Below are 121,896 nucleotides of genomic sequence, written 5' to 3' on the forward strand. Positions count from 1 at the left end.
AAATTCTCCAGTTTAGGGGTGTGCCTGTTTGTTTGGGCTAATCTCTTTAACCACTGGATGGATATTGATGGGTTTTCGCTATTCTATACAGCACTGGTTGAGGAAGGTTTAGGAACCATTCATCTGTGAAACAAGGAACCTTAGCAGTGACTATTTTAGTTAAGCTAAGTCAAAGAAAAATATATTTACCAAACTGCTGTATAGGAGCTGCCCAGGGTGCTGAGACAGAAACAGAGCATCTGAAACTGAGATTTGGAATGAAGCAAGTCACAGAAAAACTGTTGTGCTGTGTGAGCGACTGACTGATGCTGCTGTAGGGCCGAAGCCTGCACTCTGGCTCTCTGAGACAGTGAGAGCCAATCAGAGATAGCAATGTGCCCTGTTGCTTAGCAGAAAATTAGAGAGGGGAGGGAGTCAGGGACTGAGCAGGGTCATATCTGAGGCAGACGGAGAGTGAGAGACAGATATTTGAAAAAATAACTATGAAGTATGGTGCGCAAAACCTGCTGCCCCCGACCTAACACAAAAATGGAGGCTTACTCACCCCCAATAAATACAACATGACAAAGAAAATTATTGTGCTGTCGGGTGGCGCTGGATATACAAATATAGAGGTAAAAATCTAAATGACATAGATATAGTACTTAATCCTTTTCCTGAATAGGAGATTCTGACGTTTGTCACTTTATATGAAGAATCCTCAAGGTCTCCCGAGTTTATCCATATGGTACATGTAAAACAATAAATACATTAAAGAGACTGTCTTACAGATCTAATATAATGTTCCTGGTAATGTCTTTATAATAAAGATGGAAAAGATGGTGTAATTCTGTCAATTGATCGGGTATAATAAGTGTGTACCCATAAAGGTTTCTTTATCCCTTCAGCCCACTCAAAGGGCCTGATTCAGAGCTGAACGCTCTGACCAGAGCGCTTGCTCTGAATCAGGGCCCTCCTCCATGAAAATGGAGCGGCCTCCTGGACAAATTGAATTTGAAGAGTTAAAAACCACAATTGAAACTAATAAGTCTCTTGTGCAACCTTTTATTAACTCACCTGATTGTAAATTATTAATAGAGAGAACAGTACAGAAAGTAATGAAGATAGAGAGAGATCTCAGACTAAAAAAGTTCAAGAAATTTAATAGGATTTACCATATGGAGAAAAATTATAAGAACATCTTGGGGGACGATTGAAAGAAACCTTTGTATGCAGATTACAGTATCCATATCATGTGAGTAGGGTACGCATCATTTTATCCTTCTCGTGATTAGCGTGTATCTATAAAGAGATCAATCTTGGAATACTGAGTGGGCTGAAGGGATAAAGAAACCTTTATGGGAAAATAACCACTCATTTGAATGTGAGTCGGGGTACACACTTATTATACCCGATCAATTGACAGAATTACACCATCTTTTCCATCTTTATTATAAAGACATTACCAGGAACATTATATTAGATCTGTAAGACAGTCTCTTTCCTGTATTTATTGTTTTACATGTACCATACGGATAAACTCGGGAGACCTTGAGGATTCTTCATATAAAGTGACATACGAGAGTGAGAGACAGCCTCCAACAAACTCATGCAGAAGTTCTGATGTAGACACAGTAGGCAAGAAGGAGCCAGGGCAGGCATAGCTATCAGGAATTTAAAAAAAAAACCACCATCAATTGATTTCCATTTAATGGTAGCAAACATCGGACCACCACCATCAAATGGTAAAACTCTACCATCCAAACCAAAGCATCGATGGTTACTAACCATCGTATTCTGATGTCCATTTCTATGCTGATCCTGCAGACGGACTCCGGCCACCACTCCTCCACCATGAAGAGCTCCCTTTCTGACTTAATGTTTCCGCTCAACCACATGCCCTTGGTGAACAGGAGGTATCTCCCATGGAAGTCACCGCTGTTCAGCGCAGAGGCACCATGGTGAGAAAGGTCAACAGGAAGCACAGGAAATAGAGTACATTGTGCAAAGAGGACATTGCTCATCTCTATGTTAGGCAGCTGGGGAGGGGTGCCCATGAAGGCTGCGGAAATATGCCAGTTGCCCCAGCCCTGGGGACATGTTGTTAGTAATTCTTACAGTAGTTACAATACAAATCTCTCATCCATGATCCTCCTGCCCTTCCCAGCACAACCCAGTGGCTGGGCCCCAGCGAGCTGCATGGCAGCAGCAGTGGGGGTTGGTTTGACACTGGGGAGATGCAGCGGGCAGGAGTGAGAAGCAGGGCGCTGTGGTGAGATGTAGGGCGCTGTGGTGAGATGTAGGGAGCTGTGGTGACATACCATAGGTTATGAGATGCAGGGGGCTTTGGCGAAATTAAATTGCTCTTGTTCGAAACCAGGGCTGGTCGCTAGTCCTTCCATAAATATAAACATGGATATTTGTCTTCACCATAATTACCATGTACAGTAGATAATGAACCAACACAATAGGTGTTCTGTTGGTTTCAGCAAACAGTGTGCTAATATTTCTCTTTTGGTAGTTATCAGAGGTTAACTAGAGTTAGATTTTTTTACAGTTAAACTGCTTATCTAACAATATTTGATCTGTTAATCTTATTATAGAAGGCAGAAGGCACTGGCTCATAGACATACGTGATTAGATAGATCCACTCCTCAGTGCTCCAAAGGTTTCATACCACTGACTAGTATTGAAGATAAGAGGTTGAAAGGTTGCTTACTGTGACCTCTGTCCTACAATTATTCATTTAATGCTCTCTAATACTGGGTACACACTGGCCGATATATTGGTTGATCAATTAATCGGCCAATATATCGTGCCCCCGTTGGCCAGTGTGTACAGACGATATGTCTGTGAACTACGTCGTTCACAGTCATTCACAGACATTTCCCATCTGCAGACATATCTGTCCATCGGCAAGTGTGTATGTGCGATCAACCGATCACGCTGTACACAGGGGCGCCGAGAGGGGGGGGGAGCCGTGAGCAGGTACTAATTACCCGGGTCCGGCACTGCTCCCAATCACGCTGCTGTGTGCTGGGCTGCACTGGGAGACTGTCCACAGCTGCTAAAGCAGCAGCCGGAGAGCTTCCTATGCCAAAGGGGGGGGGAGCGATCAGGCTGCTCGCGCTCCCCATTGGCTGTGCACCGGGCTGAGGGGCACACAGCACCCCCCTCCCCAGCATGCAGCATGAATGGTTTTTTTTGAAGGGGGCGTGACCACGAGTTCCGTGATTAGGCCACGCCCCCTACCTGCCCCCAGGCCAGCCCAACCTGCTGCAGCAAGCAGATGATGGATTCAGTGTGTATGAACGACCATCATCTGCAGATATATCTGTCAGGTGTGTACCCACCTTAAGGGCTCTATCTATCATTCCTTAATTACTAAAAGAATGTGAAAATTTGTGTTTTCGCCCCCCTTTCACATTATTTTAGTTTCACTTAAATATATTATATATATAACTATTCCAAGTCCTTAAATTTGCATTATTTTAGTAAGCAGATCAGGTTTAGCTGGCAGTGCATGTGCGGTCATGTTCTCGGAGTATTTTTTTTTTTTTAAATACCCTGAGATCCGTGCGGAGAGAATTCGCAGATACAGAACTTTCTCGCAAGCTCTGTCCCTGCATGCGACATTTGATACATCCTTGCGATGTATTCAAATATCGCATTGTTTATTTTTTTGGCAAATTTACCACATCCCATCCGCATCTGAGATGCAATATGCCCCTAAATGTTACAATTTGTCATGTTCCAGACTATTAAAACAACTTTCTTACCGTTCCAGTGTCCAGGATAGCACAAAGGTCTGCTCACGCTGTACATAGCTCCCGGCTGGTGCTGAGGTCTGTCTGTGCTGCTCCTGCCCCGTCCACTCAGTGTCCTGTTACTGAGCAAGGAGATGGCTCTCAGCAAGGCTCTTGCTCACAGCGTGTCTTCCCAGCATGATGGCACACAGGCTACATGCCAGAGGGGTTGGGTATGAAATGCAGACAGCCGGGAAGCCATCTGACTAAATCCAGACGCCGCAAGCCCAAACGTTGAAGATCCTGACTGGGGCTGGTAAGTACCCTAACCCTCCCCTCCACCCCCTAACCCTAATCCTCCCTTAGTGGTGCCTAACCCTAACCTCCCCCCCGGTGGTGCCTAACACCCCCTCCCTTCACCCTAAACCTAACCCTCCCGGGGTGGTGCCTAACCCTAATTTCCCCCTGGGGACCCTAAACCTAACCCTCCTCCCACACGTCTAAGCGCTACCACTGCCCGGCTTACCTTCGTTTGGGAAGTTGTCTGTCTAGATTCCGGTGTCAGAATATAGATTGGGATTTCAATGCTTGCCTTTAGTCCCGTGTCGGTATTTAGATGCCAGGATTTAGTCAGACAGCTTCCTGGCCATCGCCATTTTGACTGTATCCCTGCCAGAGTTCCCTCCTAAACAACAGTATGGATGCAGCCATGTTGGACTCCCCTATAGATTCCATTTCCAGACTGGCTACTGTTGCCAGTACAACGACACTTCTTGCTGAAGTTACAGCTCAGTGCTGAGCTCCCAGGTACTCTGTATCTGAACGGTCCCAGGGCCTGATCCTGTAAGGATCGTAATTGCAAAGCTGATATGATAATGCACAGGAGGCATCATGCCCTCTGTGCGTCGGTTAATCTGCGTACCATTGGCCGGCTGTGGCAACCCACAGGGTCCCACAGCAGGCCGCCGCAGTTTAGAGGAAGAGACCAGGAAATCTCCATCACCCGACAGAGATCCTGGCCTCCTCCCTCCCCTCCCAACGGTGGTGACACGCCACCATTTCGGGTAACGGAGGCTATCGCCACCCCTTCCCCACAGCAGATTGTCAATCACTGACAGTCTGCGGCCAGTTTGCAAGCGGACTCGCAGACCCGTTCTGCACATGCTCAGAATGGGTCTGGCGTCTGAGCAGATTCCCAAACATCGGGAATCCGCATTCACCAGTGCACTAGCGTGCACTGCTGATTCAGGCCCCCAGTCCGTTATATCCAGTTCCTATATCTGGTAAACAAGTCTCCTATACCATCTTGCACACCAGTCTGGTTTTTACCACTGAGACTTGTTCTTACAGCCACCATCGGTTCCAGACGATACCTTCAACCATCGATCTCATCAGATGCTTCCAACATTGGACATATATTAATTAAGTTCTTCAATTAATCAACATCGGTCCCAACCGATCAAGTTCATCAATTCATCAACTTCGGACTCATATCTATTAAGTTCTTCAATTCTTCAACATGAGTCTCAAGCCGAACAAGTTCATCAATTCTTCAACATCGGATCAAATCCATCAAGTTCTACAAATCATCAACATCGGTCTCAAATAGATCCAGCTCTCAATCTAGCATCATCAGTCTAAATCCGATTCTGCTCATTCATTCAGTATTATCATCTCCAGTTCTCATTCGAACCTGCTGTTTAATAAAGACATTCCATTCTTGTTCTCGCCTTCGGGCCCATCAATCACTGCAGCTTCTTTACCTCCTCACAGCAATACATGAAGTCCTGGCTCAAGCCACCCAGGTTTATTCACACCTCCCAAGTCTCCTCTTCAGCCTCCCACGCCTGTTCCAGCCCAAACCAACCCTCAGACATGACAGTTTGTACTGGCACCATGGATCCAGCCAAAGAATCAGGCACAAGCTGCTGGGTTTACACCTGATCTTGTTACTCTCCTAGAACACCAAGAAGCGGTGCAGGGTTAGGTGGTACAGTTCCTCCAAGAACTAAGTAACTGGCTGGATAACATCTAATCCACTCTGAGAGGCTCAGGAGCTGCCACTTCATCCATTCCAATTTCTCCAGTTTCCTCAGTGGCACCTCATTGCACATTCCTACTCCTGCAAAATTTGATGGGAACCCCAATAATTGTAGAGGGTTTCAATGTGAAATACAGTTTGATCTTCAACCCAGCAAATTTTCTACAGACTGTACCCGTGTGGCATATATCATCTCCCTATTATCTGAATCCGCCTTAGACTGGACTTCACCCTTATGGGAAAGATCGGATCCCATCCTAAATTTGTCATGGCATACCGCAGAATTTTTGACGAGCCTGGGAGAGTTTCATCTGCATTTTCAGACCTTCTATGTCTGCACCAGGGTTCAAAATCTGTAGGCCAGTATATAGTGCAGTTTCAAATACTGACATCGGAACTCTCTTGGAATTATGGAGCATACTATGCAGCGTTCTGGAACAGCTTATCCGACAAAATGAAAGATGTTCTTGTTACTCGTGATATCCCGGAAAAGTTATTAGACTTGATCTCCTTGCCCACCAAGATGGATTTACGTTTTAAAGAATGTTTTATTGAGAGGGAGATTCATTCATCCTAATCCTTGAGCGACAGTCTTGCCTCAGTCAGTTTCTCCTCCCAAAGAGGAACCGATGCAAATCAACCGTTCTCGCCTATAACAGGAAGAACGCAGAAGGCGCCAATCTGTGAATCTCTGGCTATACTGTGCTGCTCCTTCTCATCAGCTTAACAATTGTCCCAAACATCCAGGAAACTCCGGCTCCTAACCTAGCAAGGAAAGGCTAAGTTAGGCAAAGTTAATTCCTCTCCAAAGAAAACCAATTGCACTCTCTCAGTTTCTCTTCAAGTGACCATGCACTTCAAGCAAGTCTCTGCATTGTTTCAGGCGCAGCTGGAACTTAGTCACCTCTGAATTGGTCCAGCGATGGGCATTACCAACCGAGAGTCTGCTTCATCCTATCTACCTCACAGTGGTTGATGGAAGCCGCATCTTAGGGGGTACAATTACCCTTCAGACTCAACCTCTGTGAGCCAAGATTGGTGCTCTGCACTCTGAACTTTTAAGTTTTCTTGTCATACCCAGGGTCTCGCATTCCATAGTTCTGGGCTTGCCCTGGCTCCATCTGCATAGTCTTCAAATTGACTGGAGAACCTCACAAATCACCGCATGGGGATCTTCCTGCTTCAGTTCTTGCCTCCAAAAGTTCTTCAGTATGCTCTGTAGAACCATCTCATCCAGATACTCACCTCCTTTATAAAGAATTCACTGATGTTTTCAGTAAAGCTGATGCTGATATTCTTCCTCATCACCGTAAATGGGATTGTTCAAGTGAATTAGTCCCTGGAAAATCTCCTCCTAGAGGGCAAATTTATCAGCTTTCACTCCAAGAAACAAAGGCATGACTGACTATATCCAAGAGAATTTTGGAAAAATGGCTTCTTTTTTCTGCATCGACTACAGGGAACTGAATGACATCACCATTAAAAACTGCTATCCTCTCCCTCTGATCACAGAGCTTTTTGAGTCAGTGGAGCCACCATCTTCACCAAATTGGATTTGCAAGGAGCATATAATCTCATATGAATTCGGGAAGGAGACGAGTGGAAGACTGCATTTAACACCCACGATGGTAACTACGAGTACCTAGTTATGCCCTTCGGTCTCAGCAGTGCTCCTGCTGTATTCCTGCACTATGTCAATGAGATCTTCCGCGATCTGTTGTACAAACATGTTGTTGTCTATCTTGACGATATTCTCATATTCGCCAATGATCTGGAAGAACATTGCTGGCAAGTAAAAGTGGTTCTGACTCTCCGTTCCAATTGTTTCTACTGCAAATTGGACAAGTGTCTTCGAGGTCAAGTCTATTCCCTTCCTAGGATATATAATTTCAGGTTCTGGTCTCAAAATTAGCACTGCAGACCCCATTATTATCAACGGGGACTATGGTCTGACCCCTATGTCCCAATTCCTCTCCCACAGCTTCCGTTTGGCTCTGGTAACTGACACTGGGCCTGATTCAGATGTGGATGATTTTGCACAGCCGCAAGGAAGTGGCTGTGCAATACTGTCCAACTAATATGCTAAAATGTACAATATCATCCAACTAATATGGTAAACAGACACCTACTGCTGGCATCTGCGACCCGATTGCAGCATCCATATAGATTCTGCTTCAGATCACCATCGCGACTATCGTTTGTGATGGTTGCTGCCCTCGGCCAGTCTGTGTAAGTCAAGGCTAAAGTGGCCCACACACAAAATTTTTGCATGATATGCCCGTTACAAAAACAGACAAATCTCAAGTGCACAACTCCAAATTATTAATAATATATAAATGCAATAAAATTTTGCAATCAATAGAGGTTTTTAGCATAATCTTGGCCAAGGTTATGGGCCTACCCACCATATCCAGGTAACCTCTGTAGGCTAGGTCCCTAACATACTACGATTCAAATCCAGAGCGCAGGACACCCCCAAACTAGCTCAGCTAAGCCGCCCCAGGGCACTGCCATAGTACGAAAAGTGCAGTGTGAAAGAGATAGTTAGGAGCAGCTACTGCTGCATATAAAGAATGAAAATAAAAAGTGAGGTCCATATATAATAAACAAACAGTGAAGGGTTAAAATGTGTAATAAAAGAAAAATATGTTATAATGCGGTGCCCTGAAACAGATCAACAAAGGCAATCCAGGGGGACCCATGCCCCAAAAATGAACCAAAGTTGCACTACAGTATATAAAACTTGTAGGACTTATCTAGAATTGTGCCTAATACCAGTTTGCATATTCATTACAAGACTCCATGCTTTTAAACCAATAAGGTAGGGGTGCTAATCCAGACTGAGGGCGTCTCCTTTCCCTCAGGTGTGCAATAAAGCACATTAAATGGAGTATATGGGAAAGATTTCTGGACTGCATACTCTGAATATACATATATATATATAATGGGAGGTGCTACCTGATGAGACTAATTGCAGGCACAAAAACACAAATCTCAGGTGCACAACTCTAAATTATTAATAATATATAAATGCAATAAAATTTTGCAATCAATATAGGTTTTTAGCATACGCTTGGCCAACGGGCGGTTGTTATTGGCAGAAGATCTCGCTAGCCGGTTTCTAGGGGTCTCACATGGAGCAGACAGTGGGATTCGTAACATTATAGTCGGCCCAAAAAATAATAGTTGATACACTAGGATACAGTTACAGAAAGTGTTGTGTCGGACTTATAACTTCTGCTGTCATAGAACAGGGCCAGAGGGTCTCATTCAGACCCAGGCGCAAGCGCCAATGCGCTCACAACTGGGTCGATGGATAGCCATGCACAGCGGCTGCACTGCGCGTGCGCAAGCCTCGGAGCGAGAGAGAAACTCTCTCGCTCTGGAGCTCTCTACAAAAGGGGTGGCTGTTGATGTTGATCGACAGCTCGCCCCATTTTGTAGGCGGGCTGGGGGGGTGGTTTCAAAAATGGAGGCATTTCTTAAGGAATGCCTACTGTTTTGTGGGCGGCCACACTAACATTATCAGTGATGTCAGTGGGGAGCTTCCAGCTCGATCAGAGCAGGAAGCTCCCTGGGGCTTGCGGTTGCTGAGACCCAACCTTAGGGTCTCGTCGCAAGCCCCGATGGTCGCGATGGTGTTCACCATAGCGACCATCAACCTGGTCGGTCGCTAAGCTGTGGGTGGTAACCCACAGCTTAGCTAGTGACCAGGATTCTGCACTAAAGAAAAGGAAGAGGCCGCCCTCATTCAGAGAGAGCAATCGCTTCTTGCGACCGCCTCTGAATGAGGGCCAGAGTCTTGCTCAGACGCTTGCAGCCCAGATCCAAACTCTCACCCAGAAAGTACAGGAACTCACTATATGAGTTGAAGAGAACCGTTCTCCTGTGCATGCAGCTTCTCATCTAGAACCTAAGATAAATTTGCCAGATCGGTTTTCTGGGGATCGCCGACAGTTTTCAAACTTTCGTGAAAGTTGCAAGCTCTATTTCCGACTTCGTCCGGCCTCTTCAGGGACACCGTTGCAACAATTTGGAATAGTAATCTCTCTCCTTCTACGAGACCCAAAGACTTGGGCCTTCGGACAGCCTTCTACTCACGCGGCATTACAGTCAGTGGAGGCTTTCTTTATGGCCTTGGGCCTATTGTATGATGACCCAGACCGTGTTGCTTTGGCTGAGTCCAAGTTGCGTGCTCTCAAACAGGGTCAGAAAGCAGCAGAGGATTACTCATCAGAGTTCCGCAGATGGGCTACTGACTCCAGTTGGAACGACCCGGCTTTACGTAGCCAATATTGTGTTGGTCTTTCTGAGGCCATCAAGGACATCCTTGTGCAACATTCACCCTCTGAATCCTTGGATGACCTCATGCAACAAGCCATAAGGATTGACCGGCGGTTATGGGAACGCAAACGTGAACAAGATCTTCCTGTCAGATCTCCTCGTTCTCCCGCTTGGGTTCCATCCTCGGTCACAGAGGAACCTATGCAGATTGGCGCCTCTCACCTATCATCAGTAGAGAGACGCAGAAGACGGTCTCTTGGCCTCTGTATGTACTGCGGTGACAAAGGGCACAGGTGAATAACTGTCCACTCAGACCAGTAAAAGACCAGGCCTAAGTGTTCGGGAGGATTTGAACTTAGGCCTGGCATCCATTTCCTCCAAAAATTCTATTTTAATCCCAGCAGTCATCCAGCTCACCAATTCCACTGTGTCTGCTTCAGCCTTCCTGGATAGTGGGGCAGCCAGAAATTTTATGGATTTTCTTTTCTTTCGCACACTCTGGGAGTACCAGCTGTCCCTTTGGAACAAGAAATTCCTATCTGTGGTCTAGACAGAGGTTTGGTTTCATCAGGTCATGTGAAGTTTAAGGCACCTCCTCTCCGTTTATCGGTGGGTTCCTTACACTTGGAGACTTTGTCTTTTTATCTCCTCCATTGTCCCTCGGCTCCAGTCATTCTTGGTTTTCCATGGCTTAAGGAACATTGAACCTCATTCAGAGGCGGTCGTTAGTTGCAAGCGGTCGCGCTGAATCAGGGCGGCCGCTTGCATCCTGAACGACCGCCTCCTTGTCGATCGTTAAGCTGTGGGTTATCACCCACAGCTTAAAGACCGACCAGGTTGATGGTCTTGATGGTGATCACCATCGCGACCTTCGGGGCTTACGTCCAGACCCTAAGGTTGGGTCTGGGCACTCGTAAGCCCCAGGGAGCTTTCTGCTCTGATGGAGCAGGAAGCTCCCCACTGACATCACTGATGATGTCAGTGCGGCCACCCACAAAACGGTAGGCGTTCGTTAAGGAAGGCCTCCATTTTGGAAACCACCCCCCCGGCCCGCCTACCAAACGGAGCAAGCTGTCGATCAACATCGACAGCCGCCCCTTTGGTAGCGAGCTCCGAAGCGACAGAGTCTCTCTGTCGCTCCGGGGCTTGCACACGTGCAGTGCAGCTGCTGCGCATGCGCAGGACAAACCATGGAGTCAGTTACGAGCGGATTGGCGCTTGCGACAGACTCTGAATAAATTCCATAATTCAGTGATTGATTGGCAATCCAGTGAGATAATCAGATGGAGTCAGACTTGTCAGAATCATTGTTTGACCATGCCTATTCGGTCCGTACTTACTACCGTTGCTGAGACATCTCTAGCGATTCCGCTTCAGTACCGAGATTACGCTGACGTTTTCTCCAAAAAACTTGCGTAAGTTCTTCCTCCACATAGATCTTACGATTGTGCCATCAACTTGATTCCAGATGCCAAGTTAACCAAAGGCCGGTTGTATTCCCTTTCTATACCGGGGGAAAAAGCTATGAGAGAGTACATTGAGGATGCCTTGGCTAAAGGATTCATCCGTCCCTCAAAATCACCATTGGGAGCTGTTTTTTTCTTCGTGGGTAAGAAGGATGGATCTCCTCGTCCCTGTATTGACTACAGAGAACTCAACAACATTACGGTAAAAAATTCATGTCCGTTACCTCTCATTTCGGTACTGTTTGATCAACTGCGTCAGGCTAATATCTTCTCCAAGATTGACCTCTGAGGGGCATACAACCTGATTCGAATCAAGAGTGGAGACGAGTGGAAAACGGCCTTCAGTACTCATTCTGGACACTATGAGTATCTAGTCATGCCGTTTGGCTTATCCAATGCCCCAGCTGTGTTTCTGGACCTGATCAATGATATTCTTCGGGAGTTTTTGGGGGTGTTCATGGTCGTATATCTAGATGACATCCTAATTTTTTCCCATTCACTGGATCAACATCATCACCACATGCGACAGGTTCTCCAAAAATTGCGGGAGAACCACCTGTACGCCAAGTTGGAGAAATGTGAATTCGACGTCACTCAGGTTTCTTTTCTGGGGTATACAATCTCGTCCCAGGGATTTTCAATGGATCATGGAAAAGTCGAGGCCATACTTAAGTGGGACCAACCAACTACCCTTAAGGCCATCCAGTGGTTCCTCGGCTTTTCTAACTATTACTGCCGATTTATTAAATCCTTTTCCAGCATTGTTAATCTGACTTTGTTGATCTGACTAAAAAAGGAGCGGATACTATAAAGTGGCCAATTGAGGCGATCCAGTCTTTCAAAACTCTCAAAATTGCTTTCACTCAGGCTCCTGTTCTTTGACATCATGATCCTGACCTTCCTTTTATCTTAGAGGTAGATGCCTCTGAAGTAGGAGCAGGAGCCATTTTGTCACAGAAAGACCTTGCAGATAGTAAGTTGCACCCATGTGCATGCTTTTCTCGCAAATTTTCCTCTGCCGAATGCAATTATGATGTAGGAAATCTGGAATTACTAGCTATGAAATGGGCTTTCGAGGACTGGAGACACTGGCTGGAGGGGGCCAAACACCAAACTTTGTTTCTTACTGACCACAAGAACCTGTCCTACATTCAGTCCGCTAAAAGGTTGAATTCCCGGCAAGCACGCTGGGCTTTATTTTTTACGCGGTTCTCCTTCCGTCCTGGTTCCAAGAACATCAAGGCTGATGCCCTTTCCAGAAGTTTTGGACCTAGTCAACAGATGAAGCTATCATTCCTGACTCTTTCTTCCACTGTGCACTCACCCGAAATCTGGCAGATCTCATTCGGGCATGTCAATCGGAGGCACCTCCAGAGAAGCCTTCTGGTCGATTGTTTGTCCCAGAGAAGTTTAGAAGAGCAGTTCTTGTGGGTTTTCATGCCTCTCGAGTTGCTGGTCATCATGGCATCAGTAAGACTTTAGAATTACTCTCCCGCTCTGTTTGGTGGCAGTCTTTGAATAAAGATGTGCATCAATTTGTCCTGGCATGTGAGGTATGTGCCCATAATAAAACACCTTGGACGGCTCCTTCTGGTCTGTTACTTCCACTTTCCATACCGAGGAGACCCTGGACTTACATTGCCATGGATTTCATCGTTGACCTCCCACTATCTGCTCAATGTTCCGTTATCTGGACGGTGGTGGAATGGTTTAGCAAAATGGCACACTTCATACCATTGCAAAAACTTCCTTCCACTAAGGAACTCTCCGGCCTGTTTCTTCAATACATTTTTTGGGTACATGGCTTACCGATGGATATCCTGTCAGATTGAGGATCACAATTTGTGGCACAGTTCTGGAGATTGTTCTGTTCCTCTCTGGGCATTGAGCTTAGTCTTTCTTCAGGTTACCATCCTCAGTCAAATGGACAGACTGAACGCGTTAATCAGTGTCTGGAACAAAATCTACACTGCTATATTTCCAAGTGTCATAATGACTGGGTATCTCATCTGCCACTTGCTAAGTTTGCTTTTAATAATTCATGCTATTCTGCATCTTCTGAATCCCCATTCTTCTGTGTTACAGGACAACATCCAAGGTCAAATGCCTTTGACTCCGGATCACCAGCTTCTTCTTCTGTCTCTCGGCTCCGACATATTTGGGGCAAGGTTCATCAAAGCCTTCGGAAGGTATCTCTCCGCTCCAAAGATTCTGTTGACAAGCATCGGAGGTCATGTTGCTTTAAGAAAGGTGATTTGGTTTGGCTCTCCACCAAAAACATCAAGCTCCGTCAGCCTACACAGAAGTTGGGTCCCAGATTTATTGGTCCATTCTGAATTATTTCACAGGTGAACCCAGTAGCCTTCAAACTTCAATTGCCCAACTCTCTCCGTATTAATAATACTTTCCATTGTTCCTTGTTCAAACCGATCTTCCCTTCAGCCAAATTCAAACTCAGGTCTTCTTCCAGGCCTGCTTCGGTGATGGTCCATGGTCAACATGAGTTCATAGTGGAGAAGATCTTGGACTCTAGAATTTCCAGGGGTCGTCTACAATTTTTAGTCCACTGGAAGGGCTATGGTCCGGAGGAAGAGACAGCAGCATCCTGTCCATTGTCTGTGAGCATTGCTAAGTGTGTATATATGTACTATATAACCTCATTCTACACCATGTTACCACTGTGCCACCAATGATTATTCCCCTGGCATGCCATTGTTTAAACCACTGTGCCACCAATGATTATTCCCCTGGCATGCCATTGTTTCAACCACTGTGCCACCAATGATTATTCCCCAGGCACACCATTGTTTAAACCACTGTGCCACCAAAGATTATTCCCTTGGCACACCATTATTTATGCCACTGTGCCACCAATGTTTATTCCCCTGCACACCATTGTTTATACCACTGTGCCAACAATGCTTTTTTCCTCTGGCACACCATTATTTTGATATAATGGACCCTCATTGGTGCAGAGTAATCAGATAACTTTCTCATTTTTTATATATTTTTTTCATTAAAAATATCTAAAAATTTTAATTATCTCAACTATATCAACATTAAAAATGAAGCAGTGATAAACATATAAAAACAAACTGTGTTTTGTTACCTCCCATCCCTCTTTTTCTTTTTTCTTTTTGCTCTGGTTTTGTTTTGATTTATTTTGTATGACTTTGTAAATTTTTCTTTATATATATTTTGATATCTCTATTTTCTATGTGTCTGTAGACTGTAATATATACAGGTAAAATAGTTTTTGTCAGATTTGTATTAGTTTATAATAAACAAATTATTTGCACTAAAAAACAAAACTGTGTTAAAGCATAACATTTTTGAATAGTCCAATAGTAAACATATATATTAAAGCAGTTTCTGTTTTTTATTTACACAGAAATGGCAAGTGTAAGGGAGTGCCAGTTCATAACAGGGTTCTTGGAGCTGTATAGGTCCCACGATGCCTTTGGTGCATCAAAACAAAGGAATACAGCAACAAACAAAAAAAGGAAGCTGCAATAGATGACATAATGACCTTCAGCCTCAGATACCATGATGAGGCAGCCCCCAAGTGGGTGAAACAGCGGATCCAGAACTTGCAGACCGTTTATGTGAAAGAGAGGAGGAAGGAAAGTGAATCACGGGCATCTAGAGTGGGGGCAGATGACCTCTACAGTAGCACTCTATGGTACTATAATCTTCTGGAGTTCCTCCATGAAGTTGAGCCCCAGCGAACCTCTAGAAGTCTATTAGTGGACACGGTCCCTGAGGAGGAGTCTTTGGAGAACCCAGGGAGTGAGCCACCATCCTCTCTGGATCTTGTAAATTATTATTGTCTTTGGTGTCTTTAGACGCAGCTAAAGCTTTTGACTCCGTGGAGTGGCCTTTTCTGTGGGAGTTTATAAAAAGTTTTGGAATAGGTCCGGTGTTCATGAAATGGGTGAAGTTACTGTATTATGCTCCTAGTGACAGGATATATCTCTCTTTCTTTTGCCATAGCCAAAGGCACAAGACAGGGATGGCCTTTGTCTCCAGCCTTATTCGCACTCGCTATAGAACCTCTGGCATGTCTGTTACGCGCCCATCCAGACATTAGTGGACTTCGGCTTGGGGCTAGAGAAGATAAAGTGGCTTTATATGCTGATGACCTGTTGCTTTTTTTGTCTGATTATTCTACATCTATGCCGGTTGTCCACATTTGCTATGTTTTCTGGCCTGACCACAAACTGGGAGAAATCACATATCCTTCCCCTTCGAGCGTCCTGACCAGATACCCCTTTAATAACTCTGCCTCTTCGTTGGGTGGATAAATTTAAGTATTTAGGAGTTTGGATTAGCAACTCCTCATCGGATTATATTGCCCTAAATGTTCAGCCACAGTTGACATACCTAAAGGTTAAAAGCCCGATCTTGGAGTAAATTACCACTTACATTAACTGGTAGAGTCAACCTGGTTAAGATGGTGATCCAGTCTAAGCTTCTATATATATTCCTCCAGTCCCCTATTTATCTTCCAATATCATTATTCCGCAAGGTGGAGGGCTTGGTTTCCTCTCTGGTCTGGGTGGATAAACGAGCTTGAATTAGATACAATACTTTCACTAGACTTTTACTACTATGCAGCTCAACTATCACACTTGAGGCTTTGGCTGCAAGATACCTCAGTAAATGCCCTTCACACTTTGCTGGTAGCTCAGGCAACACCGAGACATACACCCTTGCAGGCCCTATTGGCCAATTAGGAATATAGACTGGGCTCCCAGCTACTTTTACAAGCTGTTAAAATATGGGTGCCGGTTAATAAACTCCTGTGTTTCACAGATATTGACCCTGATACTCCCTTATGGAATGCTAAAGCATTGCCAGAACTATCATCCTTAGAGGCGGAAGCAGTATGGGGTAGCAGAGGAATAACTGTGTTGAGACAGGTCTATGGGGATAATGTTCTAAAATAATTTACCCAATAACGTAGTGAATTCAATCTTCCCCATACACTATTTTTCAGATATTTACAGCTGAGACACGCTTTAAAGGTAGTGTATCCGTCACTGTGGGTGTTGCAACAGAGGACAGAGGGCTTTTGGACACCCTTGTGTGGTTGCTCCTGGTCGTCGATGGTCATCCCCATTGTCGGCTGTTGTATTGAATTTTTGGAACGCAAGAAATTGTGTAGAACACAACAGGCCATGACCACAGAATCTGTTTTATCCACACAAAGGTTTATAGCCGCAAGGAATATCCAGAACCAACTACACATAATTCCAAACTCATTTTCAGCTATGCGCTGTGCCCTGGATATGCGATAATTGAAAATGCTTTTCCAGGGTCGGATTAAGGGGGGGCGACAGGGGCGGACGTCCCTGGGCCCCAACACACGGAGGGGCCCCCACTAGTAGTGGTGCATTGTCTGCACCCGCCGCTAGTGTTCCTGCTGCTAGTGTAGTGTAGACCGCAGTGAGCGTGGCCACACTACACAGTGACAAACACACAGCCACCAGTGGCAGCTGTGTGTTTGTTATAGCAGCCAATGATATCCAGACAGACTCTCATTGGCTTCTTCGTCAACTGAGGGAGCCGGCTGGAGCTCACTCATGTGCTCCGCCTTCCGGCTCCCCCAGGAGCGGGTGGTGAAGGGAGAGACATCATGACACTGACGTCTCTCCCATAGTGCAGGAGAAGAGCCAGGACTCTGAGCGGACAGCGGCGCTTGCGTCAGAAGCTGGGATTCAGGTACGTTTTCTTGTTTTGTTTTGTGTGTATAAGGGGCACCGGCACTGCATGGGGGGTTGCTACAGAGGTCACTATAGGGGGGGCCGATTCATGGTGCACTGTATAGGGGGGCGCTACTAGCGGTAATGCATAGAAGGGACTACTACTGGGGGGCAATGCATAGGGGGAACAACTACTGGGGGCACTGTATAGGGGGGACTACTACTGGGGGCACTGTATAGGGGGGACTACTACTGGGGGCACAATATAAGGGGCACTGCATAGGGAGGGGGGACCACTACTGGGGCACTGCATAAGGAGCATTACTACAGGGGGCACTGCATATGGGGGAATACTACAAAGGGCTCTGCATAGAGGGGCCATTACTGGGGCACGCAGAAGGGGCACTGCTACTGGGGAAATTGCATAACGGGCACTACTACAGTGGGCACAGCAAGAGGGGCATTATGGTGAATAGAAAGGAATGTTTTTTTTTTTCTAGGATGACAAGAAAGGTGGTATATAGGGGCCCCCACAAGTTTGTTGCCCAGAGGGCCCCACAGACCTTAATCCGGCCCTGTGCATTTCTTTGGTCAGTCCCCTTTGTCCATACGGCTTCAATAAATGCTCATGTAGAGCAAATACCTCATCTGCCACAAACACATAGTTCAGACCGTGCTTTGTAACTGCTGTTGTTAACAATTTTAGACGGTTGGAGGAAAGTCTGTCATAAAATTCAGTTTGCTTGAAGGATCCACCATCGGAAGCACGGCCATTTTTCCCGACATCAACATAAATAAGTTCATAGTTTGCATTTACCCTTGTAACAGATGTAAAAATTATGACAAAGATAACAACAGATCTAATGAATGTTATAAACAATATTTTATTTTATATAGACACAATGTACCACTGCGTCTAGTGATATGAATAGCTGTTATGGAAACTTATATACCTCCTTTCTAATAATAGGAGTGTGATAAAAAATAATCTGCTAAAATATATATGTTAAATAAGTCCTGTATAGAAGGATCAAAGTTTATCTGGGTGGCAGGTGTGCCCTTTGAGGGGATTACCTTTCCGTAAATATATACGGTACCCTTATACTTTGGTATCAGCTCAATTTTTGTCCATACCGACTTGCAGCAAAAAAGTCAGCCAGTAGGAGTGTTCCCAATTGGGTCAATAGTGTCCGGGTGGTAGGTGTGCCCTTTGAGGGGGTTACCTTCCCATAAGTATATACGGTACCCTATGTCTGAAAAGACAGGTATGTGTATGTCCCTTCGGCTACTTGTGGTGTGCTAGGGAGGTGAGGGTAACCTTATATAGAAAGGTAGCTCTCCGTATGAGAATATGCACATACGTGTCCCTGCACCATCTGATGCAATGTCCCGGTGGCAGTGAGAGCCGTGCAAAGCGTGACTGCAGTGTCCCGCTTGCGGGGCTTACCGGTCGGCGTCTTCACTGAATAACACGTTTTGCGCTGTCCATGCGATGTGTGGAGGAGGGGAGCGGTGCGGTGTGATGTAAGTTGCCGCAGTCAGTCCAGCCGGACCGCTTGCTCGACCCTCTAGCTCTATTGCACACTGCTCTGTGGTGAGACGGAGACGGGTGCTGTTTCCTGTATGGAGGATAAGGAGTAGCAGCGTGAGGCTGTGCACAAGGCTCTCTGCTTCCTTAGTCACGTGTGTGGTACAGTGGGTGTCAACGCGTTTCGGCCAATCAGGCCTTCTTCAAGGATAGGAAGGATGTTGGAAACTAGAATAAAGAAAAAATAAAATAAATAAATATACAGTATATTAACATTAATATTTTCTCTCTCTCTCCTCCTACAGTCTGCTACGCCTGACTTGGAGCGGAGTACGAGCCCACAGTTAATACAGTCTCCTGAAAGTGGTGCTGAAGTGCCCGTGCCTCCGCGACGAGCACGCAGAACGCCCTGCAGAAACCTGCCACACCTGATCCACTCTTGCAGCAAGTTAAAAAGGCCCTCGCCAAACCACCTGATCAGTATGACAGCCTGGGATCCCATGTGGCGAGCAGTATCCGAGTCATGGAGGAAAAACAGCAACTCCATGCTGAACGGCTCATATATGATATTATTATGCAGGGCAAAATGAAACAACTGGCAAGCACATCAAGGGTGACCAAAGAGCCTCTACTCCCCTCCACGCCTCATATGGTCCATGGGTATATGGCATCCCATTCATATCCACCACCAACCTACCAGGCCACTGGAAGAATGGGACCAACCCCATCCCAAGCCACACCCCCTCCCACTTACATTTCTCCAGCAACATCCTACCCCTCCACATTTTCCTATTCTGAGGTTCTAGATCGAGCCATGTTGCCCGAGGATGAGGAGGCTCCCCAATCTGTCAATTATTAATTTTTCTATAAAAAAAAGATAGTATTAGCCAGTTTTTACTCTCCCAATACCTGCTGCATGGTATGCGGTGCGGACAATGCGGTTTGTACAGGGTGACTAAACGCATGGCGCAAGGGCAGATTGATGTTTGCTGGGGCCTCAATCTGCATTTGCGGCATGTGCTTCTTGCCCTGTTCAATCCGTCATCTGACACACCGTATACCATGCAGCCGGCTATCTATTGGGCGACAAAAAACTGGTTGATACACCAGTTTTCATAATATAAAAACCAATCTTGGTTTGGTTAAAAAAAAAACACAGTCAGGTTGTTAACGCTTATTATGCTTAAATGTTGGTTAAGTTGCAATATTTACAACATAAAATAAAGCCATGTTGGTTGTTACATTTTAAAAATGTTGAAAAAAAATAAAGAAATTCACAGGCAAAATAAATAATTGTTTTTAATCACCTTGAAGTACTGGAACTTCAGGACTTTCACAATGGCATCACAGGTGTCTGGGATGATGCGCCCCAATGCCTGGGGTGAAACGAGGGTCCCAAACTTCAGGTCTTCAAACGACCTCCCTGTAGCCAGGTACCATAGCGTCGCAATGAGCCTCTGCTCAGCCGGAATGGCCCTCCTCATGCTGGTGTCCTGCCTCTGGATATAGGGGGTCACCAGACACAACTCCTGGAAGGTGGCGTCATCCTTATGCAGGTAGTTGCGGGTCCCGGTTGTTCTCCCTAATCTCCATCAGCGGGGGCATATGGGAGCGACTCGCCCTCCTCGTCAGCCACTCCTTCATCCAGCACAACAGCATCCTTCTCCTCCTCCTCTCTTAAGCTCCTTCATCTTTCAACCTCAGATAGCCATAGGCTAGCAGAAGCTTATGGCGATAGGAATCCATCAGAAAGCAGAATAATCACACTTTGTAAAGGCAAGCCTTAAAACAAAGCAAAGCACACTAACAGAGTACAACGTTCAGCAGGATATAAAACCAAGCCTCACTAGTCACTGAGCAGAGGGCCTGATTCAGACCCGGACGCTATTTGTGGAGGGTCGTTCCAAAAAAGGGGCCGGCTATTTAAATTGAGCGCTCGCTCATTGCAGTTTGTTGACGCCTCTATGTCTGAGCGAGCGAACGAAAAATGCACTCACAATTTTGTAATGACGCCCCTTTGCCGTTCGCATCACACGTCATCTCCGGTATTTATTTGATTAATCGGGTACATCGAAAGGCATCTGAACTGCTCGCAGTGCTTGTGGTAGGTTTATCCTACCGCTATCACTGTGAGCAGTTCGGGCTAAAAGACAACCAAGTGACGTGGTCGATGACGCTCCTTTACTAATTATGCACTCCCATTAAACGCCCTTTTTACCGTTAGGCATGCCTGCGTTCGGATCTCCACTCCCCCGTTTTCAAGCACCTTCCCCTGTTACCACCCACAAAACGTACATTCGGTCAATCAAACTAGCATCCCCTCGCTGTTGTGCGAGCGCTCGATTTCCGACCGCAATGACTGGTTTGCGCATGCGCATTATGACCCATAAGCATGCGCAGTTGTGTGAACATCACTCAGAGCGAACGAGCGGCCGCTTACGAGTGGCTCTGAATCAGGCCCAGAGTGTGCACAGATCTAAAATGGATGCCGCCTTTTATACCCCCTAGATAAGCCCCCCCCTATTCAGATTCCAGCAGATTAAGCGTGAGGTTTTTGGCAGTAAACGATACATCGTTAAAGATTTGCAATAGGAAACAACGCATCGGCATCGTATGATCGTAAGTACAATCGTACACCATTTGACCAAATGGTAGAGAGAATTTCAAGGGAAGAATCGCAAAGGAAATTGTACAACACATCTTAACGTTGAAAATTGCACTGTGTATGGCCGGCATAACTCGGCCTGGCCATCTTAACACCTCTGCAAAGACCAGGAAATATGCGTCTGATGATGCAGACCCTGGGCTTGGCTTTCCCACAAAACTGAGGTGACTCAGTTTTGTGGAACTGACCTGGACACCGTTCCCTCCTTTGCCCCCACACGGCTACAGCCTGTCATTCAGGCTGTGGCTCAGGGGGCACTGCGATTGCAAATGCGCAACGCCCCACCATCAGATATGTATGTAAACTATCGGGTTTACACACATATCTGAATCAGGCCTACTGTATGAATGCACAGTGGGCCTGATTCTGACCCGCTCGCGAGCTGGTGATTGACAGTACGCCCCCTTTGGTGGGCGTGCCGGGGGCGTGGCTGCCCAGACGGAGGCGTTCGCATAGGAACGCCTACCGTCTGGGGCCGCCCCCACTGACATCACTAGTGATGTCAGTGGGAGTGCTTTTGGCTCTGATAGACCCAAAAGCACTCCTGGGCTTGCGGCAGCGAGACCGCACTGCAGGGTCTCGTCGCAGGCCCGATGGTCGTGATAGTCTTGACCATCGCGACCATCTTTTTGGCAGCTCGCATAAGCTGTGGGTGGTCACCCACAGCTATGCGAGCGGCCAGGAGGCCGCTCCAATAATAGGTAGGACGGCCCTGATTCAGAGCGAGCGCTCTTGTCAGAGCGTCCGGCTCTGAATCAGGCCCTGTGTCCATTTCTCAAGCAGAGTCTTTTAAAAATGTGAAAGACTCCACCATTAATGCAGGATGTAACTCACAGGGACAGCGGTTATCGCTACCGCTATTCCTGAGAATTACAGTTAGTACGTAGCAGGGAGACATTTTTTTTAAAAGTGTAAAAGTTCACAGACATTATCAATACAAAGGCTGTTTTTATGCAAGAAAATAAATAAGCTAGTCTGTAAAATCATATATTAATAACGGAATCGGTATGAAATACCGCCGGCCGCATGCCAACAGCGGAAGCCCGGCAGTGAAGATCCCGACAGGTAAGTATATTTTCTAACCCAGTGGTTCTCAAACTCGGTCCTCAGGTCACAGGTCACCCAGCAGCTGCACAGGTGTATTCATTACTCACTGACACATTTTGTAAGTATTAATGTCATTATTTGTTCTTGTGTTCTTCGACTTTAGCATATTGCTGTCTGTGTAGTTTATAGTCAAAAATGAAACATTTATTTTCTATTGAAACACAGCACGTTACATGACACAGAAAACAGCCATTGTGACCAATCATGATTTTTTGTTTTATTAATGTTGCTGTATAAATGTGATTATGCTCTTATTGGTTGGAGTGGGATAAGGCCAGTACTGTATGTTTGGCTGCAGGTGAACAAAATGCATCAATAAAGTCCATTGCTGCATTTTATCAATGTATAAATTTGTAGCACATTCTGACTGAGAAGGGGACCGCACGCTGTCATTCCTATGTTTCTTAGGACTTGCTTTTACACTTCCGGCAGGCATTGCTTCAGAGCCGTAACTAGACTTTTTGGTGCCCTGTACCAGAAAGAGCATTTTCGCCCCCCCCCCCAATTTTTTAAATAGGGACATAACATACTGCACCTGGAAAAGGGCCATGGCTTCATGGGGAAGGGCCAAGGAAGAGATAGCGGAGGCCAGGAGATGCTGGGGATTAAAGAAGCTACAAGCGAGAATGATAATAAACAGGAAAATTGACAGGCCCAAACAGCGCCCCCTGCCCTGCGGTGCCCTGTGCCATGGCACAGGTCACACCACCCTAGTTACGGCCCTGCATTGCTTCATGGTTGGAAGACTGAAAAACTATTTCATTTCTTCAGGTAAACAGATTATTAGATTTCCACTGTCTGACAACATTTTATTTGTCGTCCTAATTGATTAAAAGGCACCCTTGAGCCTTTGTAAGAGCTGAATGGCTAAATGTACAGAGTGATACATGAGGGGACTGATATTCAAGCAGCTAGGTTAGTGTGTAGAATTATTACCAGTTATGAAGATCATTTAATAAGTATGAGATTAGGGTCCAGAATTGTCATTCAAAGGGCTGGCCGTTGATTGACAGAGACAGACGCTCACAGCCAATCAGTGGCCTATTCCCATGGTAGTGACCGCTGATTGGATGGCAGGGCTCCAGGTGTAGGTGTACACATGGGTCCTGTCACATTTGGGAACAGTGCTGTATGTACAGTATGTGCATATAGTGCTGCTATGTCTGGCTGGATAGGGATTCGATTTGTTATTTTCTTACCCTAGATCCAATGGATAAGAATCTCTGTCTGGGATGCTACTAGACAAGGGGACCAGCCAGCGAAAGTATGTAGTGTGAGCAAGGGTGAGTGTGAGTTAGTGAGTGAATAAGTAAGTGCATGTGTAATAAAGGAATAAAACATTCGGGTCAAATGTAATAGGGCGAAAGTTAATACATTAATTATTTGAAAGCTGTATGAAACAACAAAAGGATTGTTTATATATTTTGCACAGCACATAGCACTTTTTAGTACTGTTTGCACATTTATAGATTAACTAGTTGCTGCTATAATTAATCTGCAGATTTATTGATTTTGTTGATATATGTTTGGCCCTTATTTTTTTTAGACATGTGAATAAATAGTTTTAAAGCTATTTCTGGAAGCTAAAACTAATTATTTGATGCACTTTATTTTACTATATATGTATTGATTAATATAGCACGTATATATATTGCACATTTTTGCACTTTATTTCACTAAACAAGTTGATATAGATTACCTATGGTTTGTTTTTTCAACACGCCAGTTGCTTGGATTGACTATATGTAAACACAATTTAACCTGTGGGCAATTAACCCAATGTCCTACTTCAGTTAGTCTAGCTCACACCTGATATCTAAAGGGACTGCGGTTGCCACACACATTTGTAACAGTCTTGTTGTATAGAGTGGACATCTATTGGGTTGGCGCCTTCACCATATATATATATATATTTTATATATATATATATATATATATATATATATATATAAAATATATATATATATACACATACACTATATATATATATATATTATATATATATATATATATATATATATATATATATCAGGTATTTCCTTTAGGAGCATGGCAAGCCCCATAGAGAAAGAATAAAGCGGCACTCCGTTGATGAATAAAGCCGATATGTATTAGAAAGATCACATAATACACCAAGTGTGTCAACGTTTCAAGGTCTCCACGGACCTTGTTTTTGGGGAAGAGCAGCAACGGAAAAAATCAGGTTTAAAAACAATCTAGAACAAAAAAGTCTCTATGTATCAATATCCAGTAAGTGGTCATAGAAAAACCTTCCAGGCAATCTTCATTTAGGCCACGGGGCGCTAACGTGTCCAGTCTGAAAATCCATTTGATTCACATTGAGAGAGAAGCTTCCCCCGTCGGAAGCGCCAGCCACTGGTCGGGTGAGTCCAGCGTGTATACACGCGCCTGTTCATCACAGACACTACAGGTAAGACACTTATTTTGTTCACTTGTACACTGGTCCTGAAGACAAGAGACCTTGAAACATTGACACGCTTGGTGTATTATGTGATTTTTCTAATACATATCGACTTTTTTCATCAACAGAGTGCCGCTTTATTCTTTCTCTATGTGGCATATTGGCAGATGCTTGCCTGTCTTCCGATGCTTTGAGGCAGTTGTAGCAACAATAACCTAGCTCCCCTCCACAGAAAAGGAATAGGATGCAGATAAGTACAGCTACTGCCCAAGTAGTCACGGTGCTTTTATACACAGAGGGATAAGGCCCAAGGAGTCACTGTGCTTTTATAGACAGAGGGCTGCTGCCCAAGGAGTCACGGTGCTTTTATACACAGAGAATTAGTGCCCAAGGCATCACGATGCTTGTATACACAGTGTGATAAAGCTCAAGAAGTGATGGTGCTTTTATACACAGTTGGCTACTGCCCAAGGAGTCACGGTGCTTTTATACACAGAGGGATAAGGCCCAAGGAGTCACAGTGCTTTTATACACAGAGGGCTACGGCCCAAGAAGTCATGGTGCTTTTATACACAGAGGGCTACAGCCCAAGAAGTCATGGTGCTTTTATACACAGTGGGCTACTGCCCAAGGAGTCACGGTGCTTTTATACACACAGGTCTGCTGCTCAAGGAGTCACTATGCTTTTATACACAGAGGGCTAAGGCCCAAGGAGTCACAGTGCTTTTATACTCAGAGGGCTACAGCCCAAGAAGTCATGGTGCTTTTATACACAGTGGGCTACTGCCCAAGGAGTCACGGTGCTTGTATACACAGAGTGCTACGGCCCAAAGAGTTATGATGCTTTTATACACAGTGGGCTACTGCCCAAGGAGTCACGGTGCTTTTATACACACAGGTCTGCTGCTCTAGGAGTCACCATGCTTTTATACACAGAGGGCTAAGGCCCAAGGAGTCACGGTGCTTGTATACACAGTGGGCTAAAGCCCAAGGAGTTACGGTGCTTGTATACACAGAGGGCTATGGCCAAGGAGTCATGGTGCTTTTATACACAGAGGGCTAAGGCCCAAGGAGTCATGGTGCCTGTATACACAGTGGGGTACAGCACCAAAAAATAAGTTGTTTTTTTAACTTTCTTGAAAGTTTTGTTCATTTTGTAAAACTTTTTTTTTTGTACACACAGCCACTTGTGAGTTTCAACACCTTAATCAGCAGAGTATAGCGCAGCATACATCAATGTGCAGTGTGCCCCCTATACACAGTCACTTTGCCAGCACAGCCACTTGTAAGTTTGGACACAGTCACTTTAATCAGCAGAGTATACCGCAGCATACATTAGCATGCAGTGTGCCCCCTATACAGTCACTCTACCAGTACAGCTACTTGTGAGGTACTTGTGAGTCTCTGAACACAGCCACTTAATCAGCAGAGTATAACGCAGCATACATTAGCGTGCAGTGTGCCTCCTTACACAGTCACTTTGCCAGCACAGCCACTTGTCCCTGTACACAGCCAGCTATCAGCAGAGCAGTGCGCAACATTCGGAGTGTGGGAGTGAAATGGCACAGAGTCCTGGTCTCGGCGCCTTATATAGACGCAAACTCTCATGAGAATCTGACGTCAGGAGAATGATGTTCGGTCTCACAGTGGAATCCAAGTCAGGCGGAACATCCGAGCCGTGCCTTGGCTGGACTCGGATCCCCGCTGTTCGGAGCGGTTCGGATTCCACAGAATCCGAACCGCTCTTCCCTACTGCAGAGTTGCATGTCTATATAGTCCCAGGAAGAAAAAACTGCTGGAAGAAATGGTCTCTCCTGTGTTGTCTTACACTATTTTCTGGTGTTAGGGCCTGATTCAGCAGGGATTGCTATTGTGATCGCAGTAGCAATCGTGCACGCAGTTCTGCTGTGATTGTATGCTAATAATTGCAATTGGAAAGCACTCTCACTGACAACATACAGACGCCCACTTTCCCTCTTGCACACCCGTAATACCTTGCAATCCAGCCAAAACATTGGTAACATCGAAGTGCATCGGAGCCACTCGCACATTCAATACAGGTCCTGCACGTAGTGAGAGCTCAAGCTGCGTATGCCATTGCAGTGGCTAATTTATGTACGCCCCTGCAGCGGCGTTCAAATGCACTGGCACACCTGTATTTCTTTGACCACTCCCCTGTCACCCCCCCCCAAATGGTGCTTCCTGTCAATCAGTCTGCGATGGGTCTGCGTAGTCACTGTAATCGCAGTCCCGATCGCTGTGGTGCCTTTGCGCATGCACAATGGGATGCATACTCATGCGCAGTGCGCAACAATCGTCCATCTACATACGCTTTAGCAGTTGCAATCCTTGCTGAATCAGGCCCTTAGTCTGTTTTGTCGACAGTGGTTATATTGACATTCAACCCTAACCCAAATTTGTCGACATTATACAGTAACTGTCAACATTTAATGTATTGATTTTTTTACATTTTTCAGGTTTCGATATTTTAACTGTGTATAGTTTTGACTTTCAACATTGTGATTGGCTACATCCAGTGATGCTGTATATGTAAAAAAAGGGGCGTGGCCACTCAAATGTCATCATGGCACGCCACCCATATGTCATCACTCTGGAAGCATTTCTCTCCACTCCATACCAAATACATCTTAACTATATGGTGGTTTCTCTGCAAGTACCTGATCCTCCCTGAGCAGACAGAGGGCGTGATTCAGCAAGGATCACAATTGCAATGCTGCACGCAGGCAGCTTTGCAATTTCAATCCTTGCAATAATGCAAATCACACCCCCTGCTACATTTGTGATCCCAGCACTGCAACTGAGATCGTAGGCTGGGATCACCATCGTGACCATCAGAGGACGGCACCAGGCGGCCGAACAGCTGTAAGCCTCAGCTTACTTAGGCTGGCCAGCTTGCGAGCCCAGAAGACTTGATACATCCACGCAGTCTCTGGGGTGGCCACTCCCAGAAAACGGAGCACGACCCATTCTTCACACTCGCAGAATGGGTCCTGCGCATGTGCAGATTCCCGATAATCGGGAATCTGCGTTCTGTGTGCACTGCTGAATAAAGCCCAGAGTCTTTTGTCGGTATTCACTATTCATGTGGGAAACCACATGGTCCAGAAGATGCCTGTTTATCTAGGAATATAACCAATGTCATCATCATACAACAGGGTTAAACAAGACTCATGGCCCCCTGTGTCACCTACTGCCTCCTTTGTCCCCTCTAACCTCCTGCCTCTTATGTCTCTCCAGCCTCCTGTCTTTACAGCCTCCAGACCCTCCAACTATACCGATTTGGCCGGTACAGTACCATTTTTTAACGGGCTGTACCGGCAAACACTGGCTGTACCAATTGTACCGGATTCTACAGCGCTGCGGGGACACAGACTCCCGCAGCGTTGCTAAGTAAACAGGCGGATCCCTTGGCGTCGTCTGGTCTGTGTTATTCTCAGTCAGCTGTGTCAGTCTCAGCCAGGAGGGGTGGAACTTAGCGGCGCTGCCGCTGCTGCCCGCCGACACTGTCCCCAATTGGCTGGAGCCGGAGCATGACGTCACACGCGCGTGACACATCACAACGTTATGCGTGCGTGTAGATGTCCTGGTTGAGCTTCGGATAGAGAAGAGCAGCAGCATCGGAGAAGAAGCCGGAAGGATTTTGGAAACAGCTTACAGGGTAAGTCAATATAATGGAGCGTACACACGGTCAGATTTGTCAGACTTGTCAGATTTGTCAGATGAACGACTGAACGATTAAACGATTTGAACGATTTGGACGATTTGAACGATTGAACGATTTTTAACTGCATTAAAATGAATGGAATCGTCCAAGTCTGACTGCAAACCCATCAGATGTCAGATATCGTTATCTGACAAACGGGAACGCGCATCGTTGATCGTCCATCGTTCAGGCATGTCAGATATGAACGATTTTTCATCAGATATGAACGACTGAACGATTTTTAAATCGTTATCGTCCATATCTGAAGAAAAAATCTGATCGTGTGTATGCACCATTAGTGTTAAAAAAAAAGCTGGCCGATCAACGGGAGGGAGTTGCAGCGGATGTGAATAATTTATTATCTTACATTTACTTTAATAGCTGTTTCTATGAAAAAATGGAAAGAAAATATGATATCCCTTATTCCCCGAAGGTTCATATTAGGGGAGAATTGTAGTACAAAGGAGATATCTTACTGAAGATACCTTTTTATTTCAGAATCCAGCCCAGTTATTAGTATTACATGCTTGGAACACTCTTCCCCTCCATTCTAATGCTCAGGTTGTTACACAGTGGACAGGACACTTTATAATAATATTCCTACAAAATTATTAACACAATGGGCGGAATTCAATTGTTTCCGCAGCCCGGATCTCCCGTCTAAAGTGACGGGAGATCATGGGCCGCTATTCAATTGTTCCAGCTTTACACGCTGATCGCGCCCATAGAGGTCGGGTTTAGCCGAGTAAATCAGCTAACCCCAACCAAAGTGCTGGGCGCGATCACGAAAAGTGCAGTTTGGGCGCCCAAACAGGTCACTTTTCGCCGATTTCAGCTCGCACCCCTCTAGGGCTGCGAGCTAAAATGGAGCGCTGGCAGCTGATCGCGCCCGACAGGAGCAAGAATAGAATAGCTCCGTCGGGCGCGATGAGGGCAGGAATCAATTGAATTCCACCCAAAGTATCAAATACCAATTAGAAACTATGTGGCTGCAAGAGAGGAAAATATAATGTTTATATTTTCCTCTCTTGCAGCCACATAGTTTCTAATTGGTATTCAATACATTGTGTTAAGGTGCCCACACACATAGCGATATTTTACCCAATCTGGCCGATTCCAACACATTGGAATGACAGATCGTGTAAAATATGGCCAAATCGTGAGTCCCCACTCACGATGCGATGCGCATCCCCGCTGGTCGCACATCGCATCTTCAGATCTGCCATGCTGTAGCACCAAACCAAATTTTTTGACCCACTTCAATGAAGACATTGATGAACCCCCTTCTTCCAAACGACAGAAGATGGACAAAACACAAAAAAGTTTCCCTATGGCCAGGGAGAGAAGACTGGTGAAGATTTTCAAGAACCCTGTCTACAAGTTATATATTTTGTTTTTGCATGCAGTTATGCCCAGGTTTGAAAACTTTAACACACTGCTTCAACGTGAAGATCCAATGATACATCGGCTACACCCGGCTATGATGAAACTTTACCGAGATTTGCTTGGATGCTTGATGCAGCCTTCTGTTATTGTGGAAAACAGCAGAAACTTACTCAATATTACCATCATTGAACAATTACAAAAGCCTGATGAATATTTGTTTATTGGTTTCTCTGCAACTCAGCTGATAAGGAAGGAAAATCTTGCTGGATCCTCTGAAGTAATCAAGTTTTATTCTGAGGTGAGAGGATTTTTTGAGAAGTCACTGAACTACCTGAAACAAAAGTTCCCTCTCAATGATCCTGTTTTGAAGGCTGCTGCTGTTTTTGATCCCAAAGTTAGGTTGACATCCACTTCTTCAATGATTGAAATATTAATAGAAAATTTCCCGGATATTATTCCCTCAAACAAAGCTGACCAACTTCTCATGAAGTTTACATCCTATCAAAATTCCCTGGATCTACCCATATTCTCTGAAGAGGAGAGAATTGATAAATTTTGGCATGATGTAGCAGAGCTTACAGAACCAGCAACTGGGCAGCCCCAATTTAAATTGCTTTCACAATTAGCTAAATATATTCTGCTCATTCCACATAGCAATGCTTTCTGTGAAGGTATATTTAGTATGGTCAGGAAGAACACAACTGAATTACGAAGTTCTCTTGGGAAATCGGTGGAAGGTCACTCTTCAGATGGAGCCTATGCAGACTCTACAGGCATCAGGAACAACCTCTGTGCTGTGTTGGCCTCCAAAATTAATGTCTTTAAGAGTACACCGTGCACAAAGTGGTCACCATCAGGGGATCTGCTGCAAATGGCAAAGTCTGCAACTTACAAGAGTTTAACATCAAGAAAAGAAGCACGTACTTAAGATTCAAGACAGTGGGCCTGATTCAGAGCCGCTCGTTAGCGGCAGTACGCTCGTAGCGTTCCGATGTTGTGCAACCACGCATGCGCCGATGTTACACAGCGCATGTGCGTACGGCTGATTGCGATCTTTTTTTAAGTCGTTCGTCAAATAGCGAACAGGAAGTGACATGTCAAATGTGATTGACAGAACAGGCCGTTTTTGGGCGGTGACGGGGGTGGAGATGGCAAAACGCAGGCGTGTCGAGGCATTTTGTGGGCATCCCTAAATTATCTCATGTGAACGCCAAATGTGATCGGAACGAGTCATACGTCACTGTCTGATCCACTTTCCGTTCAAACTGCTCGCACAGCTTGGGGTCTGGTATACTCTACCACAATGTCGATGGTCTCGTCCCCCTCCCCGTGCCTCTTCGATGTATCATCGATGTTTAATTTTTAACCAGAAAAGCAATCAACTTTGATTACAAAACTTGCTTGTAATGTGTTTAGCAACTAGTTTTTTTTTTGGAAGCACAAAACGGTACGCAGGTGAAATACTCAGCTGCTAATTTCAGGATTAGACAATCAATTAGCGTACCATTTTTTGTCACAATTTTTTTTTCTGTTTTTAGTTTTTGGGTTTATGTTATTGCAACAATATTGTCATCATGTTTGTGGTTTTTCTCCATTTTTAATGTTCACGGAAATTTCACAAACATTTTTTAATGGAAAAGTGTTCCTTTAAACTCTGAAATGGTTTTTAACCCTTTAGAATATTTTTTTATTTTTGTTTAATTTTTTTTGTGCCTGGATTACCTAAAAACCATTTTTGGAATAATGTCACAATACAATGTTGAAGATTTAGAATGTTTTTATTTTTTGAAACACATTTTTTGTTTTTCAAGGCCATTTGCCAGTTTGCAGGTCTGGATAACGTCACAAAATATGACATAATGAAATAAAAAACAAGAATGGCATTTGGCCAAAATAAAATAACACACATTAAAAACAATTCACAAGAAAGGAGATGGAAGTTTTGGCCCTTAAGGAATATGGGTCAAGCACAGAAGGATTGTGGGAAAATTAGCCAGTGCTGTCATCACTTTTTGCCCCGTTTGGCTGGGGTAGGGTGGGAGCCTGACCGGGTCCGGGATGTCCTTTGGCTGGCCTCTCCAGAGGCAGATGTTGTGGCCTCTGGACTAGGCAGAGGGCTAGGCACATTTGGAGGGATGGCTGTTGTTGTGCCAGAGGTGGAGGATCCTGATGTTCTGGCAGGAAGGGAGGCCGGCTCCACCATGTGCTGGCGAACGAGCTGCTCCAGGGCATTGGCAATTCTGATGTTGGCCCTGGTATTTTCTGCCAGGGCCTGACCAATGGTCACGTTGGCCGCAGCATTTTGCTCCATGGCCTCCGCCACCCGTAGCAGACTGGCGTCCATCCTCAGCAGAATCTCCGTGTGGTGATCCGATTTAAAATTGAGATCCGTGAGGAGGGCCACTGCCTACAAGGGGGATTGCCCTGGACTGGCTTCTGCAGGGTCCCCAGCCGGATCTACTGCTTCCTCCCCTGCAGAGCCAGCAGAAATTCTGCGGCCAAGGCTCCCCTCTGGAGCAGACTCATCCGCCTGTGTCTCTGTGAGAAAAATTAGAAAAGAGGAACATTACAATCTACATATTGTCACAAACACATTTCTGAGTTGGTAACATAACAACATTTACCTGGGACAACATGAGGAGCCGCAAAGTCTGGCATGTCCGTATCCATGTTGGACACGCCAAACACCTCCTCATACTGCACACACCCCTGTGCCAGCTCTTCCAAGTCATTCAGCTCCAATGACACAGGGGTGGGACCCCCACCTGTCCCCCTTGCATGCCTAGCCCTCTCTGCCAGTTTTTGTTTCAGTCGATATTTATAATCGGTCCATCTGTGGGTCAAAAAAAAAGCATTATTCCTGCAGTATTTGGGCCTGTAACCACTTATATTAAAAATGTAGTTTTTATGTACCGGCGTTTGACATCCCGGGCTAGACGTTCAAACTCACCCACCCTATTGACAGCACTGGCTATCTCCTCCCACATTTTCCACTTCTGGCTTGAACCCATATTCCGATCTGCCTGTGGCAGGGTGTCAACACACATTTGAACCAAAACCTCCATCTCCTTTCTTGTGAATTGTGGCTGCCTTTTTTTTTTGGTTTCTTTGGTTGGCATACTCGGCCCAGCAGCCTCTTCCATGGCATCCTCCACACCTTTTATACAAAAAATTATTATCATTTACATGTCCAACTGTCTCTAAATTCGGGGTCTAATTAATCCTTTAATCATAAAGAGAGAAGTACTTACCGGGCGCCTCTTGGCCATCGTTTTGCTGGTCTGTAGCCATTTTGATCAAAACAACCTCGAACTACACCAGACCGTTTTGGCTTTTCCGTGACGTATTTATACATGCGTCCTTATTTTTGGTACGCATCATTGATTGTGCGCTCCTATGATCCGTCCTTAATTTGAGCGGGAAAAAAAAGACTATTTATGGATATGGGCGACTCGAGTCGAGGTGGCGGGTGTTGATTGTTGGAGGTATCGTGTGTAGTAGTGGATTGTTGGCGGGATTAGTGGTTGTGAGGCGTTTTTTTGGAGGTGGAGTTGGTGCTTTATTTTTTTGGGCTATTTTGCGTTCGTTTTTTTTTCTTGCGGATATTTTGTTTGTTGGTTTTTTTTGGAGTAAGTATTTTTTTCATGTCCTTTAAAAAATAAGGGATCTACAAACCGAATTTCTTCATTTTTATATATTTTTTTCAGTTATTTTGGCTTGGCCCCAGAGAAGTTTTTGGACTGTGACTTATTGTTCGACTTTTGGTAAGTTTGTATTTAACATTATTTGAAGAATTTGATGTGTGGGTCTTCGCATATATTTGGAACATTAATGTCTTATTTATATTTTTTGCTATCATGTATTAACACTAAATATAGCGTCAGTTATTGGCAAATATTTTTCCTTGGTTTTTCAATGTCAAAATGCGAACTATTTAGCGCACTAATGTTTCCTTATTCTCCTTCGCAAAATGCGAACTATTTAGCGCACTAATGTTTCCTTATTCTCCTTCACAAAATGCGAACTATTTAGCGTGCTTATGTTTCCTTATTCTTCTTCGCAAAATGCGAACTATTTAGCGCACTAATGTTTCCTTATTCTCCTTCGCAAAATGCGAACTATTTAGCGCACTAATGTTTCCTTATTCTCCTTCGCAAAATGCAAACTATTTAGCGCACTAATGTTTCCATATTCTCCTTCGCAAAATGTGAACTATTTAGCGCACTAATGTTTCCTTATTCTCCTTCGCAAAATGCGAACTATTTAGCGCACTAATATTTCCTTATTCTCCTTCGCAAAATGCGAACTATTTAGCGCACTTATGTTTCCTTATTCTCCTTCGCAAAATGCGAACTATTTAGCGCACTAATGTTTCCTTATTCTCCTTCGCAAAATGCGAACTATTTAGCACACTAATGTTTCCTTATTCTCCTTCGCAAAATGCAAACTATTTAGCGCACTAATGTTTACATATTCTCCTTCGCAAAATGTGAACTATTTAGCGCACTAATGTTTCCTTATTCTCCTTCGCAAAATGCAAACTATTTTGCGCAATAATGTTTGTTTGGGTATAAATTTGCCCATTCTTTTTTGGCCTCTCAATGTAGGGTTCATTTTCTAAATAATGTGTGCTCCCCCCTATCTTTTAACGCATTTTTATTTTTGTTAAAAAATCAAATATGGCCCACAAAAAATCTAACCGGAATTTCAATTTTGGAAATGTAGGTTGTTGCACTCATGACAATACCCCGGCATGTAAGCATCTTTGGATTTTTAACCTAAGATAAGTATATTTTTGGCTTTACATTTAAAAAAAAAAATAACTACCTGGCTTCCCATTTCAGGTTGATGTTGGTAGTATTGTTTTGGCCATGCTTCCAGAACCTGACCAACCTCAATCTTGTCCCAGGCGTAGGCATTGTAGGCGTGCAAGGCCCAAGATATTTAGAACACGTGTCACCCTTTTTGGAATGCCCGATGATGAGGTTTTACGATGATACCGTCTTCCTCCAAAAATCATCATAGACACTCTCTCATTAATAGAGAGTGATCTTGAGCGGCAAATTGACAGTCCTACAGCAATACCACCACTTATGCAATTAATGGCGGTGTTACATTTCTGTGCCTCAGGATCCTTTCAAACCACGGTGGGAATAGTGGCCGGAATTTCCCAATCCTCCTTTTCCAGGATCCTGAGGGCAGTGATGGAGGCCCTTTTCAAGCACCTCCATCATTTTATTAACATGCCATTGGATATGGGTTCCCTTAGTGTGGCGAAGGCCAATTTTTACCAAATAGCTGGCTTCCCACACATCATAGGGGTTGTGGATGGTACTCACATACCACATCAGCCTCCAGCATGGCTGGAGGCAATTTTTAGGAACCGAAAGCACTATCACTCCCTTAATGTAATGGTGGTATGTGATGCCTCCCTCCAGATCCTGTCCCTGAATGCAAAATTACCCGGGAGTGCACATGACTCATTCGTCATCCGGCAATCAGGGATTTGGCATAAATTAAACAACCTACAAGCTGGTGATGCGTGGCTTCTGGGTAAGTGGAGACCTTTAGTTGTAACCAATGCAAAGCTTGATACACAGTGATCCTGATTGTTTGTTTTGTTTTTTCACAGGAGACAGTGGCTACCCTTGCACGCCCTGGCTGCTCAGTCCTTATTTGGCTCCCACACCAGGGCCACAAAGTGAGTATAATTCCGCACTTACAGCCACCAGGCAGGTGGTGGAGCGCTGTATCGGCCTTTTAAAAGGCCGATTCAGATGCCTCCACCGCTCTGGTGGTGAACTCATGTATTTGCCGGCTATGGTTTCGAAAATTGTGGTCCTGTGTGGGATCTTTCACAACATCGCCATAAGGAGTGGTGTCCCAATGCAGCCAGAGGATGCCTTACCTGAGGATGGCCCCCCCGAGGTTGGTCGGAGGTCAGTATGTGGGGGGGCCATACGTGATGATATGGTGGCCCGATTTTTCAGGTAATTATTGACAAACATTTACTTAATTGTCCCAATGTCTACATGTACGATTGTAATGTGCCTTTTTAATCTTGTTTTTCATTTTTTATTCTTGTCTTCCTTTTCAAACCATGTAAAAACGATGCCTACTACCTTATCCACTCAATTGGCTACATGTGGCCACATTGGAACTAACTTGTTGAAAAATTATTTCTTCGCCTCATTTGTGGATTCATGTTGGCCTGCTACTTATTTCAACAGTTCTTGAGTGTTGTTTTTTTTTTTTGCGTTTGGTGTAGGTTGTTTTTTGTAGTGTGTTTTCACTGTGTGAATTGCTTGTCACAATTCACTTTCTGTTTGTGTTTGCTGTGTATTAAAGTTTTCTTTTCCGTTAAAAAGACTGTTTATTTACACATTACAAGCACGTGTAACCTGTCTCCAAAAATGCCACCTTTCATAATGCCGAATCCTGTAATGTGTGAAATTGTTAAGTCATTGAATATGCTTTGTGGCTTAGAAAAAACAACAAAGGTATTAGGGTGAATCAGTAGTTTGTTAAAAAAGAGGACTAAGCAGGTTTCAGTTTCTATTTACATTACCCACCACAAGAAAAACAACAAACTGTTTGTTTAGCCACAAACCTATTGGTATGGTGAGGTGTTTAATGTGGCAGCTTACATACTTTCTAGCGCTTTGAACAATCTAATTTACCTTACTTTAAAGAACATGACCAAATAGTGGACTTATGGAAGGTTAAACAATGTAATATTTTCAGACAAGAAATGAGACTCGTCAACATACAATGCTATTTTATTTTGACAAAAAAACATAACTAAATTACAAACAAACAAAAAATCAGCTCCGAAGGAGCGCCGCCATGTGGTCGAGGACCACGAGCATAGAAATGACGTGGCCACGCAAGGCGGCCAAGCCCTCCTGCATACCATGCATCCGCCTCTGGTCCGCTGTTGGTATAAAAAAAAAGGGATCCTTAATGAAATGACACCTTACATTATAAGTTGAATAAACAAACTAAACAAATAAATCTAGTTGCAAACAAGATCCAGTTTGGTGTTAAAAAAAAAAGTCCTGGCAAATGCTAAGATGGTATCAATAATAAATTATAAATGAACACACAAAAAGGTGAACCAAAAAGGACACAGTAGCCTTGTTAGGGCAAAGCACAAAACCCCAAGAATGAGTGTTTTCACATGTGTGATATGTATCAGTGGAAAATATCCAAGACATTGTATATCCAATTCAAAATGAATTTTTACAACAAAAGAAAGGTAAACATACCGGTCATTGGGCTGGATGGTCTTGGAGGACCTCCATCCTCCTCCTCCTCGGAGGTGGGCCAGTGCTGGTGGGTTGAGGGAGGGGAGAGGGCGGAAATTGTGGACGGGCCGGAAAATCGAGGGGGTGGTGGAGGGGAGGGTGAAGAAAAGAGAGGGGGGTTGGAGGGGAGGGTGAATTTTGGGGGTGGGGCAAATTGGGAGAGGGAGGGGCCTCAGCTATTGGCCGGGCAGGGGTGGAGGGGGAATTGGGGGAAGGTTGGGGAGATGGGCTCGGACTGGCCGTCGGTGGCAGGGGCCGAGCCCGGCGCCGAACTCTGCGGCGAGTCCGGATTCTGCGTTCAGCCCCTAAATGATTAAGGAAATTTTTTTACATTTTTTTAGGGAAGGGGGGGTGTGGAAGCCAAATTTACAACACCAAAAAAATAACAAACATTCTAAAAAAGGAAAACATGCACACACAGACATGTGTAAAAAAAAAAAAACAGGGCTAGACTGAAAATAAACATGCACACACAGACATGTCAAAAAACAAAAAACAGGGCTAGACTGAAAACAAACATGCACACACAGACATGTCAAAAAAGAAATAACAGAGCTAGACTGAAAACAAACATGCACACGCAGATAGGGCCGCAACAAACAAACAGGGCGAGACTGAAAACAAACATGCACACGCAGATAGGGCCGCAAAAAACAAACAGGGCTATACTGGAAACAAGCACACGCAGATAGGGCAGAAAACAAATCCGACAAACAAAAAAAAAACTTACTTGCAGCGATCCGCTGCCGAAAACATGCCAGCAAGCGGGGGGTGCGGCACCGCAGATCAGACCACCTGCGCTCTAATTGGCCTATATTACGGCGTGAGCCGAAGGAGCGCAGGTGATGGCGAACCTCCGCATAGGCCGAACGCTTGGCCCGGTTGGTGATGGGGGGAGGCTGGCTGGTGATCCTCCGGTCCATGACCTCTGTGAGGACCAACAGCTCCCGTGTTGTAAATGCGGAGGCTCTCATGATAGCAATGATTTTTTTTACAACAAACAGTTTTAATAAAGGCCAGAGAAAACTTTTGATTGGCTAATGTACTTTGTAAATTAACAGGAACCATTGTATTGGTTATTGTATGAGTCATGTGTCCTACAGGCTCCAAAATATAATGTGAGTTATGTTAGGCTTCATGCAGTGACATGCGTAAGCTAATTTAAATAAAGAAATTTATATCTGAAAATAGGAATATCCTAAACAGAGGAAAACAAAAGGATAATTGGTTACAACATGTTTTTTTGATAAAGTAAACCATTGTTGAAACCGTACGTATTCTGCGGGTAAAATGACACACACGGACAACAATAAAGTTTATTGAAAAACAAAAAAAAAACGGATGGCAAACATGTGAAGAGCAATTAAGCTAATTAATATATTGATTGGCATGATACGATTAAAGTATGTATGCAGAATGAACGAGCAGGTAATCGAAATCTGACAGGCCCACTTCCGGTATGGACTTGTGCGAGCGTTCCCTGCAACCAAATTGGGAGATGGCCGGTCGCAATTTTGCTCGCTCGTTAGCTAGAGGAGGGGTTGGGAGACTTTGGGGCGGAAGATTAGATACGAGCGAACTTTCGAGCGAGCGCAGGAATTAACATTTTCTCGCTCGTTCGGTGAACGAGCATACTGCCACTAACGAGCGGCTCTGAATGAGGGCCAGTGTCTTCTATGTATCTGCATTAGATGTTTTTGTGGCTATACATATATTAAGAGTTGTCAGTTTTTGTTAGTGTAATAAGCCCATTGTTATCTAGCTTCTGTATAATAATTGACATTGATGCAGTAGCAGAAAATGCTTTTATGATTAGGTTTATATATTTTGTACATTTACAGAGTTCTATTTTAAGTACAATAAAATAAATGTTCATTTATTTAAGCTTTTTGAACTTCTTAGCAATTATTAAAGGTAAAGACACAACCAATGGGGCAAGACACGCCTCCTCTAGCTAACACGCCCCTAGGTGGCAAAGTCGCACCTCTGGTGTTTCAAGTGTACCTTTTTCTAGTTGTGAAATGTTGGAGGGTATGAGCCTCCTGCCCCCTTTCTCTCCAGCATTCTGCCCCCTACCCTGTCACTCCAGCCTCCTGTCTTTCCAGCCTCCTCCTCCATGTCTCACAGCCTCAACCCCCTCCCCTGTGTCCCTCAGTCTACCTCGCTGTGTCCTTTGGCCATTCCCTCACCCTGTGTTTCTCAGCCTCCCCCTCTGTGCCAATCATCATCCCCTGCTGTGTCATTCAGCCTCCCTCTGTGTCTCTCAGCATCATCCTCTGTCCCCCCAGCCCAGTGCAGTCCACACTTACCTCCTTCTGCTACTGCTGCTTGCTGCTCGGCTCCTCTCTTCAGTGTCCAGCATAGAGACATCATGACATCACGCCACTGCATCTATAGACCAAAAAACTAAATTGTGCTGCCCACTGGCGGCTGCCTCTGTACTGTCCCAGCTCTCTGCCTCCTCTCTGAGCAGCTTGTTCCATTTTCATGTCAGACATGAAAACAGAACAAACCGTGTATTGCCGGCGATAAGGTAGTAGGAGGTACAGCCAGGGGTGTATGGGTGCAGGGTGCAAGAGGCACATGGTTCACACCACACACACTGCACCCATATTTTTAATACCTCTCTGGAGTCCCACGCCAGTGGTATCAGCGCTGTAAAAATCGCCTGGAAAATGGGTACCACTGCCATTTTACTGGTGTACTGCGCATGCGCAGTAGGGAAATTGCAGGGAAAATGGCTGCCATTTTCCTGGTGGCCTGAATATGTACAGTAGACTCAGGGCACGAACTGCTGCAGCATTGCGCTCAGTGCACTGATGGCTGCTGGAGACAGAGGGGGGGCACCAGACAGATATGTACACTGTACCACCCCATACCGCCATACTGCACATCCCATATATTATGAGACCGGCAGCCGCGATGCCGCGGGTCTAAATCCTGACAGGGGAAGCGCCGACAAGGGACTTAAGAAAGGCATTGAAATACTGACGCCTATCTTAATCCTGACACCAGAATGCAGAAGGACGGCTGCCCGAACGAGGTAAGTCTGGGGCGCACTTAGCGTTAGATGCAGGGGGGGGAGGGTTAGGTGTAGCTAGCATAGCGGGGTTAGCTTTAGGTTTTGAGGGGGAGGTTAGAGTTAGGCACCCCTAGGGGAGAAGGGTTAGGCACCACTGGGAGGGGGTTAGGGTTAGGCACTAAGGGGGGAGGGTTAGGGTGCGGGGTGCGGAGGGTTAGGGTTAGGCTACTAGAAGGGAGGGTTAGGGTGAGAAAGGGGGAGGGTAAGTATACTTACCCGACCTCTATCGGGATACCATCGGGATGCCGCTATCTGTATTTTGACAGTATGCATCCTGACAGCCGCATTACATACCAATTCCTGATATACGTAGGTATAGAGGGATATGTGTATGATATAGGTAGTCTACCTCAACCTCTTGCACCCTCCATTTTACCACTCCTGCCTCCTGCCCTCAGCTCCCTTTACACTGGCACACAATTTACGGTATGTCTTCTATTTGTCTCCCCTCTTCCATTTTGACTGTAAGCTCCACGTGCAGTGCCCTTCTCCCTCCTGTTCACGTTACCTACTTCTCTTGCTCTCTATACCTTTTCCTTGGGCTCTTTGACATTGAACTTCACCCCTTTGCTGTTTTTGTTTCTTTAGATGACCTAGACTTGTTATCTGCATCCACGCTAATAGGTACAGGTTTCAGCTTATGCTGAATATTTACTGTATATTGCTTCCATTGCACCAGTGGCTGTTTGTGAGAGTTGTAGTGCTTTTTGTTACTTGTCTACTGTATTGTACTGTTCTCGGTACTGTACTGTTTTACACTGTACTGTTATTGTTATTGCACTCTGTACGATGAGGCAGACCACTTGCGGCACCTTATCAATAAAGTTTATTATTATCATTAATAATAATAATAATAATAATAATAATAATAATAATAATAATAATGAAAATAATAAACTTTATTATCATTCCTACAACTGCAACTCCCTACTGGTTCAATACTGCACAAAATATGAGATATAAAATTAAGTGGAAATCATCACAGGCACTTTCGGCCTCAGATTCCATGTATTCATCTGTACTGGCAGATAGTGTGTGGGGCCCATTTGTGTCCAGAAGGGAAGAAAGACAGAAAAGGGGCAACACAAAGGCAAAAATTGGGTGATGCTCCAAGCCGTCTGGAAGAGTGGGCCTGCCGCCACTTCCCCCCACACTTCCCCACCAGCATCCACTTTCCCCATGGAGCCGCCCACTAATACAATACAAGAGGGCGGGCCAGGGGGAGCCGATGATGTGATTCGCTGTGAATCATGTCATCATGGCCTTTTCTCTTGCTGCACAGTGCTGGTAATCTCTGCATTGTGGAGCATGGCAGGTCTGTGATGACGCAATCACACAGACATGTCCCCTGCTCCACTCACAAATGTGCATCACGCCCCTCGCCACGCCCCCGATTTGACAACCTGGCTGTCTCCTACCAGAGGGGGCAGCCAGAACATCGGCAACTATGCACAAAGGTTCTCACCGGGGTTATTCTTGTCACCTTGATCTGTTTGCACTCTCATAGATCCCTGTGAGGAGACAACATTCCCATACATGGCCTTATCCTGAGGACTCCTCCCCCTTTACAGATAGATTCCAATAGAAATGAATCATTTCCCCACTGACCCTTTCAAACTTAATGGCCAAGATACTCAGCACCTCAAACACATCCTCCATGTCCTCCTATTCTCAATTCCACTGCTTCCATCATAGTGGCGGGTGGAATACTGGATACACACTACTGCATGTAGTGACAGAAAAGTGGGTCTCTCTTATAAATTTGTGGATTGAGGTACAACACAACACTATGAATGGACACCTGTCAGCATAAAATATTCTTGGAAATTGTATTATCATTGCTGAAATACTTTTTCTTTTTTTACAGATGGATAAAGTTGTAGTAGTCTTAATGCAGTGGTGCCAAAAAGCAGTGGTACCGCTGAAGGAGTGTGTCCAGCCGCTTGACGGGGATGCGATCAGTCATCAGAAGGGCAGAAGGAGAAAAGAATGACTGCCCTGTTCACCTCACCAAGTGACGTAGCCAGGGAGGAGGGAGACACCAGGATGGCGGTACAGGGATGCTCAGGAGGGAGTCAGTAGCGTGGACTAGCTGCGCCACTGTAAGTGGCTGTGACCACGCAGTGGGCAAACTCACATCTCATCTGCGACTATTGCTGATGATGTGGGGACCTGAATAACATATACCAAAGTATTGTGCTGTAGTATTGTACCTGAGTGAAACCTTTATGATTAGTGCTAGAGGAGTATGGCGTTTAAATTAGGGGTGAGCGGGTTCGGTTCTACTCGGTTCCGTTCGGTTTTAAAAACTGAATCTTATTGGCTATCCAAAACTCGTGACAGCCGATAGCCAATAAGATTCGGTTTTTAAATCCGAACAGAACCGAGTAGAACCGAACCCGCTCACCCCTAGTTTAAATGTAAATATGTTTTTATATGCAACCATAAAGATTTATGAGCAGGAGTTGTGCATATAATGTTATCCATACTTTTGTAAGAGATGGTCTTAATATTTATAATTAGCTGTGCCCACCAGTGACGTGCAGTGAGGTCAATGGCTGGGGAGGCACACATAAAAACACAGCTTTTAAATCAAAACTCTGGAGCATGACATGACGTCTAGAGGCCTTCTATGCTTTGGGCCTAGTGCCCAGTAAGGGACCACAAACAAACCTGATGGTCTAAAGCAGAGGTCTTCAACGAAGCCCAAGGGCTACTAAGTTATAGACCACACAGTAGCACAATCTTGATTCACCCCTGCTTCACATTACACCACATAGTAGTGTCCCTTATTCATGTATGACACACAGCAGTGCCCCTTTTATACAATACCCACATTTGTGCCCCTTATACACAATGCCCAGTTAGTAGTGCCCCTAATACACATAATGGCCACAGTAGTAGTGCCCCTTATACAATGCCCACAGGAGTAGTGCCCCTTACACATAATGCCCACAGCAGTAGTGCCCCTTATGCAATGCCCACAGCAGTGGTGCCCCTTATGCAATGCCCCCAGTAGTGGTGCCCCTTATGTAGTGCTCCCAGTAGTAGTAGTGCCCCTTATGTAGTGCTCCCAGTAGTGGTAGTGCCCCTTATGCAGTGCCCCCAGTAGTGGGATTGCCCCTTATGCAGTGCCCCCAATAGTGGTAGTGCCCCTTATTCAGTGCCCCCAATAGTGGTAGTGCCCCTTATGCAGTACCCTCAGTAGTGGTAGTGCCCCTTATGCAGTACCCCCAGTAGTGTTAGTGCCCCTTATGCAGTGCCCACAGTGGTAATGCCCCTTATTTAGTGCCCCCAGTAGTATTGGCCCTTATTCAGGGCCCCTTATGCAGAGCCCACAATGGTAATGCCCCTTATGCAATGCCCCCAGTAGTAGTGCCCCTTATACAGTGCCACCAGTAGTGGTGCCCCTTATGCAGAGCCCACAGTAGTGGCACTCTTTATGCAGTACTCCCAGGAGTGGTGCCCCTTATGCAATGCCCCCATTAGTAGTGCCCTCAGTAGTAATGCCCCTAGTAGCGCCTCCAATAGTCATGCCCCCTGTAGTGAAGCGGTTTACACACAAAAAAAAAACAAAAGCTAATACTTACCTTAAGCCCCGCACCTGCATCCGCTGCCGTCCGGTCCGCCTGGCTGCTCCTCTGAATTTCATTATGTCTCTCTCATAGTGCACTACACACTGCGGGAGCTGGAGCTCAGGAGTGAGCTCCAGCCTCCGGCTGCCGCTGGCTCGGGGAGAGCGCCAGCCGGACGCCTGCTGGTAACATAATCTCAGCGGGCTCCTGGCAAATGCATCCTGTCGGCGGGCCTCGGGGAACCGCTATACGGTTCCCCGGTCGGCGGGCCACAGGGCACAGCTCGGGTTGAATACGCCTGATCTAAGGTATAAATAACTGAGGCCTTACATGATCTAGCTGACTTCAGTGAGCACAGAGCGTCAGTCTCTGCGCCGCTCCTCAACTTGCCAAGTGTCAGATCCTCTCTTGACTCTCTGCGCTGGCTTTATCTTGTCAGCTACTTCACTTGTGCTTAATTCACTTAATTTTTTTTTTTAAATGTGTGTTTACTGTTTTACTGATTCAAAAGCATCTTTGACAAGAAAAAAAATCAATACAATACAGAATGTCATATAAATAAAGACATAGATACAGATAAGGAACATAAATGTATCCAACAAATATCACATAGTAAACAAATGACAAGACATATCTTTAAATCAACCAAACATAAGTCTAAAGTAAAGCAATATATTAATAAACAAAGAAAAAATAGAATTCATACAAAAAAAAACAATAGCAAATAAAAGAAAAAGCATATAATTGAGCATGATAACAGTGACGTGCGGACTAGGGAACCCCTAACAGTGATATAGGAGGGTCGTTATCTATTAGGCATAAGAAATACCAGGAGGTGGACGAAAAGCACTGGATGAGCAACCATTGAGTTGGCAACAGGAGTGTAACTATATAGCTTTCCCAGGCGTCAACATTTTTTGACACTTTAGTTTCTTTAGACAGAGAAGCCTCCACTCAATCCATTCTAAATAAATAAAATAATTTTTCCTTGAACAGAGAGAAGGGAGGCATCCCCGGCTGAATCCATATCTATCTTTTTAGCGTCCGCATTCAAAGCAAGCAAGAGTTTTCGACTCCCAGGAGACACCCTCTGACCCTGAGACAGGATCCCTAGTATGTGCCAGACTTCATTTGAACAGCAAAGATGCCTGTATAAGCTCTTTGGCAAGAGCTGACATACAGTATGTGAGCCTAAGTGCTGAAATCAAGTAGCCACGCTAGTCCTCTGAGGAAAATAATACATACATCATGCCCAAACTGCATCACTGGTTGCTGTGTTTAGTATTTTCTGTTTTGTACCATGTACTCCCGCCCCACTGTATGACATGCCAGTGTGTTATACCTCCAATGAAGTGCATCCTCCATAGGCAGGATGTACTTCACATAGATCTACTCAAATTGGGTATATCATACTGCCACACACATCAGTTTTCCCATATATGCCTTGGGTCCTTGTACGGCTTATCTTCCACATTGTAACCTTCGTAGTGCGCCCAACATGGCTGCCTCACCTTAGGACTCTGCAACCACCCATTTTGTGTCAACTCTTCTAGGCATAACCTATTCCACACAGGGTAATCCTACGTAGTGCACCCAAGATGACTGCCTCATCTGGTACCTTTTGTTGGTAGAATATATGACCCGTCGAAGTTATTTCTCAAAATGTCTGCACCAACCCTGCAATATGCTTATTTTGCTCTCTAGGTTTTGGTTGTTTTTAAGTATCTCCATGTGGTTTTCTATTTTCTGCAATACCTAGTCCTTGTACAATGTACCATGTTTTCTGATGTCTGTAAAGCGACTTTGAGTCCTGCTGGAGAAAAGCGCTATATAAATAAAATTATTATTATTAAAATAATGAATTAAGACTGGCATCAGCAGACTATACACTGTATATAGGGCAAAAGGTATGTGTCAGCAAGTCCGTGATAACCTATGGTCTGCAACTTGTGGCTGGATACTGCGCCAGTGCCTCAATAAAGTGCGGAGGTAATTCTTTTGGTGGAGTATTTTGTTTCTATAGAGATCACTAGATACACTGTTATGGTATGTTAAATTGTAAATAAACCTTTTAATATATTCCTTCCTATAAACCTCTAAGATTCACCTGCCTAGAACCTCTAAGACAAAACCCTGCCTAAAAACCTCTAAGACAAAACCCTGCCTAAAAACCTCTAAGACAAAGCTAATTGCGTACGCAGTATGACTGCAAATAAAGACAGGAGTGGAATCTTGTGGTTCCAACGCACAAGTATTATTCAGGTAAAAGTACAGTCAGTTACACGCAATCTATACATACATAATTTAGGCGTAAAAGGAAATAATACAGACCAAGTACGGTTATACATACGCTGCGCCTCTGGATCCAGAGATAGACTTCTCACTAGATATCCTCAGCTCACCCAAAATTCAGCATGAACTGCCAAACCAGTGTTTGGACACATGTATTTATTCCCCCCCAGACTGAAACAGGACAGAGGGGAAACTTCCTGCTGCTCTCATTGGTTCCCAGAGGAGGAGCATATGTAACGACACATTTAACAGGTTGTTTCAAATAGACTTTTCCTGCGTCTAACAGCCGGGGTCTTTCTGGTAACGCCTCCTGTAACATTCCATCAACTAAAACATTTTGTTGCTTATAAGTTCTGCGATCCATAACTTGAGTTTGCATGATGCGATCTCTCCACCGATAACACCGAGATTCTGTAAAAAGCGTAGGCATCAGAACGAGATCAAACATACCTTGCTTATCATATATAATACCTTAGATATCAAAAACCTCTATTTCTTAGCATTTAAACTAACTTAACCAACTTGAATCATACATTTTGATGCTTATGGAACCTTATGTGCGAATATGTAGTGTATGGGTATTTGGGGTTTGATATAAGGACGCTAGTTATTAATGGGTGAGATTTAAGTGCATAATCTCTCATACACGAAGTGAACCTCCAGCAGTGTGGATGGCTGAGGGTTGTAATTCGACATGCCCTCTGTCAGCAGGCCCCCACCTGCTGTGTTCAAAGGAAAACAAAACCTCTTTTGTTCTCACAGACACTTGTGTGAAGTGCAAATGTATTATCACCTCAAACTATGGGATTAGGAGACATCTTGTCTAGTATTCAGGCAAATCCAATTGTATAGATATTATATTACAATTGCCACAACTATACTTTATCTGCATCCCGGGATTCCCAATTTGTATGTAAAAATACCCATTGTCTCTCCTTATCTACTTAGAAGGCTGGTTTTTCCCGTTGCCCTTGGTGTTAACAAAAACATTGCCATCTGTTCTTAGTTAATGGGTTATAACTTGAATTAATGCTGACCACACAAAATGGTGTCTTGTGATCTCATTTCCAAAATGGCGTCGCTGCGATTAAATTTTAAACTGAACTTGTCTCACTCAATTATTCAGCTTTGACAGGTAATATGTCTCAGTGTATACGATTGCTTTGTTTTCTAGGTGTATTGCAATTTAATGTATTTATGAATTACTGAGCTATTAATATTTACTATGCACTTTATTAACCTTAAATGCCTAGCATCACTGACTTTTTCTCTAATGGCAGTATAACCTATTGTATTTATTACATAAGTGTGTTCCATCACTCTATTGGTAATTGGTTAATATACCTTTCAGATTCTATTATTGACAAAATGATGATTTATATTTTATGTAAACTGGAGCTATATGTTAGTGGGTATGATTTGGTGATTGTGAGAGTGTAGAATTAGATTTTTATTACAGCCTATCCACCTATTACTTTAGGCATTCCTAACATCATTCTTTCCTTTTTCAGCCAATCAGTAGATGTACTGTTGTCCTTATGACCATTAATCAAGAGGAAAATAGGGAGTCTTCACATTGGAACAGAATAATCCATGCTTAGGATCATAGGGCCTGATTCAGAGTTGACTGCTAATTTAGCGAATTTTGCTGCTTAACAATTGCTAAAATATGTTAATGCATCAGTTGACGGAATTTGTATGGAGACGCCCACCGAGCCTTCACAGCTGCCTGCAACTGTGTTCACAAACGCAACATTGGTCCTGATAACATCGACTCCTCAAGTGAGTCTAGGTTCACTCAGAAAGGCCGTGGTAACTGAGACACTGTAGCTTTGTTCTCTGTGTGTGCGATTGTAGGCGCTGGCTAGTACATGCCAGGGAAACGGCCCCGACAGTTTGCCCGGAACTCCTCGTAACACCCACAAAACAGTCTCTTTCTATCACTCAATTGTGAGTGAATCCTCACAGTGAGATTGACCACAATTAATTAGCTGCGAACGCGCAATGTGGCTGTAACGCATGTGCAGACCACCGATAATCGCTTAACTGCGTGAACATCTGCTTAGCGTTCAACTCTGGATCAGGCCCATTGTGCTGATACATTATCAAACTACAACCAAGCCTTGACTGCTGAACACATGGCCTCATATTTTCCTCAGTAATACCATGATAAAAAAAGGTGAACTCAATGCTTACAAGGCCTTTAGGTTCTGTGGCAGCAAAACATCTCCATATCATCACAACTCGAACATCGTGCTTGAGATGACCATGAGATTGTTGCGCTAATGCACTGCTTCTATTTCAACCTATATGACAGTGGTTCCCAAACTGGGTGCCATGGTGGGCACTTGCAGGGGTGCCAAGGATTGGTGGCCGAGGACCAAATCAAATTTATGGTCAATGTGACAGCCACCAGCACTGCATTTGCCTATCATAAAATATGTGAACAAACAGAAGCACAACCCTGTGTCCCACCACAGAACTGGATGACAACTAAGCAGAATTTACTTATTTTATTCAATTTGTATGAATTTCTCATTAAGAACCTTTTGGCCTAGGGGGTGCTGTGAAAAAAGTACTGATACTCCAGGGTGCCGTAATTCAAGAAAGTTTGGGAACTGCTGCTTTATGGCAATAAGACTAAACAACTCCACCTTGATCTAACCGGTTAAAGATGTCTTGTTCATATGCAACTTTACAAAAACAAGTCATACTAAGATGCTTTTTCTTTAAAGGAGGTAGGAAGCTGTTGTATTCTGGCAACCATTTGAAGAAATACAAACGTCCATTTTTTTTCTTATGGTAGAGCCATGAAATTTATCATACTGTGTCGACAGAGGACTATAGAGTACTGGATATAGCTTTTGGGCTCTTTGCAATTAACCAGAGTGTCTGGTCTTTGAATGCGTTTTTGGGACACCCATTCCTGGGAAGATTGGTAACTATCATCATTGTTCTTTATTTGTAAATAGTCTTTCTCATTGTAGAATGAGGGATTTCACATTGTTTGGAAAATTACTTATAGCACCAGTGGCGTAACATTAGCCCCCACAGACCCTGCGGTGGCTTGGGGGTGCCCGTCTGCTGCCAGTGTTTATGCAGATTCCATGCGGTCTAGCTGTCCTCATGGAATCTGCAAAAAATGTCCCTCCTAAAATGGCCGCCGCCTAGTAGGAGACAGATGCTAGAGTTCCTACTAGACCTTTAGCTTCTGTCAGAGAAACACAGTGCGTATAGCGTTACCCAGAAGTGCCGGGAACACTGGCACCGCCGGGAGAACTGCCATGAAACCCCTGACAATGAGCATGAAAACCCTGGCAATGAGTATGAAACCCTTGGCAACGAGCATGATGGAGCCCAGAGCATGAAACCCCTGGCAATGACCGTGAGACCCCTGACAACGAGCAGGTATTTTAAAAGTAATTAGAAGCCTTACTGTTGGGCATACAATGGTGTCAGGGGCATAACTGTGTGTGGCATATTGTGTAATGGGTATTACTGTATGTAGCATAATGTGTAATGGGCATTAAGGTGTGTAGAATCATTTTTTGCAGGGGGAGCAAATTTATAGATACGCCACTGGATATCGCTTTTTACTGGTGAGCAGCAACGATTGCCTGAGAATATTGTAGCTGTATTTATACCTTGACATGGTGTTAACACAAATCTAAATGCTCCAGACCAAAAGTTTTTATTTTCAATAGAGATGGTACCATTTCCGGATTAACAAAATATTAAAATGCGCTTATTCAACAGCACCTTGTGCAAAGTGCCATCTTTAGGGGCAAGTTTATCACCAACCGCATAATGTGGCTGGGACATGATAATTACGCCCCAAATTGCAATGTAGTAATAAAAATGACTGCTTGCATTTTATTATTTTTAGGAAGCCGGGACAGAGCTTCTAATAAGCCCTGTCCCAACAGAGGCCTGGGAGCAAAGTGACAGCTATACCTACAGCTTCTCATTCTGGAGCTTGGTGAATCTAACAGTTTAGCAGCCCATTGAAAATGATGGGGGCTGTTTTTGCTGTCAGAAATGGAAGGACCATTGCTAATACCTCCGACATCTGCTGCGATCCCTCCTTGTAACATCTATACTTTCCTTTTGAGGGGCTGTTCTCAAAATATCTATGGTAAATACGCCCTTTAGTGAAATGGAATCAGTAAAATGTAGATTCAATTACCTGTGAGTTTTTGAGGTGATATGTAGCTACACACATTTCAGGGTATTGCGTATGTAAAACCTTATTTATGTTTGCACCTCTATAGGATGCTAGCAAATATAAGCGATGTTTCCCTACCTTACTATCTAGTTGTGTGACATAGCCCAAGGTTCTAATGGAATTTGTAGCTAATTAAATATGTACTTTTCACACTTGGCTTCTTCAGGATGCAGTCAGGATATCGGTGGGCGCTATCCCGCCCGATATCCCGACACTGACATCCTGACATGCGACTAAAGACAGGCGTCGAAATCCCGACGCCTATCAATAGCCCCACTACAAAACACTGACACCCGGCATACTGAACGTAGGTAAGCCGGGTATCTTAGCGTTTAGCCGCGAAGGGAGGTCAGGTTTAGAGACCCCCGGGGGACTTAGGGTTAGGCACCCCCCTGGAGGCTTAGGGTAAGGAAAAGGGGGGTTAGGCACCATTAGGGGGGTTAGGCACCACCCCGGGTTAGGTTTAGGGTGCGGAGAGGGAGAGTTAGGTTTAGGAAATAACGGGGGGAGGTTAGGGTTAGGCACTGGGGGGGGGAGGTTAGGGTTAGGCACCACTAAGGGAGGGTTAGGGTAGGGAGAGGAGAGGGCTAGAGTACTTACCTGCCGCAGTCGGGATTTCGATCAGTCGGGCTGCCGCTGTCGGTATTACATACCGATTCCTGCTTCTTCATATTGATTTATTTTTTGAGAATAAGGGGTTTATTCATCATCACTTAATGAATACAAAAGCAGGTGAAAATTAAAATTTTTACCTAGTTTTGTATAAATTAAGTGTTAGCATGTAACGCAGGAGATATCACTGATATCTCCTGGTTACAATTTTCCCCTGGTATGTGGAAATTATGCCATCCAGCAAGCTCCGAAAAAGCTCTTGTTTCGGAACTTGAATTTGTAACTGTATGCCACCCTGAGATGGCGTACAGGCCCCTGAAAGCATTCACTAGTGCAGATCCCTTCCTGTGCTATCCCCACCATCTTCGGCGGCTATCCGCTACAGTTCCCTCCCTCCTCCATTCCACAGCACCCACAGGCTATCTTACCTGCCTCCAGTGGCTGCCCCGTCTGGTTTCGGCGGCTCTCTTCCGAAGCTACGAGGAGAAGGGGGGGGAAGCAGAGGAACTACAGCTCCCTCCCTCCGCCCCTCCACAGCACCTGCAGGCTATAACTACCTCCAGCGGCTGCTCCCTGTCTCGTTCGATGGCTCTCTTCTGAAGCTACGAGGCATGGAGGAGTGCGCTGACAATAGCAAGCAGAGGAAACAGAGAGGGGAGACACGAGCTGGCAGGGAGCAGAGACATGGGCAGAGGAGGTGCGGGCAGAGAGCAGGGACATGGCTAAAGGAGGTGCTGGCAGGAAGCAGAGACATGGGCAGAGGAGATGCGGGCTGGGAGCGGAGACATGAGGTGCTGGCAGGGAGAGGGGAGACACATTGGGGCAGGTGTGGGCTGGGAGCGGAGACAGTAAGGATTAAAAGGAAAAGAATCACAAATCCGAAAAGCTGACACCCTGCATAAAGAGCAGTTTTTTGGAAGTGGGCTGTAACAGGGCTCAACAGTACCCTGTGCCAACCTACGACGTTTGCACATGACACCATGCATAGGGATCCGCCAGCACCAAAAGTGCAGCAGTACCCATAGCGTATTCAAGACGCTCCAGGCAACTATACACACGGCAGGCGGTTTGCCTGTAGTGTCCAAAGGATAGCCAAAAGGGCCGTGGGGCAGCGACAGTGCCGCCCACAGAGCCTTGCGCTCTGTGCGACGGCACCACTTGCACACCCTTAGTTAAGGTCCTGGTTCAGATAAATTAAAATAATAATATTCTAAGTAAACAGAGACGTTATTCATGTATTAAAAATAGTTTGAAGGCTGGCTGGAGACAAGTCTGATTGGGCATGGGAGGGCTTTCCAGAGGTTGGGAGCAGCACAGGAGAAGTCCTGAAGGCCATATTAGGAAGATATAATTAAGGAGGAGAGGAAGTATACACCTTATCCTTACAATTTCACAAATTTTGAAATTCAAAAGCTATTTTTTTTATGTAATACTTCAATTAGTGTATTAAACATGATGTAGTGTAGTACATACCCACAAAAGGAAGTATATAGAGTTTTAGTATAATAGAAAATATAATAAAAGCATTTTTCCCGAGCTTGAGAAACAACGATAAAAAGCAATATTATGATGGACTGATTGCATGTGTTCCTGCTAGATTCTTTTTTTTTAAATCAGATGAGCCGCCAGTTACAGTGAATGTTTTCCTCCATGTTTCAATCAATGTAGTCGAAAGGTCGATGAACTGAGGTACCCTCTTCTTTCCGAAAGAAACGTAGGGAAAAAAAAAGTTGCCCTTAACAAACATGGCAGCGCCTGGCGATCACATGTTACCTGTAGCTTTGTTTATTTCTTCAATCACTTCCGCTCTGCTTTGCTTTGAATGTCATTGGGTATGAGCAATCGTGCTTAGACCAATGGCTGCCGCACATTTCAAACTGACGCTTACGAGGACAATTTGAATGTACCGAGGAGAAGGAAGCTCCGAAGCAGCGGTGGGAGCGGAGGAGTTGTACATACATAGCGCAGCGGGACCGGCCAGCAGCATACATGGAGAACCAGAGCATTATGCAGTAAGTGTCCGGTTACTCTTCTGTGTAGAGGACAAGTTAGATATACTTTTATTGAGACAGCTCTTAACAGCGCTTTCTCATTCTGGTACTTGTAGTCCCACATCACTGCTGATGGTGTGCCTTCTTACTGTACTGGGTGCTTTATAAAACACTTGTAGGGTGAAGTTTCATTCCCATATTACTATTATTTCATATTAGTGTGATAATTATTTATACTGCTGATATGTCCCCATCAGACTTCCTGTAAATGAATCATATGGAAATCACTTTGCTTCTGAACATTGTTCAACAATTTCAAAGCACTTTAGTTTACACTGGTGATATATGTATCCCCATAATACATATGGGGGCTCCACATGTCGGGACTAGGAAGATCAGCACTGTTTCTGGTAAAGAAGTTTAATATATATTCACTGCGTTCGGTATGTGCTGAGTACTGTGCTTAGGGCCTCATTTACCAATGTACCTTAATACCAGTAGCACATTTTGTTTAATTTTGCAGCGATACGAATATGCTGTTGGTATTTACCATTACTTACCTCTCCGGTGAGGTCCAGCGATGTCCCCCCTCCACGTGTGGCATTCCCCCATGCTGTTGCTGCTTCCAGCGACTGGCTGTTGTGTCATGTTCATGTACACGGCCAGTGTGCGCAACACAATTTCGCCTGCCTGGAAGGCTTTGCAGAAGCCGGAAAGACGGCTGCTAGGTGGGACCGTATCGCGCTCGCCATCTATAGATGGCATAAGCGATACAGTGACAAACAGTGGTAATCTTAGTTTACTGCGGTTTGTTAAATATTGAAAGGAAGACAATAACCCCTTTAGCGAGTGCAGATGTGACTATGCAATGAATGATGCGGTGCTCTTACATGTAGCATGTAATGGCACATCACGCCGTCGTGCACGGTATGCGCACTGTATTGTTACGTTTGGGTACGCACATCATTTAGTGTGTACCTAACTTTAGTGGTAAAGCCTTATTACATTACATTTGTGTTACCCCCCTGACAGCATGTTTTGTAACCATGCTTTAGCCTAGGCCTTAGACTCGGATTTGTAGACATGACTGATAGATGACTCTGCCCACAGGTAGCGGAATACTTATGCAAAAATAAAACTACCCTCCCTCCACCTATCTAATTTAACTTATGCTGTTTGATAGAACTTGACCAATTACAAGAGCTAGGCAGCCAATGCATAATTTACAAAAAATTACTCCCGTAAAACTAATGTCACATCTATTTATGTCAATGGTTGCACATATTGTAGGCTCTTTAATAGATAGCTCTTACTTCAGTGCTTGACTAGATGAATTTCTAGTTTTTAAAGGGTATCTGTCAAGATTCATATTTGTAATAATACAGGTTGAGTCTCCCATATCCAAATTGCTTGGGACCAGGGGTATTTTGGATGTTGGAATATTCCGTATTTTGGAATATTTGCATACCATAATGAAATATCTTGGGAATGGAACCCAAATCTAAACACAGAATGCATTTGTGTTATATACACCTTATACACAGAGCCTGCAGGTAATTTTATACAATATTTTCAATAGTTTTGTGTCTCAAACAGTTTGTGTACATACATGAAATTCATTTGTTTCATATATGCTTTATACACAAGCTTGAAGGTAATTTTATACAATATTTTTAATAATTTTTGTGCCTTAAACAAACAGTTTGTGTACATTGAACCATCAAAAAGCAAAGGTTTCACTATCTGTCATGCTAAAAAAAAATTCAGTTTGGAATATTTGGATATTGGAGACTCAACCTGTAATAATAATATAATTTGGATAATGAACAGTGAGACATTCTGTACTGCAGGATGGGTGCCCTATAGCTTCTTTATTTTTATTATTGTGATTGTTTTTTTTTTTTTTTCCCCTTCAACCTTATTCGAGTAGCAAATCTACAATGGTTCTAGATGTTTGGTCGAGCTTCATCTTATTATTGATATTCTTCAGGTGGAATCGGTTTGATATCTCAACACTCGGCATGCCGACTGACAGTGGCATCCCGATGCCTACAATCCCGACAGGGGAGCAGTAAGTACTGTTCCCCTGCGCTATTCACCCCCTAACCCTCCTTTACTGTACCCTAACACTAAACCTCCTGGTTAGTGCCTAACCCTAACTTCCCCCCTCGTGGTGCCTAAGCCTAACCTCACCCCTCCCGCAGCCTAGCGCTGATCTGGATTTCGGCAGCCGGCATCCTGGCCGTAGGTAAATTAACTATCTCCTTCAAGTTTTTAAAGGAGGCTACATATTAGCTAGCCACAGTCCGGTCATGCATGGCCTGCAGGCTTTGGATTGTGTCCCAATAGACTACATCGCTGCTGGTTAATATTCAGCGAACCTCTAACAGACGTACAAGATCGGGGAGTGTGTTTTAGGCAGTGCGGGATTCTGGCTCACACTTCTATGGTGGTACAGTGGTCTGTCTCCAGTGTAACTAGCTCAGCTACAGTTCTCTGAGTAGTAGCAGTTTGAGAGCCAAATCCTGCTACATAGTGTCTTCTATACCCCAAGATAATCAGTTGTCCCCTCCCCAAAAGTGATGGAAGCTATTCAATTGTTTTAACTTAACGAAGTTTTCTGCTCTCACCCTCCTGAGGTACGAGCATAAATCCACGATAAGTAGGGCTTTTGGGCGCCTTAACTGTCACTTTAGACGGGAGAAGCCAATTTATTCGGCTAATCCCCTGCATTTTGGGCGCAACATCCGCCTTGATGAGCGCTCAAAAACAACTCGCAAGCTCCCGTCACTTTAGACGGGCGCTGCAATAAAACTATTGACCCCCTTTAAGAGAAAAGGATTTAAAGGTAAGTCTTGTACAAAAATACTATTTTTCTCTTCGTATGACTTCGATCCTAGAAAAATCCTTCTGCTAAGAAGGCACAGATATAGTGCGAGCGTATTGGTAATTATTTGTTTTGTTTTACAGAAGGTTTGAAGCATACATTCAGGGATATAATGGTGACGACCCTCTGAATATATGGGACAGGTAAGCTGTCAGTACATCAGCATTTTGTCTGGAGCTATGATACATGACTAAATGGGGTTTGCACTTTACAAATCAATTCAACAAAATAACTTCCTTTGCCAACATAGTACTTTTATAAGGGTCATTCCACTGATTCCACCACTATTCACTGTATTTATGAAAATCCTGGGACCACTATAGAACATACATTGTACTGTAAGAAAGTTATTTAGTCAGTTACATTTTTGAAATGGAGACCCCAATTTAAGAGTTATACATAAGATCAATAGCCATCACAGGTATGTATATTATTTATTTCCAGGTGTGTTCTGTGGGCTGAAGAGACTCTCCCTCCACAAGAAAAGCGGAACATCCTATCATTGTTGGAACGTTTAATTCGGAACTTTATAGGGGATAAGAAATACTGCAATGATGAGCGATACATCAAACATTGCATCCGATTTGTGAGTTGGCCTTCTGTTCTTTATCCACTTTGCTGCAAAAAGTCTTCAGTGGTTTTAGCTTCTTGTTCAGCTTCTAAACCAGTGATTCCCAAACTTGGTCCTCACGACACGCTAACAGTCCTGGTTTTAGTGATATCCATGCTTAAGCACAGATGGTTAAATCAAAACAACTAAGGTACTAATTAAGTTACCTGTGCTCAACTATGGCTATCCTTAAAACCTGGACTGTTAGTGTGCCTTGAGGACTGTGGTTGGGAACCCCTGCTCTAAACCATAGATTGTGGAAGAATGATTATTTGCTTGCCTAGCTGATGGCCTCTCTTGTCCCCTTCTGCAGGCAGAAACTGTCGATGAGCCTATACAGTTCTTTGATTACCTGTACAACCAAGGTATAGGAAGCCGTTCTGCTGCTCTGTATGTAGTCTGGGCTCAGCAGCTGGAAGCTAAGGGAGACGTGCACAATGCAAGAGTCCTCTACCAGAAGGCGTTTGAAAACTCTGCACATCCTAAGGATCTCCTGGATCATAACTACAGGTTAGAGTGCAGAACCATTTCCCCCCTGCAGTTCCATAAAGAGGTCACACATGCCTGTGTACTTATCATTTCTCCAGTGCTTGACCCCAGGAATCCACTGCTCAGCTCACATGTGTGATGTTCAAACTATTGCAGACTTCCATTTTGGTGCTAATATGTTTCCACTAAGTACTGCAGGCGTTAACCTTGAGTTCTTCTATCAGTGACGCTGATAGTGTAATGTATTATTTCATGATTAAAGGTTTCCTGTTTACCTGGATACATTCTTTTTACATCGTCAATCTGTTTCCTGGCTCATACTAAACAGTGTCTGCTCTGAGTTAGACATCTATATACACTATACATCTTAGTACTTACATTGTATTGTGTCACGGGGGCAGCAGCTGCAGGCACTGATAGTGCTGGCTGAGGGGATGCAGTGAGGCTCTGTCTAGCAGGCAACTGTTGGTGTTAGATATGGGGGGAGGTTCGATGGTGGATGGCGGCAGCAGTCTATATGAGTGAACCACACACGGTTTTTCTCTAATGGTTAAAAACATTCAGGAGTAGAACCATTTATGTATAACCGTTGCTTTTTTAGAAATTAGAGTAACATTGTTAAAGTGCTGTAAAACTTGTTGTTTCTTCTTTTTCCTCCCTGGGGGGACTTTATTTCATCATACCAGCAGTAGTAGTGTGGGCACCCAAATGTATTGGATGTGGTCTGTTCCACAGCATAGGAACAGAGTGTCTCCCTTTTTAAAATGTAATGTTCTCAAACAGACAGTATAGTATTGACCTTACTGGGTCAATCACAGGCAATTGGCAGTACTATTATTGTATATTTTATTTGGTCTCTTGTATCTTCATATCCTTTCAACAGAGTCCACTTACAAATATGTCCTTTGGTGCGTTCTTTCTGCTGCTGTTTCTAGTTCAGTACCTACTATAAAATCTGGCACTGTGTCCTTATCTAGTCTAGGTTACTCCAATGTTAATAGAATATATCTTATGGCACTGTACGTTTGCTTTCCAGTTACGTCAGCATGCCAGAGCTGTTTTTGTTTGCAGTAATGCTGTATTAAATTGATTGTTGGAGGTACCTTAGATGGACACTTAATTTACATACTGTTTGATCTTTTCAATTATCCCTCCTATTCCCTCAGTTTACGTGTGGCAAAATCTTATTCTGTTGGCCGAGGGAGGAATATGGAATAGAGACTAATTTCTTACTTTCCTACACCCGTCCTACATTATATAGTCTTATTTTTTTTTTTTAATAATTGAATTAAACAGAGATTCATGGCTTGCTCTGTGCTCTCTTGTACTGACTGCTCTTCCTCCAAGATTCTTACAAATCTGATCTCATGTTAAGAAATTCTGACATTAGCTACAGCTCTAACATTTGTACACAGTTTTTCTGCACCACTAAATATTCTTCTTAGCTCATATAGGACTTCCGCACTTCTTAGTTACATTGCTGTCTATGTTGCTGAATTTTTTTTTACTGTGGTTTTTTGTTTTTTTTGTTTTGTTTTTTGTGATAATACAGAGCATTTCAATTGAGGATTTGTCAAAAGAATCCACCAGATCGAGGAGGTAAATAGCTCTGCATAACTTGTCAGTCACAAATATTTAAATAGATACTTATTCTTTATGAAATGTAAATACAAAATATGTTTGGTAATAAAATCAAAACCTATTAATTGGTAAACTGAAAAAAAGATAAGAAAATTCATACCCAACCCTAGCCGGGTTGGGTATGAAATGCCGGCAGTTGAGATCCCGGGGTCCCGACAGGGTTAACATACCGACACTTGTTGTTCGGTATGCTAATCATCCCTCTTTGGATGCCGGCGCCGGGATTCTGACTGGAATCAGGTTTCCAGTACCAGTAATGTAAGCGTCGGCATCCGACCGCCGGGATGCCAACTTTCAAGAGCTCCTGACCCCAGGAAAATTGGTATTGCATGATTTATATATATATATATATATATATTATAAATAAATGTGGTGGCGCTCAAATAAAAAATCATAAATGTGTAATAATGAAAAAATAATAAGTGATACTTCTCATGTGAATAAATGAGTGGCTGCTAGTTACACAATATAAACATGTGCTGGTGTACACATTAAAAAACAAAATAGACAAAGTGGAGTGTAACGTAAGCGCCTAAATGGATACATTTAGGCGCTTACGTTACACTCCACTTTGTCTATATATATATATATATATATATATATATATATATATATACACACACACACACATACAGGACCCCTTGAAAATTGGTATTGTGTGATTCAATGAAACCTGAGTGCTACATCTATCCTGTCACATAAAAAAAAAGAAATATATTTATATATATTATTATTATACTTTTGACAATTTGCTGCCCTAATTGAGGTCTCCCCTATTCTTCTCATCCCTGTAGCTCTTTCTGTGCAGCCTCTGAGAGATTCACAGATTATAAATCAGATGGCCCCAGCATCGGATGCCGACTCCTTGTCACATGGCAAATGTCAGGTAACAAATGATCTCATAACCCCTTGGAAGGTTTACTGAAGTAATTTCCATTTGTCCAATATCTGTAGAATTGTATAATGTTACATTGTGAGGTCAAAAATGGTTTGAAGTCCTCACTGAGATAAGTATTCAATGAGGCAAACTGATGGCACAGAACCTATGTATTTAGCCACTGCAGGACAGTGCTACCCTATATTACAGGAGACCTGGCCGGAGTAACTAGCTGACATGTGTTGTGTCCGGCTGTAATCTATACATTATTGTGAGCAGTGTATGGTTAATTAATAAAGAGATAATTAATAAAGAGATTAGTTATGTCAAAAAATATAAAGTAACGTATTTGTGTGTCCCCCCCCACTTTTATTTTTTTTCCTTAACACCATCTAGAACGCTACAGGAATTCAGAATCCGATTGTGAAAGCTCCGGAAGTGCCCGTCTGTACACAGGAGCCCAGCATGTAAGTCTTCTGTCCACAATTCTGTTGCTTCTTCTCATCAGGATACATTTAGTCTTTTTTTGTTTCTGTGCTGTGTCCTCCATTTCTAAAATGACTATAGCTTTATGTAAGGCTTTTTTTTAGCTGGAGGTTTAGGATACACTAATGCATAAGGGGAAATGTATCCAAGTTGGTTTTACCTTTTAATTGATTGCCACTTAGAAACATCGGGCAGACTCTCTGGGTTCTCGTTGTTGCCTGCAAGTCGTAGACTGTTACATTTCCCCTCATCGTGTGCAGTCTAAAGATGCATAAATATTTGTTTTCTGTGCACCTATACTGTCCCTATGGAACTGTCCACCTATAACTGAGAAATGATTTCACGTGTAACGCATAAACAAATAGATTGTTTCATGAATACCGTATGTGTAACAGCCACAAACACAGGATTATCCTATTGCTCATTCTCCCTGTGCACACAATGTGGAAGCAATCATTTTAGCTTTGGATTCCACATTATGATGTTAATGAGGATGAGCAATGGGATCATATGTAATAAGGTCTACAGTATCTGTTTCTTACATTGACAGTTGTTTGTATTGTTTGTGTCACATGCCAGACATATATCACAAGTCACATGTGAATGTGCCCATACAAAATTTGTTCCTGTACTATTACTAACAGACTCTAAGATCTGCTGGATGCTGGAATCCATCTACATTGTCTACTATATGAGAGTAATATCAGATTGGTTCTGCATTGACGTTAAAATGTATTCTGCTTCTACGTAAAATATCTCATTTAAGTGTTTCCTATAGAATATACTTAGACTGCATCCTTAATGCTGTGTGTGTTCTATTTGTTAGGAACAACTTAGTAACCATCTCCAAGTCGGCAGTAGTGCGCCAACCTTCTGCATCTTCATGCTCAGGCATGAAGCAGGTTCCCATGTACTGTAAGGACAAACTTGTCTCTGGGGATTCTGAGATTTCACTGGAAGAATTCAGAGCAAATATCTACAAACAGAAATATGAGCAGCGCAGGAAGACCCAACAGTGGGGTAATTCTCGTCCTTTTTATTTTTTTTAATTGAAAGCCCATTAAGGACACTCTGACTCTAGTTTATCCCTTTTGTCTAATGTAAATAATGAGAAATGTGTAGTTTTAGTGTGTAAATAGTTGATACTAAAGCTGTAATTTCCCATACCAATTAAGTCATTTTGGAGTGGTTTGGCCGCAGCCTGTATATGTCCCAGGTTCTACTTCATTTGTTTCCTCTCTGATCCATCTGTATAGCCTGACTTCCAAACACATGGCTATTTCAGGTTTGGCAAAGCCTGTGCATAGGTGTATGTGTATGGACAGAGATGAAGGCACTTGGTGGTTTAGCCAAGTGGCTGGATCACTCTGGGGTGTAGTCATCAGTGGGGAGAAGAGCCCTAAATTTGGGCACAAAGGCTGGTTTATCACTATGTGTGGATGGTTTTTTTCCTGCACAGATTGTAATAAACTTGGGATGGGGAAGGGGTTTCAGGTTTTTTTCTTTCTTTAATGGAGATAAAATAGTGCATGTGTGACCCTGTTCGTACTGTCACCATTCAGTATCGCCAGGGCATCCGATAATCCCAAAATAATGATTTTTTTTTTGATTTTTTTTTTTAATTGCGGCAATGGAAGTGGAGTGGTAATAGAAAAATATATTCTACCTGTATCTTGATCTATCGATCCCTATGTATGGCCACCTGAAGTCTGCTTAGAGTTTAGTTTGTCTCTAGAAGCCACCATTTTGGTGTCTGCCCCATAATTCTCTCATGCTTTTGCCACAACCCACCTGGAAATCTTTTATGTCTGTACCTCTCTCCCAGGGCAACAGTCAGTAAACCTTAGTGCCCCTATGACATTAAAGCTACTTCTGCTTTAAGCTGGGTACACACCTGACAGATATATCTGCAGATGATGGTTGTTCATACGCACTGAACAACCATCATCTTTTCTCCTGGCCATGGGGCCCGTGTGGCGACCCCCTCCCCTATCCTCTGCTGATTGGTAGACAGCCCGTACACACTGTAGAATGGACAGATGTATCTGCCATCGGCTGTGCAGCAGAGCAGGCGCAAAATGTGAATTACGTCGTTCAGACATATCGCTGGTACATACTGGCCGATGGGCACCCGATATATTGGCCGATCAGCCAATATATTGATCGGCCAATATATCTGCCAGTGAATACCTAGCATTAGGTTTAATGGTTATCAAATGCAAAATTGCCTTTTATTACAACAGTAAGTTTGTAGAAGTGTTTAGTGCCTGACTGGATCAGATTGTATCGGGGAACTGCCCATCTTGGAGAGTGCAGAGTATCATGCAATTTCTGTTTATCTATGATCAGAGGAAGAAGAGAAGAAATCTAGAAAAGTCAAAGAAGAAGCAGTTCTCCATGAACTAAAGTTAAAACAGAAGATGGAGCAGCTGAGCAGCCTGTTAAATGTACAGGGAACCACATGTCAGACTGCTCCAGAACAAAAGGTAATTGTGAATATCCTCTCTAATCCGAACTACAAGCTTCTATTGAAGCCTATAACTTTTCTTGTTCTGTTTAATTAATCTACTCATTTTATGGGTCAGGGGACCACATACTACACATATACAGTGATATGGGATGTAGGCTTGGGAAACATCCTGGATATGCAAAGACGCTAGTTAGGGTGAGCTAAGGTAGCCGTCTGTCTCTTTCCTAGCCATTTTTGGCATATTTAAATCTTGTGTGCAAGTGCATCCCATGCCTTTTTCAAAAGTTATAACTTGCGAGTTGAATCTACACCCATCTATCCTCAGCTGTCCTGTATACTGTATTGGGTAATTGCAACTGGCCCCATTGCTGTTGGGGCTAAATTAGGGAATGAGTGTAGAAATCATATGATGCCTGCAGAGCACGTCACGTCATGTGATACCCATTTCAATCAATAAAACACTTGGGAAATGTCATCAAAATATAAAAATTTTGGTTTTATAATCATTATACAGTAAAATTGTTAAGCAATCTAGAGATTACATTTGAAATCTGCAAAATATAATGCACTCTCTATTTTAATAATAAATCCTGATATTTTATTTAAAGATACAGGAAGGTCCTACAGAAGCAAATATGTTTTCATCATTGGGACTAAACACCCACGGGCTTCCAGTACAAGGTGCTCCATACATGGATCGGTCACACATGAGTACGTCTGTTCCCTGTGAGCTGTCTGCGCCTTCTGTGCTGCAACCCTCATCTTCTCTAGAAATTGACTTGAGTACCGGTCAGTCCAAACCTGCTCTCACTGAGCACCAGCTGACACCTCTCGCTGTCCCGGGACTGGATCAGCAGGCCCACTCCATAGTGGCGCCCGGGCCTGATACAGATTCACACCATATCCAGCCCACTCTACCTATAGCGTCTGCAGATGATGTATTCACCAAACCATTGTCTGTACTGGAGAAATCGGCATCTTCCTTACCTGATGCCCCCAATCCTCTGTAAGTTTAATACTTTACTACCTTACCATGAAGTATACCTGTCTTCTGATGGTAGATTCAATCTATGTTTCATTTTTCAACAGAGCTCTAAACTCCAGTGGCCATGTGGTGAAATTACAACCTGGGATGAAGGAAGGTAATCTTTGTCTCTATATATTGCCTCACATTTTTGTATAGAATTGCGGGTCTTTTGTTTTGTCTGGGGAGAAAAAGAAGCTGAAATGATAAATATGCACATTGGTTTTATTTGTTTTTCAGCAGGTCTAGTCTAGGTCTTTTAGCTTTTAACTGTATCAATGGATTCCTTTTCAGTTACTGTAGCTGGAAACTCGTCTGGTTATTTAGCAAATACATCTCATGTTACTCCAAACACTTCAATGGGATTCATGCAAGCAACGCCATCAAAAGTCCTTCCTTCCCCTACAGTCAACACGAGGGAAGCACTGGGTAAGACTGGGTTTATGATGAGTCTGATGTGCGATTAGTAGAACACTAATGTCTGTTAACAAGATCAGAGGCTTATTTAGAGTTTGGTGCGTTTATTTAATGGTTGTAATTCTGTGTTTCATGCAAACTGTGACATCTGTCTGTATATTCAGCCGCTTGTATCACACATGTTGCTCCGTACACTTCTAGAGGAAGACTGATGGCGTCCAGGCTCGAATATGGAACAGCAATGCTGGGTACACACTTCAACAATGGATCAGTCAGCAGACTGATCCGCAGGCAGATTTATAAACTATACACACTTACCAATCAGCTGCTCGATATGTCTGGCCAGTTTTCACAACTGGGTGGGCATTTAAAATTGCCCGCCCAGTTGTGATGTTGGTGTCGGCGGGTCCTGCTGCCACTGTACGAGACGGCTGTACACACATGCAGATATATCTACATCAGCTGTGCTGCAGGGCCGACCTGGTAGGTATGTGAGCGTCCTGTCGTGCGTACATACCCACTGATGCACTAGTGATATATCGTTTGTCGAATAAACGATATATCAACAAGCGTGTACCCAACTTTAGGGTGTAGAGACTCGTTTTATCTTTTGACTTCTGTCTATATCGGGTTTTATTTCCTATGTAACCTGCAACATGTGACGTATGAAGATTATATTATGCATCAATACAGGATAGGTGCAAAGTTTACCATTTGCAAATACCCTGCATGCATGTATGTACTATGTGTAATGTGTACATACCATTAGATGCATTTACTCTGAATGCAGATGTCTAGAATAAAATTTTCATATATGCTAAATGACATATGATAACCAACTCTAAATCAGCCACAGTTGACTTGAGCTCTTATTATAGTATATACTCTGCCCAGATGAATGGGGTCACTTAAACTCCTCCCTCCAGTTGTCATAGAATTTAATATATTGCTACTTGGTGTCTGGTGGAACTTGAAAATAATAAAAAATTTCTTTCTGCAGGTTTTATAATGGACATATTCCAGACATCCACTCTCCCTGAAGAAGAGGATGACAATCTGTTAGAAACAACTGACCCAAATAATATTGATATTGAGGCTTTCTGCCGAAATGACAGTAAGTTTTTAGAACATTTTCCACAGTTTTTTCTGATCAATTTAATGCACTAATTGCAAAGCGTAAATACTTGGGTCAACTAAGCACCGAATACAGCGATTAAGGCTGACTGTGTGTGTATATATGTGTGTGTGTGTGTGTGTGTATATATGTATGTATGTATGTTTGTTTTAGCCAGGAGTGAATAAAAAAAAGTATAGCATTATTAAAAATATTTATTTTTGATATGAAGAAGATACTTCTTAAATAAGTTTCCCCATGCAAAACCATGGATAAGTTTTTGCTGCCAATAAGGGATATTAAGGCCAAATCCATGGAAAATTTGAAATAAAGAGAACATATTTATTACAATTAGTGTACCATGGTTACATATTAAATAAGCTGTTACAAATTAAATAGGCTATTTTCATGGTTAGTAACCAAAATAGTGTTATTAACATATCTTCCCTCATTAGATTATACAAATAGTCTTATCGCTAATTTACCAGTATGGTTGTGTTTTTTTTTTCTTTCTTTTTTACTGTAAATTTTTATTAAATTTTTACAAATACTTCAAAACGGGGTTGAAAAGAAGGGGGAAACTTGAGGAAAAGTACATAGAGTGGACTACCAATATGTTTTTAAAATGAGCGTACATCTCCTTTGAGATAAGGTAACCCCAACAGCATTTATTTTCAGTACTAAACTATTAAGAATAATACGTCTTCAGATAGATCTGCCACACATTGCGCTCATCCTGGCAAATCCTCAAATTGACTCTCAAAAGTGCATATATGTTCTATTATGTTTTCTAAATATTCACGATTGTTTTCTTTTACAGATAATACAAATGCAGGTGGCTTCTTTAGTTTACAAAATGCTGCTCCTGCAGTGTCCAGCGCTTTCTGCATCTTTGAAGATGACGCAAATAAAGTAAACGGGTAAGTGCCTACCTAGCTGGGCTGTTCTTTCTGAGGCATTGTTCCATTATTGGAGGAGTATGCGGTCAGTTCTTTTTTTCGATATCCTTATGACTTAGAGAGTGCGGAAGTTATTGGTTTCTGAATAGAAATATAACACTTAGCATGCTGCATTCACGGTTTGTTTTTAAAAAAGGTTAAAATGTCAGAACCCAGGGACACAGGTGTTCAGAAATCTTAATTTGCTTTTTGAATTTAGCGGGAACTTCCTTTGTGGATTATTTGGCTGAAATATAACAATTTAATATTAATAGACTATTGATTTGGCAAAATATAATTAGATCTTCCAGTGTATTTGACTTTTTCGGTCTCTCAGGATGCAAGAGACTGTAGTAAGATACAGTACTGTAGTAAGGCTAGCAACACATACTCATTCCTGCCCATAAAAATCACAGATCATATTGCAGCTTAGCGTGTGTTCTGGGAACCATCTCCACTGCTATAGTACGAGGGCTCATGTAGAGTTGAACATAAATGCAAATTGTGTTTTTGTTTTCCCCTATAAAAAGCATTTTATTCTGAGTTGTATTTTAGGTTTACGACTTCTTGCTGGGGGGGGGGTGGCTTTTTTCTTTTTGTACCGCAATCAGCAGACACTGGGGTCTATTTACAAAGCCTTGGATAGAGATAAAGTGGACGGAGATAAAGTACCAACCAACCAGCACGTGACTGTCATTTTTCACAAAGTGCTTGTGACTTGGCAGTTAGGAGCTGATTGGTTGGTACTTTAGCTCCATCCAAGTCTTTGTAAATAGACCCCTTAGTTGTTACCAGAGAGGACAAGGTTCTCTCACTACAGGTGCTAGAGAAGTCCCTGTTGTTTTGCAGACTGGTGTTCACCTTTGCGTTCGTTTTCCTTGGAAAAGTTTGGTGTCCATTGTTGAGGCAATGCAGTTTTATTCACTTGTGTTCCATATTGAGCTTATTTCTCACCAGGTGACCATTTTATACAATGGTCTTCCATTCTCTATCTGGGTCTGGATGATAGTGACAAGTGATGCCAGCCTGAGAGGCTTGGGTGGTCTGGGTCTTCAGTTCCGGTTGCAGTATCTTTGGATTTCAGAGAAGTCAAAGCTCTGAATAAATGTGCTCTAGCTCACACACTTTTTCAGTGCATTGGTCGGAGGCCAATACTTGCATGGAAGGTCCATTAAGATCCAGTCTGACAATGCCATGGCCGTTGCTTACATAATTTACCAAGGGAGCAGCAAGAGTACTCTGACCATAAGGGGAGATAACCAGGATTATGCGTTGGATGGAACAGAGACGTTCTGTCTATTGCAGAAGTTTTCATCCCTTGATTGGAAAATCAGGTAGCTGAGTTCCTCAGGCAGACAAGCCCTGGTAGTGTTCCGCTAGGCTGTTTTAGTGGGAGTGCGCCCTGCCCGATTTTAAAAGGGCAAAATTGGCGAGCCCTTTTAGCAGCACTTCGCTATAACAGCCTTCCCTGAGCCCTCCCCACCCGTGGGCCGCAGTGCCCCGTGGGTGGGAAAGTTGTGGTGAAGAATCACTGCTGGGTGAATAGAGGCCGTGCGCCCTGCCTGCACTCTAGAGGGAACACTACCCTGGGGAGTAGTCAATTCATCCAGAGGCCTTGCAGCAGTTGGTGGACAAATGTGAGGAGCTGGGTTGAACCACAAGGGAGAACACTTCTGCTCTAGGACGAGTGATATCTGTTTCTGTAAGACATGTCGGTTCATTGAAGCTTCAGTCTATATAGCTCTCAAGAAGGTAAAAATAAGGGTGTTTTGGGGATTCTGGTAACAACGGAATGACCCAGGCAGTCCTAATATACAGAGGTTCTAAGCTTGGCAGAGGGCCTAGTGTGGTGCCTAAACTCTGAAGTCAGGGACCTTTTCATTACCAGAGTTTACCATTGCTGGCTTTATTGGGGTGGTTGTGGAGCTCCTAATCCCTAAAGCAAAATGTTTCTCTGAGAATATTGTACAGGCCATGCTCAAGATGCGGCCAAAAATTACAATGGCTTTAGAAGAGATACATCTCTGTGTGAAGCAGAGGATATTCCTTTTCTTATTGCTTGGACTGTTTGCTGCTATTAATCCAGGACAGACTGCTCGGCTCTTTCAGTATCATTTAAGCCAGTGTTGGCTAACCTTGACACTCCAGCTGTTATGGAACTACATAACCCAGCATGCACTGCTACAGTTTTGCTATTAGGGCATGCTAAAACTGTAGCAGGGCATGCTGGGTTATATAGTTCCACAACAGCTGGAGTGTCAAGGTTAGCCAACACTGATTTAAGATAATGTAATTTGTTTTACCTAAAGTGCAGGCTTAACCCCCACCCTATCCCACCTTTACTGCTACTTGGGATTTCAATCTGGAGACTGCACCGTCTGTTTAAACCATTGGCTTTGTTGGAGTTGAAGTTCCTCATCTTTTAAGGTTGCCTTTCTGTTAGCTATCTCTTTGGCGAGGAGAATTTGGGTGATGAAGGCTTTAGCTGGTCAGCCAACATCCCTCTCCTTCTGCCTCTAGGGTCCACTTGCATCATGGTATTATTATTCCAGCCTTGGACTGGGATAGGTCTCTGGATGTTATCGGGGCATTTCAGATCTAGGTCAATAAGACTCAGGACTTGCATGGGACCGGTGACTTGTTGGTTCTTTATGATGTCCACAAGAGAGGCTGGTTTCTTTCCATGTAGACCTTAGCTAGGTGGAACTACTTTGGTAATTTGTCAGGCTTTGGATTTTTGTCTTTCTCTCATAATCCCCTGGAAGGGGGTGGGGGCTGACACCCTCCCTTCACTCTTTTGTTTGTGTTCTGTTTCTGTTCATTGTTCATTTTCCTGTTATCCTCATTTTTGTTTTTTTTCCTCTCATCCTGTACTCCTTGCGTTTCCTTTTGGGCATTGCTAGATAAAACTGAAGTTCCCATGCAGTTACTGGTGTATAGAGGCAGAGACGCATGCACTTTTTGCTGCTTTTTAAGTGTCCAGGCTCCTTCCCACATTATACCTCATTGTTTTTCCACTGTCCACAATTGAATGGAATTATAAACATCCCATTTTCTCGAGCCATAACTGCTTGGTCCCAAACCCTGAAAGCTTCTTCCTGCCACAAGATCCAAAGATAAGTGGGTAGTTGCAGATCTTACAGGAGGTCTACCAGCTCTACTTTCAAATACCACCTAATCTCCCTTAGCAGCCCAATGAAGGTGTTGCTGACTTGCACCTACTTCCCTACCATGTACCAGTCCTGCTCAGTGTTCACTTTTCTTTTTGGAACATCATTTTTTTTGTTTATACTTTCAAAACAATGTACTTATTTTAAAAATGAGGATTTTGGTGCCTATGTGCTGACTTCCTCAATAAGAATAAATTATAAGGGAAAAAAGCAAATTAAACGGTTTGCAAACGATTGAACGATTTCAGCCTATATTAAAATTAATGAAATCAACCAAATCTGACTGCAAACACATGGATGTCAGATATCGTTATCTGACAAACGGTAACATTCATCGTTCATTGTTGCCCACATGTCAGATTTTTCTTTCAGATATGAACGATTTTTAAAATAGTTATCGTTCATATCTGAAGACTAATCTGACCATGTGTATGCACCATTAGTAGTAAGAAAGTTTAAACTGACATTTAATTTTTTCCCAGACCTTCCAGAGTCATGCCATTAGAAGTGAACACCTTTGGGGACCGTCCCGCACTCAGAAGTACTCTTAAAAGTGTAAGTGTAATTCCATTGGTAAAATTATTTCTTAATCTATTAATCTCCAGCGCCTGTATATCTATTTACAGATTGCTTGTGAGGGGCTGGAAGTCGCCTCGGTCGTGTCTTTGGATGCAACTAAGGCATTTGACTCTGCGTTTTTGTGGGAGTTTCTTTCAGATTTGTGGTGGGTTATGGGTTCCTGTCTTGCATCCAGCTACTTTACTCCTGTCCTGCTGCTAAGGCCTGTGTGAATGGTTTTGTCACGGGTTCCTTAACGCTTGGTAGGGGCACTAAACAGGGATGCCCCCTATCTCCTTTGTTACCCACCATTGTCATAGAGCCGTGAGCTGGTGCAATCAGGGCTTCCCCTGTGATCTCTGGACTGAATTCCCCTGGTCTAGGCCATTTGTTTATTATGCTGAAAATATCCTGGATTAATAAGCATGTATGCATGAATAGATTCATGTGTACGTTATATGTATGACATATAGGGCCTGATTCAGAGGTGGATGCAGTTGCAGCCGCGGTTGCATTTTTTTTTTGCAGAGTGGCAGTGGCGGTAATATGCGAATACTAGTTTCAGCCTTCCCCCTGTGTACTAGTGTGTGCCATACAGTGCAAGCCCTGAGATGCCCACTTTCTATGCCCGTGGACGGTGCAACTCCACTGGTGTTTCCAAACTCTCTTCCATCCAGCCTATGTGTGGCGCACTTTCTTCTTTTGAACTCTGGCTAAACATGGCCTCTGTGGCTGCAGCTCTGCGTTAGGGAACCCAGCAGCGGTCACTGACACGCCCGTGACACTTCCATAACACGCCCCTGAGATGGCCTTTTCACCTCCCAGTTACCCTTCAAGAATGCCCTTGGTTTTGCCTCTGCGGTTCTAATGCCAGCACCTCCATACCCAACAGCGGCTCCGCATACTCAGGGGAATGGATGTGCCGTAGGGGTTTTGAGGACTTTGTCCAAGCACATTAGCAAATAATTGCTCAACTGTGCAAGCATCAGCATTGCGTACTCCTCTGAATGAGGCCCATAATGTAAGCCCTAAAGCAGATGCCAGGCAACTTCTGTGTCTCCAGCTGTTGTGGACCAAAGTGCAAGTTAGCCTGCTCGAAGAGTGGTAGGAGGCCTTTAGCCTTCCACTTATTGTTGAATGACAAGTCCCAACTACGAATAGAACTATGAGCTTTAGAACAGATGTACGTATTCCCGTAGCTTTTCAGCAAGTGATATCTACAAGTCCAGTGTTAATGCCAGCTTGTCCTGCAAGCTAAAAGTAGTAAGGGCATGCTAAATTTGTAGTTCCACAACACCTGGAAAACAGCTTGTTCAAGTCATGCTACTATTTGCAATAGCTTTTATTTGTACACAAACTTCTTTATCTTCCCTCTTTACTACTAGTTCATTGAAGGTTTTTGTCAAAATTGTCTTCAATACCACCAGCAATCATGTTTGGTGCCTGCTTTTTTTTGAGAATGTATCAGGTCTGATGTCTGAACAATGTATTCTGGGAAGGAATCACAAATGAATATAATGTAACTCTTGACAGGCGGCCCAAGGAACTGAATCAGCGGTAGAGGATTGCACCATTTGGGCTGGACGTTGTAACAAAACTTTGGCCCCAAGCCCAAACAGCACCAGAGACTTTGCACTGGCAGCCCGACTGGCTTCTACTCCTGCCAACAGCAAGCAACCTGATCAAACTTGGGAGATCCTGGAGGATAAAGGTAGAAAGTCAATACTTTGGTGTCTTCCAATATATGTGGTTTGTTAATGGATTATGCAACACTTTGAAGTGCTATAATTTTCTGAAATACAAAAGTTTGCGTGCAAGAGCACTTTAATTTTAAATGTTGCATAAGTTCAAAATATAATTTCAGATTCATATACTTATGTGACACTGAACCATGAGGACATAGATCTTCCATTAAAATGTTGGTAATTTAAATATCTTCAGATGGTTTATTCTCCTCCTTTTTTTTTTCAATTTTTCACCCTGCGTCCATCACTTGTCACGAACAGCTCAGTGACTGGGATCCCTTTGTTGCCTTTGCCCCATCTGACAGACAGCAGCGCCATACTGTACACTCTCTGAGTAGCGAGTGACTAACCTGTTGTGGTGAAAGGGGAGGCAAACTAAGTTTCGGTTCCACTCTCTTAGATCTAGGCCGGTACCAGGTGATTAGCATTGCATTTGGTGAGGAGGCCAAGACGTAGGAAGCCCCCACTAGGAACGGTTAAACTGGAAGGGGACTGTCCTTAACATGATTGTAGCTGATTGTGTGCTGGAATGCGGTAGTTGCCACCCTGAGCCAGCATAGTACCTTCTCCTTGGCGGTCTTTAGTTCATATTCCTCTACTGTATTCTCTTCTGCAGGGATGAATTTCTACAGCTGTTATTGTAAAGTTTAACGGAGCATACACACAGTCAGATTTGTCAGATGAACGATTTTACCAACGATTTGAACGATTTTTGACTGCATTAAAATGAATGGAAATCGTCCAAGTCTGACTGCAAACACATCAGAAGTCAGATATCGTTATCTGACCATAGCGCATCGTTCAAATCATTCAACTGACAGATATGTCAGATTTTCCTTCAAATATGAACGACTTAACGTTTTTTTAAATCGTTATCATTCATATCTGAAGGAAAAATCTGACCATGTGTATGTACCTTTAAGGTTTAGCTGTGTGGTGTCTTCACTTCAGTTGCAGGTTTATTTACCTGATTGTGTACTCTGTCTCCTTCCTTTCTTATTTGCCTGTGTGTGATAAAAGGAGCCATTCCAGAGCTAAGTTTTGGGGTGTTTCAGATGTCTGACGCCTGTGACTTTTTTTTTTTTTTTTTTAATCAACATTAATTTCTTTATTGAAGCATAACAGACATACAGCATAAAATTTGAAACAAGCGCATTCAATTGTAGATATAGCAAATTACAGAATAATGACCGTTGTACATTTTATTAGTAGTAATTTTTGAACCACTTGTGCTATTTTGGAACCCATAGGTGTAATACTGAATATTGCCCATTCATTTACCAAATGTCTATTAACATAGTTCCCTATCAGGGTCCAGAATCTTCGTATTATTAGACATGCCCATAGACAGTGCATTAATTCAGCCCTGTGTGCGCCACATCTAAGACACGTAGAATCCTCTAACAACCCCACATCTGCGATGGGGAGATAGATATGTCCTGTGTAATATATTCAGGAACAATACTGTATATGAAGTCGCAGGTACCAATTTGACACAGAATTCAAATGATCGTATCAATTTGTCTGTATCTAAAGTTGGAAAATATTCCCTCCATTGTGCTAGACACGTTTTCTGCTTATCGTATTGTAGAGGAGTGTGTAGGAATGAGTAATGTATTGAAATTGCTTTATAAGGGGGACTCTCTCCCAGTAATAAGTCGTCTAATCGCTTACTATAATCACCTGGCGAAAGTTTTCTAGAAAAAGTGGTTACATAGTGTTGGGCCTGCAGGTACGCCAGAGGTGAGGAGCCTAGTATTGGATATTTTTCCACCGCCTGTACAAAAGTCAGCCGTTTCTTTGAATTAGTTTATGAAATGCCGGGCCATAGTAGTTCCTTGTCTGTGCCATGAGGTGAAAGGTTGTCCTGCAGCCCCATTTTTAAAGTTTGGATTGTGTATAAATGGGAGATGTAGGGAGATATATGGATTCAGGGAATGTTTGTGACGTAATATATGCCACGTTCGAGTGGTCATCAATATTGGATTAGGTAAAATTGGCTCAGGTATTTCATCATCATGTAAATGTAAAAAGGGAATAATTCCAATGTTATCTAAGAAAGTTGTTTCCAACATAGTGTTCGCATATTGGGTTTTCTACTTCAGGGTCCATAGGGGGTCCACAGGGTTGACCTTGGGGTATAGCTGGATCTGGATCCACGGGCACCACGCAGTTAAAGCTTTGCTGCTCCCAGGATGCACTTGGGTCCGTCCTCCTCTATACCCCGCCCCGGCCACAGGCACCTCAGTTTTAGTTGGTGCCCGGCCGGAGTCGGGTCACCCTGTCGCAGTGGGGCTGCAGGAGCAGCCCCTAAGCTTTATTTTAAAAGAGAATTTTTTTATTTTTTTCTACTTTTTTTACACTGTTAGAGCGGCAGCATCAGACTGTCCTTTAGGACGTCCACGCTGCCGCTCCTTCTCCCCGCTGGCGCCGCGACGCCAGTACAGCTCTGGGGATCGCGGCGGGACCCCAGAGCCTGTACTAGCCGGGCTCTGGGGACTCCCTTGACTGCTGCCGGACGCGACGGGGATCAGGTAAGCCGCGGGTCGCCGCGTGCGGCGGCCCGCGGATACTTCAATGCAGTCAGGAGCCTCCGGTCTCTGGGGACAGACCGGAGGCGCTAGCGGCGGCGGCGGGCTCCCCCTCAATTGAGGAATACCCCGCGTGTCCGCTAGACCACCAGGGTATCAGGCTGGTAGCGGGACCGGCAACCCGGGGGTTAATTGCTAGCCAGGGGAGGCAGCCTTCCCTGTCTAGTGGCTCCTCCCCTCAGCTCAGCGCGCCTTTCAACTAGGAGTCTGGCGTCGCTGAGCTGCTCTTATCTCTCGGCCACTCCTCCTCTGAGGTCTCCGGCGGCCATCTTTACTGGCACATCGCAGACTCCCAGGCGGTATCAAGTGGACCGGTCCCCCTGTGTACCTCTCCCCTGCAAAAGGACAGTGTACACAGCGCTATAGCCCTCCCAGACACTGAATCTGGGCGGTTGATTGTAGCGGAAGGTGCAGTGAGTATAACTTTTCTGCATTGTATGTGACTATTGCTAGTGCTGCCTGTCTGTGACTTATTCTCCTTACTGTCAGCTTATAACTATCCCTTTCCTTCTCCTACGGCCCGGCAGGTGTGTGGGGGAAGGGCGTTTTTCTGAGACCCTCACTTATATAAAACACGTATTTGTGGGGTCAGTCACATACTGTCGTGTGCTACACAGTACCATATCTGGGCTGTTGTGTCGCATACTGGTGAGTGCGCGGGTGTTAAAACCGTAATTCCTCTGGTGATACCTATTTCTTGTGTATTTACGGTATCATGTCTGATGAGGAGACTGAGCGCTCTGTGGCTCCTGTGCTATTTTCCTGCAGACGCTGTGCTGCTGGAGTTGATGGGGAGGACTTATCTCAGGATGGTCTGTGCGGGCGGTGCCAGCTGGTACCGGGCCCCTCCAACCCCCCTGTATCACAGGACCCTCCTTGGGCGATGTTTTCACAGGTGCTGGCGTCTATTGCGGACCGGTTATCGGTCCCATCAGCGGTCCCTTCTAGGGCGTTACCGCAGCCCACCATCCCCCATTCCCCGAGGGTTCCACAAATGTTGCGGTCTTCCCCCGGGGCCCAGACTGTGGGTCCTTACTCGGGACTGCCTGTGTATGTGCAGTCTTCCCCAGGGACGTGTCAGTCTGTAGTGCCTTTGCAGAGTTTTGCTCCGACGGCTCCTCCGCCTTGGGTGGATGTTCTATCCAGCTCCGTACAGAGTCTGGCGGCTTCATCCTCGGCGTTTCAGTCCATGTTGCAAGGTGATGTGCCACCAAGGGTGTCTAAACGTCCGGTTGTGAGTTCACTAGCTGCGCAGTTGTCGGACTCGGAAGTGTCCTCAGATGATGGAGAAATCCATGAGGACTCTGACTCTGATGTCATGGGGCAGGAGGTGGAAGCTAAGTCCTCCATTAATGTTCCAGCCTTAGTTAGGGCGGTGCGGGCTATCCTACATGTTGAGGATGATGCGCCGGCTCCTAGGTCGAAGTTTCCTAATTTTAAAAAGGCCAAGGTGACCTCAACTGTGTTCCCCCTGTCTGATCAATTATCGGATCATATGGCGGCGGCCTGGCAATTACCTAGTAAGAGGTTCCATCCACAGAAGAGGTTGGCGGCGAACTATCCTTTTCCTGAAGCTCATTGCAGGAAATGGGAAACTCCGCCGGCGGTGGATTCCCACGTTACCCGCTTGATCAAAAGCGCGACGTTGCCATTGCCGTCTATCTCCTCTTTGAAGGATCCCACGGACAGGAAGGTGGAGACTTGTTTAAAGTCCATTTATTCTCTTTCCGGGGCGGTGGCTCGCCCGTCCATGGCTATCTCCTGGGTGGCTAAAGCCATTGAGGCATGGGCCAATGCCTTGGAGGATACCTTTCCTGATGAGGCTCCGGATATCCAGAGAGCGTTAGTGGGACAGATGCGGGATGCAGCTTCCTATATTGGGGAAGCGTCTTTGGATGCCAGCCTGCTCACTTCTAGGGTGTCGGCTGCAGCGGTATCTGCTCGGCGCTCCCTGTGGCTGAGGTCCTGGAGGGCTGATGCAGATTCAAAAAAGGGTCTGGAGGCCTTGCCTTTTAATGGTGATTTACTATTTGGTCCGGATTTGGACAGAATAGTGGATACTTTGGCTAAGTCCAAGTCTGCTTTTCTCCCTTCGGCCTCTGCGCCGGCTAAAGTGAGGAGCTCTGCCTTTCGGTCCTTTCGGGTTCAGGGTAAGGCCAAGGGCCAGTCCTTCCCGAGACATTCGGCGACCAAGGCCGCACCCAAGCCCAAGAAGCAGGCATGGAGTGCTCGGCGCCCTTCTTCCAAGCAGGAGGATAAGCCTGCTGCCTGATGGGATGGGCCTCTCTCTGGGGGACCCCAGAGTGGGAGGCCGACTTCTCCAATTCGCCCAGTGTTGGCACAATACCACCACGGATGCCTGGGTTCGAGAAGTAGTCTCTCAGGGGTACGCCCTGTCTTTTCGGTTCAGGCCGCCCCACCAGTTTTTCTGTACGAGTCCTTCTCTGGACAAGACCAAAGCTGGTCAGATTCAGGTAGCTATAGAATCCTTGCTACAAGCAGGGGTCATTGTTCCCGTTCCGCAGTCTCAGCGCGGGACGGGGTACTATTCTACTCTGTTTCTGGTACAGAAACCCAATGGTTCTCATCGCCCTATCCTGAATTTGAAGTCTCTGAACAGATACCTCAGAGTTCCCAGGTTCAGGATGGAAACGTTACGTTCCATCATTCTGGCGATGGAACCCGGGGATTATATGGTCTCCCTCGATATCCAGGACGCCTATCTCCATGTGCCCATAGCACCGGCACATCAGCGGTATCTGAGGTTTGCTATCCTGAACCATCACTACCAATTTCGGGCGTTGCATTTTGGCCTTTCCACGGCTCCGAGGGTATTCACCAAGGTGATGGCGGTTATGGCTGCCCACCTTCGGGGTCAGGGTCTACGTCTGTTGCCGTACCTGGACGATCTTCTGCTGCTGGCGAGCTCCCCGGAGGTGCTTCTTCGACATCTCCACCTGACCATTGCTTGTCTTCAAGCACACGGGTGGTTGATAAACTGGAAGAAGTCCTCCCTGATTCCATCACAGCGGATGGCTCATTTGGGAGCCCTGCTGGATTCTCGTCAGCAGCGGATTTTCCTGACTCCAGAGAAGGTCTCCTCCCTGCAGCTGCGGATACACAGTTGCCTGAGCAGTTGCCGCCTGTCGGTCCATTCAGCTATGAGAGTTCTGGGGTCCATGGTGTCGACATTCGTCATGGTGGAATTTGCCCAGTTCCATTCCCGGCCCCTGCAGGGGCTGATTCTATCGGAATGGAACGGGTTACCTCACCGGATCCGCTCTCAGATGCTGGTGTTGTCCGCGGAGGTTCGGCAGTCTTTGGCTTGGTGGCTTCAGACGGTGCATCTGGTCGAGGGGCGCCCCTTTTGGATCCCGGACTGGGTCCTGCTCACGACGGATGCCAGTCTTCGGGGTTGGGGGGCAGTGACCGGCTCATTATCGCTTCAGGGTCGTTGGTCCGCGGAAGAAGCACTTCTCCCCATCAACATCCTGGAACTGCGGGCTGTGTACAGGGCCCTGCAGTCGTCCGGCCCCGCTCTTCACGGAAGGGCGGTTCAGGTGCAGTCCGACAACGCCACCACGGTGGCGTACATCAACCACCAAGGGGGAACTCGCAGTCGGGCAGCATTGTGGAAGGTGTCTCGCATTCTTGCTTGGGCGGAGTGTCACGTTCCAGCGATCTCGGCAGTCTTCATTCCCGGAGTCCTCAATTGGGAGGCGGACTTCCTCAGCCGTCACGATGTGCATCCCGGGGAATGGTCGCTTCACCCAGAGGTGTTTCAGCTACTCGTGGACAGGTGGGGGCTGCCGGAGCTGGACTTGATGGCCTCCCGTCACAATCACAAGTTGCCCGTTTACGGGTCAAGGACAAGAGACGCAGGCGCCTGTCTGGTAGACGCTCTGTCGGTGAAATGGACGTTTCACCTGGCGTATCTGTTTCCTCCGATATCCTTACTTCCTCGGGTTCTGCGGAAATTCAAGCAGGACGGCGGCACACTCGTGCTGGTGGCTCCGGCGTGGCCCAGACGTCCTTGGTACTCCGATCTGAGGTGCCTCTCCATCGACGCTCCGTACCTTCTTCCTCAGCGTCGGGACCTGTTGTCTCAGGGGCCCTGCCTTTACCCGGATCTGGGTCGGCTGTCTTTGACGGCGTGGCTCTTGAGACAGCCGTCTTGAGGTCTAGGGGTTTCTCCAGTTCAGTGATTGGTACCATGCTTAGGACACGCAAGCCTGCTTCCGCGCGGATTTACCACAGGGTGTGGCGCACTTATTTTCAGTGGTGTGAATCCAGAAACTATGATCCGCAGGTGTTCCGGGTTTCCAGAATCTTGGAATTTCTTCAATCGGGTTTGGACCTCGGCTTACGCCTGGCCTCTCTGAAGGTTCATGTGTCTGCTTTGTCCGTGTGGTTTCAGCGACGGATTGCTACACTGCCAGATGTTTACACCTTTTTCCAAGGTGTTCTCAGGATCCAGCCTCCCTTCGTGCCTCCGGTGGCTCCGTGGGACTTGACGGTGGTACTGAGGGTCTTGCAGGGTCCTCCTTTTGAGCCGCTTGAGTCGGTGGAGCTCAAGTGGCTGACGTTTAAGACCATTTTTCTCCTGGCAATTGCTTCGGCCAGGAGGGTTTCAGAATTGGGGGCGCTTTCCTGTCGCCCTCCTTTTCTGATTTTTCACCAGGACAGGGCAGTGCTCCGCACGCGTCCTGAGTTTTTGCCCAAAGTGGTTTCAAAGTTCCACATTAATCAGGAACTTGTTGTGCCAGCTTTTCAGTCACCTGATCTTTCTGCTGGTGAGGCTTCCTTGGATGTGGCCCGGGCACTTAGAATCTATGTGGACCGGACTGCTTCGGTTAGGAAGTCGGATTCTTTGTTTGTCCTCTTCGGTTTTCACAAGAGGGGTTGGCCTGCCAACAAGCAAACGTTAGCCCGTTGGCTTCGTTCAGTTATTTGTGAGGCTTATGCGCAGGAGGGTTTACCTGTGCCAGCCTCTGTTAAGGCTCATTCCACTCGTTCTGTGGGTCCCTCTTGGGCTGCTAGACGTGGCGCCTCCGCTGTTCAGCTGTGTAAGGCGGCTACTTGGTCTTCAATTCAGACGTTTTTGAGGTTTTATGCGTTTGACACCTTCGCCTCTCAGGATGCATCCTTTGGGCGCCGGGTACTCCTTTCAGCACAGGAGCGTCCCCGCCCTTAGTTGAACTGCTTTGGGACATCCCCAAGGTCAACCCTGTGGACCCCCTATGGACCCTGAAGTAGAAAACAAGAGATATGGTAAGAACTTACCTTTGTTATCTCTGTTTCTACGAAGTCCATAGGGTCCACAGGGCGCCCGCCCTGACGCACCTGGCTTCAAATGGGCTGTGTGGCTGGTCACCGGTTTTCCGTCTCCCATTTCTGTGAGTATGGTTTCTTGTGTGTTCCAGTCTTCCTTCTCTCTGTTTAGTCTCCTCCTCCGGCCTTAGCTGCTTACCAACTGAGGTGCCTGTGGCCGGGGCGGGGTATAGAGGAGGACGGACCCAAGTGCATCCTGGGAGCAGCAAAGCTTTAACTGCGTGGTGCCCGTGGATCCAGATCCAGCTATACCCCAAGGTCAACCCTGTGGACCCTATGGACTTCGTAGAAACAGAGATAACAAAGGTAAGTTCTTACCATATCTCTTGTTTTGTTGTGCATCCAATCCCTTAAGTACCGTAGGTGAGCGGGGTGGCTATAAGCACTAATGTTTGGGCAAATTGATGCCACTATTAGATCTATGCTGCTGGAGTTTGAGAAGTCCAATTCTCGCTCTCCTACCATTCCAAATAAATGTGCGTATCATCTTCTCAATCTCCATCGTGTTGTTTTTAGTCTATAAAATAGGAAGTGACTGGAGAGGGTAGAGAAGTCTTGGAAATAAAATAATTATAAAAAAGTTTGCTCGGCCTAGATATGAAAGACTAAGGTGTCGCCATCTCTCAGGATCTACCTTAATACTACGCAAAATACTTTTCGTATTGAGAGTATATAGATTATTTAGATATTTGAGTAGTTCTATCCCTAGGTATGAGATTGATTTAGTCGCCCACTCAATGGGGATCTCCCTGAACCAGGCCGGGCGTGCAAACCTTTTTTTAAATAAAGAGCTGTTGATTTTTTAAAATTGACTTCAAATCCTGATACTGATCCTATTTCTTTGATACGAGTCATCAGCGGCCCAAGGGTCCTCCTCTGGTCCGAAATAAATAAAATAATATCGTCTGCAAAGGCAGATGTGTACAGTATCCGCTCGAATCCCAATCCCCTTAAAACATGTCAGATTTTGCTAAATTCTAAGCATGGGGTCTAATGTCAAATTAAAGAGTAAATGGGTGAGCGGGCAACCCTGTCTTGTTCCCCTGGTTAGTGGAAGTCCCTCTCCCATTGACCAACAACGAAATAGTTGGGAGGGTATAAAAAAAATGTAATCAGGGATTGGAAAGTCGGTCCGAATCCTCGTCTATCTAGTATGTCATAAAGATAGGGCCAGGAGACCATGACTAATGCCTTGGTAGCGTCTAGGCATAAGAGCATGGTCGAGGAGTCAGGAGAAGATTAGCCGCCATTACAGCTGCAATGGCTGTGTGGATGCCTTTCACTGAGTGTCTTCCTTTAGTGAAACCTAGTTGATGGTTCGTAAGTAAGGAGGCAAAACATTTCTGCAAACGATCTGCTAATATTTTGGCAAATATTTTTAAAATCCACATTTAGCAGAGTAATTGGGCGATGCGATGAGGGAAGAGTCAGATCTTTATTTGGTTTTGGGATTAGGGAGGTGAGTGCCTTATTGAAATTAGGATAGCTTGGAGTGTCTGTTTGTATTCTACCATAAAGAGAACAAAATGATGGTATCATATTATGTCGAAGAATCTTGTGGTATTCTATTGAGTAGCCATCAGGACCCGGAGATTTGTTAAGATGCATAAAGGCAATAGCATTAGTAAAGGGGTAAGGCATGAAAGTGATGCCTCATCCAAAATTTTAGACATTAGAGTAGGATCGTGCAGAGTGGCCATATAGATTTGCATAAAATATTCCTGGAATTTCTGAGCTATATCTGAAGTTTTGGTAAACAAAGTCTGTGTGTGAGTGTCCTGCAGAGCAGCAATATGGTGTAGTTTCTTAAAACTTTGTCATATTTGCCAATAGCGTACCGGTTTTGTTGCCCCACCGAAAATATTTTTGTTTAGTGCAGGGCTCGACAAAACCCTGGGGCCAGGTTGCCATTGCGACCAGATTTGGCTGCCTGGCGACCAGGTTTTCAGCAGCCCCCGGGCCCTGTAGTGCAGACCGCGAGCGCGGTCCACACTACAGAGTAACAAACATACAGCCGTCAGCAGTGGCTGTAAGTTTGTTATATCAGCCGATGAGTCTGTCAGACTCTCATTGGCTGCTGCGTCGTTCACGGAGTGAGCCGGCTGGAGCTCACTCATGAGCTCCAGCTTCAGGCTCACCCCGCAGCAAGTTGGGAGAGACATCCATTACTTCTCTCCCATAGTGCAGAGCGGCCAGGAGGAGCGGACAGCGGCTGGAGCGGGGATCAGGTAAGTTGCGTTTTTTTTTTAAGGGGCACTGCATAGGGGGGGTGGCCGCTACTGTAGGGACACTGCATATTGGGGGTGGCTGCTACGGTGGGGGCACTGCATATTGGGGGTGGCCGCTACTGGGGACACTATGGGGGGGGGCCGCTACTGGTGTCACTGCATAGGGGGGACTGCTACGGGGGGCACTGATTAAAGGGGCACTACAAAAGGGAACTACTACTGGGGGCACTGCAGAGGGGGGATTACTACTGGGGACACTGCATAGGGGGGACTGCTACTGGGGCCAATGCATATGGGGGAGGCACTGATTAAAGGGGCACTACATAAGGGGGCTACTACTGGGGGCACTGCAGAGGGGGGATTACTACTGGGGACACTGCAGAGGGGGGATTACTACTGGGGCACCCCGTTTGTTGTGTGGCCATGGGGGTTGGTTGTCAGGGGCGTAGATGCTCAGTAATGCTTCCCGGGGGGAAGGGGGGGGCCTTGCTCCTACACTTTTTTTCATCCTGGCTCCTAAGTTTTTGAAAAATTTGTCAAGCCCTGGTTTAGTGTAATCAAGTTTCAACTGGGCCTGGGCTAATAAACTGTCTAGTAGTTTTTTGGAATCCATATATGTAGCATGGTTATCGTCAGTAGGGTTTCTAATATAATCTGCCAAAGTGGATTGCAAAACTTGTTGTAATTCGGTATATTGAATGCTAATATGTTTTATTTTGGCAACATAGGAGAGAATATGCCCCCTCATAACTACTTTAGACGTCTCCCAAACAAGACAGGGTTGTCCCAGTGCTCTGTTAACATCCACAAATTCCGTCAGTTTTAAAGTAAGAAATTGTCGAAATTGTTCAGAATGGTAAAGCTATGACGGGAAGCGCCAAAAAGAGGGCCAGGAATGAGTCGAACAGGTGTGAAGGGTCACTGATACTGGAGCGTGATCGGATACTACTATATCTCCTAGTGAAGTTGACACAATTTCCGAGAGGAGTGTTGTGGATAGAAGAATATAATCAATATGAGAGAGAGACCCATGGACCGCCGAATAAAAAGTGTATGACCTGTCAGTGGTGTTAAGAAACCTCCAAGGATCTGATAGAGTGATCGGTCAATAATTGGGGATATGGGTCCATTGGGAATCTAAAGGGTTAGTTGGTATTGGAAATTTATCCACATAAGGGTCTACAACCGTGTTGAAACCACTGCTTGCTATCAAATTACAATTGATTCTGCTGTGCAGAAGCTGGGTTATAGATTGGTAAAAAGCTTGTATTTCATTATTAGGTGCATATAAATTGAGTAACGTATATTTAGCTTCATAACTTTGGACATCTAATAAAATATAAGGACCCTCTGGGTCCAAAATTGAATTCAGTATAGTGTAAGGGAGGTGTGTAGCAAATGCAATGGCAACACCTCGAGATTTGGAATGGTAGGAAGTCGAAGAAGAGTCTCCAAGCCAGCTTTCACGCAAAGTGGAATCTTCTCCCGCTTTCCAATGTGTCTTAGTTTATATACAATGGGCAGTATTCAATAGTTGCGCCTCTGTACGCGCCCAACAGGAGCTATTCAATTGTTTCTCCTGTCTGGCGCGATCAGCTGCCGGCGCACCATTTCAGCCTGCACCCCAGCGGGGTGCGAGCTGAAATGGGCAAAAAGTGACATGTTTGGGTGCCCAAACATCACTTTTCGCAGTCGTACCCAGCACTTTGGTTGGGGGTAGCTGCTTTACGCGACTGAACCCGACCCCTTTGGTAGCGCTCCGCGATCTCCCGTGACTTTAGATGGGATATCGGGCGCGCTATAACAATTGAATACTGCCCTATGTCTGGTTTTAGTTTTTTTTTTAAGGGATGTAAGGACCCGTTTACGTTTAATTGTAGTGTTTAGACCTCCAACATTCCAGGAGGTAATGTTAATAGTTTGAGGTATCTGGGCATTGGAGTGATGTGGCATTGGTATAGATGTTGTCATCTCATCTTATTTAATGAGAGTGTTGTAAAAATATAATATCCAGAAAAAACAAGGCCTCCCCCCGTCCCAGCATGCAGGGAAGAGTCTTAAAAAACCTAACATATAGGGACCTGGGCTCACTTCACGTAATATCAATGTGCTTACATAATACATAAATAACAAATCATGCTTCAATAATTTTCCCAATATTTTCCCATCCAAAATAACAGTATACCAAGTCTGGGCATCTTTCCCAGAAATTGGTAGAATTGTATAACCATACAATAAAAAAAAGAAAACCATAAGAACTTAAAAATCAATTGAGAATTTCTATCTCCGTAGCGGAACATTTAAAAACCATGAACCATTGTAATTAGAAAGAGATATTTTAAATGATCCTAACCGAAACAAGTCATGTCTTAGGTGAAGGGCAGTGTGGAGAGCTCTAGGAGAGCTGAATGTAAGAAAATGATTACGTGCTAGTTCTGGGTCATCAAAAACAAGTGTTTGACCATTCTCCGTGACCCTCAATTTGGCTGGATACAACAGAGCAAATCTCTTGTTGTTTACTAAAAATGTACAGACTGGGGAGAACTCCTTGCGTTTCTGCGCTACCGCTACAGAGAAGTCCTGAAAAATAAGGATCCGATGGTCTTCAATAATCAGGTCTCTTTGATGTTTAAAAGCTATCAACCTCTCTTCTTTAGCACGATAATCTAGAAATGTAGCAATCACCAGGGCGCGGACCCTCTTTTTGGGCCCAGCCTGTGAGCTCTTTCAATTTGTGAAACCCCCAGATCATTTTACAAGCCAAGGGCAGAGCCAGATTTTTGTCTAGATAATCAAATAATGTGGACTCTTTAACCTGTTCTTAAATGCCGATAAAGTGCAAATTATTGCATCTATGGCGGTTCTCGAAATCATCGACTTTGTCAAGCAATGTTTTATGAGAGATCAGATAAGTCATGTGATGTTTGCAAGGTATGTAAATTGTCTTCGTTGTCACTAGTCCTCTGCTCCACTGCATCTAATCTATTAGTGTGTTCAGTTTATCTAGACAGTGCAGAATCTAAAGAAGATTGTATTTTATCTAATTGTTTGTCAATCCTAGGAACAAGTTGATCAAACATGTCCTCCACTTTGTGAAAAATTGGTGAAGTTTCTCAACCATCATAGGCATAAGTGCTTCAAAATTTTCATCAATTTTGGGCATTATAACATTTCGGAGCATATCTGAGGCAGGAGACGCAGAGTCGCCTTTCCCCAATTCCCGAGTGTTCAGTAGAGGGGACCCTAGTGGGCGAGGTGCCTGATTTTGCAGGCATTTTATTTATTTCTACCATATTACGAGATGAAGATCTCGGAGGTAATGGGGGCAAAGATTTATAGAGGAATTTACCCGTACACCATAAATGAGACCAAAAGAGAAATAGATGTGTAAAATGTATTCAGTACCAGTATGGTGCGTCTGTGAATAATGTGAACTTCGATCAAACCATTCTCGTGAATATATGCTTAATACCAAGGGCTCTATTTACTAGAATCTGCATTTTGAATGCAGATTGTAGTGTGATTTTACAGACTGAATTTGCATTGCGAATTCAAGCAATATCACAGGGATTTACTAAAAATCCCTTGCAGGGACAGATCTTGCGAGTAAAGCTCTGTCCCTGCGAATCCCCTCCACACACTTGTCACTGTATTTTAAAGAAAAATACAGTGACAAGCGCCGACGCATGCACCGACCTTCGCTAAGCCCCGCCCCCTGCGATCGTGGACCCCCCTCCCTTAATTACACTTGCCTACAGTGATCGGTGCCCCGGGGATGTCCTCCGTGGCTCCGGTCAGCTGACATCCCATCCTGCACTTTTTTTTTTTTTAAGTGTATCAGCGTGTGGTCTGTTTAGACTACACAGCTGGTCACAGGGGCCGGCTCCGGACTCTGCTCTGCCCGTTAGAGCAGAGCAGGAGTCCGGTAACCGGGGAAGACCCTGGATAACGCCACCTCCAGGTGGCGTTATTATCACAGGGCTTTCCCCAGTATTTTTTCACAATTTATTTTTAGTAACTTTGGCCAGATCACATTTCCCATTACAGTTATGGGAAATGTTATCTGCTTACTAAAAATAAGTGATACATAGGGGTTGGAGTAGAATTTTATAAATTCTACTCCAATTGCCCTGTAGTAACTTTAGGTGATACTAAAATAATGTGAAAAGGATTTGGAAACGCCCTTTTTCACTTTATTTTAGTAAAAATAATGTTAGTAAATAGAGACCCTAGTGTGAATATGAAATACCCAGTGTAAAACACAGATTGCCACAATATTCAGGAAAAAACTGCAATTATGAATATTCCCCAAATGATGGCGACCTAATTAAAGAAATCAGTGTGTCAGCAAACTTTGAGAAGAAAATCATACAGAGTATCAAAATACATTGCGTTTTGAGAAACAGTATAAGAAATATAGGTAAAGGAGGTACAGTCAACTGCAATACTGAAGAGCAGGTGTATTTTTGATGTGTAGTGAGGATACTCACTGACTCCAGTTAAGTCCCAAATCCACGTGTGATTGCCACACAGCTTACTCACCCCTCACAACGACTCTTGACAGCTAGTCAGCTCTGGGAAACTGGGGTAGTAGTATTGGCAGCATTCTAGGAACAGCCACTGAGAAGTAGCTGCAGGGGTACAGGACTCCAGCCAGGTTCTGCAGGTGGCGGATCAGCAATCCGGAGCAGCGGCAGCAGAGCGTCCCTCACAGGCAAGAGGAGACCCTTCAGATCCAATCCGCGGGCCCGCGATAGGTGTACAAGCACCCACACCCGTGGGTTCAGAGGGAAGCAGCCTAGCAGTCGCTGCCAGAGGTCATTGTAGAATGCTCCCAGGGTCCGGTGGTCAGATGAGAGCAAGTCGCGTCAGGGTAATCCGGCATGTACCGCCGGAGACAGCAGCACAATAGCCCGGTGTTCAGCGGCCAAAGTGGGATTCAGATCCAGGCTGAGGCAGGTTATCAGGTGTCCAAGGAAGTGGTTGTGAAAGCACTGCCAGCGGGCACAGCGTAGACCACCCAGAGTCACAGCTGCGATCTCCCAGTAGAGAAGAGCCGGAGTACAGGGAGAAGGATAGCGCCGGAAAGCACTCAGACGGGGAACTGCAAGCGATGCTCCACAATCTAGAGCACCTTCTCCGGGGGGGATTGCCAGGATGCCAGCAGAGATGGGAGCAGTCGGGTCACAGGAGACTCTTTATTTCAAGACACTTGCGCCGGAGCCCACTGAAAGGTGAATCTGTCAGCATCCGCTGTTTCAGGGACTCTGAACAATGCTGATTAGTAGAGAAGTCGCCGCTTCACAGGCTCAGGTAAGTAGCACCCGGAGAGATGGTAAAAGAGGGGTGTCCCGTGCAGCTGCCAGGACAATCTGAATTCAGCTCAGGGGTTCGGGGTTACACGGTGTTGTGGTCTCCTGTAGCTTGATGCTGTTAAGCCAGGGTTCACCCAAGACGGCTTTGCAGTAGTGTCAGAGCAGTATGCTATCTTTAGATGGCGCTGGGTGTTTTCGCGCCAAGAGGGCCACACTTCCTGGCCGTACTCCGTGGATATAATATACACTCCCTCCTGGCTATAAAGTGCCACCAAAGTCATCCTCAATGATTCTCCTGTCCAGGGGGACACCTATGATCACCAGCTTATCGCTTGGAGGGGTGCCAGACACTGAGCTGAGCTAAAATGCGGCCGTCACAGATGCCCTGCCCACCGGAAGTCTCACGCCTCTGACTTTTACCACAGATCTGGTACAGTCAGCCTGGTTTAAGTCCCTGGTTCAGCTGTATGACCTTAGGACGACTGAAGGAAACCCTCCATACAACCATTGTTATAGCATCAACCAATGACCCCATGCATCTTGGTGGGACACTCATGTCTAATAGAGGTGCTATTCATTAGATGAGCCATCTTGGGTACAAACAGTCAGTCTGTGTAGGATCTTGTTAAAGTTTCCTCCTTCATTAGAGAGGAATTCTACCTAGCCAAGGCACGGAAACGTCAAAGGGGAAGCCGATGGACGGAATCCCGACAGTCTGCTTCCTGACTGTCTAATCCCGGCAAGGGCTAAACGACAGGTGTCGAAATCCTGACGCCTGTCATTATACCTACGCCGGGAGCCTGACACCTGGCTTACCGATCAAAGGTAAGCTGGGCGCGGACAGCCGGGGGGGAGGGTTAGGTTTAGGGTTCCTGGGGGGGGGGGGGGGGACTTACGGTTAGGCACCCCTCTGGGAGGTTAGGGTTAGGCTAGGGGAAGGGGAAGTTAGGGTTAGGCACACCCATGGGGGACTTAGGTTTAGGCAACGGGGAAGGGGGGATTAGGGTTAGGCACCCCTAAGGGAGGGTTAGGGGGTAGAATTAGGTTAGGAAATACTTACCTTTTGACGATCGGGATTTCCTCCTCTGCCGGGATGCCGCTGTCTGGATTAGTATGTAAATCGTATGTATTCCCGTCAGAGATCCGTCTTGGTACTATCCTGGGGAGATTTAGTTTTGAATACTCTTCCGAGAAGAAGGGAAAGTGGGCAGACTTTGAGGACTCTACTAGGTGGAATGGGCTGGATTATTTAGAATGGACGATGCTACAGACAGTCCACATCCAGAACCACACTAAATCATCTGAGCTTGATGATATGCTTTTAAAGAGGAAATAGTAGTAGCTTCTTTCCTTCCCTTTGTCTCCATTGTTGTATCATTTACTCTTCAAGGCATGAACTAAGCCTGAATTAAAGTTTCAGGTTGCAAGCAGATCATTAACTCCCAAGTGAAATAATTGGCTCCAGCTGTGGATCTTTTAAAATGTGTCTGTGAGTAAATCAATACATCTGTGCACCTGCTGGGTGACCTGGAAAATGTGACCTGTTTGAGAACCACTGGTTTAAATCGACCAATATTCCAATCCAGAATGCCAATACTGTTAAAGATAGCATAGGAAAATCAAGAAAGCAGATAAAACAATGGGGATATGAATTTATTGGAATATCCACCCATAAAAGACTCGCCTATAGCATTTTGGTGTTCCAATCCTGAATGCCGATACTGTTAATGATAGAAAAATCAAGAGCATTCTGAAGTCTATATATGTAGTGACTGGAAACCCATTTCAGCTTGGGTCAACAAGGCTAAAGAAAATGGTCAAAGCAACTATTGTAAGGTTTGCAGTCAGGTAGGTCTTGGTCTGAAATCGCGTTGGCTGAACACATCCAAGAGGTGTCTTAATATCCAGGTAACACAGCTGTAGATGCTAGCCTATTGAGGCTAGAATTTCTCTTTTGTGGTCTCAAGTCACAACTCTCTGACTCAAGGCATGGGATGTGGATTCCAAGTCTTAGATGACCCTGTAGTCATTGCCACTTTTGGGTTTCCTATGTGGCCCAGACTTGGATAAGATAATTAGTTCGGCAACGTCCCGTAATAGTTACTTCCTGCCTTTTTTTTTTTTTTTTCTTTTTTTAAAAAGTGCAGGGCTCTTATTTTCTATCTTTGTGCTGTCTGAAAAAGTAAAGCTGTGGTATTGAGAAGGTGGCTGGTAAACAAGCCTGGTCTACCAGCCCTCAGAATGTATGTCTGCATGACGGGCAGGTAGCCCATCCAGAAACAGCCATGATGGGAGCCTGTTGCTTTTTATACCAGGGTCAGTGGTTCAGTTACATTTTAGTTGTTTGGGTGAGGGGTGTTATGTATCAAGGATATATCCTTGAGCATCCCAGATGTTTCTTCACCACTGGCCTTCCTGTAAGCGGAGTAGTATCAATCCCTGGGCAAAGCCATTTAGACATTACTCACTGTGGATGTAATCACTCCTGTGTCTGCAGAGCAGTGAGGGATGAGTTTTCTTCAAACCTGGTTAAAAAAATTTAATTTGTGAACAACATCTAGTAGTCCATCAATAGTATGAAAATAGATAAATTCATGGTGTCCATGGATTGATTACAAGGATGTGCATTTGCATGTTCCAATCTGGGAAGGTCAACAAGGTCTCAGATTTGTTGTTCTGTTCCACCATTTCCAGTTTCTGTCTCTACTTTCGGTCTTCATATTTGAAGCCATGCAGTTTGCATGGTTCCATTTTGAAATGAAATGGGACATGTAGCACTCATCTGTTCAGGCAACTGTCTCTCGGTTCCCAAGAATGCATACATCTCTCCTCTGGTTATTGAGGGACTACAGCCTCAGCATTGCCAGACTGTGCCATGTGGAATTGAATGATAGTGATTTTAGAATTCAGCCTTCAGGGTTGGGACTATTGCTTTCCATTGCCGGTTTTAGGGAGTGGAGCTAAATGCTTTAGTTCAGGGATAGCTTCTGTTATAAGGAAAGTTTATAATTCTTCAGTCCGTCAACACCGCTATGCTGGCATACATTAACCATCAGGGAGGTACTAAAAGTACTCTAAACCTCGTTCATGCATTGGACGTAACAGAATGTTCTGGCAATCTTTACCAGATTCAACCATTTCTATGGCCCAGAGAGTGTCTAAACAGGAGGCTCTTGCCTTACAAATTTACCTAACTTGTTCTATGTATAAAACCATCTTTTCAGCATCGCGTGGTTCATAGTTCCTTTTAAATCATCACAATCATCTCAACATTAGGACAAAATATGTCTACTGAAGATCGATCTCTTCTTCATTGAATGTTAGGGCATTGAGGATCTGTATTGATGGGATACTAGACTCTAAGAAGACTGATCTCTTGGTTATCTGTGATGCCCATAAAAAAGATTTGCGTGCATCAGAAAGACTGATAGACCACCTCTGTATATCCGCATATTTACAAACCTGTTCCTCTCGATGTGATTAGTAAGTGCTTAGTGGCTGGTGCATTCTTACATAATTTTAAAGTTTCAGTTTTCTTGCACCTCAGGATGCCTCTGTTATCCGTAAGGTGTTGGCTCTCGAGTTAAGCTGAATAAGATAAACAGTGCGCCGTTGTAAGAAAAAAGTGGGTTCAAGTGCTGCGCACAACTTATATCTTCTTAGGACTAGAAGGGCTAAGGATATATTAAATGTAATGTAGTGGATGTAGTAGAGACCCTACCTGACCAATCTAATAAACATATATAATGTGTGGGAAGTGATGCTGACCACAATGAGTATAGATTTAATATTTTACTTGTACTCAGACAAATACATGCAGGAAAAATACAACAATATATGAATATGTAAAAAATATATCAATGGCAAAGGCGAATCAATACAATATGGTAAGTGCAAAAGCCACTGTATAACCTACTGTACGCCTTTTGGTAATCCGTGCAAAATCAATATGAGAGATCGTCCGTTGATCTATTGATATATTACAATATAAGGGGTTAAGTCATGTGCCAACCTGATATCTGTATTACACCTCTATATCGTGTGGGTGTATACAATGTCTAAGAAAATGAGATATAGCGGCGTCCCGCTATTGTCAATAGCAGATACCTCAATGAAGTGTTAAAGCGTCCTGGGTCTTGATAGTGTACGTGGCCCGGGGTGATGCTGCGATGTTACGGTGGTGACTGGCTTGGCTGGCAACGGGGATCACTCTGCACTGCGGTGCTCTGGACTATGCATACACGGACACTATCCCTGTTACCAGAGTTAGGTCCGTGCGCTTGTCTGAGTGTACCAGCAGGTAATGAGAGGGGGTGAGTGAACAGCGGTCCTAGCTCTGGAGAGCTGGGGGCCGCGTACACTCCTCTCAATCAGAGGATACTTTACCGGAAGTGCTCTCAGCTCTCTGCCTCGTGGATCTTCCTGCTGGCTGCGTAGGTGCGTTGGTGCGCTTGTTGTGGTTGCCAAGCAACGGCGTCCTCGCGATGAGGTGTTTAGTATAAGGTGGATACAGGTCTCGTGGCACTCAATATAAAAGGATAAGTTCTGGTTAAGTTCTATATATTCTGTCTCCAACGCGTTTCGACCTATTGGTCTTCCTCTGGGAGTATAGTATCCTCTACATATGTGTAACACTTCTGAACTTCTAATAGACAAACATTGAAAATCCCCTCACCCTCCCACTTACTCTGCCCTTGTTAACCGGTTATGGTACATTTCCTCTATGGGGTATATTACCTCCCTTTTAAACCATATTCTGTCTACAGATCATCAGATATGGTGCCCTTGGTTTACTTTCCATAAATCAACTATGCCGGGAGTCCATCCTTGTTGCCTTTCTTCTCTTACTACTCTTTCTACTTCAGGGTCCATAGTGTATCCACAGGATACCTTGGGGTATAGGTGATGACGTCAGGCATCAGGCACCATAGAGTTAAGCTTTCAGCCTCCCAGGATGCACTAGGGTCCCCCTCCTATACCCCACCCCCGAGCCAAGGCATCTCAGTTTCGTTTGGTGCCCGGCCGGAGTCGGATGCACCTGCTAGAGGGGGGCTTAGAAGAGCCCCTGAAGTTTTCTTCATTGCAGCTGTGGCTGCACATCTGGAAGTACAGCATGGACAGTCAAAACTCATGTCCATGCTGTCTTCCCTTTTCCCCGCCGGTACCAGAACGGCGGTACCGATCCGGGGATGCTGGTAAGCACTTGTCGGATGTGTTACAAGGGGAGTCTGTGTTGCGGCTGGTGGCGTCTCTATCTGCTCCTTATGGGGATGACGACGTGACGTCTGATGATGGGGAGATTCTGGATCTTTCGGACCAGGAGCCTCTCCGTACTAAGGAGGCGGACGCTAGGTCCAAGGTGTATATTCCTGGACTTATTCGGGCAGTCCGCACAGCTTTGGTGATTGAGGACGAAGATCCTCCGGTGTCCAAATCTAAATATGCCTTTTTTAAGGATATTAAGGGTGACGCCACAGTGTTTCCTCTTTCGGGTCAATTGGTGGACCATTTAGAGGAGGCGTGGAAACAGCCTGGCAAATGGTACCAGCCGCAGAGGTGTTTGGCGGTGGCTTATCCGTTTGCGGATAATTATTTTTCTAAGTGGGAATCCCCTCCACAGGTGGATTCTCATGTGACACGCCTAGTCCGTAGTGCCACATTACCCATGCCATCCATGTCTTCCCTAAAGGATGCTACGGACCGCAAGGTGGAGATCTGCCTAAAGTCCGTTTATTCTCTTGCGGGGGGGGACAGCTAGGCCGGCTATGGCCATTTGTTGGGTTGCCAGAGCTATGGAGCGCTGGGCTGACACTTTGGAGGCGTCCTTCGATTCCGACTGTTCGGCTGAAGAGACGGAGTTGATCGGCAATCTCCGGGATTCGGCCACTTATATCAACGAAGCGGCCTTGGATATCAGTACCCTGGCGTCTCGGATTTCTTCGGCAGCTGTAGCTGCTCGTCGCACCTTATGGTTGCGATCTTGGAAGGCGGACGCTGATTCCAAAAAGGGCTTGGAAGCGTTGCCTTTTAATGGAGAAGTTCTATTTGGTCCGGACCTGGACAAAATTGTAGCCACGCTGGCGGCAGCCAAATTGGCATGTCTCCCGTCTGCTGCAGTTCCTTCCGGTTCAGGTACGTCGTCCTTTCGGCCATCATTCTGGCGCAGGAACCTGGGGACTACATAGTGTCGTTGGACATACAGGACGCTTACCTGCATATCCCTATTCTTTTACGCCATCAACAGTTCCTCAGGTTTGCAATCCGCAACGACCACTTTTAGTTCCGGGCGTTACCTTTTGGCCTGGCGACAGGACCACGTGTTTTCACCAAGGTGATGGCGGTCATGGCGGCTGCAGGGAGTCCGCATGTTACCGTACTTGGACGACCTTCTCTTGGTGGCAGGATCTCCAGAGCTCCTTCTACGCCACTTGGACCTGACCATTGCGGTACTGCAACGGCACGGCTGGTTAATAAACTGGCAGAAGTCCACCCTGATCCCGTCTCAGTGGATTCTGCACCTCGGAGCCTTATTGGACTCCGGACAGCAAAGGATCTTTGTGATGGGGGAAAAGATCTCTGCCTTGCAGTTGAGGGTGCGCAGTTGTCTGCAGAGCCGCCGGGTGTGTCTGCACTCGGCGATGAGGTTACTGGGCTCCATGGTGTCGGTATCCGACATGGTGGAATATGCGCAGTTTCACTCCAGACCTCTGCAGCACCTGATCCTGTCCAAATGGAATGGACTGCCTCAGACTCTAAAATCACAGACAATGGTGCTCACTCCGGAGGTTCGCCTGTCCCTAGCCTTGTGGTTGCAGACGACCCATCTCAACAAGGGTCGTCCGTTCTGGGTGGCGAATTGGGTCTTGTTGACAACGGACGCCAGTCTTCGGGGCTGGTGAGCAGTCTCGGGTCCACACTTGTTCCAGGGCAGGTGGACTCCGGCAGAAACAGAGCTTCCAATAAACATTCTGGAGCTCCACGCGGTGTTCAATGCTCTCCAGCAGGCACATCGGGTTCTCCAAGGTCACCCAGTGCAGGTCCAGTCGGACAACGCTACCACCGTGGCCTTCATAAATCGGCAGGGAGGAACCCGAAGTCGGGCGGCACTCGTAGAGGTGTCCCGAATCCTGGTATGGGCGGAGCGCAATCTCCCGGCCATATCAGCAGTATTCATCCCGGGAGTGCTAAACTGGGAGGTGGACTTTCTCAGTCGCCAGGACGTTCATCCGGGGGAATGGTCCCTGCACCCGGATGTTTTTCAACTGCTGGTGGACAGGTGGGGTCTTCCAGAGATCGACCTCATGGTGTCCCGGCACAACAACAAGTTGCCAGTGTACGGGTCTCGCACAAGAGACGAAAAGGCGTCTCTGGTGGATGCTCTGTCCGTCCGGTGGACGTTCCGGTTCGCTTATCTGTTTCCTCCGTTTTCCCTTCTTCCGCGGGTAATCCGGAAATTCAAACAGGAAGGAGGGATGCTTCTGTTGATAGCTCCCGCATGGCCCAGACGGCACTGGTTCTCAGACCTTCAGGGTCTGTCCGTGGACAGTCCTCTGCGGTTGCCGCTACGACCGGACCTTCTGTCACAGGGTCCCTGTCTTCACCCGGACCTGACTCTGCTGTCTTTGACGGCGTGGATGTTGAGACGGCCATGTTAAGGTCCCGGGGGTTTTCCAGCTCTGTAGTGCGAATCATGCTAAGAGCTCGGAAACCGTCTTCTGCGAGAATATACCATCGTGTGTGGCATACGTTCTTCCAGTGGTGTCGACCGAGAGGTTATGCACCTCGGGAATTTCGTCTGTCTAGAGTGCTAGCCTTCCTACAAGCGGGACTGGACCATGGGCTTCGCCTTGCTTCTTTGAAGGTGCAGGTTTCTGCCCTGTCTGTCTGGTTCCATCGTAGGATTGCTACAATCCCTGATGTGCGCACCTTTATGCAAGGTGTTCTGCGAATTCAGCCGCCTTTTGTCCACCTGTGGCGCCTTGGGACTTTGCTGTGGTCCTGAGGGCTCTAGAGGGACCGCCATTTGAACCACTGGGCTCAGTGGATCTTAAATGGCTAACAGCTAAGACTGTTTTCCTTCTGGCCATAGCTTCGGCCAGACGTGTTTTTGATTTAGGGGCTCTCTTGTAGACCCCCTTTCTTGATTTTTCATGGGAACAGGGCAGTGCTGCGCTCTCGTCCTGAATTTCTTCCCAAAGTTTCCCGGTTTCATATTAACGAAGAAATCGTTGTGCCGGCTTTTAACTCCTTGTTTGTCCTCTATGGCTTCCGTAAAAAGGGTTGGCCTGCTTCAAAGCAAACTTTGGCAGCTTGGATCCGTATGGAGATTTCAGAAGCTTATCTTCATGAAGGCCTGCCGGTTTGACCTTCTGTGAGGGCTCATTCCACTAGGTCTGTGGGTCCTTCGTGGGCAGCTCGACGTGGTGCTTCTGCAGTCCAGATCTGCAAGGCGGCCATGTGGTCTTCTGTCCATACCTTTTGTGAGGTATTACGCATTTGACACCTTTGCCTCTCAGGATGCTTCCTTCGGGCGGCGGGTTCTCCTTTCAGCACAGGAGCGTCTCCACCCTTAAAGGATACTGCTTTGGGACATCCCCAAGGTATCCTGTGGATACCCTATGGACACTGAAGTAGAAAATATGAGATATGGTAAGAACTTACCTTTGTTATCTCTATTTCTACGAAGTCCATACGGTTCCACAGGCCTACCGCCCTGTCGCACCTGTGCTGCAGATGGGCTTTGCTCTGGTCACCGGTTTTTCCGTCTCCCTCTGGTGAGAATGTGATTCTTGTGTGTGTCCAGATCTTTTTTCTCTCTCTTCCTTCTCCTCCTCCGGCCTATGGCTTGGTACGTAACTGAGATGCCTTGGCTCGGGGGCGGGGTATAGGAGGGGGACCCTAGTGCATCCTGGGAGGCTGAAAACTTAACTCTATGGTGCCCGATGCCTGACGTCATCACCTATACCCCAAGGTATCCTGTGGAACCCTATGGACTTCGTAGAAATAGAGATAACAAAGGTATGTTCTTACCATATCTCATATTTTCCTGATTCGAATACCCTTAAGGTGGCCATACACTGTGCGATGCACCGTGTAGTGCGACTGCCGATCCATCAGCAGACGGATCGTGAGGTCACCGCTGGCAATCGTGCAGTCCCTGCTGACCGCACAATATGCCGGCTCCCCCCTCCTCCATCTGAATAGGATCGTACCTCGCATCCGAGATCAGATGAACATGCGGGAAGATCTGGGAATGCGATATATGATCCTGCAGGAGCGCGCAGCACGATATCCGGTACGATATCGTGCCCATACACGGCACGATATAGCACCTATATCATGCCGATCCATCGGATCGGCAAGTATATCGTGCCATGTATGGCCACCTTTACTCTGTGGTATATTTATGGATGCATTACTTTTAGTTTGCAGTATTGTAGGATACTGATAAAATCACTGTACTTTGTTACTAAGTCCACATTGTGGGTTTGATCGATTCTTATGTATTGTCCTTCTTTGTGACTTTTTTTTTATTTTTTGTTTTTGTTATTCTCTTTGATGTTTTGCAGTGTACTTTAAAATAAAAAGTTTGTAAAAAAAACAAAATCCAGTTATATTCACGAGTATATTTTAGTGACAAAATCTATTTATACTAACAATGCTATGTTTTTTATTTTCCTGTTAGAAAATGTAGTTAATACAGATCAAGATAATGGCTGTCCTATGGATTTTGACTTTTCCGAGGCTAAAATCATGCAAGCATCTAAAATAAGGAAGCTCAGGTATTGTATACTTGGTTAATAGCAATAACTACTATTACTATAAGAGTACTATGTATTATAGTACTATACTATATATTGTTGTTGGCATTGTCATGTACCAGTGATAATTGTCTCCTCTTACGTGCGTTTTGTATCTTTCATATTGGTAGCCCTATTCAAGAGCAAAGCCCAGAACATTCTAAAATAGCAGTCAGTGTTCCATTGGCCGCCTCGTACAGTATGTTTCCCGCACAGTGTCCAGAGGCCTCTCTGCAGGCTGATGAGGTGGAGTGCGCTGGGAAGCGTCTAGAAGCGTGCAAACTCTCAGATACATTACATTGCAGTGTACCTAACCTTGAGAATTCCTGGGATGTGGAGGAAGAAGAGCCAGAGTTGACAGTTCAGAAAACAGGTAGGGATTTTGGTATATTATGGAAATTTAGGGGTAGCCATTTTAGTAGTTTCCTCTTCATTTTCCTCACAGCATCATGTACAGTATATTGAAAAGCGATAGAATAAGCAAAGCGCTCTCAATGAACCAGTACCAGGTATAATTGGTTGTTTAGGATATAGGTAATGTCTTTGCTGAATCTATACAGTCAAAAAGTTTAATAACTAACATTTGTAAATGACACAACTATGGTTTATTTTTGCAGAGCAAGTAATAATTAACAATGCTTGGGATGACCAGCTAATTGCAGAGCTTCTGTCTAGGTTGCCAACACCACTTGGCTCCCTGAGCTGTTACTACCAGTGGCGGGCCAATATTCCTTGTCTAAAGGCCAAAGTGGAAACGAAGTTGGGTAAGGCAAAATGTTATCTAAATGTTTTTAATTTGCATTCTCTAAAGGCAATATGCTTTCTGCTCATATCTGTTGTAGTATAGATACATAGTGTATACTCCAGACAAATTCCTACATCTCACAACATGTATATATGAATGTCTCACACTTATGATATTTGGCTTATAAAATAGGCGCAGCCTTCAATGCAAATATAGAAACTTTTAGTGTATGTTGCGTGTACAAAAATGTGTAAAACAGACTAAACACTAATCCAATCTCCTACATTTTTTCCATGTTATTTCATGGATCAGGACCTTTCCCCTGTAATGTATCTAGTAAGGAGCTTGGCTGGATATTACATTATAATTTGATTAAATTCATCTGATTTATTTTTAAAACAAACCAACCTCAAAAGAATATCAAAAAGCTAATACACTCCGTTTTAGGGACTGGACCTTGTTGCCACCCATTATCTGCAGCCTGTCAATCAGATTGTGACGTCCAGGGCGCGGCAACGGGGGCCGCAGTGTCATCGTAGCACATACACACTGTGGCCCCAGCACATGCGCAATCCACCCACTATCGGAGTTTGTGTACAAGCCTGAATCAAGCCCTGAATTGTGTATTAAGCACATCCCATAGAGTATCCATCAAGCCAAGGTTATAATATATTTCATTGTTTACATTTATTCACCATTGCTCTTACTTATATTAGGAATTCCTATTTTACCATATGGCAAAATTTTGAACGTGGTGCTAAAGCTTGATATAATACATAAAATATATGTACTGTAATGCTCTCCTTTTAAAATGACGTCACACAGTAGTGCACCCACTTAATATTATGCAACACAATATTACCCTATTTAAAATTTTTCACAAATTTAGCAACGCTCAGTTCAGTAAATGACCTAGAAAGCCCCTGTGTGACTTTAGATTAAACATGGCCCGAAGTACGGTGCATTTTTCTTCTATCTCCTTTCAGCAGAACAGGTTGTTTTAGATTACATGCTATGTTAACCACTTTCCTGGCATAGTCGCATGGGATGCTACCACAGACAGGTGGGCTTTCCCTGCCGCTGTTGTATCCCATGTGACTGTAGGCTCTGCTCTTCACATATTTATGGAACAGAATTCCGTTCTCCGTACAAGAGGAAATCCTTTCCTCTTCAGACTAGCCTGGTGGTAATGTAAGCGGTCTCTGACTACCGACATCACGTGTGCTTTATGCTCCCCAGGATATGTTGCATACTGCATTCTGGAGACTGTATTCAAGTGCAGCAACACTGCTTGGATGGGGACTGAAGTTCCCCTCGCAGCACTAGATCGCCAATTGCTATATGGCATATTGAAATCAGGTTGATGTGTGATCATTAGTCCCACCGACTGCTGCTTGCTGCTCAGAGTGGATTGATCTCTATTATTTGCCTAATTAACTCATTAAAAAATTTACAATTTCTGAGACATTTTTGAAAAAATATTCCCCAGTGAAGTGGGTAAGACAGTTTTCAGGTACTTTTGGGTACCAGTGCTTTAAAGTGGCTGACCACCTCCAAGATGTGTACCTCCTCACTTTATTCCTAATGTGGTGCTTCTCTTAATGGGCACCGGGTGGCTCATTTCTTCTTGGTTTGCACAGTAGGCGGAGGTGTGGCAGTTGTGAGTCTGTGTGGCTCCCACCACCCCATACAAGCTAGAGGTGGTGGCAGTATTGAGTAAAGGCCCGGGGGTCCTCCATCCTATGTGCGATTGGTGTTCACTTCCTGGGGTCATGATTGCTACTTATGATGGTCACCATGGCCACCCTATTGGGTCTGAGCCCCTCAGGTGTGCTGGGTCAGTTAAGCTGGAGTGCAGTTCAGCAATATTCAAGGCTGCCACAATGGCCTGTGAGATCTGTCAAACAGATTTGCATTAACTGACTGTAACTACACTTTACCTCCTCCTTCCTCTTGACATGAATAGCTTTGTATATACCATAACTGATCATGACTTGATGTTTTCTGCTACAGGTTCCCAGTTAATTCATGTTGATTACCTGCTTGGAGAAGGAGCTTTTGCACGTGTGTATCAAGCATGCATAATGGATACTACACTCCACAACAATGTACAAGTTATTCTGAAGGTAATTGTCAGATCCCTTATTGTGGCTGTAAAGTGAAGAGTGAGTAGAGAATTATCGGGCCACTCATATCCTAAATGGTGTCTCGGTTACTAGGTCCAAAAGCCGGCAAAACCATGGGAGTTCTACATTGGAACACAGATTATACAGAGAATGAATCCAGAGCTGAGGCATCTCTACATCAGTTTCCATTCTGCGCACATCTTCCAGAATGGGAGTATACTGGTGGGAGATCTGTACTGCTTTGGTTCACTTCTGGTAAGATACAGCCTTTACTGGGTTTTTACTGTCATCGTGTCATTCAATCTATGTGATCTGCACCAGGGATGATAATTACTCCCTAGCACACATAACTTATTAGGAATTGTTTTAATATTCTAGTAATAATTAAGGGTTTTATTTTTACCTTTGGGAATTAACATACAGTACGTATATTAAATATTGCGTACCTATGATATGTCAGATCCACCGGCTAAAGAGGTGCCTCGAATTTACCAAGCAGAAGATCCTGTCATCCACTCAGGACACAGGTTTTCTTTCCAGCCTCATAGTGTAGTTCTGAAGGCCCCTCCCCTGTGAGCTGCCCATTCATCTGAAGCTCATAGGGCCTTACTAACTGCTAGAGCAAGAGGGAGAATCTCCTGCTAGGGGAGAACAAGATTTACTTGTTTTTTTTTAATGTACGTTTTGCCTAAAATAGATTTAATATTTCAGATTTTAATTTACACTTTTGACATAAAGAACTTGTATCCATTCTGTTAATATTGATCATTGATTGTTATTGGTTCTTTAGAATGTCATCAATATCTACAAGAAGCTTATTGAAAAAGTGATGCCTGTGCAGCTAGTCATGTATTTTACCATCAACCTACTATACATAGTTGAACAATTGCATAACATTGGCATCATCCATGGGGATATCAAGCCTGATAACTTTGCTTTGGGAGAAAAGTAAGTGTTGGAAGTGTTGAGTGTTAAATCTGCATGTTTTGCTTGTTGTATTTTATCTGTTGCAAATTTTGCAGAACAGTAGTGTAATCACATAAATTGTGTTAAGGAAGCCAGTTATGCCATTGATTTAATAAATACAGTAGTGAAGACTACAGTTCCATTTAATCAGCAATTTACTAATTATTCTGCTTTTTTAATATGAACCCCATATTCCTCCTACTGCCAGCATGGGAGGTGGGCACATGGTCATTCTTTCATCCGTAGGGGACACTGGAACACTAGGTATAGCTGGAGGAGTCTGGGCATAAAAAGGTTAAGCTTTGAACGGCACAGGCTACTCCTCCCCTAAACCTCACTCATCTGCCCACAGCAGCCAGTTTTTGTTTTTGGTTCTGAGCTGTACCCTTTGTCATTTAGTGCTACGGCCGAGCCAAGCTTAGTCTTATTAACAGGATAAATTGACCTACCAGGACAAAGGCCGGGGAGGGGCATTGTGCACTTGTAGCAGAATGGGGGCATGGTCCGACCAGGCAGTTTGACCAATGTCACTAATTGGATATAAATGTAAATGTCTGTTTTCTATTAAGTAATCAACTAGGGAATATGTGGAGTACAGAGGAGAGTAATAAGTGTAGTCCTTAACATGAGGCTTATGTATCCTCCAAACATGGACCAACTGGTTTTCGTGGATGAGCTGAGGGACCCTACGGTGACACCTCAGAGAGAGATGAGATATTTGGTCTAAAGGTCAATTGAAGTTACTCCCAAGGACTAAAGATTTTGGACAGGAATTGTGGTTGATGCTGATTTGGGGAGTGGAAGTTAGCAAATGTGTATTACTGACTGAAAATCTTACATTTAACGATCTGACCTCTACAACATCTAAAATATAGCAAGATCAAAATTTCAGCCCACAGGCTCTTAGTGACTGGATGATTGTTGCAAAATATGTGGGGATAGTAAGTTACTTTGTTTTGGGGAGGAATGTAACTTATTCTGTTTCTCCAGGAAACTCCCTTTATCTACTCTATCTGAACGGAGTTCTCTTAGAAGGATCCAGTGTTTTCCAGGGACATTGAGCTCTTTCACATTAAGGAAATGTAGTTTTCAAAGAGTCTGGGTGGTAGTCATTGAGCCAAAAGGGAGAGAGGACCAAGCGAGGATGAGTATGTATCTGAGAAAGATCAGGCAATTTAACCCCGTTTAGGAAAGGTCAGCGACGGAGGACATGGATGGAAAAGGAGGGGGGATCAGGCAAAAATACAGAAAGCACACATGGAAGGAGCCAGAATATAATTGGTACAAAAAAAACAACAACTATTAACTGAATACAAATTTCGCTGTTCAGCTAGGCGGGCAACAAAAACAGGACTTTGGTACTCAGTTAAATCAGTTTCTCTGTTTCCACAGGGGACACTGTAGTCAAGACTGTGGGGTGTAGAGTGGATTTTGCACTTTAAGAAGTGTGGCTGGCTCCTCCCCCTCTATGCCCCTCACCTCTCCAGTTATAGAAACTGAACCGAGAGGAGAAAACCTCTAGAGAAGCAGGAAGAACAGAACAAATGGGAACAGCAAGACAAGAATAACAACAATCTGCAATAACAGGCAGTCACACTGCAACAACATGAAGCAGAAAGCAGCGCAGGGTTGGGCGTCCAGTGTCCCCTGTGTATTCAGAGAAACTGATTTAACCGAGAGTACAAAAATCCTGGTTTCTCCTTCATCCACAGGTGACACTGGAGTCAAGACTGTGGAAAGCTAACCCCACGGGAGAGCGCTGCGACACCTGTAAAACCGAGCAGCCAAACTGAGAATCGAAAGCCGCCAAGGTGTCAAAGCTGTAGAAACGAACAAAGGTTTGAGTCCCCGACCAAGTGGCCGCGCGACAGAGCTGGGAAACAGAAGCCCCCCTGTCAGCTGCCCAGGATGAGCCAACGTAGAATGCATGGACATAGATGCTGGCGGAGGTCGGGACACAGCCAAATAGGCCTAACAAATTGTCAGACGTATCCAACACTCCAGAGTCTGCTTGGAAGTAGGCCACCTGCGCTTAACCGCATCATAGAAGACGAACAAGGAATCGGACTCGAGCAATGGAGCAGTCCGATCCACATAGATTTGTAAGCTGCAAACCACATCCAAGGAACGGGAGGAGGGCTGATTCGCTGCCAAAACTGGAGCTACAATAGGTTGGTTGATATGAAAAGATGAAACCACCTTTGACAAAAAAGCAGAGCGAGACCGAAGCTCTGCACGATCCTAATGAAAAACCAGATAAGGAGAGTGACACGATAGCCCGCCAAGCTCCGAAACTCTCCTAGCTGAAGCCAAGGCCAACAGAAACAGTCTTCCAGGAAAGATATTTCAAATCCACAGACTCCAATGGTTCAAAAACAGACAGGAGAAAGGAGTACCAGGCTGAGATCCCATAGAGCTGTCGGAGTAACAAAAGGAGGTTTAAGGCTGAGAACCCCCTGCAAAAATGTCTGTACGTACGGAAACAGGACCAACTTGCATTGGAAGAAAATGGACAGGACAGAGACCTGGACTTTCAAAGATCCCAAGTGATGGCCGGCATCCAAGCCTGACTGAAGAAAATTCGAGATGACCCAGGCAAAAAGACGAGGTATGAAAACCCCGTCTTTCACACCATGCCACGTAAAACTTAAAAATTTGATGATAGAGGGCTGAAGTCACCGGTTTCCTAGCTCAGAGCATGATGGGAATAACCGCATGTGGAATGCCCTTACATCTCAACAGCGCTGTTTCAACAGCCAGTAGTCAACCGCAGCCACTGTAAGGCGGAGTAGAGGAACGGACCCTGCTGAAAGAGGTCCGGCCGAAAAGGCAGTGGCCAGGGATAGTCTGCCAGGAGCATATGCAGATCAGAGTGCAAGGCCCTACGCAGCCAGTTTGGGGCCACCAGAATGACAGTAACCCTTTCCCTCTTGATGCGTTTGAGCACCCCAAGGAGAAGGGGCAACAAACTGGAACTGACCACAGAGCTATCAGAGCGTCCATTGTCACCGCTGCTGGATCCTGGGTGCGGGAGCAATAACGAGGAAGTTGATGGTTGTCTGGACGCTATGAGATCTATCTGGGGCCTTCCTCATAGCTATACCAGCTGCTGGAAAACATGAGGATGAAGAGCCCATTCCCCCGGATGGAGAGCCTGGTGACTGAGGTAATCCGCCTCCCAGTTGTCTACACCCAGAATGAATACCACCAACAGTGTTGCGGCGTGTCTTTCCCAATGGACAATGTGAGTGACTTCCTGCATGGCGCCGCTACTTCGGGTTCCTCTTCGACCCAATTCCAAAGACCGAAACGCCGACCGGCCAGCAGATGGCTGGACTGTATCCACCAAAGAAGGGAAATGTGCGTCTCGGGAGACAGACACACTAGGCGATGGATGTGGAGATGAGACCCCGACCACTGGGACAAGAGATCCATTTGGAAGGTCCGAGAGTGAAAGCGACCAAACTTAAGGCTTTCAAAGCCGTTACCATTTTTCCAGGCAGGTGGATGCAGAGATGCAACGACACCCACCAAGGCTGGAGGACGAGTCAGACTAGCTCCAGGGTAGCTGTGGATTTACCCGCTGGCAGAAACACCTTCTGTAGATTGGTATCCAGAATCTGGAAGCGCTGTGATGGAACCAACTGCGACTTTGGAAAATGTATAATCCAACCGTGTTGCAGCAGAAGGTGGTACGTGACATATGCATCCTCTAGGACAGTGATTTTCAACCTTTTTCAACTCGAGGCAGACTTGGCAAGATTTTAAAATTGCCAAGGCACACCATCCGGCGATGCGGCGTGCGCGACCTATGCAAAAACATACACATTGGCTCTCACATAAAAAAACACGCATTGGCCTTCACAGGAATAAAGCACACATACAATGGCCCCAAAGATATAACACACACATACATTGGCCCCCACATAAAAAAACATAACATAGGCCCCCACAGGAAAAAAAAACATAGGCCCCCACAGAAAAAAAAATAGACCCCCCCCCCCCACAGAAAAAAAAAGACCCCCCCCCCACAGAAAAAAAATAACATAGGCAACCACAGAAACAAACAAAAAAACAACACATTGCTCTCCACAAAATCAAATCATACTGGCTGCCAGATCAAAAATAAATGTTAATTTTTTAGACTTACCTGTCTGTCATCGGCTGCAGGTTCCCACAGTGCAGAGCTGTCGGCAGTGGCTGGCTGGTCGCGGGCGGCTAGGAGGAAAGGGCTTCCTGGCCGCTGGAGGGAGAGAGATGTACTGGCTGGCCACGGGCGGGTGGGAGAGAAGGGGTGGCTGGTCGCGGGTGGGTAGTACTGGTTGGCCGCAGGCAGGAGTTAGTGAAGGGGTGGCTAACCACTGGCGAAGGTGGGAATACTGCCTGGTGGCAGGCGGGAAGGAGAGAAGGACTGGCTGGCCGCGAGCGGGAGGAAAGAACTGGCTGAGACTCTGTTGGGGCGGGCAGGCAGGCAACGCGGCATGCGTGACCTGTGATGTCACGCTGCCGCGTTCATGCAGGTCACGGCCCCTGAGCCTCCCAGAGGAGCTCAGTGGCAGCGCTGCCCGGGCCGCAGCTCTTTAATGTGACCGGCTCTAGCGATGCGGCACACCTCACAACCGCCCGCAGCACAGCGGTTGAAAACTGCTCTAGGAGTCTTTCTGATGTAGGAGCTTTGAGGATCATCCAAATACAGTATTATGGTTACACCCTAAAGTCTGAGAAGAGCAACTATGGTAGCCGTGACCTTCATGAAGACTCTGGGGGCCGAAGAGAGTCCGAACGGGAGGGCCCAAAACTGATTGCTTGATGTGGTTCTCAGAGGGGTAAGTAAGCGTCCTTGATAGCTAAGGACACCTGAAATTCCCCTGGTTCCAAACTCGCTCTCAGAGTGTAGGGATTCCATCTTGAATCTGTAAAATGTTAAGTGGAGATTCAACGACGCAAGATTCAGAATCTGCCGGACCGGACCGTTCAGCTTTGGAACCGCAAAATGATTTGAATAGAATCCTTCTTTGCCTTTGCGCTATGATGTGGAACCGGAACCAGAAACTCTGAATCCAGGAGCTTGTCGATTAGCCTGCTGTAACACCATCCTCTTCACAGCCAAGGATGGGAGGCCGGTCGTGAAGAAACGAAGAGGAGGATGAACTGCAAAATCTATCCGGTAACCCTGAGAGACAAGATTTCAGACCCAGGTGTAGGAACAAGTGTGAAGCCATACATCTTTAAAAAGAGAGAGACCAGCTCCCTCCATGGGGGCCCCCAGTTGGACGGGCAGCCAGTCATGCCACTGGCTTGGCATCCTGGCGGTGAGAAGGAGCTGCAGTACTCGCTCTACCTCTTTCTCCTCTAGAAGCGGAGGAACAGCCTCTTGCACGACCTCAAAATTTAGTGGGGACATAAATGGAACGAATGGAAGTTCCTGAATAAGACCTATGTGGCATAGGAACTGAAGACGAGTAAGAAGGCAAAAAAGTGGACTTGCTTTCAATGGCTTGAGAGATCCACTTATCAAATATATCGCCGGTGAATGGTATGCCTCCACCGCCTTCTTGGACTCAGCAACAGCTTGCCAAGGAACGAAGCCAGAATTCTCTGCAAGCAGCAACTGCCGAAGCTGAAATCCGAGAGCCAAGCAAGCCTACATGCCTGGATGCCTCCCCAAGGTAGATGGCTGATTCTCTGATGTGCTCCGCTAAGATGAGAATTTCTGATCTTGGTGTCTGAGAACGCAAGCCTTATTGACCCAAGAGCCCATCGGCGCAGGGCGGAGAAGCATCCCAGCTACTGTAGAGATGGATTTTAACGTTGTTTCTGACTTGCTGCGGTCAGAAGCTTCCTTCAGGGAAATTACCTCCCAGAACTGTTAGCGTAGTTTTCTTAGAGAGATTGGATATCGATGAGTCCACCAGTGGAGGAGATTACCACCGAACCCTATTTTCTGGAACAAAGGATAGGTGGAGAGAAGATTCTTGGATATCTGAAACTTCTTGTCCGGATGTTTCCAAGCAACCGCCATTTGATCGTCAAGTTTCTGGGAAACGGGAAAAGTGATAGAAGACCTTTTGTTTAGCAAAGAGGGATGTCTGAGCTGGAGACGCCGTGTCTGTTACTTTAAGTATCTGACGTACCGCGAGGATGTGGGCCTCCAACCCCCATATCCACCTCCTGAGGATCCTCCTCCGGAAGCAACTCCTCTTCCGAGTCCTGAAGAAAGTCTCCTTCCTCTAAAAGAGATAACCAGTCCTCCAACTCATCCAACTGCAAATCACAAGCAGAGCTCTTTCTGGGCGGCGGTTGTGGTGGCGATACCTGAAAGGCAGAACCCACCACCTGAACCAAACTTGCCATAGACCGAGCTACGGCTTGAGCCCAGGCCGGCTCAGCTGTCTCTCTTGAAGCTTCCATTTTTCCTGCGAGACTCTGCTAGTTCTGCAGAAAGATCTGACATGACACCAGCTAGAGTGGACATCCAAGGAGGAGAGGTGTCTTGGACTGGGGTAGCCCTCACAGAAGCAGGATTCCCAGTGTCGCATAGCAGAGCCTCCTCTGAATGAGCCTGAGTGATATTAGTGTTGCACTTTTTACAGACATACAGCTTTTGTGAAGCCTTAGAGGCAGCACCCTTGTCTGTCATACTGACACAGAGGAGACGGTGACAAACCGCTTCCCACTCAGTGACAATGGGAGAGAGAGAGACTGCAATAGATATGGAGGAGTGTCACACAAATCTCCTCAATAAGGCCCCGCTAAAAAACCTGGACAGGATGCTGGAGGCCAGTGAGAGCACTGTGGCTGGCTGTGTCAGAGTTTCTGCGTGTAGAGCGGGAACAGAGCACGGGAGTCTGTGAGGTGTACGCTCTCTGCAGTGCCCGCCTCCCTGGCCGGGGGAGAAGCTCTGTCCCCCACCAAAGACTTGCATGCAGCCGGCTTTTATGGCTGCCACTTGTATCAGAATAAAGAAAATATACATGAAAGGTGAATGCAATAAATAAAACAGATAATGTATAATAACCTACAAAGCATGTAACTAGCAAATGGTGAAAGAACCTAATAGGAAAGAAACAATGACAGTTCATAGCACAGAGACATGTAGGATGTGAACAAGCATTAACAAAGGAGTCAAGGAACCACATCTGAAACTAATCAGTCGGGAGCTGCTTTTGGATGTCTAGCATTTTGCAGAATGTATCCAAATCATCAGGGTCTTGGAGAAAAACATGTTGCCCATTATGAGTGGCTGAGCAGAAAGCCCCACCGAAATGCCCTTTTATTTAATAAGATCAGGTCAGTGAGCAGCTTAAGATTGCATCTGTGCTAGAGAGTATTCAAAGATAAATCGGGGAAGATGTGGATTTTAGTGCCATTAAATTCAAGGGCCTCAAGTTGTGTTGTCTTGCCTTGCAAAGATAGTGTGGTAGTGTAAGTGGCACATTTTCTCAGGGAACTTCACTCTGCAGACCCTATGGGCACAGAGTATGGTTGGCTTGATCGAAAAGGATAACATTATCAGGATCTGAATCAGCGTCTGGTTATTGCGGCGTCCGTTTATGTTCGGAGACAGGTTTTTTTTTTGGGGAGTCTAACCTGGAATTCCACAATAGCCTCGGCCCGGTCTTCCAGTTTAGAGCAACAGAGGGAAACTTGACAAATATCTGCGTGTAAAGTTGCACTCTGTTTTTGCTGCTTCCATGAGACTTTTCTTCAGACCAAGAAAATCTTGTTTAGAAGGGAGGTCTTGTTTAGTTGGTAGGGAGCCGGTATGGACCAGTAGGTCCTCCCAGATTAGTGCCATGTCCTCTATCCACTGATAATTGATTTATGTCTTCTGACAGTGGTGGGGAAACTGACCAGGGCAAAGTAACATTGGAATGTACATCTGCGTCTGGGGACAAATAGCAAAACATATTTGGTTCAGTTGAACAGTCGTCCGTTTTTTTTTGGTTTTTTTTAACGTCTTTCTCTTCCCCATTCGGGAAATATACAATAAAAAGTAGGTAGAAAAATTGCATTCACGTAAGAGTGATATTCAGGACAGTAGGAACTACTCATTGTCTACCCATTTTATGTTGACTGCTCAGGGGGTCATGGTACGGTGAGGAGGTAGTAGTCAGGCCACATGGAGCAAGTGGTGTGAGCCAGAGAGAAAATATAAGCCAAATTAGTGCTGTTAATAAAGAGCCATAAAGTATAAAGGCAGTAACTGTAGGTGGGCAGAGGTGGACCACAGATGTTTTGAGGCACAGGGTATCCTGGAGAACTCTGAGCACAAGCAACAGGATCATCTACAGAATAGAAGGAGGAGGCAGTCACAAACAGCAGCTGTTAGGAACTCTTCTATCAAGCTGGCAGCCTCAGAAAGGTTATGGTGGAAAGCACCAGTACAGCAACCACAACAATCCCTTAGTGAGGAAGCCAGAGTTTGGCCAAGGTGATCAGCCGGGACCAGGAGAGGGGTGCTGACTTTGAGAGGGGGGGGCAGCAATGTACACCGCCATCAGGGACCAGCTTAAGAGAGGTCAGCACTGCCAGACAGGTCTGTGGGGAGCTCAGAGCCTTATGCAACTCCAGGAGCAGCGGACGAGCCAGGTGGCTCGCAGACTACATCACCCGCCATGTGGTCAGATCACGGACGGCAGATGACAGCAGGAGAGTGGGGGAGAGCCAGCCTGTCCCAGCTCAGCACCCTCACGGGAAGTTGGAACACTATCGTGGGCTAGAACAAACTCACAAAGGTCAGGCCCAGGAGAAGGCAGGGACGGTCTTGAGCTGAGCAACCCTGATCAGCAGGGAGCACTTAGATCTTGGGAGTGCACTGTAACCACCAGTGACGTGTATCAGCTAGCTCCAGGGTGATGGCGAGGGAGTAGAAACACTGCATACATAAGACAGAGGCAAACTACTCCTACACCGATTTTGGTAGTCCACAGTTGTGTCTGCAAAATGTCCGACTTGGCCTCTTCTGCCCCACCTACAGTGTGCAGCAGTCCCAGGTAGAGCTGTCAAATGGAGAGACTGTATAGGCTTAACCCTTCATTTAGTGTAAGGGCCTCATTTTCCACCTTTTAATCCTTGTGGGGAGAGCCATAGGAGTAGCACATGCATTTATCTTTGAGTCAGGGATCTGCCTATGCAGGTTCTTTCTGTGGCAGGTTTTTCACATAGTCCCTTTTTCCCCTCACCCTAAATTCATGAAGCTTACCTAGTGGTGGACCATTCATTGGTGTGGCAAGAATATGGTGGTTGAGGATGGGGCAGAAGATAGTGCAGTTGCACTATCTTGATTCTACAAGTTCAACTGTCTTATCAGGATGGGGTTTTCAAAACCTAAAAGATAAGAACCAGCCTCCGCAGCCCATTTAATATTATAATTAATATTCTCCTTTATTTATATGGCACCACAAGGGTTCCGCAGTGAACAAGAAAACCGTGAGGAAAGCTGGAGTACACACTAGACGATATGCAAGTCTGGTACATTGTTTTAATGTGTACCCATGATATGTGCGCTCCCGCTGATCGCAGGCCCGGCGGGGAATGTCGCTAACAATGCCATGCCAGAATGCAGCATAACACGTAGCTCCCCCCTGTCGAACCCAGAATCTGCAAGTATGTATGCACTTGCCGCATGCAGGGTTGAGTCACCGGTGATGTCATGCTGGGTACACATCGTGTAGTGTGTACCCAGCTTTACAGTACAAAACAATGCAGGACAAGAACATAGTTTATGAACATTGATGCATTAGCAATCATAACACAAATAAGCAGCAGGGTGTTAGGTGTCCTTGTGGGAAGGTAGGAGTAGATGGTATGAGTAATGGAAGGAGACGCGCATGAGGGAAGACCGCCCTGCTCGTGACAGCTTGCTTTCTTAAGGAGATTGCAGAAGAGCTGGCTGGTTCTCTTTCACCTAAGCCAGCTCTTTTATGAGCTGGTGTAGTAATGTACATATCCAGGCAGAAGTTTTTTGACTTCATAACATTTGACGTTTTGTATCCAATCTGCCAGGGTGATTTTAGTAAAAGGAAATTTTCCCTGAAGTGGACACTTGTCTATCGCAACTGTCGAAGAGGGCAACAATCCCTCTCCGGATGCATTAACTTTCAAGGGTTCCTTGCACAACAGGCTGGAGGGCTTTCTCAGTTCACCTCCATTTTTGTTGTCTGGCCAGCTTTTGCTGCCACATAGGTCCGTTTAAGTAGGTGGAGTAACTCTTGAAACCATTATAGGTTGTCATCCTACAAGTAAAATGTGCCCTTCAATTACCATACATTAGCAGCAAGAGTATCATCTAAGGCAGTGATGGCACTCGGGATATGGTAAATAAAAAATTTTGCAGCAGACACAACTTCTAACAAGTTCCTGTCTGCGTTGCCACCCTCAGGGAAGAATCCTCTACATTTTGCATTCCAAGGATGCACTTGCAATATCAAGAGCTCCCCCGTGACAATTACACTTTCTCCAGGGGCTAATCTGTTCCCTTTAGACCACCTTTGCACAACTATCAGGTATTGCATGATCTCGATGGATTTCACTTTGAAAACCATCCATTCTGCGCAGTTCCACATGTGCCCATATGAGCTTGTGGCACAGGTTTCTCAAACCTGAGTTATTTTGGCTCATCTGGCAGTGGTGAGGAGACCCTTTTCAGTTGCCATATTAGCAGATGTTAATTGCACATGTCAGCCTTTGGGGATGGTGCTATCATGAGTCCTTGTGCTGGCAAACAAAATCTTTCATTCTGATCTTTGAGTAGTGACACACAAGCAATGATGGAGGAGGTCTTGAATCCTGCAGTGGAGCACTCTGTTTCCGTCATCTCTACAATATTCATGATCTATGTAGATAATTGACAGGTGGGCTTTGTTGCCTGCATGGAGACCAACATAGATTCCATCCTAAAGGTCTTTTAAGATCTTGTCATTTAGAGGACACTAAAGTAAGTTCTGCTGGTGTTGCATCACAATTTCCATGGCTTTAAATTCCAGGTCTTTAGCTCACCAACACAATGATTGATTGTTTCTTGGACGTTCTAGTTTCTGCTCCTTTTTCCCTCCAACACTGATAATCCCTCAAATTCTACAGAACTTCACACTGGAAGAGGTTCCAGTTGTGAGGCCCTAGTTGGCTAATCTGGTCAACCATTCTATTATTTAGGCCAGACTTTTTTTCTCAGAGATGCTGACTGTAACAACATGGTTATTGAAGTCCTAATTCACAAGTAATGAGTTTGTCCTACGTCACACAACTGAGTGTGTGAAAACCTTGCTCAAACATTTGCAATAAGGTTGTGATTTCCATGTTCTAAAGATGGTTGTTACCACCTTTGGGGAGGCTGACTTTGACAGGCACTACTAAATCATCCCTCACCTCCTTTTGACAGTGGCTTTCCACTACACATCTGTGCTGTCCTACTGCAAATGGGGGGTGACTAAGGATTTTTAGGATTTGTTGCATCGCTTGTCTAATGATGAGCTTGGGAGCATAGTTTTATCGGGGGTAGAGGAGCCCTGGAGCATAATTTGTAAAATCTTACCCATCATCTGTGTATTCAAGAAACAGTGAATATACAAAAAAGTATATCTCGTTTTCCAAAGAATCTATGTAATAGCTTTCATTAACTTTCCATGGATGAACCAGGCGTTTACCTGGAAAAGAGCGTTGAGGATACTATAACAATGTAGGACATGATTAATAACTTATTTTACTGAGACTCTAAATATGATGAATATTATGGTTTCTTTTCCTAGGGTTCTTGATTATGCAAAATTCAACCTGGACCTTGTTTCACATGGGCTGGCACTGATAGATTTTGGTCAGAGTATAGATATGACTCTCTTCCAGCAGGGAACAGCATTCACTGCAAAATGTGAGACCTCCGGATTCCAGTGTGTTGAAATGCTCACCAATAAACCATGGAACTATCAGGTATGCAGCAATCAACTCAGTATATAGTCCAAATTAGGCTCTCTAAAGCACTTGTGTGTACCCCAACTTCTCTTGCAGGCCCATACACTGTTAGGGGAAGATTATCAAATCTTGGAGAGAAAGTACCAACCAAACGGCTTTTAACTGTCACTTTATAGGCTGTGCTTCAAAAAAACAAAAATGGCATTTAGAAGCTGATTAGTTGGTACTTTGCGGTCTATGTACTAAATCTTGTAGAGAGATAAAGTAGTCTGAGATCAAATAACAACCAATTAGCTCCTGTCACTTTAAAGGATGTGTTTTAAATTGAGTTAGGAGCTGATTGGTTGGTACTTTCTCTGTCCACTTTCTCTCTCCAAGGCTTAGTAAATAGACCTTTATCACTCTCCACTTTATCTCTCTGCAAGGTTTGATAAATCTCCCTCTTAGTTTTTTTGCATTTTGTTCTCCAACAGCAGTTGGTACACAAACACAGTTCTATTAGAAAGGCATCAGTCTTTATAGAGACTCTTTATAGGAAATATCACTTGTGGAACCTATGAAATGTGTAAAACATAACCTTTTCATTATGCTGCCATGTTTTGATGTTTTGGGGCAGCACAGATGGTGTAATGGTTAGCGTTACTGCCTCACAGCACTGAGGCCATGGGTTCGTTTCCCATTACGGTCCTAACTGTGTGGAGTTTGTATATTCTCCCTGTGCTTGCGTGGGTTTCCTCCGGGTACTCCGGTTTCCTCCCACACTCCAAAAATATACTGGTAGGTTAATTGGCTCCCCACAAAAATTGACCATAGTGTCATATCTGTCCCTGCCCACAGAGGCAGGGACAGATATGAATGGTAAGAAATTCTCTGTACAGTGCTGCGGAATATGTGTATAAAGAAAAGAAAAGGCTCAGTCAGACTGGAGATGAATAATGTGGGAAAAGGTTATGCAATTTAAAGATTTATCTCGCCAAACTTTATATATTTTTTATTATTATTTATACAGCTATCCAATGCTGATTGAGCTATTAGCAAACCCTGTGCAACGCTAATCAACCTGCTCTGACCCTGCAAGGTAGTCCATTTGGTAGGTCTATAGATCGGCTATGCAACTTTTATGCTTCTAATTCACTGTAGTGTTAGATACTGTATTTCATAGTACATTATCCTGAAACTTTGCACATTAGTGTCTTAGAGAGACAGTAGCGCTTCATGCAAACACAATTGTATAGACCATCAAATGTGTTGCCAAGCGACCTCCAAGCAGGTTGAGCAGTGTATACCTCTGCACACTGGGTGCTATGTGTACATAAAATACTATGGGATGGGGGAATCAAAAAGAGAAGAACCACTTTACCTTTTACTGCTGCAAAAAAACCTAGTAACCTAAAGCCTCTTATTTTGTATAGCTATTTCTACTTCAGGGTCCATAGGGTATCCACAGGATACCTTGGGGTATAGGTGTGACGTCAGTCGCAGGGCACCAAAGAGTTAAGCTTTCAGCCTCCCAGGATGCACTAGGTCCCCCTCCTATACCCCGCCCCCGGGCCAAGGCACCTCAGTTTTAGTTTGGTGCCCGGCCGGAGTCGGGTGCACCTGTTGGAGTGGGGGCTAGAAGAGCCCCTGAAGCTTATTCTTCATGCAGCTGTGGCTGCACATCTGGATGAACAGCATGGACAGTCAGTCCTGACGTCCATGCTGTCTTCCCTACACCCCGCCGGTACCAGAACGCCGGTACTGATCCGGGGATGCTGGTGGGCGTCTGGGGTCACAGCTAGCGGTGACCCCAGATGCTCCGGACCATGGCCGGATTCAAGGGGGACAGAGGTAAGCAGCGGGGTCCCGCGGTGGGTCCCCGCTGATCACATGGTCCTAAGTCCCCAGGCAGGGGGCTCCCTGGGGACTGGCTGCAGCGTGGAGCCAGGCGACCAACCTGCGCTTCCACTACCCCCTGGGACAGCGGACCGCAGCAGAGCGGTAGCGCTGCGGCGTCCCAGGGGTTAAATGCATGCCAGGGGAGCGCGCCTTCCCTGTCTCACAGCCGGCGCCTCCCCCGCTGCACACAGCCCTCTCTGCATGCTGCCGACTGGTCCTGTGGCAGCGCTCCTCCCCCAGGCCAGCCTCCTCTCTGCTCCTCGGCGGCCATCTTCTCCAGAACGCATGGTGAACGCTGCTGGAAGCGCTGGACGGAAGCATCGTGGTCTGGGTCCCCCCGCATACCTCTCCTCCGCTGTGGTCAGGTCTGTGTATGCAGCGCTGTGTCCTACCAGGCCCTGTGTCTGTGTAGTTGAGTGATCAGCGCTGTTAGTGCAGGAATTGTTATTTTTCTGCATTGTATGTGACTGTGCTAGCGCTGCTGCCTGTAACTTTTCTTCTCTAAACTGTCAGCTTTATTACTGTCCCTGTTCTTTCTGCTAAAGCCCTTGCGGTGCTGCAGGGTGGTCTCTCGCCTATTTAATACTTAATTGGTGAGAGAGGTCACATACGTGGTGCCATCATGTCTGAAAGTGATTTTCCCCTCCGGCTACAGTGTACCACGTGCAAAGTACCGTTAGCGGAGGGGGAGGGTAGCGCGGAGGGCCTTTGCCGGCAGTGTTTGTCCATGGCGCGGCCTATTACGGTTACAGCACCGGTACAGGAGCCGCCCTGGGCTTGTTTCGCTCAGGCGTTAACAGCTTTAGTGGGCCAGTTAGCTCCGCAGCCCGCGTTTACTCCGATGGGTTTGTCCCAGCAGTCTGTGGTGTCGTCACCCATGCAGGGGTTCCCACGACAATTGGTGGTACCCCACAGTCTCCCTATTTCCCCGCTCCCGGGTTCTCAGGAGCCAGCGTGGGTTAACTCCCTGACAAGTTCTGTACAGCACTTGTCGGATGTGTTGCAAGGGGAGTCTGTGATGCGGTCTCATAAAAGGCCGGTGGCGTCTCTGTCCGCTCCTTATGAGGATGACGAAGGGACGTCTGATGATGGGGAGATTCTAGATCCTTACGATCAGGAACCTCTCCATACTAAGGACGCTGATGCTAAGTCCAAAGTATATATTCCTGGACTTATTCGGGCGGTCCGCACAGCCTTGGTGATTGAGGACGAAGTTCCCCCAGCGGCTAAATCTAAGTATGCCTTTTTCAAAGATGTGAAGGGCGATGCCACAGTCTTTCCTCTTTCGGGTCAGTTGGTGGACCATTTAGAGGAGGCGTGGAAACAACCTGGCAAAAGATACCAGCCGCAGAGACGCCTGGCGGTGGCTTATCCGTTCGCGGATAATTATTTTGCTAAGTGGGAATCCCCTCCACAGGTGGATTCTCACGTGACCCGTCTTGTCCGTAGTGCCACATTGCCGATGCCATCCATGTCCTCCCTTAAGGATGCTACGGACCGCAAGGTAGAAATCTGCCTGAAGTCCGCTTATTCCCTTGCAGGGGGGGCAGCACGGCCGGCTATGGCCATTTGCTGGGTTGCCAGAGCGATGGAGCGCTGGGCGGATTCATTAGAGGCTTCTTTTGAATCCGACTGTCCGGCCGATCAGGCGGAGTTGATTGGCAATCTCCGTGATTCGGCCACCTACATCAACGAGGCGGCTCTAGACATTAGTACTCTGGTGTCTAGAATTTCTTCAGCAGCGGTAGCTGCTCGTCGCACCTTGTGGCTGCGATCCTGGAAGGCGGACGCAGATTCCAAGAAAGGTCTGGAAGCGTTGCCGTTTACCGGAGAAGTTCTCTTCGGTCCGGATCTGGATAAGATTGTGGCCACGCTGGCGGCAGCCAAATCTGCCTGTCTCCCGTCGGCCGCTGCTCCTTCTGGTTCGGGACCATCGTCCTTTCGGTCATCTAGGGCCCAGGGCAGGCCCAAACCACAGTCGTTTCCTCGACAGGCTGGCCCTAAGAAATCGGTCAAGCCCCGGAAGCAGGCATGGAGTACCAGACGTCCGGCCCCCAAGCCAGATGACAAGCCTGCGGCCTGACGGTCCGGGCCTCCCTTTGGGGGATCCCAGGGTGGGAGGCCGCCTGCTACAGTTCGCCCAGTGTTGGTCGACCACTACGACAGACACTTGGGTTCTGGAGGTGGTTTCCCACGGATACGCCCTCTCCTTCCGGCACAGACCCCCGGCTCGCTTCTTCACCACGGGTCTCCCATCAGACCGGAACAAGGCTACGGAGCTGCGGAAGGTATTGCACACTATGCTCCAGGCTGGAGTTATAGTGGCGGTTCCATTCTCCCAGAGGGGCCAGGGTTTCTATTCAAATCTATTTTTGGTACAGAAACCCAATGGGTCATATCGTCCGATACTCAACCTCAAAGCACTCAACAAGTCTTTGCGGGTCCCGAAGTTTCGGATGGAGACCCTACGGTCCATCATTCTGGCGCTGGAACCTGGGGACTACTTGGTGTCATTGGACATACAGGACGCTTACCTGCATGTCCCTATTCTTTGGCGCCATCAACAGTTCCTCAGGTTTGCAATCAGCAGCGACCACTTCCAGTTTCGGGCGTTACCTTTTGGCCTGGCAACAGCACCACGTGTTTTCACCAAGGTGATGGCGGTCATGGCGGCTTCTCTGCGGCTGCAGGGAGTCCGCATGTTGCCGTATTTGGACGACCTGTTATTGGTGGCAGGATCTCCAGAGCTCCTGTTACGCCACTTGGACCTGACCATTGCACTGCTGCAACGGCACGGCTGGCTAATCAACTGGCAGAAGTCCACTCTAATCCCGTCTCGGAGGATTCTGCATCTTGGAGCCTTATTGGACTCGGGACAGCAAAGGATCTTCGTGACGGAGGACAAGATCTCTGCTTTACAGTCAAGGGTGCGCAGTTGTCTGCACAGCCGCCGGGTGTCCTTACACTCGGCGATGAGGTTACTGGGCTCCATGGTGTCGGTGTTCGACATGGTGGAATACGCCCAGTTTCACTCCAGACCTCTGCAGCACCTGATCCTGTCCAAGTGGAACGGGCTGACTCAGTCTCTGAAGTCCCAGACGATTGTGCTCACCCAGGAGGTTCGCCTGTCCCTTACGTGGTGGTTACAGACGACCCACCTCAACAAGGGACGTCCGTTCTGGGTTCCAAATTGGGTCCTGTTGACAACGGACGCCAGTCTTCGGGGCTGGGGAGCAGTTTCGGGTCCACACTTGTTCCAGGGCAGGTGGACGCCGACAGAAGCGGAGCTTCCAATAAATATCTTGGAACTCCGTGCGGTCTTCAATGCTCTCCAGCAGGCACAGCGGTTTCTCCAGGGTCGCCCGGTGCAGGTCCAGTCGGACAACGCTACCACCGTGGCCTACATAAACAGGCAAGGAGGAACTCGCAGTCGGGCGGCTCTCGTAGAGGTCTCTCGGATCCTGGTTTGGGCGGAGCGCAATCTTCCGGCCATATCAGCGGTCTTCATCCCGGGAGTGCTCAATTGGGAGGCGGACTTTCTAAGTCGCCAGGACGTTCATCCGGGGGAATGGTCCCTGCACCCGGACGTTTTTCAACTACTGGTGGACAGGTGGGGTCTTCCAGAAATCGACCTCATGGCGTCCCGGCACAACAACAAGTTGCCGGTGTACGGGTCTCGCACAAGAGACGAAGGGGCGTCTCTGGTGGATGCTCTGTCCGTCCGGTGGACGTTCCGGTTCGCATACCTGTTCCCTCCGGTCTCCCTTCTTCCACGGGTAATCCGGAAATTCAAACAGGAAGGAGGGACGCTCCTGTTGATAGCTCCCGCGTGGCCCAGACGGCACTGGTTCTCAGACCTTCAGGGTCTGTCCGTGGACATTCCTCTGCGGTTGCCGCTACGACCGGACCTTCTGTCTCAGGGTCCTTGCCTTCACCCGGACCTGACTCGGCTGTCTTTGACGGCGTGGCTGTTGAGACGGCCATGCTGAGGTCCCGGGGGTTTTCCAGCTCTGTGGTGCGTACCATGTTACGAGCTCGGAAACCGTCTTCCGCGAGGATATACCATCGCGTGTGGCATACGTTCTTCCAGTGGTGTCGACCGAGAGGTTATGCACCGCGGGAGTTTCGTCTGTCTCGGATTCTCGCCTTCCTGCAAGCGGGACTAGATCATGGGCTTCGCCTTGCTTCTTTGAAGGTACAGGTTTCGGCCCTATCTGTCTGGTTTCACCGTAGGATTGCTACAATCCCGGATGTGCGCACCTTTATGCAGGGTGTTCTCCGCATTCAGCCGCCCTTTGTTCCACCTGTGGCGCCTTGGGATTTGGCTGTGGTCCTGAGGGCTCTCCAAGGACCGCCGTTTGAACCACTGGGCTCAGTGGATCTTAAATGGCTAACAGCTAAGACTGTTTTCCTTCTGGCCATTGCTTCGGCCAGACGTGTTTCTGAGTTAGGGGCTCTTTCTTGTAGACCCCCTTTCTTGGTTTTTTATGGGAACAGGGCAGTGCTCCGCACTCGGCCCGAGTTTCTTCCAAAGTTATTTCCCAGTTTCATATTAACGAGGAAATAGTTGTTCCGGCCTTTAACTCACCGGGTCTTTCCGTGGGTGAGGCCTCTTTGGATGTTGTGCGGGCCTTAAGGACTTATGTTGACCGCACTTCTTCGTTTAGGAAGTCGGACGCTTTGTTTGTCCTCTTTGGCTTCCGTAAAAAGGGTTGGCCTGCTTCAAAGCAAACTTTGGCAGCCTGGATCCGTATGGCTATTTCTGAAGCTTATCTTCATGAAGGCCTACCGGTCCCTCCTTCTCTGAAGGCTCATTCCACTAGGTCTGTGGGTCCTTCGTGGGCAGCTCGACGTGGTGCCTCGGCAGTTCAGATCTGCAAGGCTGCTACGTGGTCTTCTGTCCATACCTTCGTGAGGTATTACAGGTTTGACACCTTCGCCTCTCAGGATGCTTCCTTCGGGCGGCGGATTCTCCTTTCTGCACAGGAGCGTCCCCACCCTTAAAGGATACTGCTTTGGGACATCCCCAAGGTATCCTGTGGATACCCTATGGACCCTGAAGTAGAAAATATGAGATATGGTAAGAACTTACCCTTGTTATCTCTATTTCTACGAAGTCCATAGGGTTCCACAGGACTCCCGCCCTGTCGCACCTGTGCTGCAGATGGGCTTTGCTCTGGTCACCGGTTTTCCGTCTCCCTCTGGTGAGAATGTGATTCTTGTATGTGTCCAGATCTTTGTTCTCTCTCTTCCTTCTCCTCCTCCGGCCTATGGCTTGGTAACTAACTGAGGTGCCTTGGCCCGGGGGCGGGGTATAGGAGGGGGACCTAGTGCATCCTGGGAGGCTGAAAGCTTAACTCTTTGGTGCCCTGCGACTGACGTCACACCTATACCCCAAGGTATCCTGTGGAACCCTATGGACTTCGTAGAAATAGAGATAACAAGGGTAAGTTCTTACCATATCTCATATTTTTTGATCAAGAAATTAAAACTAATCTAATTTCCAAATATTATTGCTTAGTAACTTGGCTTTAAATTTCTTTGATCATTTTATATATGGTGTCTGTTTACAGACTGATTACTTCGGAGTGGCCGGAACAGTTTACTGCATGTTGTTTGGTACCTACATGAAGGTACGGGAAGAATATGGAGCCTGGAGGGCAGAGGGCAATTTTAAAAGGTCAGTTTTACAGAAATTAAAACTTCTGTACTATATATTTAATTACACTCTGCCATAAGCGTCATATGTGCATAAAGTATGTGTTTATGGCTACTACAGTATAATTATATTTTCTGGATTATTTTAGATTGCGAAATGGAGATTTTTGGGTGGACTTTTTCCATACGCTACTGAATATTCCTGATTGTCACAGCCCATCACCTCTTGGAGATTTGCGGGAGAAACTGACCTCCTTATTCACGACCCTCTACATAAATAAGACAGAACCCTTGCTTAAAAGACTTTGTAGTCTGCTCGTGGAAAACAAGCCTTCAAGAAAATAATCTTCCACCCAATGAGACCCATCCCCAGAAACTGTTTTATTTTTAAATGAAAGGAACCGAAACTTGTGCACTAATTTCCATTTGTCTAAGCCGAGGGGAATGTTTCTGTTCTTTCCGAATATTGTATTAAAGTGTTGCATAAACTTTAATGAATACATTGGAGATAACTTATCATTGGAGTCTTCAAGTTCTACAAAAACATCTAGTATGCAGCTCAGTTAGCAGATTTAAGCATATTTAGGTTTAGGTCTGTCTAGAAGAAATGTTAATTAGTTGTGATTTCATTCTTATCACCTGTTATACATTGTTACGGTATGTACATAATGTTGGTTACCTTTCTCACTCATCCTTACTTGGAACTGGTGTACAATACACATTTGTATCATTTTTAGGTCTCCCATTGCGAGAAATATTTTGTTTTACTAAGGTTTGTTGTACATTGTGATGTTACATAGGAGATGTCAGTGATCGTCCTGCAGTAATACTGTATGTTTTAGTCTTAGATGACCATTGTGTTCGATAAGGAAAACTTATATTCCATATATCCCTGCCCAGAGAATATAATGTCCATCCTTATGTTAATGGATGACAAGTTTCCATTGCTTAGGGTTATGTGATGAAACAGAGTTGGCTGTTTCCTGCAAATTCTATTAGGTTTGGTCATTTAAAGTCTAATTGATTCTGACATACAATAACAGATTGGGGGTATGTAAATATAAGATTTTATTCCCGTCCTATGTCCTACCCTTCAAGTGCTGTCAAGAGAATTATTATTATTTTGTTTTTTTGTGGGGTTCCAGAAGACAATGTATAATTTTTCTTTCTTTCTGTTCAGCTGTGTAGTTTAATAAAGTAATCAAATATTTTACTACAAATGGGTTGGATGAGCCCCCTCCTCTTTACACCTGGGGATAAATTTATTGCCCAGCTTGTTTTTGGATGGGTTATACACTGCTGGAAAATACGCCAACTTCAATGCTAATATGTTGCAAATGCCTACCCAGTTTTTTTCTGCTTAAAATAAAACCTGTTGTCTGTAAAAAATTGTTGTCAAAAACTGCAGGAAATCACACCTATCAAAAAAACCGTGGCTCTGGCCAGCAAGAGTACTCAAATTTATACAAAGAAAAAAAAAATCTTTCAATTGTATTGACAAGGCCCAAAACATAGGGAAATAAAAAGTACGCAAATAAGAACAATTAAACAATCTAAGACAACAATGGCAAAAGTTAAACTCTAAATGCACTAAGCAAAGCACAGGTACGAGATAAAATAACTCAAGTAGTCAAGTCAATTTACAACATTCCACAAACTCCCAGTGCATTTACTTTAACGTGGAGTGTTTTGATGAGTTTGAAACCGCTGTGCAATTGTGGCAACTGAAGTGTTATGACGCGTATCCACTACACTACCCGGACTAGAAAACTGGCACATTTTCTG

General features: G+C 45.4%; 1 protein-coding gene across 1 annotated transcript; it reads left to right on the top strand.

The window, feature by feature from the left end:
• Positions 1 to 52,949: 52,949 nt before the first annotated feature.
• BUB1 (BUB1 mitotic checkpoint serine/threonine kinase) lies at positions 52,950 to 121,481 on the top strand. Its single transcript, XM_088477390.1, has 25 exons — positions 52,950 to 53,158; positions 56,108 to 56,167; positions 56,469 to 56,610; positions 56,948 to 57,144; positions 58,676 to 58,722; positions 59,559 to 59,650; positions 60,038 to 60,108; positions 60,954 to 61,147; positions 62,477 to 62,613; positions 63,206 to 63,603; positions 63,687 to 63,739; positions 63,916 to 64,050; positions 65,039 to 65,152; positions 65,973 to 66,072; positions 69,743 to 69,815; positions 71,352 to 71,529; positions 96,714 to 96,810; positions 96,960 to 97,201; positions 97,446 to 97,592; positions 99,587 to 99,699; positions 99,793 to 99,954; positions 100,490 to 100,647; positions 112,416 to 112,593; positions 120,027 to 120,133; positions 120,261 to 121,481. Exons 1-25 carry the CDS (start codon positions 53,136 to 53,138, stop codon positions 120,454 to 120,456), a joined length of 3,414 nt encoding a protein of 1,137 aa, XP_088333516.1. The 5' UTR covers positions 52,950 to 53,135; the 3' UTR covers positions 120,457 to 121,481.
• Positions 121,482 to 121,896: the final 415 nt, after the last annotated feature.

The sequence above is a fragment of the Taudactylus pleione genome, unplaced genomic scaffold (assembly GCF_031769625.1).
Source record: "Taudactylus pleione unplaced genomic scaffold, aTauple2 ptg000201l, whole genome shotgun sequence".
NCBI lineage: Eukaryota > Metazoa > Chordata > Amphibia > Anura > Myobatrachidae > Taudactylus > Taudactylus pleione.

Bases quoted from the DNA above. Each gene is read 5' to 3' on its own strand.
- BUB1 (XM_088477390.1), top strand. From the start codon at position 53,136: ATGGAGAACCAGAGCATTATGCA. The intron at 65,153-65,972 runs GTAAGTTTTTAG...TTTCTTTTACAG, and splicing joins GGCTTTCTGCCGAAATGACA to ATAATACAAATGCAGGTGGC. The intron at 71,530-96,713 runs GTAGAAAGTCAA...TTTTCCTGTTAG, and splicing joins GGAGATCCTGGAGGATAAAG to AAAATGTAGTTAATACAGAT.